The sequence below is a fragment of the Geotrypetes seraphini genome, chromosome 5 (genome assembly GCF_902459505.1).
Source record: "Geotrypetes seraphini chromosome 5, aGeoSer1.1, whole genome shotgun sequence".
NCBI lineage: Eukaryota > Metazoa > Chordata > Amphibia > Gymnophiona > Dermophiidae > Geotrypetes > Geotrypetes seraphini.
Window position 1 is genome coordinate 263,886,817 of NC_047088.1, and position 141,471 is coordinate 264,028,287.

The 141,471-nt window shown below is 45.1% G+C and overlaps 1 protein-coding gene across 2 annotated transcripts; it reads left to right on the top strand.

Moving 5' to 3' along the window:
- Nucleotides 1-301: 301 nt before the first annotated feature.
- Nucleotides 302-77,673, top strand: WNT6 (Wnt family member 6). Of its 2 annotated transcripts, none has more exons than XM_033947329.1 (4): nucleotides 302-459; nucleotides 43,811-44,031; nucleotides 67,014-67,315; nucleotides 76,626-77,673. In XM_033947329.1, exons 1-4 carry the CDS (start codon nucleotides 383-385, stop codon nucleotides 77,085-77,087), a joined length of 1,062 nt encoding a protein of 353 aa, XP_033803220.1. In that variant the 5' UTR covers nucleotides 302-382; the 3' UTR covers nucleotides 77,088-77,673. The 2 variants fall into 2 exon arrangements, with proteins under 2 accessions (XP_033803220.1, XP_033803221.1); XM_033947330.1 differs by having other exon boundaries at nucleotides 43,816-44,031.
- Nucleotides 77,674-141,471: the final 63,798 nt, after the last annotated feature.

The window sequence follows — 141,471 nt, forward strand, 5'->3', positions numbered from 1 at the left end:
CTCTGCCTGTGACCCTTCCCTGGTACCTGCTCTGGATTCCTCAGCCTGTGACCCTCTGCCTGTGATTCCCCTGGAGTGACACTTCCTGACTTGCTCTGGATTCCTCTGCCTGTGACCCTTCCCTGCTACCTGCTCTGGATTCCTCTGCCTGTGACACACCCCGTCTTGCTCCAGATCCCTCGACCTGCTCTGGATTCCCCCTCTCCTCTCCTCTCCCCCTCCCCCTCGGGCGGTGCTTCCTCGCCGCCTCCTCCTCCTCCTCCCTTGTTGGCTGCTTCTTCCCCCCGCCTGTGCTGCAGCTGCGGCCGGGCTGCGGCTCCTGCGCCCGCCCCGGGGCTCAGGCTGTAAGTGCTCAGCTCTCAGGGAGGGAGGGAGGGACACCATGCTGCCCCCCTCTCGTGCTCAGCTCGGGCTCTTCTTCATCCTCCTCTTCCCGGCTAACATCATCGGGCTTTGGTGGTAAGTGACAGCGACCTCCAGCATCTGTCCCGGCTCTGCAGAACTTCTTACCTGATACCTGTGGAGTTTGCATCTGCCCCCCCCCCCCACCATCATTAGGGCCAGATGTGCTTAGGGAGGGAGGGGGCTGAATGTTCTGCACATCTGACATTTTCTTGAATGGAAACCGGCTCTTTCTACCTCTCTTTGACCAGGGTCACGGGTGTTGTGGATGTGGGTGTCTGGATGAGTTTGGGAGGGCGAGGTCTCCGTATAAGCCAGGTATGATTGTGCATGTATGAGCCTGTGCAACCGGGTGTCTGTATGTATGCCTCTGTGTATGTGTGAGGGGGGGGGGAGGGTTGTGTGTGTGTGGGAAGGTTGTGTGTGTGTTTCTGTGTGGGGAGAGGGTTGTGTGTGTGTGGGGGGGGGGAGGATTGTGTGTTTGTGGGAAGGTTGTGTGTGTGTTTCTGTGTGGGGAGAGGGTTGTGTGTGTGGGGGGGGAGGGTTCTGTGTTTGTGGGAAGGTTGTGTGTGTGTGTGTTTGTGTGGGGGGAGAGGGTTGTGTGTGTGTGGGGGGGGGGGAAGGATTGTGTGTATGTGTGGTTCTTTGGGGGAGCGGCGGGGGGTCTCTCTGTGTGTAGGGTGTGTTGCTCTCCCGTAATTCAATGAAATCTGGCAATTATTGAAAGAAACCAGAACCCAGTTCTGGAAAATCATAAATAAGAAATTCGGCAAAAGATCCTAACAAAGTTTGGAATGAGACAAATCCTGTAAAAAAAAAAAAGTCTTCCCCAGCTAGGTCTTGGTATGGGGGGGGGGGGGGGGTCTTTCCATGCAGCGTGTGAGGCAGAACTGAACTCCTTATCTGCCCAAACATGAACTTAAACCCCTGCGATCCCCAAATGATCTCTTTGAACTGCCGAGACGGGGGCTGGACGTTTGCTAAGAATGAAGGCTTCACTTCAAGGGGGTTTGGACGATTTCCAGTAGCATTAATTTTCAGAAATATTGCCCCCCCCCCCCCCGGAACCGCATTCTCTTTGCCACTTGGTGCAACTTAAAAGCTTAGCCCATTCCTGAGACGGCTGTGCAGTTCTTCCTGCAGGATTCGCTTTAGCCCACCAGGACCCTCTTCCAAAACACATCATTGGGATGGGGAACAAGAGAGAGAATTATGAGAAGGACGGTGAGGGGGGGGGGGATTGGTAAGTAAAGAGCAAAAGTGGTACCAGGGGATAAGGTGTAACTGTAAACAAGTTTGCAGGTCTATGTTTCAGTTCTTAGTCTTCACTTTTTCACTGCATTTTATTCTCTTTGTTGTTCTTCCTGCCTGTATTCTACCTGCTCTGCTTCTCTTTCTTCCCTTCTGTCTCTTCCTCAGAAGGGCATCTCCCTCTCTCTCCACCCCTGGCTTCCTTTCTCCCTTCTCTGACTCTGTGGCTATTTTTATCCTCTTCTTCCCTTCTTTTTCTGTCTTCTCTCTTGTGATCATTTTCAGTAGGATCTTTTACTGTCCAGGGCAGAGCTTCAGACTAGAGAGTGACATGGGGACAAATTTGTTCCCATCCCCACAGGAACTCACCTTCCCTGTCCCATCCCTGAAAATTTTGTCCCTATCCCTGTCTCATTCCTGTAAGTTCTGCCTTAACCACACAAGCCTCGGACACTTGTGATTTTAAAGTGTTCTCATCTTGTGCACATGAGGATGGACTTTAGGCATTGGTGGAATGAGGCATTATGACATCACAGTCTGAGCTCTAGAATGTTGCTACTTAGGATTTAAAGCGTTTGAGGCTTGTGCAGGTGAGGACAGAGCTTAGGCATTGGTGGAATGAGGCATTATGACATCACAGTCTGAGGTTTAAGGAGAGTGGCTATGTTTTATGGCTACCTGATCTAGATGGGAAGGTATTAGGGTCGCCATCACACCTAATTCCCTGATAAGTGCTGGATGAAGCTGGGAATAAGTAAAGAGGTGAACTTCATATAAAGGCTACACAATAAGAACTGGCTAGAGATGGAGGTAGATGTGTGTGGTAAGAGTGTGTAGTGCAGTGGTTCGAGCTACAGGCTCAGCACCCTGAGTTTGTGGGTTCAAATCCCATGCTGCTCCTTGTGACCTTGAGCAAGTCACTTAATCCCCCATTGCTCCAAATATATTAGATAGAGTGTGAGGCCATTGGATCAGTGGTCTGCAACTCAAACCCTTTGCAGGGCCCCATTTTGGATTTGTAGGTACTCGGAGGGCCTCAGAAAAAAAGAGTTAATGTCTTATTAAAGAAATGACAATTTTGCGTAGTTTATAAATCTTTCCTTTTGGCTAAGTCTTAATAATAATATTGTCATTTATAGCTAAAGAGACAGATGATCAAGAAACTGTTTTAGTTTACTTTTGTGATTATGATAAACAGACCGAGGGCTTCAAATTAGGACCTGGCGGGCCGCGAGTTTGAGACCACTGCTATAGGCTAAGGCTCTTTACACCTGCATTGTGATGTCATAGAGCTTTATGATTATAGAAACATAGTAACATGATGGCAGATAAAAGCCAAATGGCTCATCCAGAGCATCCACTGTCTTCTCCCTATGGGCTAAGGCTCTTTACACCTGCATTGTGATGTCATAGAGCTTTATGGTTATAGAAACATTGTAACATGATGACAGATAAAAGCCAAATGGCTCATCCAGAGCATCCACTGTCTTCTCCCTATTGGCTAAGGCTCTTAACATTTGCATCTCCTCTTTCTATAGGCTAAGGCTCTTTACACCTGCATTGTGAGGTCACAGAGCTTTATGGTTATAGAAACATGATGGCAGATAAAGGCCAAATGGCCCATCCAGAGCATCCACTATCTCCTCCTCTCCCTATTGGCTAAGGCTCTTAACATTTGCATCTCCTCTTCCTATAGGCCAGTGGTCTCCAACTCAAAGCCTTTGCAGGGCCACATTTTGGATTTGTAGGTCCTTGGAGGGCCTCAGAAAAAAGAGTTAATGTCTTATTAAAGAAATGACAATTTTGCATGAAGTAAAACTCTTTATAAATCTTTCCTTTTGGCTAAGTCTTAATAATAATATTTTAATTTATAGCTAAAGAGACATATGATCAAGAAACTGTTTTATTTTACTTTTGTGATTATGATAAACATACCGAGGGCCTCAAAATAGTACCTGGCCGGCCAAGTTTGGCTGTAAGTAGTATATAAATACTGAAAAAAAAGAAAAAAGATGGCTTCCTGATGAGATTCAGATGGAGATAGTGTAGACTAAGGAAGTAGGCATGCATGAGAGCTTCCTTCGTGTCTAGGAGTTTGTTAGACCTTCCTTCAGCTCCTATGACTCAGCTCTTTATACTATTCAGTAGAAGGTCCTGAATTTAGCTGCACAATGCAGCCGAGACAAGTGGAATTTTTTTTGAAGTAATATAGTAAATTATGGCAGATGAAGACCTGCACGGCTTAGCCAGTCTGCTCATCAAGGTGGCCAGAGCTGTGCCCGCCACTCTGTGGTGGTAGTGGTGAGGTAATCAAATATTCTTTGGTCTCCCTGGGGCGAGGACAGCTCAATCTAAGAATGAACTCCACAAGACAAAGACAAAATGACTGGGCCAGTTACTCGACATGGGGACAAATTTGTCCCCATCCCCACAGGATCTCAATATCCCCAATTCCATCTCCACAAGTTCTGTTCCTGTCCCTGTCCCATTCCTGCAAGCTCTGCCTTAACTGCACAAGCCTCAAACGCTTAGGATTTGAAAGCGTCTGAGGCTTGGTGGGATGAGGCATTATGACATCACAATCTGAGCTCTAGAACTTTGCTAATTAGGATTTTAAAGCATTTGAGGCTTGTGCAGATGACGGCGGAGCTTAGGCATTGGTGGAATGAGCCATTATGACATCACAATCTGAGCTCTAGAATGTTGCTACTTAGGATTTTAAAGTGTCTGAGGCTTGGGCAGATGAAGACGGAGCTCAGGCATTGGTGGAATGAGGCATTATGACATCACAATTTGAGCTCTAGAATGTTGCCACTTATGATTTTAAAGTGTTTGAGGCTTGTGCAGGTGAGGACGGAGCTTAGGCATTGGTGGAATGAGCCATTATGACATCACAATCTCAGCTCTAGAATGTTGCTACTTAGGATTTTAAAGTGTCTGAGGCTTGGGCAGATGAGGATGGAGCTTGCAGGAATGGGGCAGAGGCAGGGACAGAGAGAGAAAGATTGTGGGGATGGGATGGGGATTGAGAGATCCCTTGAGGATGGGGACAAATTTGTCCCCGTTTCATTCTCTACTCCTGACTCATTCCACAAACTGCTTTCACAGGGTAACTCCTTTTGCGCTGAGTCAGCATCCTCTAGTTTGGCCCAGACAGTGACGGAAGATCTTTGGGGTGGGGGAAGGGGATGCACAGAGTGACAGAGTTTCTGTATCCACGCTTCCACCGTGTCTGTCCCAGCAGGTTTGGGGCTGTCCCAATAATGAGGGCCACTTTCTGCCTTATCATTCTAAAAAGATGGAGGAGCATTTTCCATAGGTCATTTAAGCCTAAGGTTGGACATTTTGGGCAAGATGTTCACAAAACCAGTTGTAAAAAAATGCCTGATCGCGGCAAGGGAATCCCCATCAGTTGAGACAGTTTCAGGGATTCCTGCCAGGATCAGCTGAACTGGCAGGGAGATTCCTCTCTCCCTCCCTCACAGACCCCTCCACAGAGAGCCTCTGCAGTACATTCCTCCCCCCAACATCCATCGACACTCCCGACAGCCCTGGCAACACCCCCGCCCCACATCACCGAAGACTCCGGACAGCACTGCCAACACCTCGCCACATCACCCGACACTCCCATGCTTTGTGCTGCAAAATTGGCAGGAGGGAAGCTCACTCCCTCCTGCCTACAGGACCGTGTGCTGCGAATGATGGGCTTTCCCCCTCCCAATGCATCTTGGGATGCAGAGGGAGGGGCCTAAGGCTCTGATTGACTCAACATCACAGTGCAAGGTATGGGAGTGTCGGGTGATGGGGGGGTGTTGCCAGTGCTGTTGGGGTGATGAGGGATATTGGGGGGGAGGGGTTTAGTGTGGGGGCCCTCTGTGGAGGGGGCTGGGGGATCGGTGCCTCTGAGGGAGGGAGGGAGGGAGAGAGGAATCTTCCTGCTGGTTCAGCTGATCCTGGCAGGGGGAATCCCCATCAGCAGTGCCGACATGAATTCCCGAAACCAGCTCAGCTGATGGGGTTCCTCTGCCCCAATCAACTGATGGCAAGCCCTCAATATGCTTATTCCCCCCATCTCTGGGTAATAGGAGGGGGGGTTGCTGACCCCTGGGGGAATAAGGGGGAGGGGATCATGCCTTAATCCCTCCAGTGGTCATCTGGTCTGTTTGGGCAGCTTTGGGGCACTTAACATAGAAACATAGAAGATGACGGCAGAAAAGGGCCACAGCCCATCAAGTCTGCCCACTCCAACAACCCTACCCCCTTGAATTTACCCCCCTAGAGATCCCACATGTGTATCCCATTTCCTTTTAAAATCCTTCACGCTGCTGGCCTGAATCACCTGAGGTGGAAGTTCATTCCAACGATCGACCACCCTTTCGGTGAAGAAGAACTTCCTGGTGTCGCCATGAAATTTCCCACCCCTGATTTTCAGCGGATGGCCTCTTGTGGCAGAGGGGCCTTTAAAAAAGAAGATATCATCCTCCACCTCAATACGGCCGGTGATATATTTAAACGTCTCTATCATGTCTCCTCTCTCTCTACGTTCTTCAAGTGAATATAGCTGCAATTTATTCAGCCTTTCTTCATACGGGAGGTCTTTGAGTCCCGAGACCATTTTGGTGGCCATTCTTTGAACCGACTCAACTCTCAGCACATCCTTTTGGTAATGTGGCCTCCAGAATTGTACACAATTAGACGTAACTAAAACAGGTCTAACTGCTGGTGTCTAAGTTCCCTCTAGGAAAGCTTTGATTACCGCCTGATTTCCGCCCATAACACACCTCCCAACACACCCCTTTGAGCTTTGGATGCACAGCAGCTTAGAAGTGCTGCTATTAGGACATCCAAGTGCCAACATAGGATTTTGAACATTTTCAAGTGTTGATTATTATGCCCCCCACCACCCCCTTAGCATCTAATTCTATCCCATTAATTCAGGGAGGCCTGTATCTCTGTGAGCAGTCAGGGGCTGCCTGTCCCAGTAATCCCTAGAGAGCTATATCCCTGCTCTTGGTGAATCAGGAGCTGTCTTTTCCAGTAATCCCTGGAGAGCTGTATCCCTGCTTCCAGTCTGCCAGGAGTTGTCTGCACCAGTAATCCCCAGAGAGCTGGATCTCTCATCCCATTCACTAAGGGATTATCTGTCCCAGTAATCCCTGGAGAATGTTGACCCAGTAAAAAATATAGGTGAGCTTTCAAGGTTTAGAGCAGAGAGAGGCTTTGATGGAGCCAAGATGGAGGAGAGAACTACCCACAGGGTTGGGGGCCCTAGAATAGACTAATAAGGTCTGTGGTTACACCTGGCTGAGATATGAGCAAAGTATGTCTCTAGAGGAGGGGTCACAAGCAACATTTAATCTATGACTATAGAGGTTACTATTGGCTGTCAGTATAATACACATTGAGGGAGGAACTCATGAACGGGCTCTAACCGCGTTAGCACGCCCTAAATGCTAAGATGGGTGTCGTAACGTTGAGTGCGTGTTAATGAATTCCCCCCTGAAAGTAACATGATCATATGGCGTGGGGGTAGAAGAAAACCTCAGAATAGCATTCTAATACAGAATGTTAAGAAGCCCCACCAGGTGCTTTTCTCAGATCCCTAATTAAAAGATCAGGCTTTGGCCTGACATCTAAAATGAAGCTACTAGATTTTTGGTTTTCACAGGCCCTAACAATTATGCATGCGATATGAACATAAGAATAGCCTTACTGGGTCAGACCAATGGGCCATCAAGCCCACTAGCCTGTCCTCAGGGTGGCCAATCCAGATCACTAGTATCTGGCCAAAACACAAGGAGTAGCAACATTCCATACAGAATCTCAAAGAATAGCAAGATTCCGGAATCCCAGAGAGTAACAAGATTCTAGAATCTCAAAGAGTAGCAACATTCCATACAGAATCCCAAACAATAGCAAGATTCCGGAATCCAAGAGAGTAACAAGATTCTAGAATCCCAAAGAGCAGCAACATTCCATACAGAATCGCAAAGAATAGCAAGATTCCGGAATCCCAGAGAGTAACAAGATTCTAGAATCCCAAAGAGCAGCAACATTCCATACAGAATTTCAAAGAATAGCAAGATTCTGGAATCCCAGAGAGTAACAAGATTCTAGAACCCCAAAGAATAGCAACATTCCATGCTACCAATCCAGGGCAAGCAGTGGCTTCCCCCATATTTAGAATTTATTTATTTATTTCATAAAACTTGTTATACTGCCTTACAGTCAAAAATATATCAAGGAGGTTTACGATAAAAAATAATTACGGAAGACAATCAACCAAACAAAGACAAAATTATGCAAGAAACAAAAGGAACGGGAATGTTAAGTACCCAACAATTCGTATCCATAAAACAAGCAATATAAGGAATCTATGCGCTTCACAATAAGATGGTGACTGTATGGAGGAAGATAAGAGTGGTTATAGTGTGAAGAGCTATGTCTAGGGTTATCAGATTTTACTCCTTTAAAAATCTGGACCCATAACCCCTGCCCCCAGAATAGACTATTGCAACTCCCTTTATAAGGGCATACTACAAAAAGAGATTAGGAGACTTCAGCTAATACAAAACACTTAAACTTATCAGCAACTCCAAGAAATATGACTATGCTCATTGGCTTCCCATCCCCCCCTAGAATCACCTTTAAAATGGCTCTCCTCACGTTCAAAACACGTCAATGAAGAGAACCTGCCCAGATTGACAAATTACTTCCTCTAGAACTCTTTGATCTTCTGCTCCAAATTGACTTTTTGTCCCCTCTCTGAAGACATTCTGTTCTTGCCGCACAACCTCTTTTGCACTATCTGGAATTCTCGGCCTTCTTATCTTAGAGAAGAACCATTTAAAGGAGTTCTAAAATCCTTCTTATTTAGAGATGCTTTTGAGCACTGAATGCAGGAAATTTCTCCGACCTTTAACATGGGCAGACCTTTTGGTTTTATTTTCTCTTCCCTTCCTCCCTGCTTCCCCTCGATTCACGCTTGTCTGTTTTGTTAGGACAATATAAGACTGTTATTGGTTTATCGTATTTTTAACCCCCCCCAACTTTTTATTCTTGTTTAATCGCCTAGAACTATGATAGGCGATCAATCAAATTCTTATTAGCGACCATTTTGAGTCAGATTGAACTCTGGATGACCGCTTTTAAATTGAAATTAAATGCGGAAAAAATAAATTTTTTTTCTTGCAACCCCTAATGATAAGATCAAAGAAACAATGATACAAGTGAATGGTTTGGATTATAATATAGAACAGTCCATAAAAATATTGGGAGTGACTTTGGATAGACATCTTACATTGGAACTACATACTGATTTATTACTTAATAAATGTTTTTCGGTGCTTTGGAAGCTTCGCACCGTTAAGAAATATTTTTGAGGAAGTTTCTTTTCGTTTTATAGTGCATTCTTCTTTCTTAAGCATTCTCGACTACTGTAATATTATATATTTGGGTGCCTATAAAGAAAATTCTTAAAAAATTGAGAGTGGTTCAAAATACTGCAGTCCGACTCATTTTTGGTTTAAAAAAATGGGAGCATATTCCTCCTTTTTATCAGAAACTCCACTGGTTGCCGATTGAGTCTAGAGTTTTGTTTAAATTTTCATGCATTTGTTATAAATCAATCTTTGATGTGTCACCAAGTTATCTTGGTTCCTATTTTTCTTTGAACCAGTCAAATAAGATTAGACGCAGAGCGCTTCTGTTTACGTATCCCTCCACAAAATTAAGTCGTTATAAGAAGTTTCTTGAGAGAACCCTCTCGTTTCGGGCTGCTAAATTGAAATGTATGGTTCAGTAAAATTATGTTAGAGGTTCCTTCTTATTTTGATTTTAGAAAATTGTTAAAGACACAACTATTTGAAAGGCTCGTATCATAATACTTCATGCTTAATTTTCTAATTGAATCCTATATATTCATAATTTTGATGTACTTTCATCTGCTTTGTATGTAACAGTTTTATTTGTTGTGAACCGCCCAGAACCATTTTGGTCTGGCAGTATATAAGAATAAAATTATTATTATTATTACAGTGTTCCCCTGGTTGTCGTCGGTTCGTGGTCCCGTTCATTCGCGGTATTTTCCAACCGCGAACCGCCGAAAAGGAGAGGTGAATGGAAACCTGTAAAGACATTCCCGGCCATTCTTCAAGTTTGCTGCGGCGGCTTTTATGTTGTTCAGTCCCTACCACACCAGTTTGTGTTTCCTGACGAGAGGAGGGGGAAGGGGGCTGCTTTTGTGTCCTTTTCCTGCGCCTCCTTCGCTCTCGCCAGCTAACGGGATCGAACGATTGCTTGATAGGTCGATGGACAAAGGGACTGGGAAAGATAAGGGGGTGGAGGCAACAGGGGGAGACCAATGGGAGTGAGGCGGGAGGGCTGGTTTTAGCATCATGTTGATGGTTTGGCAGTGCTTGTGTGAGATGGAGGATGCGCCACGGGTCGTGCTGGTATTGGGAGTCTTTTGCGATGTGCTCCGCTCGGAGCGCCTCGATGTGAAGGGCGCAAAGTGTTCCCCTGGTCGTTCACGATTGGATAAGGCCCTCTCCAGCTGCCATCTTCAGGCTCCCCCATGAAAAACCACATTCGTGTTTTTTTGAGATTCGCGGGGGTTCCTGGAATGGAATCCCCGCGAATATCGGGGGAGTACTGTATTAAAACTTGAAACTTGCCCAGTTCCACCCAGCCCTGCCCTGTTATGCCCAAGCCACTCCCCGTTCCACCCCAACCTCGCCCCCCCAGCTCCGCCACCCTCAACCTGTTCTCGTCCTCGGGACTGCGTTGCGAGGGTATCTGCAGATGCGTGGATGCAACGTGAAGATCTCATTCGCATGCACAAAGGCGGACATGCGCAGTTGCCCTGCCGACGCGGTCCCGAGGTGGAAGCTTTTCAAAACCCGGATAAAGTACCAGTTTTTGAAAAGCCATTCGGATGCCCGGACAGTCATCTAAAAAGAGAACATGTCTGGGTAAATCCGGACGTCTAGGTACCCTTTAGTTTCTTCCTGAAGTCAAGGTATGTGGTGGGTTGTCTTAAATGTATTGGCAGTTTGTTCCATTAGGTAACTTAACCTAACAGGTCTGCCCACAGAAAAATGAGCAGGCAGTTTAATTCTACAACACATGTGCACATACAAAAGTACATGCCAGTGACGCCTCCGATGATGAATATTTATAAGGGGCACATGTGTAGGTGCGGTCTGAGCTAGCTGTGTATCATAGAAGATTATAAGTTACTAGCATTTAAGCCCATTACATTAACGGGTGCTAGAATACATGTGTCTGTCTGTTTTCTTTCTTTCTGTCTCTCTCTCTCTCCTTGGCTGCTGTCTATCTGTCTTTCTATCTCTCTCTCTCCTCGGCTGTCCACCACCAACCCTTGCCTGCTCCCCCTGTCCAGCAATAGCGCTTTCTTTCTGTCTCTCTCTCTCTCTTCTTGGCTGCTGTCTGTCCGTCTTTGTTTCTTTTTTTCTTTCTTTCTGTCCCTCTCTCTCCTTGGCCCCTGTGTCTGTCTGTCTTTCTTTCTTTCTGCCTCCTTGGCTGCTGTCTGTCATTTTTTTTCTTTCTTTCTGTCTCTTTCTTTATTTTTGTCTCTCTCCTTGGCCGCTATCTGTCTGTCATTCTTTCTTTCTATCTCTCTCCCTCCCGGTGTCTGTCTGTCTTTCTTTCTTTCTGTCTGTCTCTCTCCCTGCCCCCTGTCTTTCTTTCTGTCTGTCTCTCTCCCTGGCTCACTTTGTCTGTCTGTCTTTCTTTCTGTCTCTCTCTCTCCTTGGCTGTCCACCACTAACCCTTGCCTGCTCCCCTGTCCAGCAGTAGCACTTCTTTTCTCTCTCTCTCTCTCCTTGGCTGCTGTCTGTCTTTGTTTCTTTCTTTCTGTCCCTCTCTCTCCTTGGCCCCTGTGTCTGTCTGTCTCTGTCTCCTTGGCCGCTGTCTATCTGTCATTTTTTCTTTCTTTCTGTCTCTCTCTTTCTCCTTGGCCGCTTTCTGTCTGTCTTTCTTTATTTTTGCCTCTCTCCTTGGCCGCTATCTGTCTGTTATTCTTTCTTTCTTTCTCTCTCCCTCCCGGTGCCTGTCTGTCTTTTTTTCTGTCTGTCTCTCTCCCTGCCCCCTGTCTTTTTTTCTGTCTTTATTTATGTCTGTCTCTCTTCCTGGCCCCCTGTCTGTCTGTCTGTCTCTCTCACTGGCCCTCTTTGTCTGTCTTTCTTTCTTTCTCTCTCTCTCCTTGGCTGCTGTCTGTCTGTCTTTCTGTCTGTCTCTCTCCTTGGCTGTCCACCACCAATCCTTGCCTGCTCCCCCTGTCCAGCAGTAGCACTTCCTTTCTGTCTCTCTCCTTGGTTGCGTCTGTCCGTCTTCGTTTGTTTGTTTCTTTCCCTCTCTCTCCTTGGCTCCTGTGTCTGCCTGTCTTTCTTTCTTTCTGTCTCCTTGGCCGCTGTCTGTCTGTCATTTTTTCTTCTTTCTATCTCTCTCCCTCCCAGTGTCTGTCTGTCTGTCTGTCTTTCTTTCTGTCTGTCTCTCTCCATGGCCCCCTTTGTCTGTCTGTCTTTCTTTCTGTCTGTCTCTCTCTGGACCCGTCTGTCTCCCACCCCTCCCCCTCCACTTCCCTGCTCCTTCACTTCCCTCTATTTACATCCTGTAATTCTTACCAGCATGGGAGGACTCATTCATTTGACTAAACACCTCTTCTGACAGCCGGACGCCTCGTAGCACCCGCACCCTGCCCACCTCGTCAAGGCCGAAGGACACCCTCCTGCCGTTGCTCTCACCGCTGCCACACCGCAGGAGACAAACCGCCGCATTAAGCGCTGCATGTGCTGCAAATTGAACACGGCCACGGAGGCACAAATCATGGAGGCAGGGATCATGCCATTGTAAGTGCGCATGCGCACTTAGGGTTTTATTATAGAGGATTCACATATGTCTAGATCTTAGGCGTCTGCAAAATAAGCCCATGCTTAAGGCACCAAAGGACGAGGGGCATCACAGATGTTCTCTTAGGTTTCCGTGGCTGGTGTCATGATTGTAGCAGGTTTCCGGGTCTTGCCGCGTCTGTGTAGAAAGAACCGACACTTGAAGAAAGCCACAGCATAATGGCTGAACATAAGAACATAAGAAACGCCTTCACCGGATCAGACCATAGGTCCATCTATTCCGGCGACCCACACACGCGGAGGCCAAGCCAGGTGCTCCCAGATGGAGACCCTGATTACCCGTATCCCTCAATGTGATTTGCAAGGAGGTGTGCATCCAACTTGCGCTTGAAACCCAGAATGGTAGTCTCCATCACAACCTCCTCCGGGAGAGCATTCCAAGTGTCCACCACTCGCTGTGCGAAGCAGAACTTCCTGACATTTGTCCTGAGCCTGCTGCTCCTCAGCTTCAGTCCATGACCTCTTGTCCGTGTCACATTTGACAATGTGAATAACAATGTTTCTTGCTCTATTTTGTCGGTTCTTTCTACACAGACACAGCAAGACCCGGAAACCTGCTACAATCAGGGCATCACAGGTTTTCCCCCTGGCCTCTTTCACTACTATCTGCCTAACCCATTATCCAATATGAATTTCAGTGTTTCGTACAATAATGATATTTGTCAGCACTTAATAAGTCTTAATGTCTTATCAGTTAAGCAATGGAAGAGCTGAGGGGACCATTGTTGGACTGTGCTTTAGTCCAGGCCTGGCACCCTGCACTTACACCAGCTCTATGGCAGGTATGTCATCTGCAGGGCAGGCTCAACCTACGGACCAGGAGAGGCTCTGGCCCAGGGCTCCGAAGTCCCAGTCCAGTGTACCTTCAACCTCTAGGGGGACAGATGCCAGGCTGGGATTTGGGGACACTGTATTGGTGCCTTGATCCAGGGTCCAGCAGGAGGGGGAGATGAGAGAGAAAGGGAGTTACTGGATAATGGGGGGGGGGGGAGGGGAGGGGGAGAGGAGATACCAGACTGCAGGGGGGTGCTAATGCAAAAGTTGACTCCTCAGGGTGCCACAGTCCCTTGAGCTGGCCCTGTTCACCTGTTAATTCAGCAAAGTAGTAATGGCAGACTATTATTCATAATCTACATAGCTTATCTCTTCTAGCAATTGGAATGAGAGTCAACTCAATAGAGATAAAACTTCAGTCGATATATTGGACTAACAAGGTGGGTATATCATAGGTCATCTGTTGCTCAGATCAGACGATCTCTTAAAACATAATGTTATTCCAGATCTCCATCCTGAAATCACAGCTCTAATCATGTATACACCACCTCCCTCATTAACATCAAAAGTCTGAACTAATTTATGTCGCAAATACTAATCGAAGTTCCTTGTTTTCTCATTATGATAATCATTTCAAAATCAGCACATTCAGAAGGCCACAAATGTGTTGGAGGTTGGCAACGCTTATCTTGAATGGTTAACACCAGTTCCAGTGCTGACAGAACGTCAACAACTCCCGACGCTCACCCTCATTCAAGCGTTTCAGTCTAAAAGATCTTCGGGGAGAAACCTCTGTCTTCATTGCCAAACCAGCCAGGCAGTACGTGGGAAACAGTCTAGACCAGGGGTGGGCAACTCCGGTCCTCGAGGGCCGGAATCCAGTCGGATTTTCAGGATTGCAATATGCATTGAAAACAGTGCATGCAAATAGATCTCATGCATATTCATTGGGGAAATCCTGAAAACCCGACTGGATTCCGGCCCTTGAGGACCGGAGTTAAGAACATAAGAACATAAGCAGTGCCTCCGCCGGGTCAGACCACAGGTCCATCTCGCCCAGCAGTCCGCTCCCGCGGCGGCCCAAAACAGGTCAAGACCTGTCTGAATCATCAGAAGGGGCTCCCTTGCCACCTTGGTTTCCCATTTAAGTCCTGCCTTCCTATCGAAGTCCTAGCCCTCCGGTCTTGCACATGCACGACCCGGTTAGTTTATACTCATTACCTGATTAACTTCCTATACTTGTGTTACATCCCAGCTCCTCCCTCAGTATCCCACGATCCCTTTATCCCTCAGGAATCCATCCAATCCCTGTTTGAATCCTTGTGCCGTATTCTGCCTGATCACTTCCTCCGGTAGCGCATTCCAAGTGTCCACGACCCTTTGGGTGAAAAAAAACTTCCTTGCATTTGTTTTGAACCTGTCTCCCTTCAGTTTCTCAGAATGCCCCCTCGTATTTTCTGTCCCCTTCAGTCTGAAGAATCTGTCCCTATCCACCTTCTCTATGCCCCTCATGATCTTGAAGGTCTCTATCATATCTCCCCTGAGCCTCCTTTTCTCCAGAGAGAAGAGCCCCAGCCTTTCCAGCCTCTCGGCGTATGAGCAGTGTTCCAGCCCTCTTACCAATTTCGTTGCTCTCCTTTGGACTCTCTCAAGTACCGCCATGTCCTTCTTGAGGTGTGGCGACCAATACTGAACGCAGTATTCCAGATGTGGACGCACCATCGCTAGATACAATGGCATGATGACTTCCTGTGTTCTGGTTGCTATGCCCTTCTTTATGATGCCCAGCATCCTGTTGGCTTTTTTCGAGGCTGCTGTGCACTGTGCAGATGGTTTCAGTGATGCATCCACCAGCACACCCAAGTCTCTCTCAAGTCTGCTGTCTCCCAACAATACCCCCCCTAATTTGTAGCTGAACAACGGGTTCTTTTTCCCTATATGCATGACCTTGCATTTGTCCATGTTGAAGCGCATTTGCCATTTGTTTGCCCAGTCTTCCAGCTTGTCCAGGTCCCTTTGCAGGTCCTCACACTCCTCCCTGGTCGTAACTCTGCCGCACAGTTTGGTATCGTCTGCGAATTTTATAACCTCACACTTTGCTCTCCCCTGTCTAGAACATCAGGTCAGCACAAAACCGTAGCGTGGATTTTATCCCCGACCATGGCGGTAACAGCTCCAGCGCTCATAGAATTCCTATGAGCGTTGGAGCTGTTACCGCCTTGGCTGACACTAAAAACCGCGCTATGATTTTGTAAAAAGAGAGGGGGGGGAGGGGCTAAGATAATCAGCCTGCAAATGAATTTCTAGTGGCAGCTGGCTCCAAAGAAGGGGTGGCAAAGAATGTAGAGATCAGATTCAGACACACAGCCTTTTCTAGAAAGAGGAGCAGCGCTTTCAAGAGGGGAAAATTACGAGCATAGAAGTGTCGGCACTTGTACGTATTGTTATCCTATTTTATAAACCTACGTATGTAAATGCCGCCAGTTAGGTAGAGGGTGTTGCAGATTGTAACATGATTTCATTTTGGAGGTGGATAAAAGTACAAGAGATGAAGAATGATTCCCTAAATCCCTTATGTAAAAGTCTGGCTGAAACAAAACACTTTATAAAGCTATATTTTTCTATATGAAATCGTGAATAGAGGCTTCTAAAATGATCCCCTTAACCTGTTTCAAGGATGCATAACGTGACCCTACGTCCCGTTTTGAATGGGACCGTCCCGTTTTTAGGCATCCTGTCCCTTGAACCCAGGCACAGCTTCGGGAGGCCGAAATGTCCCGTTTTCAGGGGCCTGCTGAAGAAACAAGTCTCCTAGCAAATACAGCCCCCCTTCCCTTCCCCCACGGTACCTTTTTTTTAATCCCGGCGGCTGCCTCCTGTCCTGATGATTGCTAATACTTATGGGGAATTCAGGAGACACCTACAAACATCTCTGTTCCTGAACTACTTCGGCAACTGATTTGTACAATCTTTCCCACTTAACTGATCACTAGAGCCACAATTCACTAGTATTAACTTGTCAATTCCACTCAATTTGTTCTATTTTTAATCATTGTAAACCGCATAGAACTTCACGGTCCTGCGGTATATAAACTGTTATTATTATTATGTCTTCCAGCAGCAGCAGAGTGGCGTGCCTGCCTTGTCCCATGCCGCTCACTGAATGGCTGCCGTCAATTCTCACGAGTCCTGCGAGAACCTACGGCAGCCATTCAGTGAGCGGTACGGAACCAGGTAGGCGCCCGAAAAGCTTGCGCCTGCCTTGTGCACTGCTCTGCCATTGCCGGAAGACATCAGGACAGGAGGCAACCGCCAGGATTAAAAAAATATACCGGGGGGAGGGGGGGGGTGATCCTGTCCTGTTTTGTGGGAAAAATAAATGGTCACTTTAAGGATGCAGCAACTAACAATGATTTCTGAGTTGAGATTGCAAACCTACCGAGACAATACCAGCCTATGAACACCTGCAAACATCTGGCAGAGGCTGTCTGTCCCGTTAATATACAGGGTATCCTATAGGAGACTGGGAGCCCGGGAGAAACTGTCTCTCTCTTTCTCAGCGTACCTTGTGGATACCACCTGGATTGTAGTAGGATTGGCCGTTTGGTGGAGGATGGGCAGGGGAGGGCTTCAATGGCTGGGAGGGTGTAGATGGGCTGGAGTAAGTCTTAACTGAGATTTCGGCAGTACCGGGTAAAGCTTTGGATTCTTGCCCAGAAATAGCTAAGAAGAAAAAATAATATAAAAAAAATTTTAAATTGAATCAGGTTGGGCAGACTGGATGGACCATTCGGGTCTTTATCTGCCGTCATCTACTATGTTACTATGTTACTAGTACTTGTAATCCAAACCTGTTTGATTGAGAGATCCAGCGGTGAAGATGTGCAGGGATCGATATTGCCTCCAGTGCCTGGAGAATAGTTTTTGAATCCGAGGCGAAGAGATAAGGATGCAGATGGTGAGAGCAGCCCGGCAGTCCATTCTGAGTAAAGCTCAGACTTTTTACCAGGACTTCTAAAGGATGAAGCATGTTCTTGAGCTCCACATGAACCAGAGAATTGTCTGTGGGAGATTTACTCACCCAGAAGACTTCAAGCTCATCAACTCTGAAAAGGACAGTAAAGCTGAAAACGGAACAATAATAAAAATCACAAACCAACGGAAAGATATTCCAAACGATTAGAAGTTCATATTAGACCCTGTTTCTTGAAGCCTTTCTCAAGGACCTTCCAGAATCAAGGGTGTGGAAGCCCAGAGACCCGATCGTGAACCGCTGAAGCCAGGTGGCTCTGACCTCTGACTGCAATTAGCCATATTCCACAAGTACCAGGCAAAGATAATGGTGGACAAAAATGTGCATTCAAAACAGGGCAAAAGGAGGGCTGGAGACGACCATTGAAAGGGGGACAAAGTTTTCCCCATCCCATTCCTGTAAGCTCATCCTTAACTGCACAAACCTGAAACACCTGAAAGATTTAAAGTGTTTGAGGCTTGTGCAGATGAGGACAGATTTTGCAGGAATGGGGCAAGGACAGGAAAAGAACTCGTGGGGGCAGGGTGGGACAATGAGTTCCTGCCGGGATGGGGAAAATTTGTCCCTGTGTCATTCTGTAGTAGCACACTATAATTAGGGTTACCCTGTGACTCCAGAAAAAGGAGGACATCCGGGTTTTACTTCCATTGAAAGCAAAGAAAGTAAAACCCAGATGTCTCAATCCGTCCTCCTTTTTCTGGACCCACAGGGTAACCTTAACTACAATGGCAATAACTCCTGAAGTGTGACAAGTCTCTGCACCAAAGAGCTTACAGGCTAAGAGTGTTGAAGCAGTGGGAGATAACTGTGGTTAAGCATTAGGTCAATGTTTATTCTAGTAAACCCTGGGGAGCTGCATCCCTGCTTCTGAATCACTCAGGAGCAGTCCCTATGGAGAGCTTTATCTTTCCATGCATGGCACAGTAAGGTCCACGCAGCCTGGACAAAGTCAGACAGTGGGTGTCTTTGTTCTTGAGTGCAGTTCTGCCAGGCTGTTCTCACCGCTCTGTCACCACTGAAGAAAATCTGTGATATTTTCCGACTTTCAAGTATTTGTCCAAGCTGCCTCTTGTCTGACAGAACAACCAGGGGATGGCAGTGTGGAACCTACAAGAGAGTACTTGAAATTCTTTCCGTCCTTAGGATATTGCCTGTGATGTCATAATACCTGGAAGTATGATGTCACAATAGTTTTGATGTTTGATATTGCCTCCTGACTTATTTGTTATAATCAATGGGATTTTCTAAAGCTACGTTTGTGTAAGAGATGCCATTTCCTGTGGCCCCCTTGGAGTATCTGGTCGCAGTGGCCTCTCCACACTCTTGTCTGCTGTAGCCTGTAAAGGAGGAGTGGGGGCAGGGCAGACGGAGAGCTTACCATGGCTCTTCTGGGCTAATCAGATAGAGATTCAGAACAGTGAACTCCAGGTCAAGTTTCTCATTTCAGATCACCTTTAGTGATCATTAATTAACCTTTTCAATCCAGTAGTTTCCTTCAGTTCCTTTGGACTTTCAGCTCAGTCTGACCTAAGGCTGGGTTAAGAACATAAGAATAGCTTTACTGGGTGAGCCCAAAGGTCCATCAAGCCCAGTCGCCAATGGTCCATCAAGCACAGTGGCCAATCCAGGTCCCTAGTACCTGGTCAAAACCCAAGGAGCAGCAACATTCCATATAGAATCTCAAAGAATAGCAAGATTCCGGAATCCCAGAGAGTAACAAGATTCTAGAATCCCAAAGAGAAACAACATTCCATGCAGAATCTCAAAGAATATCAAGATTCCGGAATCCCAGAGAGTAACAAGATTCTAGAACCCCAAAGAGTAGCAACATTCCATGCAGAATCTCAAAGAATAGCAAGATTCCGGAATCCCAGAGAGTAACAAGATTCTAGAATCCCAAAGAGAAACAATATTCCATGCAGAATCTCAAAGAATATCAAGATTCCGGAATCCCAGAGAGTAACAAGATTCTAGAACCCCAAAGAGTAGCAACATTCCATGCAGAATCTCAAAGAATAGCAAGATTCCGGAATCCCAGAGAGTAACAAGATTCTAGAATCCCAAAGAGTAGCAACATTTCATGCTACCAATCCAGGATTCTGGTGCCATGAGCCTTCATTCTCAATCACCTAGGCAGGGCAGGATTAATTTGTCGAGGGCCCCTAGGCACACAAGTACACTGGGCCCCCCTGCCCCGCCCCACCCCACCATGCGCCCAGGCGGAAACAGGAAGCTGCATCAGAGGGAAGCTTTGGGCAAGCAACACCGCTTGCAAAATTACAGTTCTCGTTGCCTTTCTTACCCGCATTGCTTGCTTGTCTTACTTTCCGTCAATGGGGGAGCGCATTGCTGATCGGGGAGCCCGCGTTGCCAATCAGAGGGGCCCATGTTTCCGATCGATGCTGGAGGGGCCCATCACCATTTGGAAAAAACAATGTTGATGCGTAACATTCACCCACCTTCCAGTCTTCAACCTGTGGACAACCTCTGGACAATTAAGAGGCATGGGGGCTCATTTTCAAAACACTTACACACTCAAAGTATCATAGATTTCTATGGTACTTTGTCTCTAAGTGCTTTGAAAATGAGCCTCTCAGTCTCCATTTTGGAACTATTCAACTTGTAACTAGAGATAACAGAGTATGCCTGGAATAAATGACCCGAGTTTGTCCATCAAGCCCCTTCCCTTGTTTAAAAGCAGACTGAAAACCCACCTTTTTGATATAGCTTTCAATCCTTCACCCTATTCCTCTGCCCTCCAACCCAGCCAGCTGATTAACTGTTCTCCTTAACTTTATCCATGACATCCTGTTTGTCTTTCTTGGCTGTTTAGATTGTAAGCTCTTTGGAGCTGGGACTGTTTTCTTACTCTTTGTGACTCTGCACAGCACTGCGTATGTCTGGTAGCGCTATAGAAATAATTCATAATAGTAGTAGTGTGAAGAGTTTCAGTCTTTAGGAAGCAGAGCTGAGCTTGTGATGTCATAATGCCTCATTCCACCAATAAGAGCCAACCTCGTCAGTGATGTCACAATGGTTTGCTTGTCCTGGACTCCCCTTTGATCTCCAACTCAGCCCGCTGATTAACCCTTCCCCTTGCCTTACACAGATGGTGTCTTACTATAAACATCCTCTGACACTTAAACATATTCTGCGTGAGACTATTGAAAACAGGACCAAGATGGCTGCTTCCAGCTAGATGCGCTGAGCTGTTCGCGTCGGGTTAGTGACTCCAGACAGGACTTTTCTTTGCTCTCTACACTTACTACTATGCCTAAGAGAAGAGGCCGGAGCACTGCTGTTGCCTCAAGGCGTCCCGAACTTCCCCTTCTTGGTAACATAGAGGAACTCTTGAGGCGAATGCAAGAGGTCTCGCGGACATTGGATGGCGACCTGCTGAGGACACAGGGCCGATATAAGGGCGCCACCCCCCAAACCTCAGGTCACCAGCTTTTCCAAGGGTGGGGAAACCCCGGAGCCCGTGATATTCTCCTCCTCAGAGGCAAGCTTGGATCCTGGAGAAGGTCTGGAGGTTGGGACTCATAGCCCAGGAGCCCTAATGGATATACCTGAGGATAATTCAACTTTCCAAGGGGGCGATGGCCAGGAGACATGCCCCGAAGAGCACTCTACTATATTACAAGCTTCAATTTCTTTGCTTAAACCTGCTGAAGTAACCTTACATTCCTTATGAGATCTTATTGCTGGCTTTGCGAAGTCAATTACCCCTAAATTTCAATATTTGGAAGGGAAAATTACAGAACATACCAAAGAACTGCATCTCTACAGAAATTTGACAAGGAAATCTGCATGTCTAAACAACTTCAAGAGACTTTAATTAAAGATAATACCAACTTGAGAAGGAAAGTTGAAATGCTTGAGAACAATTCTCATCGTAACAATTTAAGGTTACTTAATTTTCCTGGGCTTGAGATGGGAACTCCCAGAGATATGCTCAAGAGATACTTATTGGAAATTTTAGAAGTATCGGAGCAAATGTTACCACCATTTTCACGAGTTTATTATTTACCTATTAAAGCTCGTGAAGAGCAGCAAAAAAATTTGGCTCAACAAACTTTGAATGTTTCAGAATTAGAGACTTCTGATAAAGACTTGGCATCACCAGCAACTTTGATTATAACTGTTGCACTTCCATTGGATAAAACATGGTTGTTAAGACTTTTCTTTAAAAACAGACAGAAAGTTTTTCTTGGTTGCAAAGTACAGATGTTTTCTGATCTTACACGGGAGACGCAGAAGCGTCGCCGTGAATTTCTTCTTCTGAAACCTGGGGTTACATCTTTGGGGGCTACCTTTTATTTGAGACATCCATGTAAATGTATAGTGTGTTATCGCTCTGTCAAGTATGTGTTCTTTGAACCATCTCAATTGACAACTTTTGTGGCAATGTCTCATCTGGATGGAGGAATATCTTGAACCCTATAATTTGATTAATATGGGACCTCACTTTCAGTGCTAGAGCTTCTAGCATCTTGCTATAATATATTGCCTTTTTCCTTGTTTTTGTTATAATTTTTTCGCTGTTTCTAACACTTAGATCTAGAGAGAGGACTTGAGCATAAATAGTTAATCAATGTTTTCTTTATTGGATGTATAATTAACTATATGTTACTATTATTGCTTTCTGTACAAGTAAGTGTGTGCATGTGATTCCGGCTAGAGAATGACACGGTGACAAAATTCATCACCGTTCCCGTCCCCGCGGATAACCACGGGAAATAATCCCATGTCATTTTCTAGTGTCTATTTCAACCTCGGTCCTTCTACACCAGCATTCTTCAAAGCAAAGCTTGCGGGTCAGTGGTTGTGGCCATTCATACTCTGATTCTTATGGGAGCCAAGGATAATGAAGCCATTGTGACATTACTGATGTGATTGGCTCTTAGGGTTAGGGAATGAGGCATTATGACATCACAATATCTGGATACCAGAGACTGTCATTCTGTAGTGTCTGTTTCAACCTCAATCCTTCTACGCCAGCATTCTTCAAAGCAAAGCTTGCGGGTCAGTGGTTGTGGCCATTCATACTCTGATTCTTATGGGAGCCAAGGATAATGAAGCCATTGTGACATCACTGATGTGATTGGCTCTTAGGCACTGGTGGAATGAGGCATTATGACATCACAATATCTGCTCTGGATACCAGAGACTGTCATTCTGTAGTGTCTGTTTCAACCTCGGGCCTTCTACACCAGCATTCTTCAAAGCAAAGCTTGCGGGTCAGTGGTTGTGGCCATTCATACTCTGATTCTTATGGGAGCCAAGGATAATGAAGCCATTGTGACATCACTGATGTGATTGGCTGTTAGGCACTGGTGGAATGAGGCATTATGACATCACAATATCTGCTCTGGATACCAGAGACTGTCATTCTGTAGTGTCTGTTTCAACCTCAGTCCTTCTACACCAGCATTCTTCAAAGTAAAGCTTGCGGGTCAGTGGTTGTGGCCATTCATACTCTGATTCTTCCCTCTCTCCTTAAAGAATGACATGAAGATGGTTTCCCGCGGTTATCTGCGGGGACGGGAACGGTGATGAATTTTGTCACTGTGTCATTCTCTAATTCTGGCGCCATTTTCAAAGCAGTGCAATGGGCAGACTAGATGGGCCATTTGGCCTTTATCTGCCGCATTGTTTCTATGTTTCTATTACGCTTGAATATTAAATTGAAAATCAATAAAGATTTAATTTAATTGAAAAAAACCCTTATTCTGGGTACCTTTAGTAAATACTACTACTGCTATTAATTATTTCTATAGCGCTACCAGATGGACGCAGCGCAGTACAGAGTCACAAAGAGTAAGAAAACAGTCCCTATTCAAATTTGCCTGCATCTGTTATAAACTGCTGTCTGGATTATCTCCACGTTACCTTATCTCTCATTTTGAATTGTATAGCCCGGTTAAGTTTACTCGTTGTACCAGCTTATTTATATTTCCGAATCCCAAAAATAGCCGTTATAAGAAGTTTTTTGATAGGACCTTGGCCTTTCAAGCGGGTAAAGCTCAATCTTGGTTAGGTAATTTGAGTCATCGAACTGAATCATCCTGTTCTTTCAGGAAACGAGTAAAGACCCATTTGTTTATGAAATTCTTATCTGTCTAAGAACTATGCAATTATATCTGTCTTTTGCTCATTGTATTTCTCTCACTGATTGTCCAGTTCTTCTTATCTGTAAACTGCCTATAGAAAATAAAGTTATTAGTATTATTAAACAGGCAAGACAGACAAACAGGATGGCATGGATCCAGTTATCTAAAACAAGTCGGATGAGGATGAACGTGCCATAATAATAGCTCAATTGGCTGGTGGTGGCACATTCTGAAGGCTTCCCAAAAACTGTTTAGAATTGAAGGATTTCAAGTCAATGAGTAAAAGTTTTACCAGCTGCTTTATATAGAAAATGACTACCATAGTGGGTTATATCTCCACACTATTGCAGCCTGTAGGCCAGGGGTGTCAAAGTCCCTCCTCGGGGGCCGCAATCCAGTCGGGTTTTCAGGATTTCCTCAATGAATATGCATGACATCTATTAGCACAGAATGAAAGCAGTGCATGCAAATAGATCTCATGCCTATTCATTGGGGAAATCCTGAAAACCCGACTGGATTGCGGCCCCCGAGGAGGGTCTTTGACACCCCTGCTGTAGACCAACATTTGCGAACATTCTTGTGTTGTCCGAAGATAGTCAACCATGCATGAAGCCAATTTGATCTGTAGTTATTATATGGAGCAGGACATTTTGTAATCTACCATCAATTAGCGTTGTATATCATTTACCGTCTTTGGATGTGGCAGCTGCTTTTTTTTTTTTTTTTTTAATGGAAACTTTTATTGAAAAATATAGCAGAGTATACAGCAAAAGCACACTACAATAACAAGCATGTAGATACAAATCAATAGTGCTTTCAGCGAATAAAACAACCATGTAAATCCCAACCCCTCAAACACAAACCACAAATCAACCATCCCACAACACAAGCCCCCCACCCACCCCCCCAAAGTCAAAGCACAATGCCCACACCACCCAAAGAGAAAGGATCTCAGAATCTCACCCAGAAAATTAGTAATAATAGAGTCTCCCCAAGCTCATCACCAAATACTTCTGAACAGACTGTATTCTTTTGGGATTTCAGGAACTGTTTATAAATGGTTTCAGTCGTTTCTCTGTGATATAGGTTTTTTTGTGTCACCAATGGAACTGAACTAACCAATTTTTTTGTGTCACCAATTGGTAAAGTGTTTCTGCAACTTGGAGTCCGGTATAGGATTTTTGCTGACGACTTGCAGTTTTTATTCTGTTTGAACGTTGCTAAAACCAAACTTTTTTGGCTTTCACCTACTGGAATGGACGGAGCTCCATCAGGATTTGTATATGACAATTCAGATACAGTAAGAGGTTAGGAGTTCAGGTGTCTTATTAGTTTACAATTTCGAGGCCATATTCCACTGGTTGTGAAGAAAGTATTTTTCAAGATCCGTTTGGTATCTAAACTGCGGGATTTGCTTTCTCCATCTAATTTTCACCAAGTCATGCAGTGTTTTGTTTTACCTCACTTAAGACTACACTTCTCCCTCCGTATTTGCGGTTTCCTTATCTACGGTTTCGCTTATTCGCGATTTTTTGGCCGCTGACTCCACCCCCCAAAAAACGTCATCACTAAATTTTTTTCCTTTTACTGTACAAGTTTATCATTTGCCATTACTGTACTGTAACTCTGAAAATCACTGCTTCCATGCTTTCTCCCACAAATTCGCTGCTTCCATGTTTCCCAATGCGCACTGCGAAAAATGCTGCTTCCCAGCATGCACAAAATCTCTGCTTGCCTGCCCTGAAATCGCGGGTTGGCTGCCTGGCCCAGGCATCTTATTTCAATAGTAGTAATAGTGGCAGCTTAATTCAAAACCCGCGAATAACAGTTGATACGTTATTCGCAGTTTCAATAGTTAAAAACGATTCATTTTCCCCAAACCACGAATAACATATAAAAAAGTTATTCGCAGATTTTTCATATTCGCGCCTATTGCTGGAACGCATCCACCGCGAATACGGTGCAATTCACTTTTGTGTGGTCTTCCAAAGAAATCTCTGAGAGCATTACAAGTGGCACAGAATGCCACAGCAAGGGTGACTGGTGGGTTGCCCTGTTACCCCTTTATTACAAAAAGCACATTGGCTCCCAGTGGGACATCGAATATTATATAAGCTATCTTTACTCACCTTTAAATCGTTATTATCCAAAACTCCATCATTCATTTATAAAGTTCTAATTCCATACACCTCTCAAAAAACTTTACGATCCAATCAACAACTTTTATTGGTCATTCCCTCTCTTAAAATCATAAATACCAGAAGACAGTATACCTTCTCTGTCACAGCACCGCAAACATGGAATTCTCTCCCACTTTATTTAAGGGAGGAGAAAAACCTCGATAAATTCAAAAGCCAACTTAAGAGTTTTCTTTTTAAAGACGCTTTCAATTCTTAATTGAAATGCCAATTACTCTTTACAACTCCCTTTCACTTCAGTCAGCTATATATATTTTCTTTTCCCATCCATTCTGTGTTTTTACCCTTATCGATCCCTCCTTTCCTATTATAAATTGTATTTCTTCCCCCTCTGTCCCAATGTTTCCTGTCCATATTTGTCTAGTTTTTTAAAAATGATTTTTAGATTTTTATTATATTATTGTTAATTTTATCATGTATTTTCTGTAAATGTAAATCGCTTAGTAGTTATGATAGGCGATTAATCAAATAATGAATAAAAATTGAAACTTGAAACTTGACTTGAAACTTGAACTTGACTTATGCGCATCTTTCCCCTCTGTTTGTAGAGCTTCGTTGACTTCCAGTAGATTGGAGAAACCAATTTAAGATCTTAACTTTAGTGTATAAAGCTTTGTATCATTCTTTACCAAAGGTGATGCGTTCACTATTGGAGCCGTCCTCTGTGATCTCAGTCCAAGAATTTGTTGGCTCTTTCCTCTCTTTGATTTGTAACTAAGGCAACTATTTCTTCCCGTGTTTATAGGGTTGTACACCCCATTTGTGGAATTCTCTTCCTGAATCAGTCCGCTGTATTGTAAATTTTCAAAAAAGTCGAAAGCCTATTTTTTTTTAGCAAGACCTTTCATCGCATTTGAAAGACAAATTTCCTTGAGATGGCGTCACATTCCATTAAGTCATCGATGCTGTCAATGAGTATTTTGCAGAGTCTGACAAACCAATTTTTCTTACGATTTGAAAAAATTGGAGACTTGCTGGACTAAGGGCTAGCTGAAAAATTACCGCCTGCTTAAAAGGAGGCAGTAGCGGCTAGAGCATGTGCTTTTCCGTGCATTAAGGCCCTAATTCACCTTTGTAAAAGGAGCCCTAAGTATATAGCCTTCGATGGAGGCTACGCTGTTTAACTTGCTTTTTTACCTAACTTTTCAAACCATCTACGGCTAACAAAGTGCCATTAACATTTAACATGGCTTTAATCCACCTCCCACAAGTGTCTGTAGAGTGGGATATCAAAGTAATATCAAATAGTTTCCTTATTAACAAGGCAACGCCATATTTTTTACCACACGCTGACGGAAACAGAACAGGCCTCATGAGTCGTTAAATGAGTTTCTCATAATAATGTTAAATCAGGCTTGTGTTCTGAAACATAATCCAAACAACACAATCCAAATACAGTACTCCCCTGAGATTCGCGGGGGTTCCGTTACAGGAACCCCTGCGAATCTTGAAAAACCGCAAATTTGTTTTTTACCGGGGGAGATAGGAGAGGGCAGCCGGAGAAGCAGGAGAGAGCAGCCGGAGCGCCGGCGAGTGAAGGAAATCACTCGACTGTGCTCCGACCGTCTCTTCCTGCACTAAAGTCGGGCCTCACCAATCAGGAGCTGCGTGTTTCATTTGGTTCCACAAAGGAGCTCACACATGACGCGCAGGCCTCGTCTTCTGGCTTTTTTTTTTTGCAGTGACACTGGCTCCAGGCATCGGCGTTTGCTCGCTTTGTTCGTGGTCATGTCTCTCAGGGAGTATATAAACGAAAGTTATAATCAGTAATAGTGATTGTGATGGTGAAAATCGATTCTTTTTCGTAATATCCACCGGAGCGTCCCACTCAGGCTGCCATCCTCTGCAGCGCTCGCTAGCGCCCCCCCGCAGTGTTGGTTTCTAGTGACCCTACTGGCCCTGCAGAAGACTGGACCACGTGCAGACGGTGATACCTGTAACCAGACCAGCATGAGAATTATGCAGAGATGCTGAGATCGCACCGAGCCTGTCTGCAGGATTACTTCCTTCAAAGATATCTGAAAGCTTCGGTACGAAGCCAAGTATTTAACAAAAGACAGCAAATTAAAACTGAAAAGAATGTTTTTCTTAGATCTCAAATTACAGCAGTACTAAGAAGGAGCCCACAGGCCAGTGTTACCGAAGCCGAGTGGAATCTGGTGCCTGCAGCCTCAGGTTCAGCTGCTGCCCTGTCATGTTAAAGCCCGTGATGATATTTCTCAAGGGCAGAGGCACAGAAGCCTGGCAAAGAGCCACAAATAGGTCAGCTGTGCCAGTTACCCTTGCTGTATGCAAATAGAAATGTTTGTTACGGATAACCCGAAAACTGGACTTGTATGCAGCCCTCATGGACTGGAATAGCCTTCGAGTGCAGTGGATTTGGAAGAGTCCCTGAGGGGTTGGACCTGGGGAATAATTCCAGAATCGCAGCGCTGCTTTGGTTCTGGAATTTTGGTGTGGATTCTGGATGGGAATGTTTCGCTGTGAAACTGCATCACGGTGATCTTACCATACCTTGGCCAAATGTCTCCTTCCTGGAATCAGCGGCTCCTGCCTAACGATGGCTGAGCAATCTTTCTCTTACTCTTTGCCCCGTGTTAGCCCTGGAAAATATCCCATGTCACAGTGCCAGTCCCTCTCAGGCCCCGATGCTCAAAACCTTGCGTGCCTGTAAGACTGGTTGTAGCCAGTTTTAATTACAGGGCAGCTTAGCCTCCGATGCGCAAAAGAGTTCTCGGGGGGCTTTTACCAATTGCTATAGCAGCCACCCAGAACTAGGATTACCAGATTTTTTTTTTTTTAACTTTAGTAAAATCCGGACCCTAGACCCGCCTCCCAGGTCCGCCCAGTTATGCACCAGTCCCGCCCCCAATCCTGCCTTAGCCTTGCTCCAGTCCCGCCCCCTGCTGCCTGCTCTTGTTGGGCATGCAGATGTCCTGGGCAAAGTGCTGGGTTTTGAAAAGCTGTCCGGGGTAACCCTACCCAGAACTCTATGCAATGCATTACAAGGAGCTTATTAGTATTAAAGTGAGCACTCTTTGTAATGCTCAGAAAGGAACTCCTACCAGGCCACATTTTCCGGCAGGTCGGGAGCTATCAGCAGCTGTTTGTGTTTTGTGTGAGTGTCAGGACGCACGGAACACGCACTCACGCATAACAGCTGCATCCAAAATAAACTTGCCTGGGAACTCCAGCGATCAGGAACTGTACTGGGCCTGCGCAGAAGAGCTGCGCCTGCCGCTCAGGTCTTGTGCGCAGGCGCCAGGTACAATTCCTCCCTCCCACCTCCTTTTACCGGGTTAATCCGCACAAATAACGTGCACATGATTTGCATGATATTTCTACTACGCATAGCCTGGCAAATCAAAATCGCTCCCATACCGGGTTGCCGGAACTTTCCATCTTGCCCTCAAATCCTACATGTGCCCCTGAAACCTGCCCTAGCTCTGCTATTCTCAACCTCTGGGAGCAACCCCTTTGCCAAAACAGTAGCAAGCTGGCAAGTGCCCCCCTTCCTTCACCAACCTGAAGCCGGCCATTGCCAGCTGGCATCTACAATTTCCAGGAGCAAGTGGAAGTTAATAGCCTGCTTTTTCTGCTTTTTTAACTTTTAAATTACGTTCTTGGACAAAATTTCTGTCAATAACGTCACTAATTGATCTTCCATGCTCTCCGAATGATGGCGATGTCTGCCTCAGCTTCTAGAGTTCCTCGGACTTCTGTGGGCTTATTATGTGGAAGTGGGCACGGTGCCCAGCCCTGGCAAGAAGCAGATGATATAAGATAAATCCAAAACTAATCTCTGCTGAAAAGACTGAAGCGTAGGGGTCTGTAAATTTGAGACCCCCCCAGGGAATTATTATGAGCACATAAACCATGCTTACCGATCCCACAGATTCTCTCGTTTGTGCTGTAGGTCACAGGATGCTCTGATATCAAGTGTCTAATTTCAAACAGCAATTTCTTCATCAATACGGTATAGTCCAGAAATTATCACCTGTCATACACTAGAGCCAGTAATTCTTTAATTTAATTTTTAGACCTCAGCGATGTATCGCTATGTATGTCTTTGAACATAAGAACATAAGAAGTTGCCTCCACTGGGTCAGACCAGAGGTCCATCTCGCCCAGCGGTCCGCACCCGCGGCGGCCCATCAGGTCCACGACCTGTGAAGTGGTTTCTGAACACCTCTACAACCTACCTCAAGTTCTATCTGTACCCCTCTATCCCCTTATCCTCCAGGAACCTATCCAAACCCTCCTTGAACCCTTGTACAGAGTTCTGGCCTATCACATCCTCCGGAAGTGCGTTCCATGCGTCCACCACCCTCTGGGTAAAAAAGAACTTCCTAGCATTTGTTCTAAACCTGTCCCCTTTCAATTTCTTCAAGTGACCCCTAGTGTTTATGGCTCCCCACAGTTTGAAGAATCTGTCCTTATTTACTTTCTCTATTTGTTTCTCTACTTTGCTTTTCTATTTGTTTCTTATAGTGAATAGACCCCCTCTTTTACAAAACTGTGATAACGGTTTTTAGCGCAGGTTGGCGTGCCTAATGCTCTGAGCTGCTCCTGACACTCTGACCCCCCTCTTCTATTAAACTGCGCTAGCAGTTTCTAGTGCGGGGAGCCGCGCTGAATGGCCCGCGCTGCTCCCGACGCTCGTAGAGTTCCTAGGAGCGTCGGGAGCAGCGCTAAAGGGGGGGGGGGGGTGTTAATGTTTTATAAACTTAGTCCACTTCAATTTTAAAAGTGAATAAATAGTTAAAGTGCAAAAAACTTAGCTTTTATTTTTCTTATGTTCCTGTCGGAAAGGGGGTCTATTCCACCGACATGTCACATGTTTCGCCTTCGCTGTTTCAAGGTGAGACACCCCCCCAAAAAAAACCCATATAAGATAGAACTAAATATTTCATAGACTTCTCCTGGTTAATCTATACAGACAAAACTCTTATTCAAATACAGCTGATCTTACTTGCACCAATCACAGAGCTCAGTTAGAGTAACACCATCCACTCAATTTCTGCACTCAGCCCAAACGGAGCTACGGAATTTCATGTAAAAATCCAGTTTTGTTCCTTTTAATTCAATTGTGTCACATGGTATAATTAGCCCATTTGGTTCCTAGAGTGGTGCAATGGTTAACCCTTTCAGGACCAAGGGACATATTTGTCCCATAACTTTAAAATCCTATAAATTTTGATTGGGATAGTCTACAGTTCTAAATTTGATATGTACGGATTCCATATGATACTGCCTTTATGTAAACAAACTGGTTCCCACATTCATTCATTAGCGTCGTTGCCAGATTGACGAGAAGATTCACTTGCCACACTGTCCATAAGCCAGAAGTGTGATTTTTTAAATAAAAATAATGATATTTCACAAAAAAATCAATTTTTTGGCATCTGCAAGCCCTTTTTACCATAAAAATGTCGTCAAAACCACAAAAATTGGCCTACGATCCTTATGGTCCTGAAAGGGTTAAAGCTCCAGCCTCAGCACCCTGAGGTTGTGGGTTCAAACCCCCGCTGCTCCTTGTGACCCTGGGCAAGTCACTTAATCCCCCCATTGCCCCAGGTACATTAGATAGATTGGGAGCCCACCAGGACACACAGGAAAACTACTTGAGTACCTGAATAAATGCATGTAAACCGTTCTAAGCTCCCCTGGGAGAACGGTATAGAACATTGAATGAATAAAGAGTGTGCAAAGTGTCTGTCTCTGGTAACCAGAGCTGATACTGTGATGTCACAATGCCTCATTCCACCAATAAGAGCCAACCTCATCAGTGATGTCACAATGGCTGGATTGTTCTATACTTGGCTCACATCTAATACATTTTGATTTCTAGAGTGGTTAAAGCTACAGCCTCAGCACCCTGAGGTTGTGGGTTCAAACCCCCGCTGCTCCTTGTGACCCTGGGCAAGTCACTTAATCCCCCCATTGCCCCAGGTACATTAGATAGATTGTGAGCCCATCAGAACAGACATAGAAAAATGCTTGAGTACCTGAATAAATTAATGTAAACCGTTCTGAGCTCCCTTGAATAAATAAATATTATATATGTGTCTATTAAGGTGTTTCATTTGTAAAGTGCTGACATTGTGAGTATTATATTTATGCTTTTCCATGCTATTGATCTAATCTAATCTAATGCTTGGCTTTATATACCGAGACTTTAATCCAGGAAAGCTTGACTCGGTTGAGGGGAGAAGAAATCAAAGAAAGTTAATTTCCAAAGTGCTTAGTGAACAAAATGGTTTTCGAAGACTTGCGAAAGGGAACCAGAGCTTCTTAAAAGTAGTGGAAGATTATCCCGAAGTTGAGAAAACTTAAAGATCAGAGATTGAAAAGCGGAGACTTAGAGGAGACATGATAGAAACCTTCAAGATCATGAAGGGCATAGAAAGAGTAGACAGAGACAGATTTTTTTAAATTATGGGGAACCACAAGCACAAGGGGGCACTCAGAGAAATTGAAAGGGGGAAGGTTTAGAACAAACGCCAGGAAGTTCTTTTTCACCCAGAGGGTGGTGGATACATGGAACGCGCTTGCCGGAGGATGTGATAAGCAGGAGCACGCTGCAGGGCTTCAGAGAAGGATTGGATAGGTACCTGGAGGACAAAGGGATAGAGGGGTACAGATAGGAGTAGAGGTAGGTTATAGGGATAGGATTAGAGGCAGTTAGAAAATTAGTCAGGGGCACTGTTCAGGCAATTAGGCCTGATGGGCCGCCGTGGGTGCGGACCGCTGAGCAAGATGGACCTCTGGTTTGCCTCAGTGGAGGCAAATTCTTATGTTCTTATTGGTCAAAGGTCTTAGCTCCTTTGACACCTTTTCTGGAAGGAAAAGATAGTTTAAGTCATTGGTCACACCTTGCAAAAGAGAATCTATAAAGATTCCAGGATAAAGGAACTAAGGGAGTGAAAATGCCATAAAGAACTGAACTCTAAATACACAGGGAGCCAGTGAACATAAGAAGCGCCATCTCCGGATCAGACCTTCGGTCCATCAAGTCCGGCGATCCGCACACGCGGAGGCCCTGCCAGGTATACACATGGCTTATTTTATAGCCATGTTTTTGGTCCTCTCTTGTTTCTCAGCCGCTGCAGCTCGCGCCGCTTAGGTAGTTCCCTTCTCAGACTTAAAAAAACAACCAACCACGTCGGGGGGAGTTTGGCGGTAACTTGCGCGCCTGGCTCGTGCCGCAGCAGCTGCTCAGGGGGGTTTGCACGAGACCCGCTGCTCGCCTCGGAGCAGCTCCTTCCTTGCGCTCTTGCAGTTCGTGCTCTGACCTTCAACTCTGTCGGGCGCCGAGATGCTCGTTGCAATTAGGAGAAAAGAAAAATGCACGGATTGAACACTTGCAAATCCCTGACGAAGCATTTTGTTGCGAAACAGGGGCCCCTGTTGGATATTTTGGATGAATGTTTTGACTGATAGCTTTTTTCCATAGAGCAGTTTTTCCTGCTTGCTTTACTCCAGGACTACACCTGAATATCAAAGTACTCAGATAAGTGACTTCTATTTTTGACAATTGTTGTTTGAAGAAAAGTAAAAAAATATATAAAACTATAAGAAAATACATAAAACTATAAGAAAATTAGAATAGAGGTTCACACACTAATTGGGAGTTTTTCTGACCAAGGATGTGTCTGCTAGGATTAAATTCTGTTTAAAACTAGCCTGTCTATATGGGAAGCTTAAAGAGCCCCTATTAGACACTGAGGTCTTTTCTCCCTTTTTGTAAAGAAAGGTGATTCTTTTGTCCTGTATTTTGGAGGGTGCAATTTTTTGTGATTTATTTTATAGCCAACCATATCTAGTGAAGACTAGGAAGCAACGGTGTCATGTGATCGAACTTACGTTTCCCGAAAATCAATTGAGCAGCAGTATTTTGGACCAATTTTTGTAATACTAAGATAGATAACATTGCAATTATTAAGGTGAGATAAGATGATTGACTGAAGTAGAACGGAGAAGTGGTGTTGATGAAAGAGGCGTCTGACCTTCCTTAGCATACGCAAATGGATCTATTATGGTATAGTTCACATTCTAATCTAATCTGCAATTTCTGGGTCGCTCTTTGCCTAACTAGATTAAAGGTGACTTACAATTTAGAGAATCACGTTAAGAATAGGAATCAAGGGTGGAGGGAGAGGGGAAGTCAGGAGAAACAATTTAGAGACTCATAAAAACCCGTCATTAGACATATAGTGCACTGGGATGAATTACTGTCAGTTGACAGGAGACTTAGAGGGGATATGATAGAGACTTATAAGATCATGAGGGGCATAGAGAGAGTAGAGAGGGACAGATTCTTCAAACTTTCAAAAAAAAAAAAAAAAAAGTTGAAAGGGGACAGGTTCAAAACAAATGCTAGGAAGTTCTTCTTTACCCAACGTGTGGTGGACACCTGGAATGCGCTTCCAGAGGCCGTAATAGGGCAGAGTACGGTACTGGGGTTTAAGAAAGGATTGGGCAATTTCCTACTGGAAAAAGGGATAGAAGGGTATAAATAGAGGATTACTGCACAGGTCCTGGACCTGTTGGGCCACCACGTGAGCGGACTGCTGGACACGATGGACCTCAGGTCTGACCCAGCAGAGGCATTGCTTATGTTCTTATGTTGATTTAGTGCAGAGGTTGTGATATCCAGGCTATTGAGATATAAGTGGAGTCTATAGTGATTAGAATATGAAATGATGAGTGGTTTGTTGTGATTCCATACTACTCATGTGTCAACAGAGTACTGTATTTGCTTTCAAAGAGGAGTGAATTTAGTTTCTTCCGGAATTTGAAGTAGTCTGGTTCAGACTTGGTGAATCCTGGGAGATTGTTTCAAATCTTGGTGCCAAGGTAGGTGAATAAAGAATTACATATGCGCTTGAATCTGACTTCTTTGGGGGAGGATAAGGAGTAGTGACTTGAGTTTTCGGATTGATGATGACCAGGAGCTGGTCAGAAAATGTATAAGTGGTTCAGTGGGGTTCCCATATAAGATCAGAACATTATACAGATTTTGAATGTGATGCACACGTTGGTAGGCAACAAGTGGAGACTGCTATAGTAAGATGAGATGGGTTAAATTTCAGTCTTATTGTAGTGTTTTGTATCAGTTGTAGCTTGTGCATGAGGGTTGAGTTTATGGCAGCACAGAAGGAGTTGCAGTAGTCTAGTTGGGATATCAAGCATTTGTGTTAAAGTGGTGATCGTGGAAGGAAGGTCTAATTAGTCATCGTTGTCTCATGCTGTAGAATGCTTTTTTCCAAAGACTGGAGATTTGTGGTTGATAGGATAGAGTGGAGTTGACTCCCAAGATTTTAGAGGTTTTGTTAATGTTTAGAATGGTTCCAGAGCGTAATGTGTTGGTTGTAGATGCTATGAAACCATAGTATATTGGGTTTTGCAGTATTTAGCTTAAACTTATTGAGTGTTGCCAGGAGTGTTCTGATAATATTTATTAAATTCCTGTTATCTGATGGTCTACAGTGCTGTTAAATATATATATTTCTGATAGTGTATCATCTTAATCTGTGAAGTAGTAAGGTAAGATGGCACTCGGCATCCCCCCTCCCCTCTGATGATGTAGGATCTTCTTAAATCCTTCTGCTCTGCACTAGAAGTGAGCAGGGACTACAACCTGCTGCTCATGCTGGCTCTGAACCCTCCTTTTCGTGCTACGTCAGAGGGAGAGTTTGGGGCTGGTGTGAGCAGCGGGTAGGAGCGTATCTGCTTCTGGCTGGCCAAGAATTGAAGGATTTAAGAGGTACCGTGGGGTGCACTTAATAGACTCCCGGTCTCTGGGGGGGGAGAGGGCAGAGGAGAGATGCCAGGAGTTTTCAGTTAGCAGGGCTTGAGGATCGTCCCTCCCCCCCCCCAAAAGCTACATCGCTGCTACTTCTGCTAGGACAGCACCTGAGGTTCTTCTCCCCCTCACCCCTTACCACGCTACTAATGGTAGACCAACTATTAGGTTTCAATTTGCTGTTTCATAAGAACATAAGAATTGCCGCTGCTGGGTCAGACCAGTGGTCCATCATGCCCAGCAGTCCGTTCACGCGGCGGCCCTCTGGTCAAAGACCAGCGCCCTAACTGAGACTAGCCCTACCAGCGCACGCTCTTGTTCAGCAGGAACTTGTCTAACTTTGTCTTGAATCCATGGAGGATGTTTTTCCCTATGACAGACTCCGGAAGAGTTAACCTCATTGATTTAAAAACATTTCTATGTCAAGATGCGTTCGAATCATGATCGTCCATCTAAGGATGTTGTAACAATACTGTAGTCCAGCTTTTCTGGCTGAGCTCAGCCTTCCCTCTCCTTTTCTTCTCTACCGCTCTTTGTTCTTTTCTGTCCAAATATTGTAGTTCTTCCCCGTCTCCTTTCGTTCCAGTTTCTCATTGTCTGTCTGTTGGTATTTTGTTGTGTGCTTCTGATGTTGTTTTGTTGTCCCCTATAAAAAAAAAATATTACGGTAACTTTGTAAAACCGCTTTGATTTCTGATAAGGCGGTATATCAAATTTTAATAAACATGAAACATGGTGTGCGGACTTCATCATAAGGCATATGGGGACAGACTTAAAGATCTCAATCTGTAAACTTGGGAGGAAAGGCGGGAGAGGGGATGCTGCGGATGGGCCATTTGGCCTTTATCTGCCATCATGTTTCTATGTTCCTATAACCATAAAGCTCTATGACCTCACAATTCAGGTGTAAAGAGCCTTAGCCTATAGGAAGAGGAGATGCAAATGTTAAGAGCCTTAGCCAATAGGGAGAGGAGGAGATAGTGGATGGGCCATTTGGCCTTTATCTGCCATCATGTTTCTATAACCATAAAGTTCTATGACCTCACAATGCAGGTGTAAAGAGCCTTAGCCTATAGGAAGAGGAGATGCAAATGTTAAGAGCCTTAGCCAATAGGGAGAGGAGGAGATAGTGAATGCTGTGGATGGGCCATTTGGCCTTTATCTGCCATCATGTTTCTATGTTCCTATAACCATAAAGTTCTGTGACCTCACAATGCAGGTGTAAAGAGCCTTAGCCTATAGGAAGAGGAGATGCAAATGTTAAGAGCCTTAGCCAATAGGGAGAGGAGGAGATAGTGGATGCTGCGGATGGGCCATTTGGCCTTTATCTGCCATCATGTTTCTATATTCCTATAACCATAAAGCTCTATGACCTCACAATGCAGGTGTAAAGAGCCTTAGCCTATAGGAAGAGGAGATGCAAATGTTAAGAGCCTTAGCCAATAGGGAGAGGAGGAGATAGTGGATGCTGTGGATGGGCCATTTGCCTTTATCTGTCATCAAGTTTCTATATTCCTATAACCATAAAGCTCTATGACCTCGCAATGCAGGTGTAAAGAGCCTTAGCCTATAGGAAGAGGAGATGCAAATGTTAAGAGCCTTAGCCAATAGGGAGAGGAGGAGATAGTGGATGCTGCGGATGGGCCATTTGGCCTTTATCTGCCATCATGTTTCTATATTCCTATAACCATAAAGCTCTATGACCTCACAATGCAGGTGTAAAGAGCCTTAGCCTATAGGAAGAGGAGATGCAAATGTTAAGAGCCTTAGCCAATAGGGAGAGGAGGAGATAGTGGATGCTGTGGATGGGCCATTTGCCTTTATCTGTCATCAAGTTTCTATAAGGCTAATGCTGTATGACCTCACAATGCAAGTGTTTAGAGCCTTAGCCATAAGGTTTCTCTGTTTCTATTTTACTACTGTCATGCTGTTAACAAAACTGGAAGTTTTATGTTAAACTCTATCTGCTGTTCACCACCTCGGGTGAATCTCTTCATAAAGGCGGTTAATAAATCCCAATAATTACATACTGTAAATATCATGGTGCTTTATGTGGTGTTTAATTCATATTAGCTGGGTTTCTGTGGTATAGTAAGGGGGGTGAACCCACCCGGGCGCCGTCTTGGTGAGGCACCGGCACCCCTCCACCCCCTGTACCTCTTAAGCAGCATCTCCAACCTGCTACTTGCGCCGACCTCAGCCCTCCTTCTAAAGTAACTTCCTGGTCACAGGACCAGGAAGTGACATCAGAGGGTCGATGCAGGTTAGAGATGTTGCTTGCACCAGTGAAGAATCAGAGGGGAGGCAAAGAAGGGGGGGGGGGGTAGGGCACCTCTTACCCTCACTACGCCATTGCAGGTATACACACTTACTGAGAATAATAATACAGCACACACTCTGGTGTTACGTGGTATGATAGAATAATCACTGCCTTCACACTCTTGGTGGGACTGTTAGTTAGGGCTTCCTTTTGAGGGAGTATTCTGGGGTACTGAGTACCTGGATAAAAATGATCCACGGTCCGAGCTCAGGTTCTGCGCACTCAGTATTGTTTAAATTTGGTTTGGCTCCTGCTTCTCTTATTTCTCACTTTGAAATATTTAAGTCTAATAAGAGCACTCGGAAAAAAATGACTGGTTTGCGTTTCTGACACCAAAAGCTTCTCGTTACAAGAGATTTCTTTTAGGAAAAACATTTGCTTATCAGGCAGGAAAAACCAATACCTGGTGGAGTACTTTGATGCCCCAAGCCCAGTCTTATTATTCGTTCAGAGAGCTGTTGAAACCCTGTAAACGGAGAACTTGTAACCCGATTATTATAGCTCTGTTCTAGGATGTGCTTGTTCGCTGGTTGTACAGACCTCTTGATGTAAACCGCCAATAACTAAGTGGTCTGGCGATATACAAGAATAAAGTTAGGATTATTTTCATGGATTCTGTGGCTGGTTGCAGGGGGCCTGGCTACTGTGGGGTGGGTCCTTCTGTGATCACCCCACTCCTGAAGATTGGCTTGGTAATTGAGTACCAGCACCTTTTGAACATAAGAATTGCCGCTGCTGGGTCAGACCACTGGTCCATCACACCCAGCAGTCCGCTCACACGGTGGCTCTTAGGTCAAAGACCAGTGCTCTAACCAAGATTAGCCTCACCCGTGTACGTTCCAGTTTAGCAGGAACTTGTCCAACTTTGTCTTGAATCCCTGGAGGGTGTTTTCCCCTATAACAGCCTCCGGAAGAGCGTTCCAGTTTTCTACCACTCTCTGGGTGAAGAAGAACTTCCTTACGTTCGTACGGAATCTATCCCCTTTTAACTTTAGAGAATGCCCTCTTGTTCTCCCTACCTTGGAGAGGGTGAACAACCTGTCTTTATCTACTAAGTCTATTCCCTTCATTATCTTGAATGTTTCAATCATGTCCTCTCTCAATCTCCTCTGTTTGAAAAAAAAAAATGCACCGGTGTTGAGACAGTTCACATTCTGGTCTTACCACGCGACCAGAAAAGTCGGTGTAAAGTCGGTGCTCACTTTGATATTACATGTTGAGATCGAATGATTGCTGCCTTCACATTCTTGGTGTTAAGGCACCTGCCGTGTGCATATTTAGGATGCTTTGAGGTGGTGTCACATATTATCCCCCCTCCCCCTCCAGCTTGTAGAGTGTGGTATTTGTACCTGGAGGGCCTGTCTCTGTTAGGGCTATTGTTAGTGAGGTACTGGATAGAGAGCGGATAGCGTCTTGGGCAGGGGGGGCTGTATAACTGGTCCATATCGAGCTGGCCCACATTATGTTTGGGCTGGGCCGTGTGGAATTCCTGGGCATTCAGCTCTCACTGACCTGCCGCTTCCGTTCTGCTCTGCTACAATTTATTGGTTTCATTTTAGAAGTCAGGAACTTATTAAGAGATTTATGCGGGGGAGGAGGAGGAGGGATTGGGCTTCTCATTTCCCTCTGGGTTGGCTCCAGGTGATGGATTTGTTTCAGGGCCTTGTTATGTGAGTGGGAGGGAGCTCTGCTTGGAAGGTGAATGGCAAAGCTGGCTACACATGGACCTGGAAAGTGGCCCAGAGGCCTTTGGGCCTTCTTTTCGACAAGGTCATTCAGATTCTATCTCCGCACCCCCCTCCCCTCAAGGTGGAAGTTGCCTCTCGTCCAGCCATCCATCCGCTGCTTCCTCCTCCTCCTCCTCCTTTTCAAGGGAAGAAGAAGGGAGCATGATGACGAATGCAGATGCCTGGCTGCAGTGGAGCTCCTGTGTGTCCGTCCCCAATCTCGTCCTAAATCAGCAGGCTGTATTATGGGCCACACGAAGCCGGTGCTGCTGGTTCTTGTAATGAAAGTGTCCTCAATAGACAGGTCTGAGTTGCACACACCTGTCCTGAGACACAAAAAAAACCTTTCGGATGTATTGGCAAGGCATTCTGCCATTAAAGTCTTTACCCACCTTGTACAAAACCGTAGTGTGGTTTTTTAGCGCTGGCTGTGGCGGTAACAGTTCTGAGTGTCGGAGCTGTTACCGTCATGGCTGCTGCTAAAAACCCCTCTATGGTTTTGTAACAGAAGGGGGGGGGGGGTTGGGTTAATGAGCATACTAGTTAAAATGTGACTTTGGTTCTCAATGCTTATATGAGCAAATGGCCACAAGAATTCTGAGAGCTACGATGGAAGCAGCAGGTATATTCTGTGCAGGGGCTCCAGTACCGCAGCCCCCTAGCCAGGACAGACAGGGAGAAATTCACGAGTACCTGAATAAATTCTGAGCTTCCCTGGGAGAACAGCATAGAAAACTGAATGAATAAATAGTGTGAGAAGCTTCAGCCTCTGATAACCAGAGTTGGCATTGTGACATCATAATGCCTCATTCCACCAATAAGAGCCAACCTCATCAGTGATGTCACAATGGCTTCATTGTCCTATTCTTGGCTCACTTTACTACATTTTGATTTCTAGAGTGGTTAAAGCTCCAGCCTCAGCACCCTCAGGTTGTGGGTTCAAACCCCCGCTGCTCCTTGTGACCCTGGGCAAGTCACTTAATCCCCCCATTGCCCCAGGTCCATTAGACAGATTGTGAGCCCATCAGAACAGACATAGAAAAATGCTTGAGTACCTGAATAAATTCATGTAAACCGTTCTGAACTCCCCTGGGAGAATGGTATAAAAAACTGAATCAATGAATCTGTGAGGTCTAGGTTAAGGGGCAGGTGCTGTACACCTGAGTTCTCCCTGGCGCGCACGTACATAGCAGGGGGAGATGAGGACGGGTGCTCCCCCCACCCACCCTTACTATGCCAGAGCCTGCGCGGAAGTTTCTCTGATCCGGTTTCTCATTAGAACTTTGCAGGGTCGATTGGTTGTTATGCTTCAGACCAGATCTCCTCTCTGGCTGACCTTGAATCTGAACTAAAAGATTCCTGATTCAATGACTGTCCAAGGAGAATATGGATGGGCAAATACCCAGATAGTCCCTGTCAGAACACAGAACGTGGCAGGCTTATAGAATATGGCGAGCCTCAAAGTGAGCAGAGATGCTACAGATGAACTAAAGAGAGTGTCTGCGAAGACATGACCTTGCAAGACACAAGCTCTTGACTAAGGTCTTGACTTCCAGAGCTGATACAGCTGAAGTTGACAAGTCATTCCAGGCAAGCCATATATGAGAACCCTTTCTTGGCACCTGAAAACTATAGGGCAAGCCTTGAAGGCTAAGGGCAGGTCTGAGAGTGATGTCAGAAGTCCGAAGGGCCTGAAAGACTTCTACCGGCAAAGCTTGCTATGCTGCTGTGATATGGTTTGCCCTCTTCTGCAAGGACAGACGTGCCAAGATATTCAGACCTGAGTCTGTTTTTGAGTTCTTTTGTCTCAGGTCCTATACTTAAACCCATTTGGTTATCCCAAATGGCCCTCAAGGCCCCCAACTACCTCGGCTTTAGAAAACTACTCAAAACCCGCCTCTTCCAAGACCAGGGTCCTAATGCCCCTCCTAACTAAATAACCCTCTCCCCCCTCTACTCCTCTTCCTCACCCCCCCCCTGGCAACTTTGATCAATTTGATATTTTGTCACCCCGCACAATTGATGTAAACCACTTGTAACTCTGTTTAATTGATGTGAACTGCCTAGAACTCTTCGGGGTATGACGGTATACAAAAATAAAGTTATTATTATTAAGTCCACTGGGACATAGAAGTTCTCTACAGCTACTATTTATTTTTAAAACTTATATTCCATTTATACCTAAGCAGATTACAAAAAAAACCCCCAAACAACCCAAACATAATCATAAGATAAAAAAACACACAAAAACCTGTATAAAACACAATAAAACAATATACAGAGAACATGTCCATACAGAGGTGGAGCAGGGGTGGCCAATCACAGCGCTCAAGGGCCACAGCCATTTTTGGTTTTCAAAGATTTCCACAATGAATATGCATGAGATTGATTGATATTTAATGCTCTAGGCCGGTATATCAGACTTTTAATAAACCTGAAATCTGATTGATTTGCATGCACTGCTTCCATCATATACAAATAAGCCTCATGCACATGTGTTCTGGAAATCTTGAAAACCCAATTGGGTGGTGGCCTTTGAGGACTATGGTTGCCCACCTCTGTCCTAGAGATACACATCAGAGACAATCTAGACAAGACAACTAGAAGGTTTCAAGAAGCTTATATACGAGTTAACATAAGGGGAGTTAAGAAGGTTCTGAAGGAGAGAGAAGCGAGGAGAGACATCGAGGAACAGCAGAACGAACACACTTGTAGATCAGCAGTAGGAGCTTGAAATGTATGTGATGGCGGATAGGGAGCCAGTGAAGTGACTTAAGGAGAGGGGTGACGTGAGCGTAGCAAGGTTGGTAGAAGATGAGTCATGCAGCAGAGTTTTGCACAGATTGCAATGCCAACTGGATCCAGATTCGCAGGACAGGGTTGATCCAGTCCCGGGTTTAACTTGTTGCATGCAAGGACTTATAGTACTGATTTTTTTTTACCAAGACTACATAACCCTGCATGCAACAGGGTAAACCCAGGACTGGATCAACTCTGCCCTGTGAATCTGGATCCAGTTGGCAGCCTTAAGCGACATTAATATTCTGTAATGGAAACTGAGCACCCGGAAGGCATTATCACCAAGAAGATGCCCACTTCCCAAATCGCTTCCTTTGTGCTCCGAAGTCTGCCTTTTTTGCAGCCGTTCCTCGCCTGTGGAATTCCCTCCCGGTCATAATTTGTTCTGGTTAAGACGCATCTTTTTGGTTTAGCATTTTCATGAGAGGATCGGTGACTTCAGATCCTGTTTCTTTTTGGCAACTATGGGGTCCTTTTACTAAGGCATGGTAGCCGTTTTTAGCGCATGCAAAATGCTAACGTGTCCATATCCCATGTGTTAGCTCACCTTGTTGTGAACCGCCTAGAACTTTTTTGGTATGGCGGTTTATAAGAGTAAAATTATTATTATTATTAGTAGTAAAAGGACCCCTATTTAAACACGATTTAAACAAACATTGTTTTGTTTTTAGTTTTTGAGATTTATAGATTGCTCGGACTGATTGATTTTTGGCTTTCTCACTTCTTTGCTTTCCTATTTTAAACGGCGTTCCTTTCGTTTCTTGTACACCGTGCTGTTGATAAATCGAAGTGCGGTTCAGACTTTTAAGAAACCTAATAACACTTCACCACTCCTAGCAGCTTTCCAGGACGCTTTCTCCTTTGCTTATCGACCGCCCCCCATGGCCGCAAGGGAAAATATTTCTGACCCCGATTCTTGTGGCTGCAGCCCCACCTGGCTCTGCCGAGGTCAGGAAACGGTGATGCATGGTGGAGTGGCAATCCACCCCCTGGATGTAGGGCAGCGGCTCCATTGTTTCCCCCCAGTGACTTTCTTTTGCACTTAACGCTGACTGACTTTGCCTGTAATTGTTTCAGCTACTCGTTCCCTGTTATTTTCTGCAGCTTCAAAGGCTGCCTAATATTTCAAAGCACTCGCACTCCACGTCTTTGTTCTGTGTGTCTGTCATCTGGCACAACAGAGACGGCCACCCTCAGGGGGAGACTTACTGCAAGAGGCAGACGTAACCCAACTTCTCCACTGTCAAGTTGTCAGGTCCCGCAGCGAGGAGACGGGTGGAGAGAAGGGATGGTGAGGTTGTGAGAAGAAGGGGAAAGGATAAGGGAGCTGATGAGAGAAGGTAGAGGTGGGGAAGAGAGATCTGAAAAAGAGAGGGCAAGTGAAGAGGGCGAAAAAGATCAACCCTCCTGCCCCTCCCCCTCACTCTTTTCAGTGCTTTTCCTTGTTTTCCTAGGGCAGTTGGAAGCCCTCTGGTGATGGAACCCAACAGCATCTGCAGGAAGATGAAGCGTCTGGCCGGAAAGCACGCAGAGCTGTGCCAAACAGAACCGGAGATCGTCAACGAAGTCTCCAAGGGGGCCCGACTCGGGCTGCGGGAGTGCCAGTACCAGTTCAGGTCCCGCAGGTGGAACTGCACCAACCACAACAAGTATTTTGGGAAAATACTACAGCAAGGTAACTCCTGAGAGCCTTGCTCTTGCCTTACCTGCAAAGTGCGGTGAGGAGGCTCCTGATGCTGGGTTCCCACTGAGCTCTGATATAGGGAGGTGCTGGGGGGGGGGGTGACACTTCCAATTTCCTTGCAATGTATGGTCAGCAGATGCCTGAAGACTGTGAGCCTGTCTTACAGACGTCTGAGGGTCACGCTCTTGTCTTACTTGTCATACATGGCGAGGACATGGTTGCAGTTACCTGCTGTAACACGTAAGGAGGGACTGCTTCAGGTCTGTGGTTTTGTAAGTCCAATTCTATATTACGCTAGGTATCAAAATTGCTTTATAATTCCTGGTTCAGGACTCTTCTCCTTCAGATAACTGATATCTTTGCCTTCTAACCCTTGTCCACTTAGCATTTCACCTGATTTGGGGCCTAGCTAGGATGTGAGGAGTACGGTTTAGTAAATCCCACCATAGTTTTGAGAATACAGCTTCTAGCTGTGATAACAACTGATTATGACCCCCCTGATCTCTAAAGGTGCCTAGGCTGTAGCCCAGAGCTGTCCCTCCCCCACTCTATGGCCAAATTGTTAGCCATCAAACATCTACCCCCTTATTACCTGTCCGCCTACTCCAGCAGATGCCTCCTTCCTAGGGTTACCAGATTTCTTCATAAAAGAGGACATGTGGCCCCCCCCAGCCCCATCCTGTTCCGCTGCCAGCCCCGCCCCTCTTGCAAATGTGCGCATGCGTGTGACAGCATGCTCGGAGATCCTCCAGACGCAGCTTAAACCCAGACAAACATCCAGGTTTTGGAAATCCATCCAGGCATCCACCCAGTCCTCTTAGAAGAGGACATGTCGGGGGTTTTCTGGACATCTCCTCTAAGGCTACAAATTGCCCAGATATATTCCCTCCCCAACCCCACCATTTATCGGAATTTGAAAAGATTCACCTCCTTTTGCCCTCCGTTCCATTTAACCTGCACGTGAGCCTTTAACATTCAGAGGAACCTGTGGACTGCAGGGCTTATTGTGACCCATGTTCCTTTACTGTAATATTACCCTGTTTCCCCGAAAATAAGTCTTAGCATGGTTTTTAAAGATGCTCCTAATATAAGCCTAACCCCAAAATAAGCCCTGGTTAACATCGACCCCCGAATGTCCCCGACACTCCCTGACTCCATCCTTGACACTAGTGCTGCCTAATTTGCTGAAAAAATTGGACTCGATACAGCAGCCCCCACCCCTGCTGCTTCAGGAGGCCTCGGAGCAGAAGTATGTCAGTCTCTCAGGGGTATGGGAGGGAGGGATAGGAAAGAGGAAGAATTAAGGTGGAGGAGAGGAAGGGAGAGATGATTGCTGTACATGAAAAAAATAGGACGTCCCCGAAAATAAGCCCTAGTGCGCTTTTTGGACCCATAATTAATATATGACACTGTCCTATTTTCGGGGAAATATGGTAATAACTTGTTCTGTAGGTGACGCAGCTCTTCAATATTATCTTTATTTCATATGTAGAGCTATTAGCTAATACCTTAACTTAACATCAGCCTTCAGAGTTTTTATGGCGGTTTGTTATCAGATTTAGAAAAAGTACTTACAGATGTTTATTGACAAGATTGGTGATACAGGTACAAGATCCTTTATCCACAATTCTAAAAACTAAATTTTTTTCATAACGTTGATACATTACTAATGTGTACAAAAAAGCTCACTTATAGCATCAAACAGGAAATCAGGCGATACTCAAAATAAGGGGGAGCGGCCAAGCTGGCAGCGCTAAGAGCGCTCTCCTCGCTGTGGAAATTTTCCTGCATTAGAGCCCCCTCGCCTGCCCTTAATCAGCGTACATTGGAGCATTACCTGGCAGCGGTTTGCTTTGAAACGGACGATTTGACTCCCGCTGCGAGACCGAGTGGAGAAGGCTCGCTCTGGATGTCCCGCCTCCCTGCCCGGCTGAAGCAGCTGCCCTGGAAGTGGAAGCAAGAGGAGCCGAGGGTGCATCCGATCCAACCACGGAGGAAGGATTCACAGCAGATGAGCTTCTGCCGACGCAGACCACCTTTGGGGAGTTTTCCCCTGCCAGAGAGGATACTTTAGCAGCAATCTTTAAGACGCTCCAGAAGTTGGATGTCGCTATGACGAAGACAGCTGAAGAGGTAAAGGCTCTTGGTGTCAAACTGAACAATACAACTAAACTTCAATGGAAAAATTACAAAATGAAGTCCAATCAATGCAAGTTATAGACTGGAAAATAGAGAATATTGAAAATTATAACCGTCGGTTGAATGTTAGAATTTTGAGCTTCCCTAAGGGCTCCTTTTACGAAGGTGCGCTAGCGTTTTTAGTGCACGCTAGCCGAAAAACTACCGCCTGCTCAAGAGGAGGCGGTAGCGGCTGGCGTGCGCAGCATTTTAGCGCACTTTATTCCGCGCGCTAAGGTCCTAGCGAGCCTTTGTAAAAGGAGCCCTAAGTCTCCAGGGGTTTCTTCCTACAAAATGTTCAAAAAATATATGACAGCAGTTCTGAACTATTCCCCAGAATTTATTCCCCCTTTAAACAAGATTGACTATCTCCCCCCCTTTCTGCAAAAGGTTCCAGGAACTTATGGAAGGGGAAAAGGTACAATCTTCACGGTTGATGTTAAAAATATATCCGCTCTCTTTGAGGAAACCATTTCTTTTTAAGTTCAAACAAGTTTTATCGAATTTTTCCATAACAAAGACACATGTCACAAAGAATTCTGGCTTAAGTTAGGAGCATATATGTCCACTAGTGGTCAAATCTCCTTATTCCAAGTTTATTATAGGATTTGATTAATCGCCTATTCCAGATTCTAAGCGATGTACAGCTAAAAATGACAAAGTTAGGGGAAACATACATGACTAATAAAATTAATATTAAACATATTAAAATATCGTAAAAATACATAATGTAAAATAACATGACTAAACATAACTAACAAGACTGTTTAACATACATGATCAAATAAAGGGAAAGTTGTAGGAAGAAATACAATTCAATATAAAAAAAACAATTAAGGTAAAATAACATTGGGAAAAGGGGAAGAAATTTAATATAAAATATTAAAAACGAAAAGAATTCAGTTAATCACTAAATGCGTCTTTAAAAAGGAAGCCCTTAAGTTTGCTCTTAAATTTGTCAAGAATTCTTTCTTCTCTTAGGTAAATTGGCAGGGCATTTCGAGCTTGGGGAGCCGTAACCGAGAAAATAGAATGACGTCGTGTATTAATAAGAGGGAGATAGGTTCAAATCAAATGCAAGGAAGTTTTTCTTCACCCAAAGGGTCGTGGACACATGGAATGCGCTCCCGGAGGAAGTGATCCGGCAGAGTACGGTACAGGGATTCAAACAGGGATTGGACAGATTCCTGAGGGAAAAGGGGATCGTGGGGTACTGAGGGAGGTGCTGGGGTGTTGCATAAGTATAGACAGCTCACCAGGTCGTGCAGGTGCAAGGCCGGAGGGTTAGGACATTGTTGGGAAGATAGGACTTCGATGAGAAACCTAGGGGGCAAGGGGGCCCCTTCTGGTGATTAAGGCAGGTCATGACCTGTTGGGCCGCCGCGGGGGCGGACTGCTGGGCGGGATGGACCTCTGGTCTGACCTGGCAGAGGCACTGCTTATGTTCTTATGTTCTTAACCAACAGATGTTGTTTTGTTGACCGTAATACTCTCAAAATATTATAGGGAATTAAAATTTTATAAATAAATGCTGGGGTTTTGAAAATTATAGATTTGAGAGTGAGAAACATAATTTATACATGAGTGAACATATGTGCTCTTAACTTGGATAAGCCAGAATTCTTTAATGAGATCATGCTAGCTATGCTGGACGATGAATCTCAGGCGCATATGGCGGTTGGGAATTTCAATCTGACAGAAAATCACAGGTGACACATAAACCTACAAACTCCTGGCACAGTTTGCGTAACACGATTGCACAATTCAAATTGGTCGATGCGTGGAGGAAGCCATTTCTCAAGCAACATTAAGAACAACGTTATCGATAGCCTTCGTTGGACTCATTTATGACGTTCTATTTCAAGTCTTCCAAAAATTTGGGCATAGTTGGGGCTCCTTTTGCAAAGCCACGCTTGGGCCTTAACGCGTGGAATAGCGCACGCTAAATTGCCCCGCGCGCTAGCCGCTACCGCCTCCTTTACTTTTGAGCAGGCGGTAGATTTTCGGCTAGCGCGCGCTAATCCGGTGCGGGCGCTAAAACGCTTAGTGCACCTTCGTAAAAGGAGCCCTTCGATGTAACAAAGATGACTCAGGAAAGAAGGAAACAATTTCTGTCCGTAAGAGAAGAAGTAATATCCCTGGGAGCCTCTTTCCTATTAGCTTACCCTCGTAAGTGCAGTAAACCCCCACGAATTTGCGGTTCACGAATCGCAGACACAGTAATTTGCGGTATTTTCCAACCGCCTCTTCCTTGTACTAAAGTCATGGTTACACCAATCAGGAGCTGCTTTGACACGCTATCTGGCGTGTCAAAGCAGCTCCTGATTGGCGTAGCCTGACTTTAGTAACAGGAAGAGGCGGTCGGCGCATACTCCGAGTGATTTTCTGCACCCGTTGGCGCCCCAGCTGCCCTTTCCTGCCTCTTGACAGGCAAAAAACCGTATTCGCGGTTAATCGAAATGAATTTTGGGGGAGTACTGTATGCCCAAATTAAATGCGTATTTTTTTCTTCCAGACCACTTAAAATCCTTTCTGGAGCTGAAAAAGATAGCCTGAAGCCGACACAGTGAATTATAAGAAAGCAAACTTTAATTTTGTCTTATTGGTTAAGAAATTTCCTTCTCATTTATTCTGACTTTAACTCCCTCCATGTTGTGGTCTAAGGAAGGATAAACAATTATTCCACTTTTCATTTTGTTCAGAATGATAATATGTAAACTTTATTATGCTGTATTTCTTTCACAAGAAGTTTTATTTTCTTATATATTTTGTTGAAAATGCTAAATAGATAATAATAAAAGGAAACCTGGCCCCAAAGTCACCTTACAAAATTTACGCTGATATTACTTCAATTTTTCATCTTACTTTACATTGATGTACCTCTGAGGTGTCACCAGTGGCCACAGCGATTCATATTCATTGCCTGCTGCGGCCTCACAAGCTTTCAACTCTGTTGTGTCCAGCTGGAAAGGAAACAGGAAGTGATGTCATCAGGGCAGGACATGTCAGAGAAAGTCCTGCAGAGCTACAGCAGGCAACAAATATGAATCACTGCAGCCACCGGCAACACCTCCATTCCAAAACCCAAAAAATTCTAGTCTCTGGTCCTGAGCATTTTGGATATAGGATCAAGAACCTATATTCATGACTGTGGTGGAAAGCTTGTGACATACGGTGTGCTAAATGCCAAGTTTGATATTTACCCCTTGATTCTATATATAGGGCCCGATTCTATAAATGTCGCCTAACTTGTATGTTGACAACAACGGAAATACCAACAGAATCCATAGAACACCAAGGGAAAACCAAAAACCAAAAATAGTACTGTGGAAACTAAGTTCTTGATGTAAGAGTTCAATGGACTAGTTCCAGACAAGTTAAAGCCAATCCAAGCAATGGAGTTGGAAATAAAATCGATCCATATAACACACAGCATATATAGCAGCAGATAAAGACCATATGCCAGAGCACCTGGAATAAGTAAACAAGGGCAATTATAGAGCCTATACTCATACCATATACAGTATATATATATAATTCATAGCCTCTATAATTGTCCTTGGAATAAGGGGGTCATAGGGTGAAGGTGAGACAAGACTCAGTCGGAATCTAAGGCAATAGTTCTTTATGGAAAGGTTGGTGAATGCATGGAATGGCCTCCCAGGGTAGATGAAGACCGTATCCGAGATGAAGAAAGAATGGGGCAAGTACAAGGACCAGTGAAGAGATGGTAGAGCTTAGCAGTCATTATCATTGGGAACTGGATAAGGCGTATGGTCTTTATCTGCTGTCATTTTCTGTGGGCCTAATTTTCAAAAGCACTTAATTGATTCGCAGCAATTCCTAAACAGATATGTGCCTTACGGGGAAAATACCGGGGCAGGCGGAGGACGGAGCTTGGCTGTTCCACCTAACTGTGCAGATAGATGGTGATATTCAGCTGCTGTCCAGGTAGATACGTGGTTCATTTTAGTCCAGCAAAAAGGCCAAATATCATCACTATTCATAGAGTCCATGCCGGTCAGTGGTTTCTACATATTCCACTATATGGATAACAGTGGTCAATATACGTAAGGGCTCATTCTCAACAGGTCAGGATGCTACGTACTAAATGTGAATTCTATATCGCCACTTACGCGCATAATCACCATTAGTTATAATCCGCTATAATAAAACCCTTAGCACGCATGCACACTTCAATCTCCGTGCGGCCGTGATCCGTGGCTCCGTGCCCCTGCATGCGCAGTAGGAACCTGCAGCGGTTTCCCCAGCAACGTTCCTGCCCCGAGAGGAAAGATGGCAGTGTCGGATTCGGCGTTACTGCTTCTCGGCCTCCTCCTCCGTCGCTGACGCCTGGCCCCACTAAGTCACTCCCCACGGAGCTATGCGGCCATGGGGCATTTGCTAGGCTGGACCCACGGCCCAGTGCTGCTGGACAGGGGGGAGCAGGGAAGGGGTGCTGCTGGACAGGGGGGAAAGACAGAAAGAAAGACAGACAGACAAACAGGGGGCAGGGAGAGAGACAGAAAGAAAGAAAGAAATGCCTAAGTTTACACATCTATTCTAGCATCCATTAATGTAACGGGTTAAAAAACTAGTTAAACAAAAACATTATAGAAAACTAGTGTAAATCAGCAGTTATACACCTAACCTAGGCGTGAGAATTTACGTCAGCCATTGAGCTGGCATTGGTGACTGGGCCTGAACTGCTGCCCATTATGCGTGTAACTCTTAATTACAATTAATGCAAAATGCAGCGGTCAGACTAATTTTTGGGCTGAGGAACTTTGATCACATGACACCTTACTACCGACAGCTGCGCTGGTTACCGATGGAGGCACGCGTAAAGTTTAAGTCCGCCTGCCTCTGCTTTAAAGTACTACACGGACTAGCCCCTAAATACATAACTGACCTTTTCTCCTTCTCAGCCAACAGACACAAGAGAAGCTCACATTCGAACTTTGTAAACTCAAAAAACACCATCAACATCTTTTCTCACATCAAGCAGCATTATGGGGTAAAGATTTAGATCAATTGCTTTCGCCCGCTACTTATGAGGAATTGAGGAAGCGTCTAAAAACATATCTGTTCCTGAAGTATCTAGACAGCTGACCCATAGAACTCTTTCTCTTCAATAACGGTTCTCTTCCATTCAACCCTATTAAGTTCAATTAATTTGTGCTGGAGTGCTGTGTCCAGTGTTGGTCGCCGTGCCTTGGGAGGGATGTGACGGTGCTTGGGGGGGGTCCAGAGGAGGGTGACGGGAGTGATTGAGGGCGTGGAAAACCTTTTGTACACTGAAAGATTGGAGAGACTGGGGCTCTTCTCCCTGGAAAAGCGGAGACTCAGAGGAGACATGATAGAGACCTACAAGATCATGAAGGCCATAGAGAGAGTAGAGAGGGACAGATTCTTCAAACTTTCAGAACATAAAAGAACAAGAGGGCATTCGGAAAAGTTGAAAGGGGATAGATTCAAAACAAATGCTAGGAAGTTTTTCTTTACCCAGTGTGTGGTGGACACCTGGAATGCGCTTCCAGAGGGCGTAATAGGGCAGAGCACAGTATTGGGGTTCAAGAAAGGATTGGACAATTTCCTGCTGGAAAAAGGGATAGAGAGGTATAGATAGAGGATTACTTCACAGGTCCTGGACCTGTTGGGCCGCCGCGTGAGCGGACTGCTGGGCACGATGGACCTTAGGTCTGACCCAGCAGAGGCATTGCTTATGTTCTTATGTTTTAATCTTTGTAAACCGCATAGAACTTCACGGTCCTGCGGTATATAAACTGTTATTATTCTTATTCTTATTCTATAACTGAAGCGTTTAAGTGCCCTGACACGCCTGTGCCCCTTCCTTGTAGTTAAGCACCATGGATTTTGCACGCACAATTAATGTCAATTAGCAGCTAATTATTACATTATGTCCTTACCTAACTGACCCTGTTCTAGAGCTGTACCTGCTAAGCATAAAATTGGACAGGCAAGCTTAGGGTTACCAGATTTTGGGGGATGAAAATCCGGAGCCGTGGCCCCACCCTCCAGGCCTGCCCTGTTCTGCCCGAGTCACACCCCCAGCCCCACCCCCTCAACCTGGTTGCTTGTCGGGAGGGCATCTGGTGTGAGGCGTTGACGTTGTACGCATGCGCGCATGCATGTGATGTCACCGCGTTGATCCACATATGTTCAGATGCTGTCCCGACATCACTGCTACCTGGAAAGCTTTTCAAAACCTGGACAAAATGCCAGGTTTTGAAAAGCTGTCCGTACCCCTGAACATCTCCTCGACAAGGACATGTCCGGGGAAATCAGACGTCTGCTAACCCTTCTGAAGCTTATAAAATTAGGGGGAAGATATTTAACTGCTGACCATAGCATTTAAAAGTACCTGAATAAAATAAGCGTTAACCGCTTTGGCTGTACCACAGAAAGGTGGTATATCAAATTTATGACCCTTTGACTATTGACCTGTTTCCAGGACCTCAGACAGATGTGCCCTTGACATTTCCTGCAAAGGCAACCCAGGGCTGTTCGTTATTCTCTGCATCGGGTGATAGACTGAGGTGGAAGGGAGGCAGTGTGGGATAGAGTGAGGAAGGAGCTCTTGAAAGATCTCCTCTAGGCCATGTTTGATCCTTTCTATTCCTGTGATCCAAGTGAAGTATCAGTGCCCTGCACAGAGGCAAAGATTTAGGAAAATCAAAGGGGCCAAGGCTGTGAGCCTAATCCAAGAGAGTGAAGCCGTTTTCTTGGTGAGGTCAAGAACCTCTGCAGCATGCATATTTTGTGATCAGGAGTGGGTTTTCTGGCTGTTTTCACCTTTGTTTAGGATCTGTGCTCTGGAGGATGGCCAAGGACGACCTTTCCAGCATGTAAACACCCCCTCGCTTCACCCCCGCAGGCAGCGCGCAGGATCATGACGCTCCTGGAGCTGCTGAAACATGTTTCCTGGGTGATGCAATGAAGTAATTATGAACACATCAAGGCGGTGGATGGGTTTAATAAGGGAAGGAATGTCTGCCTCTGTTCAGAGGGCTCAGTGCTTCTGTCCCAGAGCGAGAGGAGAGGCCGAGAGCCTTCACCTGCTCCCTCCAGTGTTTCCTGTCTGGGCTACTATTATCCCGCTTTAGAGGAATCAGCTGGGAGAAGGTTAAACACTGGCTTTTTACACTGTCACTTTTGAACTTTGCTGGCAGATGAATACTATTTCCGCTATTTATAATTCTATAGTGCGACGCCCTAGAAAAGCAGAGTGCCGAATCTCTCATACGAGGGTGGTTGAAAAATTTGGTAAAAAAAAAAGCAGGTTAAACAACATGGTCTCCATCGAAGGCTATACACTTACTCCAGCAAGTTTCCATTTGTTTTCTTACGTTTTTCCTAGGATTTTGAAAAAAAAAAAAAATCATGGAAATTCGCTGGATGAAGTGACTAGGCCTGAATAGAGACTACTGAACTTTATGTACGGCTTATCTGCCTTGTGGATTTATTCTCGTACCAATAAGAGTTATAGGGCTCATAACCAAAACATCCAGACGTTCAAACACCTGCTTAAGTTGGCATTTGGATGCCTTAATCGACAGGACGTAGGACGCACAAGGGCCAATTTTGGAAACCAACTTTCTGGACGACCAGTAGCTTTGTCATCTCAAAAGATTCCTAGTCAGAACCTTCGCCTTCCAAGCAGCCAAGCTGAACCCATGGCTAGCCCAAATGATACTCGAGGCCTCCACTTATCTCGGCTTCAGAAAATTACTCAAAACTTACCTATTCAGCAAACAAGACCCTTAACCGTCCCCCCTTCCGGCTATCGCCTGGCCCTTCGCTCGGCTCATCTCCTCCTTCACAATCGCTTCTTTCTCCCCTTTCTTCTACCCTCTTCCTTCTTCATCTGCCAAGTTCGGCTAAATTTGTTGTAAATCTGCATGTCAATGCGGATCCTAATCTAATTGATGTGAACCGCCTAGAACTCGCTGGGTATGGCGGTATATAAGAATAAAATTATTATTATTATTTATTATTATTATTATTCTAAGCTGCTGTGCGTCCAGAGCTCAAAGGGGTGTGTTGGGAAAAGTGCTATGGGTGGCATTCGGGCGGCATCCAGGCAGGCTTAAACATAGATGTCCTGCAAGGATAATCAAATGTTTTGGCACTTGCCCTGGATTGAACTTAATTTCTTGAGTTAGATATCTTTTAAAAGGGCTGAAGTGCCACTGCATGCATCAAGATAAGACACCCCCACATTCCCCCAGTACTCACTGACCACCTCACATCCACAAAGATCAGAATACAAAAGTACATACCTAGGAAAGCCTAGTAGAACTGCATACAGGTGTCTTAAGTAGCCTGGTGGGTGGGCTGGTGAACCATAGAGAGGAATAGCAAGTCCTATAGGCCACTCTAACCACTACATTTATGGTGGAAAATGTGAGCCCCCCCAACCCTTACTCTACTGCCATATAGGTGTCACCTGCAGTCATAAGGGTTATTGGGGTAGTAGGCAGGTGGGTATTGGGGGTGTTTTGGGGGGCTCACCATAACCTATAAGGGGCTTCTGGTGATATGTTTATAATAATAATAATAATAATAATAACAGCTTATATACCGCAATACCGTGAAATTCTATGCGGTTTACAAAGATTAAGCAAAGGTACAAATTAATTGACTTTAAGAGGGGAGGAAGAAAGAGGGTTAATAGGACAGGAAATCCATTTTTGAGGAGAGAGTGATCAATAGAACAAGTTAATCGCTATAGAGGGGAGAGAGAAGAGAGGATCAGTTGTCTAGATGCTTTAGGAACAGGTGTGTTTTCAGACGTTTCCTAAATTCCTCATAAGATGTGGGCGAAAGTAATTGTTCTAGGTCTTTACCCCATGATGCTGCTTGGTGCGAGAGAAGATGTTCATGGTGTTTTTTTCAGTTTACAACCTCTCATTGGGGGGGAAACGAAGTTGGAATGTGAGCTTCTCTTGTGTCTGTTGGCTGAGAAGACGAAAAGGTCAGTTATATATTTAGGGGCAAGTCCGTGTAGTGCTTTGAAGCAGAAGCAGGCAAATTTAAACTTTACGCGCGCCTCCATTGGCAGCCAATGCAGCTGCCGGTAGTAGGGTGTCACGTGGTCAAACTTCCTCAGCCCAAAGATCAGTTTGACCGCTGCATTTTGCATCAATTGTAAACGCTGCATGTTCTTTTGGGAAATTGCTAAATAGGCGATGTTACAGTAGTCAAGTAGACTCAGTACGAGGGATTGGACTAGGGTTCTGAATGCCGCTGTATCGAAATAAGCTTTAATGGATCTGAGTTTCCAGAGAGTGAAAAATCCCTTTCTGATCAAGGAGTCCACCTGGTCTCTCATGGTTAGGCACTGATCCAAAGTTACACCTAGTATCTTTATGGTAGGTTGTATAGGGTAATTAAGATTATTGATACATAGTGGTGATTTGGTGTCAAGCGGATGTGGCGAAGCAACAAAGAAAGTTGTCTTTTCTGAATTAAGTTTGAGCCTAAAGGTTGTCATCCAGTGCTCCATCACGTTTATGGCTTCTGAAGCTTTAGGAATAGTTTCAGAGATAGAATTAACGAATGGGATGATGATCGTAAAATCATCTGCATAACTAAATAGTTTTATCCCTAACTGGGTTAGCTGCGTGCCTAGTGAGGACATGTAGACGTTGAAGAGCAATGGAGATAGCGGAGACCCTTGTGGCACACCGGATGGATTGCTCCAGGTATCTGAAAGTTCATAATTAAAACGTACTTGATAAGTGCGGGACATAAGGAAGCCATGGAACCAATTCAGCACCTCGTCCCTGATACCAATGGCATCTAGGCATTGCAGCAGTTTCCCGTGGTCTACTAGATCAAAGGCAGAACTCATATCGAATTGCATAACCAGGGCATTAAGGCCCTTACTAAACAGTAGGCGCAGATTGTCTAAAATAGCCGCAATTACTGTCTCAGTACTGAATAACGGTCTAAAACCGGATTGAGTTTCATGTAGGAGAGAGAACTGATCCAGATAATCCATCAGTTGGGTGTGTACCAATCCCTCCATAATTTTTACAATAAACGGAATGGATGCTACTGGTCTGTAGTTAGATATTATAGCTGAAGATTCTTTTCAATTTTTTAGAATTGGGGTTATTATTATGTGACCATTATTAGAGAGGAACTTCCCAGTTTTTAGGTTATGAGCCAAATATTGCATCAACGATAGTTTAAATACTAAAGGTGCCGCTTTCATGATTTCTGGGGGGGCATGAGTCCAGAACGCAATAGGATTTAGAGTATTTGTTAAATAGTCTGTTGTAATTGTTCCACTCTAAATCTTGAAAGGAGCTCCAGATCATGTCTGCCGGTGTTTATCTGGTAGTCTTTATGTGAAGTTCACAGCAGTGCTCCTAAGGGTTCCTCACTGCTCTGATGGGATGTCCGCTTGGCCAGTCCATTAAGATGCTGGTCCCTCCCACATTCAAATGGGTTAGATTTGGACATTTTTGTATTCAAAAATGGCTATAAAAGTTGGCCATCCTAAGGACCAAGACATCCAAATAGGTCATTCCCCCCAAATTCGACACCTAGCAGTTTCAAAAATGGATGTTGAGAAATGTAAGGTATTACATGTGGGGAGCAGAAACTCGAGGTACAACTATACAATGGGAGGGATATTATTAAATAAAAGTACCCAGGAAAGGGACTTGGGGGTATTGGTGGACATGACATTGAAGCCGACGGCACAGTGTGCAGCGGCCGCTAAGAGAGCGAATAGAATGCTTGGTATAATCAAAAAGGGTATTACAGCCAGAACGAAAGAGGTTATCCTGCCATTGTATCGGGCAATGGTGCGCCCGCATTTGGAGTACTGCGTCCAATATTGGTCGCCGTACCTTAAGAAGGATATGGCATTAGTCGAGAGGGTTCAGAGGAGAGCGACGCGTCTGATAAAAGGTATGGAAAACCTGTCATATGCTGAGAGATTGGAGAAGCTGGGTCTATTTTCCCTGGAGAAGAGAAGACTTAGAGGGGATATGATAGAGACTTATAAGATCATGAAGGGCATAGAGAGAGTGGAGAGGGACAGATTCTTCAAACTCTCGAATAATAAAAGAACAAGAGGGCACTCGGAAAAGTTGATAGGAGACAGATTCAAAACAAATACTAGGAAGTTCTTTTTTACCCAACGTGTGGTGGACACCTGGAATGCGCTTCCAGAGGACGTGATTGGGCAGAGTACGGTACTGGGCTTCAAGAAAGGATTAGACAAATTCCTACTGGAAAAGAAGATAGAGGGGTATAGATAGAAGATTACTGCACAGGTCCTGGACCTGCTGGGCCACCGCGTGAGCGGACTGCTGGGCACGATGGACCTCGGGTCTGACCCAGCAGAGGCATTTCTTATGTTCTTATGTTCTTATGTTTCCCTGCCTGAACTTTTGGATGTCTTGTGGGAAACGTCCAAAGTCGGACATAAACATACTATTGAAAATGGCCCTCTAAGCTCATAAATTGGCCTCTTTGAAAATTTGCTTAACATTTTACTCAAAAGGATATTCAAAGATTGCAGAGAATACAGAATACAGCTATCAGAGTAATTCATAACCTTCGCAAATTCAATCATATAGCATCATTCATGAAAAACGCTCATTGGTTCCCTGTACAAATTACTTCATATCACCATTCAAGGTATTGAGTACAGATCAGCCACCATATCTAGCATGTCTGTTGAACCCATATGTAGTGGGCCGGAATTTGAGATCCACAAATAAGCAATTGCTTATTGCTCCATCATACAAAGATATTATACATGAACATGTAAGAGATGCAATTTTCTCCGTTAATGGTCCAAAGTATTGGAATTCGATACCATTGGCGCTTAAATCAATAACTTGCGTTGAGAAGTACGAGGAAAACTTGAAAACCTCTCTTTTCTCCGATGCATATTCTCAGGTTTAACGGGTAGCGCTATTGATATCTTGGAAAACAGAAGAATATCCTCACTGTTAATCTCTCTCTTTGCTAAAACATATTTGTATTTCTCCCCTTCAACCCTAATTCTATGTATTATCTTTGGGTTATTTTTGTACATTGTAATGTTCTTTTATCATGTTTTAGACTGTAAGTCGCCCTGAAGGTTCTCCCTAAGGCAGGGCAGAAACTTTTAGATCAACTTGGAAGCATAAACGTGGGTGGCGTGGAAGGGGAAATGAAATTAGGAGTTTAGCGCTGATAAATCTAGGCAAATGAATGGCAGGGCTACATTTATGAGCAGAGCTTTTAAGCTCCTGAACTAAGAGGAATTTTCAGCCAAAACGTTATGCTCCTGACTGAAAATATGGCCCACATTTAGGAGCTCAGCATTTTCTGAATAGTGGGTCGGTGGTGTTTAATAGAGGTGAGCACTGAGCAGGGCCTGGGGGGATGGTCTCAGGGGACCCGATAGTCAGTTCTTTGGAGGCAGACTGCATAAGTTCCGCAATCGGTGCTTACCCCGGATATTCAGTAAGAACATAAGAATTGCCGCTGCTGGGTCAGACCAGTGGTCCATCGTGCCCAGCAATCCGCTCACGCGGCGGCCCCTAGGTCAAGGACCTGAGCCCTAACTGAGTCTAGCCTTACCTGTGTACGTTCTGGTCTAGCAGGAACTTGTCTAACTGTCTTGAATCCCTGGAGGGTATTTTCCCCTATAACAGCCTCCGGAAGAGCGTTCCAGTTTTCCACCACTCTCTGGGTGAAGAAGAACTTCCTTACGTTTGTACGGAATCTATCCCCTTTCAACTTTAGAGAGTTCCCTCTCATTCTCTCTACCTTGGAGAGGGTGAACATTCTGTCTTTATCTACTAAGTCTTTTCCCTTCACTATCTTGAACGTTTCAATCATGTCCCCTCTCAGTCTCCTCTTTTCAAGGGAGAAGAGGCCCAGTTTCTCTAATCTCTCACTGTATGGCAACTCCTCCAGCCCCTTAACCATTTTAGTCACTCTTCTCTGTACCCTTTCGATTAGTACCGTGTCCTCCTTCAAGTACGGTGACCAGTGCTGGATGCAGTATTCCAGGTGGGGGTCGCACCATGGCCCAGTACAGCAGCATGATAACTTTCTCCGATCTGTTTGTGATCCCCTTCTTAATCATTCCAAGCATTCTGTTCACCCTTTTCACCGCTGCCGCTGCGCATTGTGTGGACAGCTTCATCGACTTGTAGACCAGTACTCCCAATTCTCTTTCCTGGGGGGTCTCTCCAAGTACTGCACCAGACATCCTGTATTCGTGTACAAGATTTTTGTTACCGACATGCATCACCTTACACTTATCCACGTTAAACTTCATTTGCCATGTTGCGGCCCATTTCTCGAGCGTGTTTATGTCCTGTTGCAGGTCTTCGCAATCCTCCTGCGTCTTCACTACTCTGAATAACTTTGTATCGTCTGCAAATTTAATCACCTCGCTCGTCGTTCCAATTTCCAGGTCGTTTATAACTATGTTGAAGAGCACAGGTCCAAGCACCGAACCCAGTTGGTCTGTTTCCGGCAGCTGGCATTGAATATCCAATATTCAACACCAAACTAGCTATGTTTAGCAGTCAAAGATAGGTCTGCTAATTATGTGACCTATTTTACATAAGAATGTAAGAACAGCCATACTGAGACAGACCGAAGGTCCATCAAACCCAGTATCCTGTTTCCAACAGTGGCCAACCCAGGTCCCAACCCAAAGAGTAGTAACATTCCAGAGCTCAGATTGTGATGTCATAATGCCTCATTCCACCAATGCCTAAGAGCCAACCTCATCAGTGATGTCACAATTGATTGTCCTATACTTGGCTCACATAAGAATTGAAGGTCCATCAAACCCAGTACCCTGTTTCCAACAGTGGCCAACCCAGGTCCCAAGTACCTGGCAGAAACCCAAAGAGTAGCAACATTCCAGAGCTGAGATTGTGATGTCATAATGCCTCATTCCACCAATGCCTAAGAGTCACAATGGCTTGATTGCCCTGTACTTGGCTCACATAAGAACATAAGAACAGCCATACTGAGACAGACCGAAGGTCCATCAAACCCAGTATCCTGTTTCCAACAGTGGCCAACCCAGGTCCCAACCCAAAGAGTAGTAACATTCCAGAGCTCAGATTGTGATGTCATAATGCCTCATTCCACCAATGCCTAAGAGCCAACCTCATCAGTGATGTCACAATTGATTGTCCTATACTTGGCTCACATAAGAATTGAAGGTCCATCAAACCCAGTACCCTGTTTCCAACAGTGGCCAACCCAGGTCCCAAGTACCTGGCAGAAACCCAAAGAGTAGCAACATTCCAGAGCTGAGATTGTGATGTCATAATGCCTCATTCCACCAATGCCTAAGAGTCACAATGGCTTGATTGCCCTGTACTTGGCTCACATAAGAACATAAGAATTGCCATACTGGGACAGAACGCAGGTCCATCAAGCCCAGTATCCTGTTTCCAACAGTGGCCAACCCAGATTCCAAGTAGCTAGCTAGATTCCAAGTAGTAAAACAGATTTTATGCTGCTTATACTAGGAATAAGCAGTAGATTTCCCCAAGCCATCTCAATAATGGCCTACGGACTTCTCTTTTAGGAAATGATCCAAACCTTTTTTAAAGTCCGCTAAGCTAACTGATTTCACCATTCTCCAGCAATGAATTCCAGAGTTTAATTACACGTACGCGTGAAGAAATATTTTCTCCAGGTTGTTTTAAATCCACTATTTAATAGTTTTATCGCATGCTCTCTAGTGTATTATTTTTGGAAAGAGTCAACAAGCAATTCACATCTACCCTTTCCACTCCACTCATAGGCAGTGGAAAGCTTTTTGGTTTGGGGATGGGGGCGGCACCCACACTCCTCCCCAAATCCCGTCCCCATAATAGTACATAAGAACATAAGAAACGCCTTCACCGGAACAGACCAAGGTCCATCAAGTCCGGTGATCCGCACACGCGGAGGCCCATTTAGGTGCTCCTAGTTGGAGACCCGGATTTCCCGTATCCCTCAATATGATTTGCAAGAAGGTATGCATCCAACTTGCGTTTGAAACCTAGAACAGTAGCCTCTGCCACCACCTCCTCCGGGAGAGCATTCCATGCGCCCACCACTCGTGTGAAACAGAACTTCCTGACATTTGTCCTGAACCTGCTGCCACTCAGTTTCAGGCTATGACCTCTTGTCCGTGTCACATCTGAAAATGTCAGTAATGCTGCTTCCTGGTCAATTTGGTCATATCCTTTTAATATTTTAAAAGTCTCTATCAGATCCCCATGCAGTCTTCTCCTTTCGAGGGTGAACAGTCCCAGTTTTCCGAGGCGTTCCTTGTAGCTTAAATTCTCCATGCCTTTGACTAGTTTCGTGGCTCGCCTCTGCACCCTTTCCAACAGAATTTTATCCCTCTTAAGGTATGGAGACCAGTGTTGGACACAGTATTCCAAGTGTGGTCTGACCATTGTTCTGTAAAGTGGCATTATAACATCTTCCGACCTACTCGTGATCCCCTTCTTAATCATGCCTAACATCCTATTTGCTTTTTTCGCCGCTGCCGCGCATTGAGCCGTTGGCTTTAGGGTTCTGTCTATCAGCACCCCCAAATCCCTTTCTTGTTCGCATTTGGCTAATGTCACCCCCGACATCTTATAATCATGTTGTTTGTTTTTCTTTCCCAGATGCATCACCTTGCATTTGTCTATGTTAAAATTCATCTGCCACTTTATCGCCCACGTTTCCAGCTGGTTTAGATCCTTCTGAAGATCCTCACAGTCCTTTTGAGAGCCAACCGCCCGACATAGTTTTGTATCATCTGCAAACTTGATTATATCGCATGATGTTTCCTCTTCCAGGTCATTTATAAAAATATTGAACAAGATGGGCCCAAGAACCGAGCCCTGGGGCACGCCGCTGGTCACCTTTTCCCAGTCCGAGAATTTCCCATTAACGGTTACCCTCTGCGTTCTGTTCTCTAGCCAATTTCCGATCCATCCGTGCACTTCTCCTCCAATTCCATGACTTAGTAGTTTACTCATAAGCCTTGCGTGTGGAACCTTGTCAAACGCTTTTTGGAAGTCCAAGTAAATTATGTCCACTGGATCTCCACCATCTATTTGCTTGTTCACCTTCTCAAAAAATTGAAGTAAATTTGTCAAACATGACCTCCCTTTCCTGAAGCCGTGTTGACTAGCTCTCATTAGGTTGTGCTTTTCCAAGTGTTGTACGATGCGATCTTTAATTAGTGCTTCGATTATCTTCCCAGGAACCGATGTGAGACTCACCGGTCTGTAGTTTCCTGGTTCACCTCTTGATCCCTTTTTGAAAATCGGGATGACATTTACTAATTGTAATACCATTTTTTCCCATTCATTTTTCATATATACAAGTTTATTAGGATTTTATATACCGCCTATCAAGGTTATCTAAGCGGTTTTTACAATCAGGTACTCAAGCATTTTCCCTCTCTGTCCCGGTGGGCTCACAATCTATCTAACGTTCCTGGGGCTATGGAGGACTGAGTGACTTGCCCAGGGTCACAAGGAGCAGGGCGGGGTTTGAACCCACAACCCCAGGGTGCTGAGGCTGTAGATCCAACACACTCCTCCACACACATAACATAATCTTATTAACAATACATAATGGTTAACCACAAAATTAAACTACACAAAGCAGACTGTATGCTTCTCAACATTCATTCCTACCAGAACACAGATAACCCCTATGCAAATACGGGACCAGAAACTAACGGCTCCTTTTACAAAGGCGCACTAGCGGTTTAACGCATGTAATACCACGCGCTAAACCTCCAGCCGTGCTAGCCACTACCGCCTCCTCTTGAGCAGGCGGTAGTTTGTAGGCCAGCGCAGGGGTTAGTGCGCCATGAAAAGTCACGTGCGTTAACCCCGCTAGCGCGGCTTACTAAAAGGAGCCCTAAACGTACAAATATATACAAACGAAACCTTCTGGGTTTATATATTTGAAAGAACTCTTGTTTGGGGAATCACGATACAAAATCTTTGCTGCATGGGTAACCAATGAAATTGTTTCAACACTGGAGTTATAGGCGACATCCTTGAGACGCCTGTAATTAATCTTGAGGCACAGTTAATTAACATCTGGAGGGTGATGACGGTTGCCAGATTTCCTCAGCACCACCCCATTTCTGCTCCTAGCCCCGCCCCCACACGAACCTCCAGTCTCATTCCCCGAGCTCAGGGCCACGTCTGGAGGACCTTTGCGCCTGCGCAGTCATCAACACAATGACATCACGTCCACGTGTGCGTGTGTAGAACGTCATTGCGTTGGCGTCTATGCCAGTGCGGAGGGCCTCTAGATGCAGCCCTGAGCTCTGTGACTTCCAAAACCTGGACAAACTGCTGGGTTTTGGAAATCCCTCCAGGCATCCGGACCGTCTTCTAAAAAGAAAACGTATCTGGATTTTCCCCGGATATCTGGTAACCCTAAGTTAATAGATGGACCTGACGTCTCTTAAGACACTTGGAGGGTGTCTCTTATGCTTAGAGGGATATCTGTTATAGTGTCTGATAGCAGTTAGGTGCTGGGAAGTGACCTCTCATTAGGGTTACCATATTTAATAAAAGAAAACCCCAGACAAATGACCCAGCCCTGCCCCGCCCCCATTCTACCTCCAGCCCCGCCCCCAGAAAACCTCCTCTCTTTGCAAGGAGCTCCGGCCGCGTCTGGAGGGCCTGGAGCATGAGTGGATACTTGTGACATCTTCGCGCATGCTCATAGGCCCTCCAGATGCAGCCAGATCTTGTATGGACAAACACCGGGTTTTGGAAAGTCCTTCTGGGACTCTAAAAAGAGGACTTGTCCGGGTTTTCCCAGATGTCTGGTAACCCTACCTATTGTAAGGTGTCAACTAGGCCGAAGGAAGGAGCTAGGGCTGGGGGAAGAGAACTAGGATTCTAGAGATCTCATCCTAATGTAGTGTGCTGCTCTGAGTGGGCTTTCCTGAGGGTGGAGGGTGAGGAGGGGGGAAAGTAAAAAGCCTTTCCCTGGGTCCCGCAGGCATCAGCCCAGCACACACCTCCCTGACACAGGCCCTGGATTGTGTGCTGGAGTGCATTCATGAAGAAAAGGCTGTGCTCATGCTTGTGGAATCTCACTGCCGGCAGGTCTGGGCAGGGGCCGTAGAAAGTGTTCCTTGGAATTTATGTCCTGAAGGAAGAGAAGCTGTGGGAGCAGCGACGGGCGCGTTGAGAGCTGAGCAGAGCAGACAGGGCAAAGCTGCTCAAGGCGTGTGGGTGCAGATGTCACCTGTCACTGTTCTCTTGGAGTGGGAGACCTCCAGCTGTACTGCTGTCAGTGGGGATAGTGTTTAAATACTGCGTTCCCTATATCTAGAGTCAGGCAGGTTCCCTGGTTGCCTCTCCCTCTCTATTGAAAATGTGACAGTGAAACAGCACCCCCCACTGGCATAGGGTTACCAGATTTTGGGGAATGAAAATTCAGACCCATGGCCCCGCCCCAAGGCCCACCCTGTTCCACCTGAGTCACATCCTGTTCTGCCCCCCAGCCCCGCCCCCTCAACCTGGTCGCTTGTCGGGAGAGCATCGGCACATGCGCTGGTGTGCTGCGATGACGTTGAAAAGCCGTCCGGATCCCCGGACATGTCCAAGGAAATCCAGACGTCTGGTAACCCTGCCCTGGCAGGACGGCTCATTATTATGACAAGCTCCAGTTATCTACTCTTTCCTGATCAGTTGGTTAATTTCTTTCCAGCCTCAGTTCTGAGGGCAAAAAATTTCTGAGAACCACCCACAACATGATTTGGTGCAAACAGCAAAATGCCCCAGGGAACTGCTCTTTCCATTAGATTTTTACAGAAATGGTGCCTCTTGGTTTGTGTGTGCTTTTGTGCATGGCTGGCTAAGAAATCTTCCCTCTCGATAGGCATGCTGACAGCTGGCTTGCCCATCACCTTGCTCAGAGGTAGTACAACAAAAAGATGCTTCATCAAATGTTTCAGTTAAATTAAATCTCTAGCTCTTGTCAAGCACGCAGAATGCATCAGCACCAGATATCCATGCTGGGACATGCTGGGAAAGCTTGTCTAAATCTCTATTTTCAAACCCTTTTTTGGACGAGCTAGTTGGAGATTCTGGATTTCCACAATGAATATAGGAGTCTCAATCAGCTCGATATTCAGCGCTATCTAACTGACCAGGAACGACTCCAATCTGGTTGAGTAGCACATAGCCCAGCTAAGTGGTTACAGAAACATGATGGCAGATAAAGGCCAAATGGCCCCTCCAATCTGCCCATCCGCAGCACCCACTATCTCCTCCTCTCCCTATAGGCTCATGGCTTTAAATACTTGCATTGTGAGGTCATAGAGCATTAGCCTTATAGAAACATGACGACAGATAAAGGCCAAATGGCCCATCCACAGCATCCACTATCTCCTCCTCTCCCTATTGGCTAAGGCTCTTAACATTTGCATCTCCTCTTCCTATAGGCTAAGGCTCTTTACACCTGCATTGTGAGGTCATAGAGCTTTATGGTTAGAGAAACATGATGGCAGATAAAGGCCAAATGGCCCATCCACAGCATCCATTATCTCCTCCTCTCCTACTGGTTAAGGCTCTTTACACCCGCCTTGTGAGGTCATAGAGCTTTACGGTTATAGAAACAGAAGCCTGATGGATGGGTGATCAGAAGGTGAGAAAGAAGAATCAGTTTATAGTTTAGATTCGAAAGTGATAGAAACCTAAATCTTTCTTGGCCGTTTTAACTTCAGAGGTCTTCTATTCCTGGATTCTTTTCAAGTTCCCTTTCAGCATTCTGATTACTGTGGAACATCATCGACGCAGTCCTCTGATCTCGAGAACTGCTCCCCCTCTGAAAAGCATTCCAAGGTGTGACTTTGGCTTGTCTCGGGCCATGTCTCCAAATGAGAGTTTGATCTTATATCTAGGTGAATAGACTTTCGTGGTTAGTGTCTGTAGCCGCCTTCTTCACATTTTCTGCATTTGAGGAAGAGGATGAGTGGGATCCCTTCATGTTGAATGTTTCCCCCCTGAGAGTGACTGTGGGGTCCTATGATATGTGCTGGCACATTTTGCAACTTGTATATGGCAGGGACGTGGGCCATTCTTTTGTTTTTGAGCTTCTTTTGGGAGGTTAGTTTGCATCAATTTGTGCTTCAGATTAGGCGGTTGCCTAAGGTCAATACTGATCTATTCCCCTTATTTATCTTCCTAGAATAGTGACTGTGGATCTTGTATGATTTTGTATTATTTTTCCCAGTTCTGGATTGTTTGTCTCTACAAGGGAGACTTTCTTTGTGGTCAGACATTATTCTCTCTGGCAGTAGTGTCATAAGGTTGGGGGGGGGGGAGGTCCGCCCTGGATGCAGTCTTGGCGGGGGTGCTGGCACCTGTCCTCCTCCTTCCCACTCCTCCTCCTGCCAAACTCCAACCTGTTGCTCGTGCCAGTGTCGGCTCTCCCTATGACATCACTTCTGGGTCCCGTGCCTAGAAAGTGACATCAGAGGGAGAGTCGACACCAATGCAGGCAGCAAATTGGTGATGCTACTCACGCCAGGAAAGTTAAAGAAGTACGGGCACGTGGTGAGGGGAGGGAAAGGAGTGGGGGGGGAGGGATTGGGCGCCACTGCTCCAGATGCCTCTTATCCTCGCTACGCCACTGCTCTCCGGGACCTTGGTTAGAACTTTTGCTCATAAGAGTGGTCGAAACTGAAGGATGAGAAGGCGTAGAAATGCACTGATGGTGGCAGCTGTAGTAACCTTCCGTGTCTTTTGTTCTTGCAGATATTCGTGAGACGGCCTTTGTGTATGCCGTCACAGCGGCGGGCGTGATCCATGCAGTGACTCAGGCCTGCAGTATGGGGGAACTGCTTCAATGCAGCTGTGAAGTAATCCGCAGCCGCTTCCCCCCCCATCCCATCGCCGGAGCGGGTAGCGAAGCCTCGGCATGGGAATGGGGGGGCTGTGGCGATGACGTGGAGTTTGGCTACGAGAAGTCCAGGCAATTTATGGACGCCAGACAGAAGAAGGGGAAGAGCGACATCCGGACGCTCATCGACCTCCATAACAATGAGGCAGGACGCCTGGTAAATACCCCACGCTCTACGCATAATATAAGCATAATCCCGCCCAAATCTAGAAAAAGCACTAAACAAGTGCCTAATATGCGCATGCAGTTTAATTGAAGAGCGAGACAATTAGTGCCGTCAATTGAGATCTTAACCAACAATTATCGGTGCTAATTGATTTGAATTAAAATGTATATGTGTAAATTTCAGCATGGGAACGGGAGGATCAGGGGGTGTTCCTTGAATTTACGCCTCGAGTTTTGGAATGAGGAGGATTTGTGCCCAATTGAGATGCAAGGTTTGACACCACGTGGCGGTTGGGGTAAATGGCCCTGCCTAAAGATAGGCGCGGTTCCCAGAGCTAAGCGCTTTTCTGGAAACGACGCCAAACTTTGAGCACTCTTTCTAGAATAGCGCTGAGCAATATTTTTGGATGCCAGTTTTATAGAGGCCATTTAGAGGATTCAATCCAATCTGGGTTGTAAATACCCCACACTCTAGTCATGTACAATGTATTAACCGTCTAAAAGAATCAGAGACAAATGAAGGCAGGCAAACATCATATGGCCCAAGTGTCCCAGGGGCACTGGCACCCTCCTTCCCACTCCTCCCCCTACTGCGTGCGTGCCCCGTCTCTTCCCCCATACCTTTTAAACCTCAGCACAAGCAGCCACCAACTTGTTGCCCGCATCGGCTTTGGCGCTCTCTCTGATGTTATTTCCGGGACCCGCAAGTGACATCAGAGAGAGCGCCGATGCCAACGTGGGCAGTAAGTTGGTGGCTGCTCGCACCAAAGTTAAAAAGCAGAGGGGACAGGGACAAGGGAACAGGGAGGGGCGTCACTGCCCTGGACACCACTCACTCTTGCTATACCACTACTTCTACTAGCCCCTCCTTTCCCTTAGACATCCAACGTTCTTGTCCCAAGCAATTTCTCTCCACCACCTCTACCGGGAGACTATTCCATGGATCTACCTCCTAACTCTTCTCACCTTGGGTTCTGCATCCCCAACCCAATCAGAGGCGTTAAACGCAAAAAATGTACGATGGCCTACTGGCCACGCAGGCAGCGAAACTAGACCACCAACTCTCCAATCTACCGATCACGACACCAGACTACAAAACTTTCAGAGGAGAAATAAAAACCCTGCTATTCAAGAAATCCATCAAGACAAACTAACTCCGCAGGAAGCACTTCAGTCCCCCGAAGTAACCCGCTCAACTCTGTAACTCTTCTGGAAATCTGCCTTGAACCGCAACGTAATGGCGGAATAAAAGTCACTAATGTCATGTCATGTAATGTCATATCTGTCTGTCCAAGTTAGATTGTAACCTCTTCCAAGCAGGGACTGTCTATTAAATGTCAAAATATATAGCATTGTATACGCCTTTCAGCGTTCTATAAGTGATAAATAGTAGTAGTAGTAGTAGTAGCCTTCCTCTGGATTGACTCCATTCTTTCTATATTTTTTTGAAGGTGAGGCCTCCAGAATTGTACACAATATTCTAAATGAGGTTTCACCAGTCTTATACAGAGGCATCAATACCTCCTTTTTCCTACTGGCCAAACCTCTCCCTATGCAACCTAACATCCTTCTAGCTTTCGCCGTCACCTTTTCAACTTGTTTGGCCACCTTAAGATCATCACTTATGATCGCATCAAAGTCTTGCTCATCTTTTGTGCAGAAAAGTTTTTCACCCCTAAACTGTACTGTTCCCTTGGATTTTTGTAGCCCTAATGCATTACCCTGCATTTCGTAGTATTAAATTTTAGCTGCCAGATTTCAGACAATTCTTCAAGATTCGCTAGGCCAGTCTTGTTATCCACATCAACAGGAGTGTCGATTGCATATTTTGGTATCATCCGCAAAGAGGCAAATCTTGCCAGACAGCCCTTTGGCAATGTTGCTTACAAAAATATTAAAAAGAACAGGCCCATTAACCAAACCATGTGGCATACCACTGGTGACATCCCTTTCCTCAGAGTGAGCCCCATTTGCCACTATCCTCTCTCACCTTCCACGCAATCAATTCCTAACCCAATTTCTCACTTTGGGGTCCATCCCGAGGGCACTCAGTTTATTTATTACACGCCTGTGTGTATCAAAGGCTTTGCTAAAATCTAAATAAACCACATCTAGCGCTCTCCCTCTATCGAATTCTTTGGTCACCCAGCATATGCACAAAGAGTGATGTGAATAACTCCCACACTAATTATTATTGGATGATCACACTCTGTGTTGCAAATATCCCACACTCTACTCAAGGTACAATACTTGCTTTATATAATGCAGCACTCGCCTGGTAAACACTGGACAATGCACAATATAAATACCTCATACTCTACTCATTGTGTAATGTACCATGTGAATAGTAAATACTCTGCTGTATGCTCATAGTGTAATGCATCAGCTTCCTGGTGAATATCCCACACTGGTATAATATACCATCTGCAGTATGAATTCCCCACTTTCTACTCATGGTATAATCCACTCGAGTTGTGGAATAAGCCTCATCTGCCTGGTAACCTCCCAACCCACCCACCCACCCACCCACACTCTACTCATGTTATAATTTATTATCCATTTCCAAACTTTGAGTGATTGTGCGATGGCTGGACATGCACGTGGTTCGGCCTAAGCGGTCTGCTTCAGGAGCCTTATTGTTAATCAACTATGACTTGCGGAGTAACATATATCATGGATAAACATCCTCAAAAAGCACACTTATGAGGAAGAACTCTCTTGCGTAGTCTCCGCACAGATAAGGAGAGTTCCTCTTCATAAGTTTGCTTTTTGCGGATGTTTATCCATGATATATGTTATTCCGCAAGTCATAGTTGATTAACAATAAGGTTCCTAAAGCAGACCACGTAGGCCGAAACACGTGCGTGTCCAGCCATCGCACAATTGCTCAAAGTTTTGAAATAAATCTACATGTATGTTTGAACATCTCCACTGTCGGTTGGTTCATTCTTGATTGGATTGTGGAGATTCTTCTCCCGTTGTTTGTCGTCATAATTTATTATCCACAATGTAAGCACCCCACGCTCTAATCTTGATATAATGAATCAGCTATCAGGTGAAAATCACACACTGTGTAATACACCATCCAGAACCTAAATATCTCATAGTCTACTTGTGGAGCGACATTTTTGAAAGAACATCCAAGTCAGAATTGAGACATCTCACTTATAATGTCCAAAAATTCCCATCTTACATAACATAACATAACTTTATTCTTCTATATCGCCACAATCAAATGAATTCTAGGTGGTTTACACAAAAGAAACTGGACAATCAGCGAAATACAAAATATTAATGGAGTAAATACAACATGTTAGCTAAAAAAGACAGTCAACTTTTTAAGTTATGAATAAAACTTTGAATAAGGAGATAAATTTATCAAATAGTATAGTCCTGATTTCTTTTCGAAATGCACCATAAGACAGCATGGCTCCTCCAATATAATTACCCAACCAGGATTGTTGTTTTCTTGCTTGAAATGCAAACATCGTATCTAGAAAAGACCTATATTTGCAGCCTAAGATCTTTGGGTATGCAAATAAGTTACAATTCCTGGTTATCCTTGCAGAGTTATATAGCGCAAAATGAGTTAAAAGGTAGGTAGGGGCCGATCCCCAAACCAACTTAACACATGAAAATTTAAATATTACTCATGCTTCCACTGGTAGCCAATGCAATAGTCGATAATAAGGACTGACATGATCACTTTTCTTCAGTCCAAATATCAGACGGACGGCCATACTCGGCACTATTCTCAATTTTCTCACAGCTATTTTTGAGCAGGAAAATCACTGTTTGAAAATACATGAGAAAGACGTTCTTGCAAACATCCAAAATGAACAGCCATTTTCCAAAATGCAAAGTGCAAAATCGGGAATGCCAAAAAAGCAGGCACAAAAATGTCTGCCTGGCATCATTTGCACAGAAATGAGTACACAAAAAGCCCTGTGTAGCAAAGAGGCAGCCTAGTGCTTAGTGCAGTGGACTTTAAACAATTGGGCCCAGGTGCAAATCCCACCTTAATTCTCTTATAGGTTATTGTGAGCCTCTAGGAACAGATAAAACCCTACTGTACCTAAAGGAACACCATTACAATAGCCATCACGCTTGTAGGCGTCTTATAAATTCAGGTACAATAGATATTTCTGAGTTCCAGGAGGTTTTACGTATTTGTACAGAAATAACCCCTCCTTTTACTACACCGCGATAGCGGTTATTAGGGCAGGGAGTCGCATTGAATGCTCCACGCTGCTCCCGGCGCTCATTGGAGCATTCAGCATGGCTCCCTGCGCTAATAACCGCTATTGCGTTAAAGTGGGAGTTACGCCTTGGTCCCATTGTTCAAAGTCCACTGCACTGACCACAAGGCTACTCCTCACACTTGCTTGCTGCTCTGTTAGGAATGGCCACAATACTCGAAACCTACGTTCCCTCGTAAGCTGAACGCGGGAGCCATCACTCAACATTCGAGGAGAGGCGCTCACAGATTTTCTATGGACACGATTGAAACAGATCTCAATAAAAACGTCCTTCTCGTATGCCCTGGATGTGTCTTCCCGTTCTGTTGAAAGATGTCCTAATTTTGGGCCCATCCTGGTCCTACCCAAAACATGCCTCCAACACTCCCCCTTGCTATTTGGGTGAGCTGCAGTGTAAACCGTACACATTCTTCCTTTCAAAAATTGTGATTTGGATGTTTTTGGCAGCTGGATGGGTGTTTTTTTGGCCATTTTGAGGTATCTATCTGCTTCAAAAATAATTGCATAGTGTAATATACCTTCTGATTGGTTAATACACTCCGCTCTTCTTATAGGATAATGTATCATATTGTAAATACCTCCCCCCGTCTTTATTTATGGTGTAATGTACTGTACTTGTGTAATCCCCGTCCCTCAACACACACGCACACACACCGACCCTTCTTCCTTCTCCAGAGTAGCCCCCACACTCTGGAATGCACTCCCTGAAAGACTTCGCTTAACACAAGACTGTCTCTATTTCAGGAAGCAGGTGAGAGTTTGGCTCTTCAACCAGGCCTTTAATGGAAGAACTAACTAACTTGCTAGTCACACACACAGGGAGTGACACTTGGCTGCACCTATTGTAGCAGGACTTGTACCCAAGCACCTGTCTGGCCTCATGTGCAACTTTCTTCAAATTAGTCTCTTATTTTTCTAAGCTCTGTTACTCTCTCTCCTACCCAGTGGCGTAGCGAGGGAAGGGAAGCGCCCGGGTACACTGCTAAATGCCCCCTCCCCTCCCCACACACCTCATGAAATGTTCACCGGTGTAAGCAGCATTTTCCACTTCCTGTTCGTGTCGGCCTTGGCTCCCTTCTGACGTCACGTCTTGGTCCCACGACATCGAGCAGGGAGGCACCGGTGCCCCTGCCAAGATGGTGCCCAGGCCAGTCTGCGCCCCCCTCCCCCGCCCCCTTTCTAGGCCACTGCTCCAATCTAAATTATCCTTCTCTGTTTACATCCTGTGCTGCCTATTAAAATGTCTTATCACGCGTTGTGTTGACATTGTGCCAAACTTTGTATTGTTAGTTGACTATTTTTACTGCTGCTTAGGTCTGACTTATTCTTGCTCTACACCGCCTCAAGTGAATGCCTTCAAAAAGGTGGTAAATAAATCCTAATGAGTAATAATGTATTATCCATAGTCTCTAGTCATGGTATAATGCAGAGTCATAGAAATAAGAAAAATACCACCACATAGCTTAATCCAAAATGGCGCATGCAACTTCCATGGGGGCCTAAGTTCCTTTTGGACCTGTTTGAGACACTGTTTTTAAACACTTACATTTGAGTTACTCTACGTTAAGTGACCTTTTCGTATGGTGGGAGACCTACGATATTATGGTGGCATTTGAAGTGGAAAGGAGGAGGAGGCCAGTGTCTAGTGAGGTGGCCTGAGGCCAGTGATGTGTAGTGAGGGCTTTCAGGATATTCAGTGAAGCCCATGCGCTTTTTTTTTTTAAATTCACTTTTTGCTTGATGCACTTTGATTGGTTGAGTAGATGCCCTCCTTAACCAGTCAAATTGCATCAACCAAAACGTAAAGGGCTCTTGGGTCATAGAAACATAGAAATAGACGGTAGATAAGGACCACGGCCCATCCAGTCTGCCCACCCTAATGACCCTCCCCCTACCTTTGCCCTGTGAATAGATCCCATGTGTCGATCCCATTTGGCCTTAAAGTCAGGCACACTGCTGGCCTCAATCACCTGCAGTGGAAGACTATTCCAGTGATCAACCACCCTTTCAGTGAAAAATAATTTCCTGGTGTCACCCCGCAGTTTCCCGCCCCTGATTTTCCATGGATGCCCTCTTGTTGCCGTGGGACCCTTGATAAAGAAGATATTTTCCTCCGCCTCGATGCGGCCCGTAAGATACTTGAACGTCTCGATCATGTCTCCCCTCTCACTGCGCTCCTCGAGCGAGTATAACTGTAATTTGTTTAGCCGTTCTTCGTACGGGAGATCCTTGAGTCCCGAGACCATCCGGGTGGCCATTCTCTGAACCGACTCCAGTCTCAGTACATCGGGGATTCTCTAACCCCCTGAAGGCCCTGACAGTTCTTATCCAAATTTGATTGGCCGAGCAACATCTGCCTGTTGCCTGCTTGCATCTTGCATCGAGGCTTCCTGGGTTTAGCATCATCTGTCTGGAACTCGTTCCCCAGCGATCTTTGAGTTTAAACCCCACACTGGACATTTAAATCCGCCCTCGCATCTTCACTGCTTCTGTGACGTTGTCAGGGACAATTACATCTGTCCCAGTTGATGACTTCCTGTCTCTTCCCTCACCATTATTCTTTACCATATTTTGCGTTATACGGATATGCTCGTGGTGTTTCTCATCCCTAACCTATTGTGTTTTTTCTCTGTTTTAAATGTGTTTTTATCTCCGTGTTTTTCTTGATTTTTTTTCTTTATTTATGATTTTTATAGGGGATAATATTCATCTGGCTATAAATGCTGTCTGCCGCCAATAATATTATACCCAGTCCAGATCCAGGTACCAGCATTACATATCTGGGTATGTGCAGACAGCTGGCATTTAACCAGATAAATGCTGATCTATTTAGCCCTTAATCAGAGAAGTTAAATTGGACTAAGACAGGACTTCTATCTCTGTGCTCCTATTTAGCCAGCTGATTCCGCACTGATGCCACCCCCAGACCACCCACACAATGGCTGGCTCTAGCGGTCAAAGGGAAGATTCAGAAGCTCTGCCAGGGCATGTGCCAGTGACCATTACTTCAGGGCCTGCTCTGTGCCAGCTTACTGGGCAAGAGGCTCTCTTACTGGGTTAACTGGATTTGGACGAGTTGTGTTTTCAGGATTTCCCCAATGAATATGCATGAGATCTATTTGCATATAATGGAGGCAGTCACTGGTGTAGCAAGGGTGGGAGGCGCTCCCTTTGCCCTCTTCGCCCCCTCCTGCTGCACCCACGCCCCTTCTCTTCCCCGTAACTGTTTCGCTTCTCCGGCGCAAGCAGCATCTCCAACTTGCTGTTTGCACCGGTGTCGGCTCTCCCTCTAATGTCACTTCCTGGTCCTGGCACGGGAAGTACCATCAGAGAGGAGCGCTGAGGCCGGCACGAGCAGTAGATTGGAGCTGATGCTCACGCCGGCAATGAGCTAGAGGTCTGGTGGGGGGTGGGGGTGAAGGAGGCGATCCCCCCTCCCCTTACTACACAGTACATGCAAATGGATCTCATGCATATTCATTGGAGACATCCTGAAAACTCGACACCCCTGCCTTAGACACCCCTGCCTGGGTCTGCCTAGTGCTAACAATGCCGCCATGATGTGTTTGATGCCAGTCAAATAACATTCAGATAAAGACAGACAGACAGAAAATAGTTCTTCCTTCTTGAAGCTCCCAGTGCACTACAGCCAGTGGTATACTAAAGTGTGTGTGTGTGGGTGGGGGGGGAGCAGTCTGCCTCGGGTGTCATCATGATGGGGGCGCCAGAACCCGCCCTCCTCTCCGCCCCCTGCTTCTTCCCCGCCCCTTCCCTCATACTTTAATGTTCACGGGGCGAGAAACAACCCCAACCCGCTGCTCGTGCCAGCGTCGGCCCTTCCTCTGATGTCACTTCCTGGACTCGCACCTAGGAAGAGCCGAAGCTGGTGCGAGCAGCAGGTTGGGGTTGTTTCTTGCGCCGTGAACGTTAATGAGGTACGGGTATGGGAACAGGCGTGTGGCAGGAGGGGGGCGGGGGAGGGTGGGGGGCGCTGAGTACAGCAGCACAATGCAATCTTGTCCTCAGGGTGCACCTAGCCAGTCAGGTTTTCAGGATATACACAGTGAATATGCATGAGAGAGATTTGCATACTAGGGAGGTAACACATGCAGATTTATTTCCTCCATAGTCCTTGTGGATATCCTGAAAACCTGACTGGCTGGATGTAGCCTGAGAATCGCTGCAATAGAGAAGGACGGTAACTCATGGCAGAGCAACAGACAGAGCCCATGGGGAGGGGCCTTCTGATTCCTCAGGACACACCCACACATGGAGAACCTGGCATGCACACAGGATATACAGAGAAAATGTACATGTGGGTGGATAACACACACACACCACCATCACTCAGAGAGAAGCACCCACTCAAGGTCACAGAAAGGGAAAGAGAGACACACACAGAACTGTAGGTAGACCTTACACATAGTTGTGAACACAGAGAAAGGTGCACAAAACCACCAAGGCACACATGCACACACAGAGCCATAGATCACAGAAACATACACAGAGCGTCAGAAAAATACACTCAAAAAAGCTGAGAAGGAAGCAGACATATAATTATAGAGTCACGCACACATGACCACTCGCCCACTCAGAAAAGCACAGAGATGGCCACACGTACCGTGATAGAATGTAGCTGAGCCAAACCACATTCACATGCGCACACAGAATCACAGAGAGAGACACAGAAACACACCACCATGGAAAGGCGGGAAGAGAACAACTCAGAACCACACACTGAAACACCAGAGACCCACAGCTGGGCCAGGAATTAGCTGCAACATAAATAACCTTGATGCGTATCTGGCCTGGCACTTCCCCTGCCTAGCACTCAAAGGTATTTTAATTAAAGAGAAGGGCCAGACAAGAGCCTTCCATTAATCATGGATTAATTAGCCTGAAGCCCCGGCTCTGGGTCTCCTCAGCAACATTCCTTGGACCCTGGGTCCGCCTGCAGGGGAAGCCAGGTGAATTCCTCCTGATGCTATCTCACCCAGTGATCTGTCTTCCCCCCCCCCCTTCCTGCTTCTCTCCTCACTCCAGGCCTTGAAGAATCACATGCGGACGGAGTGTAAGTGCCACGGTCTGTCCGGCTCCTGCACCCTCACCACCTGCTGGAAGAAAATGCCTCATTTCCGCGAGGTCGGCGACCAGCTCCTGGAGAGGTTCAACGGAGCTATCAAAGTGATGGGGGGCAACGACGGAAAGACTCTCGTCCCCGTGGGGCACAGCATCAAGCCGCCTGACCAGCAGGACCTCATCTACTCCGCCGACTCCCCGGACTTCTGCAATGCCAACAGAAAGACAGGCTCGCTGGGCACCCGCGGCAGGGCTTGCAACAGCACAGCCATGGACCTGGGTGGCTGCGACCTGCTGTGCTGCGGCAGGGGCCACCGAGAGGAGGCCGTGGTCTTCCAGGAGAACTGCTTGTGCCGCTTCCACTGGTGCTGTGTCGTACAGTGCAAAAAATGTACTGTTCACAAGGAAGTCAGCTTGTGTCTGTGAAGCGGAGGCCGTAGATCTGACAGAAGGAGGTCAGGAGGTCGGGGGAAACTGGTGGTGGTGGGGGGGAGAAGAGTAACCCTTAGCTCTTCCACTTGTCAACTCCCCACTGTAGCATCTCCCCAGTGACGAGCATGGGTGCCAGCGCCCACACAGTGCTGAGGGTCTGTACTGTACGAGGGTGGGGGAGCAGCCTGTGTCAGTAGCAACCGTAGGGTATGCATTCGAGGCTGAACTGTGTCAACACCAGGGTGCAGGCTTTCCATCTCATCGCCTTCTGGAGTCCTCTGCACTGGGGTAACAGTGGGATTTCTGCGGGTTCTGCTCACGGCCACTGCCTCAGAGAGCAGAGGGGTGGGGTTCTAGTTCCAGGGAGCTCTTCGTATCCACCCAGGGCCACTGAATCCAACATGTGGCCTCATCATTAGAAAACCACAGAAAAAGCTCTGAGGGACTGAATCTTGGATGGTTTTCTATAATAATAATTACTGTTATTACAACTTCTGTAGCACCTGAGGCTTCTCAGATAGGGCCCAAGTGAAAACTGTGCTTTTTTTTACTACTACTACTAATAAATCTATTTAAACAGTAAGATCAGATTTTGTTTTTTTATAAGGGGTGGGGGAGTAGGCAAAAGGGGGAATTATTGACTGGACTGTCTAGGGACACTAGACTCCCTCCTGGCCACAGGTTTATAGGGAGAGGAGGGAACAGGTGTGTTCACATCCCTGGGACTAAAGGTGTCATGAACATAAGAACACCCTTACTGGGTCAGACCAATGGTCCATCAAGCCCAGTAGCCCGTTCTCACGTTGGTCAATCCAAATCACTAGTACTTGGCCAAAACCCAAGGAGTAGCAACATTCCATATAGAATCTCAAAGAATAGCAAGATTTCGGAATCTCAGAAAATAACAAGTTTCTAGAATCCCAAAGAGTAGCAACATTCCATACAGAATCTCAAAAAATAGTAAGATTCCGGAATCCCAGAGAGTAACAAGACTCTAGAACCCCAAAGAGTAGCAACATTCCATACAGAATCTCAAGGAATAGCAAGATTCCGGAATCCCAGAGAGTGACAAGACTCTAGAACCCCAAAGAGTAGCAACATTCCATACAGAATCTTAAGGAATAGCAAGATTCCGGAATCCCAGAGAGTAACCCCAAAGAGTAGCAACATTTCATACAGAATCTCAAAGAACAGCAAGATTCCGGAATCCCAGAGAGTAACAAGATTCTAGAATCCCAAAGACTAGCAACATTCCATGCAGAATCTCAAAGAATAGCAAGATTCCGGAATCCTAGAGAGTAACAAGATTCTAGAACCCCCAAAGAGTAGCAACATTCCATGCTACTGATCCAGGGCAAGTAGTAGCTTCCCCCATGTCTTAATAAAAGACTATGAACTTTTCCTCCAGGAACTTGTCCAAATCTTTCTTAAAACCAGCTACGCTATCCGCTGTCACCACAACCTCTGGAGTCATTTATTATTTATTAAACTTGATATACCGTCTTAGTTGCAGCACAATTCAAGGTGGTATACAGTAAAATACATCAATAAGCTAAAATAATAATTTTTAAAAGTGCCATTAAAAATAGGATAGCACACTACTTTCATACAGAAAACGTAAGACCAATGGCAGCTGCTGAGGGCACAGTTTGTGGGAGCTGCAGCCCCCCTAGCCCCATTCCGGAGCCCCAAAATACTGAAGGCAGATAACAGGCCCTTGTGGCCCAAAACAAGCCAAGGTGGATCCAGTGGCTATTGGTCTCCTTTGGGTAGATGAACTTATGAATTCCCCTATGGAGCCTGACACCTATCGCCCTTTCCCTTATGACCCCCATCTGACCTCTGAACATTTCACCACTGCTTTCTAGGGTTCTATGCAGCTCAATCAAGAGATGAAGTCGGACACGGCTATTTTGGTCTCTAACGGCCTCTCCACGCACTCCCCTCACATCTGTCCTTTTGCTTCTACGAAACCTCTGTGTTTCTCCCACTCCATTTTGAATTCCTCACTGGTTTTGCACGCACTTTCTTCTCTGGATCAAGCGTTCAGGGCTTCCACCACCCTCTCCATGAAAAATAACATTTTCTGACATTGTTCTTGAGTCTGTCCCATTGGAAGGTGGGCAAAGACACTTTCACCTACTCTCAAACTATTTATTTGATTTATTTAAAAGATTTATAAACCGCTTCTAATCAAAGCGATGTCCACCGAGATCCATAACATGAACCAAAAATTTACTTTAACATTTCATAATTTACAGGTTGGAGTTCTTACTTTGTCTCCTTCTGCCACGTCATTCCTTAAGGACAGTGAATAGCCAGAAAATATCAATATACGCATTGCATAAAGGCTTTTATGTGGCCTCTGCTAGACCTTAGCTGGAAGTTAGACATTGCTACCTGCTTACACAGCCTGTTCCCACAGTCCAAAGGCGTTGCCCTCTGAAAAGATAAGCCCCAGTCACCTGGAGGTCAGTCTTCTAAGATCAGCTGAGCGAGGAAGTCAGCCGCAATACTGGTTTATCCACATAACAATATCCAGACAGACATTGAGCAGCGCTCAGTCCTCTCTTACTGAAGGAGAAAATGCTATTTGCTTCGCTTTAAGACACTCATTTCTCTTGAACAACTAAGGGCTCCTTTTACGAAGGCGCGTTAGGGCCTGAACGCGTGGAATAGCGCATGCTAGCCGCTACCGCCTCCTCTTGAGCAGGCAGTAGCTTTTCGGCTAGCGCACGCTAATCCGGTGTGTGCACTAAGAACGCTAGCGCACCTTCGTAAAAGGAGCCCTAAATCTAGCTGAGCGCTGCTGAATATCAGTGTTGGTGGGCTGACGTTTCCCTGAGCCCCCGTAATGCCGTAGCGCTCTGCTTTCCATGGCTAAATTCTCTGCAACAATTTGCCTGAATAAAATTTAGCCAGTAAATTCCAAGTTTATTAAAAATTGATGAAACACTAATCATAAATTCTAAGGGGCTCATCATCGAAACGGCCTAAATCGGCACTTGGATGATCAGGAACAAAAGTCGTCCAAGTGCCGATAATTGAACAGGGTTTTAGACGTATTTAAAAACAACTTAGGCCTTCACAGTTCTGCTGAACGACCAGAGCTAAAAGGGGCGTTTTAGGAGGAGTGGTGAGGGCGGGATTTGGGCGGGACGTGGGCCGTCCTAGACTTTGTCGTACTGCATGTATAACCGAAAGTTTTACAACACTGCCTAGATGGAACCTGGACGTTGTGACTTAGGCCATCTAAAACCAGGTCTAAGTCCACAAAAGGTATCCAAAGTGACCAGATAACCACTGCAGACACAAAGTACAGACCCCCACACACTGCCCCAGTCACCACTGTCCCCCCCCCCACCCCCATAAAAATCATAATAACAACTTTACATATCTGCCTCCAGAACAACAGCACCTGGCAGCCTGGCATAGGAAAGCTAGTAGAGCTGCTCAGAGGTGGCTTAAGTGGTCTTGGGGGTGGGTTAGTGAACCATGGATAGGAGGACCCCGGCCCATAAGCCACTCTAATCACTGAATTCATGGTGAAACATGTGCACTCTCCCAAAACCCTTTTGTATTGCCATGTAAGTGGCTCCCGCAGCCATAAGGGGGTGGTTGGTAGGTCTATTAGATTCTGGGGGGCTCACCATGACCTATAAGGGAGCTGTAGTGAGATGTTTATGTGGGGCAGCTTCCTTCAAAAGGTAAGCGGACAAACGTGATGAATTCCCAGCCCCCTTGTTTGAACACAGACAGATCAGAGGCAAGAACAAGCCAAAGATCATGGCTGGGTTTGAAGTGCATTACTTATGCCGTGGCAGACCTTGCCTTATGAAGAAAACAACTGTGGGACCGTGTTTCGGTCAGGAAAGACCTTCTTCCGGGGTCCAGAGCACTTTGTACCACAAAGGATGATATGCTGATAAGCAAAACAGAATACTGTACTGGGTAGGGTTGAGCGCTGCTGAATCAGCGGACTTGGAGGTCACGCTTATTCAGCAACGCTCAACCATACGCAGTATTCTAGCACAGCTGATCTACTCTGCATTTTTGTATATTTGGGGGGACTGCACCCTATATATTCAAATCTTCTGAGTAAAGTTGGGGTCAAGTTCCAGCCAGGTGTACACAGTTGTGTACACCTAGCTGGGCCTCCGCATGTGCAGATCGCCAGACTTGATGGACCGAAGGTCTGATCCGGAGATGGCGGTTCTTATGTAACTTATGTACCTGCCTCCCTGCTTGTCCTGTGGAATTCTTTTAGTGGCCCTGTGCCAAGGTTGGAAAAATGGTGCATACCAAGAACCTAAGAATTGCTGCTGCTGGGTCAGACCAGTGGTCCATCGTGGCCAGCAATCCGCTCACGTGGCGGCCCTATGGTCAAAGACCAGTGCCCTAACTGAGACTAGCCCTACCTGCGTTCGTACTGGTTCAGGAGGAACTTGTCTAACTTTGTCTTGAATCCCTAGATGGTGTTTTCCCCTATAACAGCTTCCGGAAGAGCGTTCCAGTTTTCCACCACTCTCTGGGTGAAGAAGAACTTCCTTACGTTCGTACGGAATCTATCCCCTTTTAACTTTAGAGAGTGCCCTCTCGTTCTCTCTACCTTGGAGAGGGTGAACAACCTGTCTTAACTAGCCACAGGTCACCAGGGGGTTCTTGAATCCACTCCTAGCCCATCAGTGTCTAATCTGAAGTACTCTGGGATTAAAAACACAACACCCAAAAGGGGGCCTGCAGATGGCAGTCAGCTCTGAGATGTGGGTTTAGAAACTGAGCTGATTCCTGACGGCTTGGGTTTAGGTGGCTGGCAGAATGGGAGAATGACATGCTTGATGATGGGTGAGGACCCCTCGATCCCAGTAAGTTCTGGGAACTGTGTCATAAACAGAAACATGCCAGGTAGGTCAGTGCTTTGAGGCCCCCACAATAATGTTGTTCCTGTTTGTACTGCTTTATTTCTGTATTAAGGCAGCTGCTCATGGAAAGAAGAAATAAGCTAGACACATCCGTATGTCCAGTAGCCTTCAATAAAGCAGGAAAAAGTAGAGTTTCCTATGCAAATGAGCAGAACTGATCATGAAGAAAAAGCTATAGGTGCATCTTTCCACTGGACTATAAGAATTGCCATCCTGGGACAGACCGAAGGTCCATCAAGTTCATTATCCTGTTTCCAACGGTGGCCAACCCATGTCCCAAGTAGGACTGGGAATGTCTGTTGGCTGAGTATATCTGTGACTCTCTTTAGAGTAGCGAAGTGTTATCTAATATAATAAAACGGTAATCCGCGCATGCGCAGTTCCTATGCATGCGTCCGTTTTCCGTGAGCTGTAGCTAGGAAGTGCGCATGCGCGGCTTACGGTCTTCTTCCTCCCCCTCCCTGAGGTGGATGTCGGCCGCGGCGGCCCGAGGCGGATGTCGGCCGCGGCGGCTGCTGGCCGCCCGAAACTCGCTCTCTCTCTTCCTCCCCCTCCCCCGAGTCGGATATCGGCCGCGGCGGCTGCTGGCTGCCCAAAGCTCTCTCTCTCTCTTCCTCCCCCCCCCCCCCGAGGCGGATGTCTTCATAAGTAGGGCATGGAGTTCAGGAGGAAGGTATGGGGGGGAGGAAAATACTGCACAGGGAAGTGGGGTGGGAGGGAAATGCTGCAACACACGGAAATGGAGGGGCAGAAAAGGGGTTGATGGACAGGGGAAGAGGTGCTGATGAACAGGGAGGGGGGCAGAAAAATGAAGACAGGCCTACTGCTGGACAGGGGGAGCAGGAAGGAGGTGATGATGGACAGGGGGAGGTAAAACAAAGGGAAAAGGGCTTCTGCTGGATAAGGTGAGCAGTGATGGGGTGGTGGAGGACACAGGGGAGGTAAAAGGAAGGGAGAATGGACAGGGGGAGCAGGCAAGGGGTGGTAGTGGACAGCCAAGGAAAAAAAAAAAGACAGAAATACAGAAAGCGGCTAAGGAGAGAGAAAAAATAAAAAAGACAGACACACACATATATTCTAGCACCCGTTAATATAACGGGCTATAAGACTAGTCTGTTCCATAATGAAATAAAACACATCATTCACTGCTGCTACTCAAGTTGTTGGTCTTAATCTTTCTTTGCTAGATTTCCCTGACTCTCCCTGAGCGTGGCAGGAGAGCTCACCCACAGCCAAAACTCTGGACATTGCTGCTCCTACCCAGGCCCCTCTCTTTTCCTGTCATTTCCATAATATCATAACATTTTCAACAGCAACTGAAGACATATCTGTTTGGTAACTAACCAAATCTTCCTAATCTATATTGTCTTTTTAAATATTTGTTAACCGCATTGAACTTACTGGTTATGCGGTGTAGAAAAGACTTGTTATGTTATGTTAACATGCAAAGAAGAAAAAGATACCCCATCCTCACCCCTTTCTAGAGCCCATATAATATTGTTGGCTACTCCAGCTTCCACTGGGAAGCTTTAGCAAATAATAATAACAAATTAAAGAAAAAGAAAAATCTTTTTCTTGCTGGCCCCTGTCATAGTGCTTTGGATTCCTCATGTCTCTCCTTTAGTATCTTGGGCTGTTCAAAGAAAAGGAAGCAAAAAAACCTATCCCCGTCACTATTCAATATCTACATGGCATCACTGGGACACATGTTATCGAACCGTAACCTGAAATCCTATATTTACGCAGATGACATTACAATCATCATACCCATCACCTCACTGTCACATGAGACAGAACAATTCATCTCAACTGTCCTCACCATGGTAGAAAACTGGACCACACGCTTCAAACTGAAACTAAACCCAGAAAAAACTAAGTTCTTCCTTGCAAGTCCTAAACCACAAACTATCGTCCACCACCCTGCAACTTAATGGTTTAACGTATCCAATCAACTCCACTATAAAAATCCTCGGAGTCATCTTGGACCGATGCCTCACTTTGGAAGACCACACTAATGCCCAGGTCAAAAAATGCTTTTCCACCCTTTGGAAACTCCGTTCCATCAAACATTACTTTGACTTCCCCACCTAGTTTGCTGGTCCAATCCCTAATCCTAAACTCCCTGGACTACTGCAACATCATATATCTGGGCTCCTACAAGAAAACCATGAAACGACTAAGACTCATCCAGAACACCGCCGTCCGCCTCATCTACGGCCTCAAAAAGTCAGACCATATCAGCCCTTTCTATAGAAAACTTCATTGGCTACCGTTCGAAGCAAGGATCATCTTCAAATTTGCCTGCCTCTGCTTCAAAACCTTAACTGGCTCAGCCCCGATATATCTGTCACGCCACTTCGCCTTCCCAGGCTCTAACCGTACACGCAATGCCCACCTGTTTGCCTACCCCTCCCCAAAAGGATGCATCTACAAAAGATTCTTCGACAAAACCCTCTCTTTCCAAGCTGGCAAATGGAATGACTGCTTGTCCACCCTCATCTCTCTTGCCCCAACTTATCAATCCTTCAGGGAATCTCTCAAATCTTACCTCTTTGATAAATTCCTCTAACCCCCGCCCCAACCCCAACCCAACCCCGCCTCCCTCCCTACCCTTCCCCTCCCCGGTTGCACCCCCCATGCAACAATTATTGGATCATTTTGTAACTGTTCACTGGTTTATACCATATAATTGTTAATTATTCTCTGCACCTGCATTGCATAATTTGATCTGAACTGTTTTGTGGTATTGCGGTATACAAAAATAAAGTTATTATTATTATTATTAATGCAATGACAAATCAATATATTTATTCATTCATTCAATCAATCTTCTATCCCATTCTCCCAGGGGAGCTTAGAACTGTTTACATGAGTTTATTCAGGTACTCAAGCATTTTTCCCTGTCTGTCCTGGTGGGCTCACAATCTATTTAATGTACTTGGAGCAATTGGGGGATTAAGTGACTTGCCCAGGGTCACAAGGAGCAGCATGGGATTTGAACCCACAACCTCAGGGTGCTGAGGCTGTAGCTTTAACCACTGCACCTCTCTAGAAATCAAAATGTATTAAAAGTGAGCTAAGTGTAGGACAGTCCAGCCATTGTGACATCACTGATGAGGTTGGCTCTTATTGGTGGAATGAGTCATTATGATGTCATAATACCAGCTCTGGTTATCAGAGGCTGAAACTCTTCACACTATTTATTTATTCAATTTTCTATACTGTTCTCCGAGGGGAGCTCAGAACGGTTTACATGAGTTTATTCAGGAACTCAAGCATTTTTCCCTGTCTGTCACAATCTATCGAATGTACCTGGGGCAATGGGGGGATTAAGCGACTTGCCCAGGGTCACAAGGAACAGCGTGGGTTTGAACCATAGCCTCAGGGTTCACTGCGCCACACTCTCCCCACAATCTAAACAGACAAGACAGACAGAGAGACAAACAAGATGTCATGGATAGAGTTAAGGGGACCGGTTAACCTGCTGACTGTCACAGTCAAAATATATCATCAGTTCCTTAACATGACTTATCTCGCCAAGTATTTGCTCATGTCAGTCTCCATGCAGTTGACCTTCCCTTGTGCTGCTCATTCTCCTCTTTTGGTCATTTGGGTGATTCATGCCCCTCTTCCAGCTCCTGCTTGGTCTGATCCCACTGCTCTGTTACTCTCTTTGTCACTGACTGGGAATTCTCCGCAGTGGTTTTGAATGCTCCTTAGGTCTCACCTCTTTATCTTTAGCGATGTGGTTTGATGTGCTCCTGAAGCCTAAATTCTTTTGGGAGAATGAATGCTCTGGCTGTATCACCATTCCCTGTTGTTGGTTCCCTTTGCCCATCTTTTCATTCTTTATTAATGCCACTTCTACTGTTGCTTTCCCTCCCCTCTCATGGTTTCTAATGTCTGACACTGAATTTCTGTGATAGAGGTGTATAAAAAACTGACTGGAGTGGAACGGGTAGATGTGAATTGCTTGTATGCTTTTTCCAAAAATACTGGGACCAGGGAACATGTGATGAAACTAAACTATTTCTTCACTTAACATATAATTCAATGCCAGAGAATGTGGTGAAAGCAGTTAGCTTAGCAGGGTTTAAAAAAGGTTTGGATAATTTCCTGAAAGAAAAGTCCATAAGCCATTATTGAGAGGGACTTGAGGAAATCCACTGCTTATTCCTAGGATAAGCAGAATAAAATCTGTTCCACTCTTCGGGATCTTGGCAGGTACTTGTGACCCAGGTTGGCCAATGTTGAAAACAGGATACTGGACATGATGGACCTTCAGTCTTTCCTAGTACAGCAACTCTTATGTTCTTGGGTAATTAGGGAACTGGTTTATTTATGATATTTCTTTGGATTTAGCACACACTTTTCTAGCAGTCCCAGCTGTCAGATAACATCAGAAGCCATCGATGGAACTTTATTTCATTCCTATATCTTGCAGCTCTATGTGATTAAATAGAACCAGTGAATATAAGTCCATCCCGGAAGAGGTGGTGGAAACAGAGACTGTGTCTGAATTCAAAAGGGCCTGGGATAGGCACGTAGGATCTCTCGGAGAGAGAAAGAGATAATGGTTATTGCAGATGGGTGACCTGTCAATTGAGCGCAGGACAAAAGTTTTCCGACAAAGCCACGCCAACAAATGCATGCAGGGCGTATGCACGCCACTGGTCCCGCTGCTTTAAACCTGAAATTTCAGTGCTTTGAGGGGGTGTGTGGGGGACCCCCACCACTACATGTACAAGTCCTCGCACTCCCATTGGGGGGGGGGTATATGGGGGAACCCCCCCACTACATTGAAAAACTCCCGAGCACCGAAAACTGAATGGATAAAAGAAAGTTTTCAGTGTACTTGGGCGGGGAGGTCCCCCCCCCAAACCCCCAGCAATGGGAGTGTGAGGACTTCTACATGTACTGGGGGCTCCCCCCATAACCCCTCATAGCGCTTATGGTAAGGCTTTAAAGTGGCGGGACCAGCGGTGCACATATGTTCTGTGTACAATTGTCAGCACTTCTTTGTCGGCGCCAATGTCCAGCGCTCTTTAGTTACGGAACCAATGTCACTTTTCTATTTAAACTAGGCCGCCTGTTTTCTATCCTAATTTACCGCCCCCCCCCCCCCCCCACACACACACACACACTTTTACAAAACCGTGATAGCAGTTTTTAGCGCAGGCCAGCATGCTGAATGCTCCGCACTGCTCCCAACGCTCATAGGAACAGCGCAGAGCATTCAGTGTCAGCCTGTGCTAAAAAGCAGGAGGGGGATGGGTTAGATAGGTAAGCAGGGACTGTCTCGTGAATGTTTTAATGTACACCAGTGCTATAGAAATGATTAGTAGTAGCAGAATATAAATTATAGAAAAAGGAGCTGGAATTTGCTACTCATCAAATAACATTTTGTTCAGTCCCCAACTTAACCTGTGATATGAATAACATCGATCTGTAAATTATATCCAGCAACAAATGCATCAATTTGAAAAATGGGCTCCCTTGACAATGGCTTCTCTTTTCGGTGCAACATCCTTGGAAGAACATCTCCCTCAATACAGGCTTTGCTCGGATGGTTTAAGATTATATTTCTGTACCTAGAGGGAAAATCTTTCCCTCCTGTAAAGTGTGCCTCATCGATTTCTTCAGGCAATTACAGCAATTTCAAGCGTTCAAAATGCACTATTTATTTGGGGTTTGAGTTTGAGGTGGATGTCAGGTCATCGGTCTATCACTGGAGCTAACCATGGTTCTGAACATCAGTGCGTGCAGAGAAATGGAGAATCAGAAGTCATGGATAACAGAGGTGGAAAGGTAACTAAGGACGAATGGTAGGCGAGGTTGGGTGGGTCATGTGTATGGATCAGGTTGATGAAGGAAATGGGCCTAATAAGATTAAAAGTGAAAAGAATGTGTCTTTGCTATTTGTGGACATTTTTACTTCATCTCACTTCTGGAATGACCTCGCTGAAACGACCAGAACAGAACCCAACTAGACCACATTCCGGAAAAACATGAAAACCAGCCTCTTTGATGCTTAAACTTCTCAGATCTTCCCTTGCCCCATGTTTCCCCTTTTCTCCTTCCCTGCTCTCTTCTCTCCTCTCTCTTCCCTTTGTAAGTCGCCCTGAGCCTGCTTAGGTATGTGCGACGCAGACATAGAAGATTAGATTAGATCTGTTTCTGCTGCTGTTGTAGGACCTTAGATATGGTTACTGATCACTTTGCACTTTATATTGTACTAGTGTTTTAGCCCGTTACATTAACGGGTGCTAGAGTAGATGTCTGTCTGTCTGTTTTGTTTTTTTTAATTTGTCTCTCTCTCTTTGGACGCTGTCATTCTTTCTGTCTGTGTCTTTCCCTGGCGCTCTGTCTGTCTATCTTTATTTCTAACTCTATCCTCTTCCCTCAATCCTGCATGTGGCCTTTTTTCTTTCTCCTCCCCACTTCCTTCCAACGTCTGCTCCCCCTGTCCTCCACACTTCCATTCGGTGTGTCTCCCTCTCTCTACCCCTTCCATCTACTGCTCACCCTCTGTCTTGCCCCTCTCTTCTCTTTCCATCCAGTGTCCGCCCTCTCTCTCTCTGTTCCATATGGCCTCTCTCCATCTCCTCCTTCCTTTTCCCTTGGTCTGGCATACCTTCCTCCTTCCCTCCAAGCCATTCTCTCCCCCTCTGCTCTCTTTCCTCATTTAACTACTTCATTGGTCAGCAGCAGCATTCACAATTCATTGCTGTTGCTGGCTTCAGGTCTTTCTCTCTGGCCGGTCCTGTCTTCATGAAAACAGGAAGTAGGCAGGACCGGCCAGAGAGGAAGGCCTGAAGCCAGCAACAGCAGCAAATTGTAAACGCTGCTGTTGCCTGAAGCACCCGAGGCAGACGCTTCTCTCCCAGCGAGATGACTATAATATCAAACTTCCCTCCAGCGTTGGCAGACGCAGCACGCTAAACAGGCTGCTTCGGGCTTTCTCCTGAGGTTGAGTCCCTCTGTCGCATCATTGATGACGTCATCAGTGACGCGGCAGAGGGACTCAACTGCAGGAGAAAGCCCGAAGCAGCCTCTCACGATCCTGGGTCGGCCACACGCTTGTGCTGGGGACTCGTACAGTCCAGTCCTTCCGGCGAGTGTAGGGAAGTGCTGGGGATTCGCGCATGCGCACTCATGCGGCCACGGAACTACTGATCATGGAAGCACACAAATAGGAGTGCGCATGCGCGAGTTAGCCTTTTATTATATAGGATTGTATTGTCCTATTTATTGGGTTGGTTTCTAGGGAGTGTATGTATTTTGTGCCTTTTTCACCTTTCTCCCTTGGTGCACAAGTCTGAGAAATTTTCTTTCAGGGAGTGTGATTTCATTCGCATGTTCATTATTTTCACAATGGACTAAATGATGTATGAGGCAGTTCTCATTTAGACTGTGGTCTGGTGCTAGTCACCTATGAGATACCGCCTGAGCCAAAAGTTCTCGTTTATCCATCAAGGGCTCATACTGATGTCCATTATTTAAAAAGTTTTTTCATCCTTTCTTATTTTTTGATTCCTTCCCAATTCAGACTTTTATCCAAGGGACTAAGTGTGGCAGCATATTTAAGACTTAGGGTCTCATTCTTAATTTATAAATGATTTCTTTTCAGACATCACTGGCAAGCCAAAACATCTGCAGACGTTTAAATAGCTACGTGGCATTAATGCGCATGAGGTGATAGGCATAGGCTGAAGTTAAGAGGTGATAGGCTCCGGAGTAATCTAAGGAAATACTTTTTTTACGGAAAGGGTGGTAGATGCTCGGAACAGTCTCCCGGAAGAGGTGGTGGAAACAGAGACTGTGTCTGATTTCAAGAAAGCCTGGGATGGGCACGCGGGATCTCTCAGAGAGGAAGAAATAATGGTTGCTGCGGATGAGCAGACTGGATGGGCCATTTGTGTGGCACAGTGGTTAAAGCTACAGCCTCAGTACCCTGGGGTTGTGGGTTCAAACCCATGCTGCTCCTTGTGACCCTGGGCAAGTCACTTAATCCCCCCATTGCCATTAGGTAGATTGTGAGCCCACCAGGGGAAAATGTTTGAGTACCTGAATAGATTAATGTAAACCGTTCTGAGCCTTGAGAGAACGGTATAGAAAACTGAATAAATAAATATCTGCCATCATGTTTGTATAACACTACAACCAGGGAAAAATAATAATATTTAACTGTGATAATACACAATAAATATACTTACATCACAGCATCCAAAATATAAATACTCATTATATAAATAAATAGGGCTCAGACCCACAATCTATTAGTTCTCAAGTGTTTAGAAGCAAACATAGGCTGCCACCAGACCATCATTGCACTAATAGCGTCTGTACCACCATAGTCCAAAAGGTAATAACAGAATCACTTATCTTAATTTGGCAGGTCACAGGACAGGTAGCACTATGGGCTCCTTTTACGAGGGCGCGTTAGGGCAAGACAAATGATGGGATGTATCCTCAGAAGTTTCGTCAGCAGGAGACCTGAGGTTATGATGCCGTTGTACAGAGCCATGGTGAGGCCTCACTTGGAGTACTGTGTTCAGTTTTGGAGACCACACTACCGAAAGGACGTGCTGAGGATCGAGTCGGTTCAGCGAACGGCCACCAGGATGGTCTTGGGGCTCAAGGATCTCACATATGAAGAGAGATTAAAAAAATTGCGGCTCTACTCACTTGAGGAAAGAAGAGAATGGGGAGACATGATTGAAACATATAAGTACATCACGGGACGCATCGAGTCAGAAGATGATATCTTCTGGCTCATAGGACCCTCGACCACCAGAGGGCATCCGATGAAGATCAGGGGAGGGAAGTTTCATGGTGACTCCAGGAAGTACTTCTTCACCGAAAGAGTAGTGGATCATTGGAACAGACTCCCACTCCAGGTGATAAAGGCCAGCAGCGTGACGGATTTTAAGAGAAAATGGGATACTCCTTAGTTTTTGCTAACTAAGGTTTTGCTCCTTCGTGCGCCGCCACCCATACCTTTTTTAAAAGAAATCAGAAGCAATCCCCCCATACGAATCACCATCAAATTAATCCTTTTTTACTCTTCACCATCTCCCTGTTAATCATGTTAACGCAAACCCCCATCCTAAATAACCTTGACGTAAATACTCTTGATGTAAAATCACCCTCAAATATACCAATTCACTGGGGCTTCCGCCCCCAAACAACAAACCACACGAATCACGTCACTCATCAGTTATACCAATCGTACAGATCATGTTTAATAATAACAATAACCCCATTCTTAATATTCCTTCACTAACCCGCTCAAATTCCACTATACCAAGTCAGATGAGTTTAAAAATAGGACTTATAAATACCAGATCTATCAAAGGAAAATATCATCTAATCAAGGAAAAGATCATTGCAGAAGGTTTTCACCTTCTTTGCATAGTAGAAACTTGGTTAACTGAAGGGGAAGAAGCCTATTTGTCCTATTGCTGCCCCACAAACTACTCATTTACATTTAATCATCGTCAGAAACGAAAAGGAGGAGGACTAGCTATAATCCATTCAAAGGACATCATAAAAACCATTGATCACTCCACAGGAAATGCAGAAATCGAATTTCTTCAAGTTCAACTTAACACTACGGTAATCCAAAAACAGATATACTACTACTTTATATTCCTCCACCAATTGTTCAGAACAACTTATTTCTCCTTCAAAATTTGATTTTTGATTTCAGTTCCTCTTCTGAACATCCCTTAATCCTGGGAGACTTCAATTTTCACTTTGATGAACTCACTAATCCTCTCACCAAGGAACTCTTAACTTATATTGACGCACTAAATTTTCTACCTCTTATTCATGAGTTCACACACATGGCAAGACACATCTTGGATATGATTTTTATTTCAAAAACGAACCATCTTTCCTATTCTAATATTTTAAATACTCCAGTCCCTTGGTCGGATCATCATCTCATTTCATTTAACTTACTGTTAGAAAAGATAATAGCGCCAACTTCCTTACCCAAAAAAATTATATACCGAGATTACACTAAACTAGAACTTTCTTCAGTTTCTTCTTTTCTTCTTTCAAGACCTCCAATCTTAGAGACAGATCCTCTTGAAGACCAACTTAACTTATGGAGTAAGACAATCCAACTTCTATTGGACAAAGAAGTTCCTCTAATTAACAAAACAGTCTCTAACCAAAATGTCCAAAACCCCTGGTACACACCAGAACTTGCACTGATTAAAAGACAACTCAGATCCTCAGAAAGAAAATGGCGTAAAAACAAAACCACTGTTAATATGAAATCATTCAATGAACAATCTCAATACTACAAAATTAAAATTAATGAAGCAAAAAGAACCTACTATAATAACAAAATCAAAATAGCCAAAAACTCATCTATCTTATTTTCTATTATAAAATCCTTTAACTCAAATTCACAACATGAAAATAAAAGCTCAGGTCTCTCAGCACAAATTCTGGCAGATGCCTTCTGCAACAAAATTATCAAAATACGTAATCAATTTGTATCTAGCACAACCATTACCTCCCCTGAAGTGCATAATAAACATATACTCCCCTGTGCCAAATGTTCTAACTTCAATGTCCCAACATTAACAGAAATCAAACTAATTATCCAAAAAATAAATCTAAAGAGTTCTCCCTCCGAGATTATTCCTCCAGTAATCTTAAAGAAATATTTTTCTTGTTTTGGACCATTTATACACTCCTTTATTAAAAAAAGTCTCACTTCCGTGATTATACCCAAGACCTGGAAAACATCCACAATATTACCTATATTAAAGGATCATAACATCAGTCCCGATGACCCTACGAACTACCGTCCTATTGCTAACATTCCTTTCCTGGCTAAAATCACTGAGAAAGTGATATTTAACCAGCTATCAGATTTTGTCAAATCTACAAATATACTACACCCTAATCAAACGGGTTTTAGGAAACATCATAGCACCGAATATTCTTTAATCGGGCTCACTACTAACATTATCTATTATCTTGATCACCACAATTCAGTTATTCTTTTATCCCTCGACCTTTCGGCAGCATTCGACACTATCGATCATTCTCTTCTCTTAGAAAGGCTTCAATCAATAGGCGTAAGCGACTTATCACTACAATGGTTTACTTCCTTTCTATCTGACCGAAATTCCATAGTACGCTTTAATAATTCATCCTCTAAACCATTTTCACACAACTACGGAATTCCTCAGGGTTCAATCTTGTCTCCATTGTTATTCAATATCTTTCTATCTCCTTTACTCAACCTATGCCAATCTATAGGCTTTACCGCCTATGCTTACGCTGACGATATACAATTGACCCACACTGTTAACCCAGAAAATTCTAACGAAATAATTCAAATCAATCAAAAATTAGAAATAATTAAAAATTGGCTTACACAAAACAAACTTGCTTTAAACATAATTAAGACAAAGGCTCTACTCTTTCCGTCAAAACAGGGCTTAAAGCTTTCTATCCCTTTTTCGATAGACAATACAATTATCGAACTAGCAACATCACTCAAGATATTAGGAGTAATAATCGATGACAAATTTTCTTATCAAGAGCACATCAGCAATATAGTCAAAAGCTGCTTTTACCATCTGCGCCTAATCCGCTCAATGTCTAAATACTTAGAACCAAAATCTTTAAACATTTTAATACACTCTCTCATAATATCCAAACTAGATTATAGCAACTCACTTCTGTTAAATATCAACCATAAGGAAAAAAAACGCCTACAAATAATACAAAATATCGCAATTAAAATAATTCACGATGGAAAGAAATATGATCATGTAACCCCTTACTTGATAGAATCACATTGGTTGCCAATTAACCAATGCATAACATATAAAATAGCTTTATTAGTATTTAAAACAATATCCACCAATGAACCACAATTTATAGATCGGCTCTTAATTCCCCACACTTCAAATCGCTCTCTTCGGTCTAATACACAAGGGCTACTAATGGTCCCTTCATTAAAAATAATAGGAACTAAACGCCATGACATCTTTTCAGTCATGGCACCTCTTACTTGGAATACTCTTCCTTTATATATTAGAGAAATTAAAGATCTAAATTTATTTAAAACCAACCTAAAAACATTTCTCTTCAAGACATCATTTAATCTCTAAAATAACTTTTTCCTTGAAGACTTAGAATAGGTTATTTTCTTTTCTCATCATACCCTAATCCAAATGTATCTATCCCCCCCACCACATTCTTCTTTTCTTCCCTTTGGGAAATTACAATTTGTAACTTTTATGCCTTATGTTTCTCCCCAGTGTATTTGAGTTTGTCTGTATTGTCAGTCTGTCATAGCCCCTTTATTTGTAAAGTAGTAAAATATATTTTAATGTTCTATTCGCTTAGATTTATAAGCGAAACATCAAATTCAAATAAACTTGAAACTTGAAACTTGATACTCACGTGGGATCTTTAAGGGAGTAAATTCAGGGGAGGGGATACTTGGAATGGGCAGACTTGGTGGGCTATAGCCCTTTTCTGCCGCTTTTTTCTATGTTTCTATGTTTCTAACGTGCTAAAATGCCACACTCGCTAGCCGCTACCGCGTGCGTGCGTTCAAAACGCTACCACACCTTCGTAAAAGGAGCCCTATGTCTTAAAGTGCTAGTGTGACACCATTAAAAAGCTCCTGGCAGCCGAGAAACACAAGTCTTCCCTTCGACTGGAGTTTCGCGGCAAGCGCGCCTCCTCAGGAATTCCCTCTTGCGTATTTCATGTACAGTGCTGCGTTCGGTATTTTCGACAGATCAGTAAAGCCGACATCCTAAAGAGAATGTTTTTTTAAGGAGGAGGAGAGAACGGAATGAAAGCCAAACATTTCTTTGGTGTAATAAGATGTACGTTGAAGGAAACAGCCTGTGCTGGGGCAGGAGAAAGGAGCAGGGTGGATGCGCAAATCCAGACAGAATTACTTGGCTGTTCTGCCTAGTGCTGCCCGATTCAGAGAAAAATATTTCGATTCGATTCGATTCACTGTTAATGACACAGCTTTTTAAGTTTAAAAAATTATTTAACCAAGGCAATATCATGTCAAAAATAGGAACATCCAAACTATAACATAGCTGTAAAATTAGTTAGAAACATAGATTCTCAGCTTCCCCAAAGCAAATCATCCCCAAAGTTTCCCCAGCCCCCCTGCCTGATTCTCAGTTTTTCCAGGCCCCTGCCAATTCTCAGCTTCAAACCCCAGCCCCCAAGACTCACCAGCCCCCTACCGATTTCAGCTTCCAGCCCCCAAGACTCACCAGCCCTCCTACTGAATCTCAGCTTCCATCTCCAGCCCCCAAGACTCACCAGCCCCCCTGCCGATTCTGAGCACCCCCTGCCGATTCTCAGCCCCCCTGCCGATTCTGAGCCCCCCTGCCGATTATGAGCACCCCCTGCCAATTCTCAGCCCCCCTGCCAATTCTGAGCCCCCCTGCCGATTATGAGCACCCCCTGCCAATTCTCAGCCCCCCTGCCAATTCTGAGCACCCCCTGCCGATTCTCAGCCCTCCTTGCCAGTTCAGTTACTTACTCGACTGGATGTGGAATCGCGGGGAAGAGAGGAGAAATGCGAAGACAGCCAAATAATACCCTTTGCTTCCAACTGGTCCGCTGCATGAGGTCTGCTCGCTCCCCCTCGACGCGCCCACGTCCTTTCGTTTCTTCTGATGTAACTTCCGGTTTCGCAAAACCGGAAGTTACATTAGATAGGAACGAGTCCGGTGGCCGGCAGTGAAAAAAGAATGAACTTTAATCGGGATGAATCGGTAAGTCTGTTTTTTTACAAAAACGAACCAATTCGAATCGATTCACCTGATTCGAATCGGTGAACCGATTCGAATCGTGACTTGTGCAGCACTTGTTCTGCCTTGCTTTTCTCTTGGTTGTATGTTCCTTTGCAATTGCTAATAAAGATATTTTTTTAAAAAAAGAAGCTCCCTTCTACTCCCTAGGACAGGGGTAGGGAACTCCGGTCCTCGAGAGCCGTATTCCAGTCGGGTTTTCAGGATTTCCCCAATGAATATGCAAGAGATCTATTTTCATGCACTGCTTTCAATGCCTATTCATTAGGGAAATCCTGAAAACCCGACTGGAATACGGCTCTTGAGGACTGGAGTTCCCTACCCCTGCCCTAGGAAGTGCATTATGCATTTCTCTGCTGCAACACCTCTAAGGGAACGGCATGCAAGAGATTCAAGGAGACACTGAAAATACTGAACTCACTTTCTCCCAGACCACACACTTTGGGCTCCTTATAGAAGGCGCGTTAGCGGTTTAACACGTGTAATACCGTGCGCCAAACCGCCGGAGGCACTAGCCGCTACCACCTCCTCTTGAGCAGACGGTAGTTTTCGGGCGCCTGGGAGTTAGCGCATGATGAAAACTCACGCGCGTTGAACCCGCTAGCACGGCTTTGTAAAAGGAGCCGTTTATTTCATTTGCAGGGTAATGGAATGCCATTTATTAAGTTTCAAGTTTAATTAAAAATTTGATTTGATCGCAAAATCATAATCCAATGCGATTTACAAATAATGATAAAATTGGGGTAAAAAGAAAACCACATTAATCAAGCCAGACGGTTAATACAACTTTAGACCAACCAAACACAGAAGGTAAAAAGAACAAAAAAGGGTTAAATACAATTTGTAAACAAATAAAAAGGACAAGGTGATGAAACAATAGGATGGGGAATAGGTTACCCGCTCAATTTTCACTTATCAGCATTACTAGTCCTCTAACACACATCCTGAATACATAAAATTTGCATAACTCATTTAAAAGTGTCCTTATTGTGTAATAGTCCACGTTTGCGTAGTTCTTCAGTCACTGTTACAGTGTTTTCCCTGTTTTCACCTTCTTCCTCGGAGCAGGAGCAAACCGAGACTATAGGCTTGATAATCCCACTGAGCTCCATCAGCCACATGTAACTTTCGAGCAAGCATCAAGTCTGTAAGTCATTCACTTCTCATTAGCTGGAAACAGTGCGTCTTTTGGCCAACCGAGGATTTAATTCTCTGCAATTTCAGGAATGGAAAATATTCCACAGAAAAAACGGTGCCAGTGACAATCAAGACTTGTTGAAATATTCTCATCGCATTTGTCACTCCAAACTATATGCCTCCTGCCTGGAATGTTTCTCAATGCACGATGAAGACTTATCTTTCCATAGTTCCTTCCCTGACTTCCTGCTGATCAAATCCACTTTGATCAGAATCTGTTTGATGGACCATGAGGGGTATGGATACTCTCTAATACCTTTGCCGCAGATATGTCTATCACTACTGAGAAATCTTGTAGCAAATCAATGCTTCAAGTTTTGGTTTCTAATTGGTGTCACTCAATCCAGTTTCTCTGATACTTTGGGTAAGTCCCTAATTCTCCAGAACTTCAATAAATTCTCTGCGTATGTCCTTAACTAAACCACCCTGAACGTAAAGATCTCCAGAGAATCACATTCAAAGTTTCAAGCTAGGGGAGACTTGAGGTGTGCCTATCTATATCCTGGATTGGGAAGTCTGTTTCAATTTCATGTGCTGCCTCTGAGGATCGCTGAGGTTCACTGTTATTGATGAGGCTGGGGAGCATTCATTCTTCTTTCAGATTTCAGACTTCCTGGAAAGCAAGCACATTCAGTGTGACCTCCTTCTTACAAAATAAATCAGCCTGAATTCATTTACAATCCCTGAGCATTTGAAATTGCTTAGACTCACAATTATCCAAAGCATGTATCTTCACATGTCTCAGAAACAAGAATATTGCCTTTCATGCTACTGGGGATGAACACACGAACATAAGAATCGCCTTACTGGGTCAGACCAATGGTCCATCAAGTCCAGTAGCCCGTTCTCACGGTGGCCAATCCAGGTCACTAGTACCTGGCCAAAACCCAAGGAGTAGCAACATTCCATACAGAATCTCAAAGAATAGCAAGATTCCAGAATCCCAGAGAGTAACAAGATTCTAGAACCCCAAAGAGTAGCAACATTCCATACAGAATCTCAAGAATTGCAAGATTCTGGAATCCCAGAGAGTAACAAGATTCTAGAATCCCAAAGAGTAGCAACATTCCATACAGAATCTCAAAGAATAGCAAGATTCCGGAATCCCAGAGAGTAACAAGATTCTAGAACCCCAAAGAGTAGCAACATTCCATACAGAATCTCAAAGAATAGCAAGATTCTGGAATCCCAGAGAGTAACAAGATTCTAGAATCCCAAAGAGTAGCAACATTCCATACAGAATCTCAAAGAATAGCAAGATTCCGGAATCCCAGAGAGTAACAAGATTCTAGAACCCCAAAGAGTAGCAACATTCCATACAGAATCTCAAAGAATAGCAAGATTCCGGAATCCCAGAGAGTAACAAGATTCTAGAACCCCAAAGAGTAGCAACATTCCATACAGAATCTCAAAGAATAGCAAGATTCTGGAATCCCAGAGAGTAACAAGATTCTAGAATCCCAAAGAGTAGCAACATTCCATACAGAATCTCAAAGAATAGCAAGATTCTGGAATCCCAGAGAGTAACAAGATTCTACAATCCCAAGGAGTAGCAACATTCCAAGCTACCAATCCAGGGCAAGCAGTTCTACCTCTTTATTATCTTGGTCACTCTTCTTTTAACCTTTTCTAGTGCTGCTATATATTTATTGAGACATGGAGACCAGAATTGAACGCAATACTCTAGATGAGGTTGTACCATGGAGTGATTTCATTGTCTACAATGACACCTAGATCCTTTTCCCAGATCTTAGTGCGTCTAGATTTTCAGAAAGCTTATGACAAAGTTTCTCATGAGAGACTTCTAAGAAAATTAGAATCTTAGGATAGGTGACAGTTCAGTTGTGAATTAGGAACTGGTTATTGGACATAAAACAGAGGGTAGGGTTAAATGGTTATTTTTCTCAATGGAGGAGAGTAGTAAACAGTGGAGTGCCACAAAGATCTGTACTGGGACCGGTGCTATTTAACTTATTTATAAATGATCTGGAAATTGGAATGAGTGAGGTGATTAAATTTGCAGATGACACTAAAATGGATGCGGATTGTGAAAAATTGCAGGCAGACCTTAGGAAATTGGAAGACCGGGCATCCAAATGGCAGATTAAATTTAATGTGGACAAATGGAAAGTGATGCACATTAGGAAGAATAACCCAAATCACAGTTACTAGATGCTAGGGTACACCTTGAGAGTTAGCGCACAAAGAAAAGGATCTTGAAACCTTCCACCTAATGTGCAGTGGTGGCTTAAAAACAAACAAGATTCTAAGAATTATTAAGAAAGGGATGGTTACCAAGACTAAGAATGTTATAATGCCTCTGTATCGCTCCATGTTGCAACCTCACCTGGAGAATTGCGTTCAAGTCTGGTCTCCTTCTCTCAAGAAAGATATAGTGGCGCTAGAAAAGGTTAAAGAAGAGTGACCAATATGATAAAGGGGATAGAACTCCTCTCATATGAGGAAAAAATGAAGAGGTTAGGGCTCTTCAGCTTGGAAAAGAGACGGCTGAGGGGGAGATATGATTGACGTCTACAAAATCCTGAGTGGATTAGAACGGGTACAAAAATTACAAAGACTAGGGGACACTCCATGAAGTTACAGGGAAATACTTTTAAAACCAACAGGAGGAAATATTTTTTCATTCAGAGAATAGTTTAGCTCTGGAACGCATTGCAAGAGGTTGTGGTAAGAGCGGATAGCATAGCTAGTTTTAAGTAAGGTTTGGACAGTTTCCTGGAGGAAAAGTCCATAGTCTGTTATTGAGAAAGACATGGGGGAAGCCACTGCTTGCCCTGGATCGGTAGCATGGAATGTTGCTACTCGTTGGGGTTCTAGAATCTTGTTACTCTGGGATTCCGGAATCTTGCTATTCTTTGAGATTCTGTATGGAATGTTGCCACTCTTTGGGATTCTAGAATCTTGTTACTCTCTGGGATTCCGGAATCTTGCTGTTCTTTGAGATTCTGCATGGAATGTTGCTACTCTTTGGGATTCTAGAATCTTGTTACCCTCTGGGATTCCGGAATCTTGCTATTCTTTAAGATTCTGTATGGAATGTTGCTACTCTTTGGGATTCTAGAATCTTGTTACCCTCTGGGATTCCGGAATCTTGCTATTCTTTAAGATTCTGTATGGAATGTTGCTACTCCCTGGGGTTCTAGAATTTTGTTACTCTCTGGGATTTCGGAATCTTGCTATTCTTTGACATTCTGCATGGAATGTTGCTACTCTTTGGGGTTCTAGAATCTTGTTACTCTCTGGGATTCCGGAATCTTGCTATTCTTTGAGATTCTGTATGGAATGTTGCCACTCTTTGGGATTCTAGAATCTTGTTACTCTCTGGGATTCCGGAATCTTGCTGTTCTTTGAGATTCTGCATGGAATGTTGCTACTCTTTGGGATTCTAGAATCTTGTTACCCTCTGGGATTCCGGAATCTTGCTATTCTTTAAGATTCTGTATGGAATGTTGCTACTCTTTGGAATTCTAGAATCTTGTTACCCTCTGGGATTCCGGAATCTTGCTATTCTTTAAGATTCTGTATGGAATGTTGCTACTCTCTGGGGTTCTAGAATTTTGTTACTCTCTGGGATTTCGGAATCTTGCTATTCTTTGACATTCTGCATGGAATGTTGCTACTCTTTGGGGTTCTAGAATCTTGTTACTCTCTGGGATTCCAGAATCTTGCTATTCTTTAAGATTCTGTATGGAATGTTGCTACTCCTTGGGTTTTGTCCAGTTACTAGTGGCCTGGATTGGCCACCGTGAGAACGGGCTACTGGGCTTGATGGACCATTGCTCTGACCCAGTAAGGCTATTCTTATGTTCTGAATGAAATAGATATCTCTTTTTCTAACATGACAAAGCTGTGAGTGACATTCGTAGATGACATCTTTGTTTTGTGGAGAGGGTCAGAAGATTTTGTAAACCAATTTTGTGATTGGTTGAATTCCTGCCTTTGGAGTATCCAGTTTACTACGACAGACCTCCGACCCAATCGCATCAAATTGATAAAGATCTGGTTGCAGATGTGTAGAAGTTGCGAAAGAAAGAGAAGGTGCTGTTGCCGGAAGCGGAGTGGGAAGTTTCACCTGCGGAATGAGAAAGAAGTTGAGAGATGGTGGATGCCTTTCAAGGGGCTGGGCTCATACAAATTGTGGAGGAAGTGCTGCAGCGAGGGAGGGACGTGCCCAGGGCAGTGGCATCCTTCATCGCCACTAATTTTCTTGACTTTTTGTTCCCTGCTTTGAACCTTTGCTTAGGGAATTGGCAGAATTGACACCTGTTAATTTGTAAGTTAACATGCATGAAATCTGTTTTGTGCACACTTTTTAAAGGCATGCTAATGAATCCCCCTCCTTAGTACTAGGAGGAGAAGGGGTTCCCTGGACTTGCCTCATGCTCTCAGCTCTTGCAAACCTTATCACCAACCCTGTGTCCACAATAAAACATACTTTCATTCTTTTGCACTTTATCACTTGGCATGCCCAGACTTCTGCCGCATCGCTTTAAAAACAGAAGATTGTTCTTTTTCCAAACCAAATACTAGATGAGCCAAGTTTGAGAAAAGAGCTAGCTTCAATAAGTCAGTTGTAAATCAAAAGGACAGGAATCGCTGCAGAAGGAGAGGTGTTGAGACTTGGGCTGGCTACACCTTTTTATACTTCCTTCATTCTCCCTTCATTCCCCCCACCCAGGTTGCCCAATCCTGTGCCGGTGAGGCAGGAGTTAAATTTTTCTGAAGGTCCTGAGTGGGTGTGCTATTATGCTATGTCCCAATCACTCACCACCCTGAAATCCAACCCTGTGCAGGCCCTGCTGGGTGACAGCTCCCATCTATTCATGCTTTGTCAGTCACAGAATTTCACCAGCCCCCTGCCAGAAGGAGCTGCAGCAGGGAGGGCCACAGCGTCAGCTTAACCATGAGGCAAACTGGATACTCACCCAGGGAAAGGGATTGGGACTTGTATACCGCCTTTCTGAAGTCTTACAACCACACTCAAAGCAGTTTACATACAGGTTCTTCAAGCATTTTCCCTGTCACAATCTATCTAATGTACCTGGGGCAGTGGAGGATTAAGTGACTTGTCCAGGGTCACAAGGAGGAGCACAGGAGTTGAACCCACAACCTCAGGGTGCTGAGACTGTCGCTCTAACCACTGCACCACACTCTCCTCCAATAGAATATCAGAAGTGAGCCAAGTGTAGAACAAAGAAGCCATTGTGACATCACTGATGAGGTTGGCTCTTATTGGTGGAATGAGGCATTATGACATCAGGGAAAGGGATTGGAACTTGTATACCGCCTTTTTGAAGTCTTACAACCACACTCAAAGCGGTTTACATACAGGTTCTTCAAGCATTTTCCCTGTCTGTACCTATCTAATGTACCTGGTGGCAGAGAGCAGCTGCAGTCAAAGCGAAATAGATCCTGACAGCTACAGAAACTCATAGAACCATCAGCCTGGGCTTTTAACGGTTCAGAATTGAAAACTCTGATATGTAATTTGGTGCTTTTACAGCGATAGATTAGAGAAACTGGGCCTCTTCTCCCTTGAAAAGAGGAGACTGAGAGGGGACATGATTGAAACATTCAAGATACTGAAAGGAATAGACTTAGTAGATAAAGACAGACTGTTCACACTCTCCAAGGTAGGGAGAGCGAAAGGGCACTCTCTAAAATTTAAAAGGGATAGATTCCGTACAAACGTAAGGAAGTTCTTCTTAACCCAGAGAGTGGTAGAAAACTGGAATGCTCTTCCGGAGGCTGTTATAGGGGAAATCACCCTCCAGGGATTCAAGACAAAGTAGATAAAGACAGGTTGTTCACCCTCTCCAAGGTAGGGAGAACGAGAGGGCACTCTCTAAAGTTGAAAGGGGATCGATTCCGTACAAACGTAAGGAAGTTCTTCTTCACCCAGAGAGTGGTGGAAAACTGGAACGCTCTTCCGGAGTCTGTCATAGGGGAAAACACCCTCCAGGGATTCAAGACAAAGTAGATAAAGACAGGTTGTTCACCCTCTCCAAGGTAGGGAGAACGAGAGTGCACTCTCTAAAGTTGAAAGGGGATAGATTCCGTACAAACGTAAGGAAGTTCTTCTTCACCCAGAGAGTGGTATAAAACTGGAACGCTCTTCCGGAGTCTGTCATAGGGGAAAACACCCTCCAGGGATTCAAGACAAGGTTGGACAAGTTTCTGCTGAACCAGAACATACGCAGGTAAGGCTAGTCTCAGTTAGGGCACTGGTCTGTGACCTGGGGTCCGCCGTGGGAGTGGACTGCTGGGAATGATGGACCACCGGTCTGACCCAGCAGCGGCAATTCTTATGGTCTTATGACCATTCTGGAGGGATGATATTGGGGTAATCACATCTAGTTGGAGGGGGTTGCAAGATTAAAAGTTCATCTAAGGTGCTTAATACCCTTGCACCAGAGCTGGTGGGGGCCAGCAACATTAAAATTACATTATTATGAGGGGGTATTGAAAAATTCTCAAACCAACTTCCTAAATTCTGAGCGTTGTTTTACCACTGTAGCTGAAAAGAGGATTATCTTAATTCGTTAAATGCCAATTAGCAGAAACGAAATTCTAGGTTTTGACATGGTTTCAAATCATTGATTGAACCCTATGCATGCCATTCTCTGAGAATTTGGCAGCAACATTCTAGAGCTGAGCTTGTGATGTCATAATGCCTCATTCCAGTGATGTCACAATGGCTTGGCTTTCCTATCTATATTCGGCACACACAAGGGGATAAGAACAGTCATACTGGTTACATCTTGCCCAGTATTCTGTCTCCAATCGTGACCAATCCAGGTTACAAGTACCTGACAGAACCCAAATAGTCCCCTCCCCCCTTATACAAAACCGTGATAGTGTTTTTTTAGCGCAGGCCGGCGCACTAAATGTTCTGCACTGCTCCCCACGCTCATAAGAACTCTATGAGTATCGGGAGCAGTGCAGAGCGTTCAGTGCGCCGGCCTGCGCTAAAAAAACGCTATCACGGTTTTGTAAAAGGGGGAGAGTATGAGGGGGTGCTGAAAAGTTCTTAGCCTAACCAACCAACATCCTAAATTTTGAGCATTATTTTGCCACTGTAGCTGAATAGAGGGTTATCTTAATTCGTTAAGTGCCAATCTGCAGAGTCAAATTCTCTGTTTTGACATTGCTTCAGATAATTGATTGAACCATGTCCACCTCATTCTCTTCTTGGCTGGACTGAGAACTTTTCAACATCTCCTTGGAGTATGAAAAGTTTCAGTCTCTGGTAACCAGAGCTGAGATTGTGATGTCATAATGCTTCATTCCACCAATAAAAGCCAACCTTATCAGTGATGTCACAATGGCTTAATTGTCCTATAGTTGGCTCAGTTTTATTACATACGAGATTGTGCTGAAAAGTTTTTAGTCCAACCAACTAACTTCCTAAATTCTAAAATTTATCCAGATGTCTTATCTCTATCCCTGGTTTTCCCCTCCGTGTAATTCCCCCCCAAACCTCTCCTCATCTCCAGTTATTCTTTCTCTTCAAAGCCTCAAGCATGTCAACTGCTTCCCAAATCTCCTATTTGTACAGCTCCCCAAATTGTAAATCTACCAGTCATCTTTTCTGTATCCTAAACCCTAAATTGTAATTCTCCTGGAAATGTCCAGCTCTTTCTTTTGTACTGCAAGGTACGGGCGGAATAGAAGTCATTAATGTAATGTATTTTGCCCCTGTGGCTCAAAAGAGTGTTCTCTTATTTCTGTAAGTGCCAGTTTGCAGAAACAAAATTCTATGTATCAGATCATTGATTGAACCATATCCACATCTTTCTGTTCTAGGTTGGCTTGAGAACTTTTCAGCATCCCTTCATAGCAACATTAACATTCCAGTATCTGTTTCCAACAGTGGCCAACCCAGGTCCCAAGTAGATATCTAGCTAGATCCCAGGTACTAAAACAGATTTTAGAAACATGATGGCAGATAAAGGCCAAATGGCCCATCCAGTCTGCCCATCCGCAGTAACCATTATCTCTTTCTCTCTCCGAGAAATCCCACGTGCCTATCCCAGGCCCTCTTAAATTTAGACACAGTCTCCGCGTCCACCACCTCTTCCGGGAGACTCTTGCACGCATCTACCACCCCTTATGTAAAAAAGTGTCTCCTTATATCACTCTTAACTTCATCCTATGCTCTCTCATTCTAGAGCTTCCTTTCAAATGAAAGAGACTCGACTCATGCGCATTTATGCCACGTAGGTATTTAAACGTCTCTATCATATCTCCCCTCTCCCGCCTTTCCTCCAAAGTCTACAGATTGAGATCTTTAACTCTGTCCCTATATTCCTTATGACGAAGACCACGCACCATTTTAATAGCCTTCCTCTGGACCGACTCCACCCTTTTTATATCTTTTTGAAGGTTTGGCCTCCAGAATTGTACACAATATTCTAAGGACTACTTTTACAAAGGTGCGTTAGGGCTTTAACGCATGGAATAGCGCGTGCTATAATGCTGCGTGTGCTAGCCGCTACCACCTCCTCTTGAGCAGGTAGCGCGCATTAATCCAGTGCGTGCATTAAAAACGCTAGCGCACCTTTGTAAAAGGAGCCCTAAATGAGGTCTCACCAGAGTCTTATAAAGGGGCATCAATACAGAAATAAGCATCTCAATATTGGCCTATGGACTTCACTTTTAGGAATTTATTTTTAAATCTTATTTCTTTCTTTCTTTCGTTTTCTATCCCGTCCCGCCCAGGACAGGTCACAGGTCAACATAGACAATTTGCCATAGTCACAGGACAAGTTTTTCAGGTACAGGTTGGCCTAACTCAACACATACTCGCGATTAAACCCTGCTAAGCTAACTGATTTCACCACCACATTCTCTGGTATTCTGCTACTATGTTGTGTATGTGCAGCCCAATGGTTTTCAACCTGCAGCCCTATAGAACATAGTCAATCAGTCAGGTTTCCAGGATAACCACCATGATAACAACATAAGAACATAAGAATAGCCTTACTGGGTCAGACCAATGGTTCATCAAGCCCAGTAGCCCATTCTCACGGTGGCCAATCCAGGTCCCTAGTACCTGGCCAAAACCCAAGGAGTAGCAACATTCCATATAGAATCTCAAGGAATAGCAAGATTCCGGAATCCCAGAGAGTAACAAGATTCTAGAATCCCAAAGAGTAGCAACATTCCATTCAGAATCTCAAAGATTAGCAAGATTCCGGAATCCCAGAGTAACAAGATTCTAGAACCCCAAAGAGTAGCAACATTCCATATAGAATCTCAAAGATTAGCAAGATTCCGGAATCCCAGAGTAACAAGATTCTAGAATCCCAAAGAGTAGCAACATTCCATATAGAATCTCAAAAAATAGCAAGATTCCGGAATCCCAGAGAATAACAAGATTCTAGAACCCCAAAGAGTAGCAACATTCCATACAGAATCTCAAAGAATAGCAAGATTCCAGAATCCCCAGAGAGTAACAAGATTCTAGAATCCCAAAGAGTAGCAACATTCCATACAGACTCTCAAAGAATAGCAAGATTCCGGAATCCCCAGAGAGTAACAAGATTCTAGAACCCCCAAAGAGTAGCAATATTCCATGCTACCAATCTAGGGCAAGCAGTGGCTTCCCCTATGTCTTTCTCAATAACAGACTATGGACTTTTCCTCCAGGAAATTAAAACCAGCTATGCTATCTGCTATGCACTACCTCCATTCATGGAAGATATCTGGAAAACCAAACTGGCTTGATGTTTCCTGAGCACTGGATTGAAAACTACTGGTCTAACCTGCAACTATTAACTTTTACTTCTGCCTGTGGAGCAATCATGGTCAGTCAGACTTTCACTAGTGCAAGAGGTTGACTTCCCCTTCACATTTCAGCCACCGGTGATAGCGCATGCAGATGAATGTGCAAAATTTCCTGCAGTGTTCAATCAGTACAGATCCAGTGACAGCAGAACATTTTACAAATTGCCAGACATCATTGTGTCTGGGCCTGGGGAAATGATGCATAAGTGTCAGGAGAACCTCCTGGAGAGAGAGGACAGACTTTCCAGTAGGATCCCCATTCTGCGGGACTCAAGCCTCTGCTCATAAAGGGGTGGAAGGGGGGCTGGTGGTGAATACAGAAGATAATAGAGGCATCTTGGGCGGGTGGGGGGTTGAGGGTGCAGAGTGCTTCTGTGGCTGCAAAGACAGCAGGGCACCTTCATTGCAGTATTAGGAAATAGTGAATCCATTAATAATCGCATTCAGCTGTATTTTCCAACGGTGGAGCTGTCAGAGTGATGGATGTCACATCTGCTGGGGAGAGAGCTGGGGTACTTCTCATTCATCCTCTGGTACTTCCAGCCCCTACACTCGGCATTTGACTGGAGTCTTCTCTGGTATTACAGAAGCATGGGCTGTTTGTTATTTAATCTTATCTAGGCTCCAACTCACACAATTGCTTTTCCTGAGGGTAATTTTGTAAGAAATTAGTTCGTTAAGAAGACCTGGGTGTCTGTTTTGGAGATATTCTAGTATAACGATGTGGGCCCCTAGATATCTACAGAAAATAACCTCACAGAACTTGTGGAGATTGCGTTGCGTGTGGTTCTACACCTGAGCAGTATTTCAAATTCTATTTCTAAAACACTTATATTGCATCCAAAATTGCACAAAAAATTATAACCCTTTGGGCAATGTTAGAGCCAATAAAGTCCAAAATGAAATCCAATCTATAATTGGCTGACATGCTTAATCCCTCTGGAAGAATGTCTGAACCAGGAAAAGTACAAAAACAATACAAATAATTCTCTAAATAATGGACATCAGTATGAGCCCTTAATATGCAATCGGGACATTTTCACTCGGGCTGTATCTCATAGGTGTCCAGCACCAGACCAAAGTCTAAATGAGAACTGCCCCATACATCATTTAGTCCTTCTCAAAGTTATCAAACAGGTGAGACCTCTCACACTCCCAATTTTAAGTCCTGGTCAGACATAATTGAGAGTCAGGAAATACAGTCAAGCCAAGGAAATGAAAGTAATCAAAACGAAGCAGCATTATAACAGAGGCTCAGTTAGTCCACAGGGACCAAGTACAGAAAATCTTCTGAATCCCAGGATATAATTACACTAATTGGTTGAAAGTTCCCGAGACTAGTCAGCTAGTACAAGGACATTGCATCATTACCTCCAAGGTCACTGCGTACTCCCTTCTCTAGCAACAAGGAAATTCAAAAGTTTATTCAGTTAACCCCCAGATACGTGTGTCCACTCCAAATCACAACACCCATAGGTAAATTTCAATAAAAATACAGTACCCAAAGCTAGAACTCTCTCCAAGTTTATTTAAAATTTGAGACAAACGCTTATAAAATTTCTAAGATAGGGGGGGCACAAGAATGTTAAAAATAAAAACAATGAACAAACCTGAGACCAGGGGACAGGTGAAAGAACTACAATGTTTAAAGAAAAGAAAACAATGAGGGCAAAACTATTGGGTTGGAGTATGAGCAGCAAGTCATGTAGGAATCGGAATGAGAATCGATGAGCGGGCATTCTAGAGGTCAACCGTGTCAAGCCTCAAAGTTTAGGTTTCGAAAGCATCCCTATCGCTGGGAAAATCAGGAAACATTTGGACTGCAGATCCCATAAATAGTGAAGACATGCAGGATGGCAAAAGAAGTGTCGGGACTGTCCATTCAGTATTACCTCTAAGGAGCGTTTCAAGAAGTCAGTAAGTTCTCTAACTCCCTGAGTACCAGCAGGTGCCTCACAGCCTCAAACTTTGAGCCTCTTTGTCCCAGATATATTGGCCACATACTATTAGTGGTAAACTATGGTCTGTTATCCCAAGAATTTCTTTAAAATCTTTCCTCAACCTGTCCACAGAAGATATCAAAGGGAACTAACCAACCAAAAATTTGGGTTTGGGTTCCAGCCCAGTCCAAACTGAAAACATGGCCCCACTCCCACTGCTGTCATCACTGCCGCAAGACCACCTCCCATCCAGCTTTCCACTTCCCAGAAAAAGCCCAGCCTGCCCCCCTCTCTCCAGGCCTCCCTTTTAAAGGCCCTGGTGGTCTAGTGGCTTCTTCGGGGCAGGAATGTCGTGTGTTGCTCCTGCCCCGGTGTCTCTGCATTCAAAATGGAGTCTCTGATTTCCAGAGGCAGCCTCTCAGCCACCATTTGGAAATTAGGAATGAAGAATTACTCCTGCTTATACTATTCCCAATTCCAAAATGGCAGTTGTGAGTCTCAAGAGATGCTGACAGCAACACAGTATGCTCCTGCCCCTAAGAAGCCACTAGACCACCAGGTCCTTTAAAAGGGAGGCCTGGGGAGGGCCTGCAGGGAAAGGGAGGGGGAGGGCAGGCTGGGTTTTCTCTCAAGGGTGGGAGGCTGGCTGGGAGGTGCAGAGCCACATTTTCGATTCCGATTCTGGTTCTGGTCAAAACCTAGCTATGGATTCTGGGTTTTGGTCGAAACCAAAACCACCAGTTTTGGCTGGCCTCTAAAAGGGGTGTTGGTAAATAAAGACATCTCCACCTGGTTTTCAAGTCTTTTCAAGTTGTATTTCTATTTGATATACCACCCATTGGTGAAGCCATCTGAGTGGTTCACTATCAATTCATAATCTACTCAAGTATTTTCTCCATATATTCCAGTTTGTGGGAATAAACCTCTTTGGCCATAGCTATTATATTCCCCAGACTCTGAAGATTATCAACCATGTGCTCCAAAACCAACACTTTGCTTCTCTAACTTTTTAGTGCATCCAATTACATCTTTTTAAAATCAGTGGCATACCAAGGGGGGAGGAGGAACGGGAGGCAGTCCACCCCCAGTGCAGCCCATAAGAGAGTGCTCCGAACAAAGGCTGATGTCATGGTCTGACTCTGGGAACTTCTCCTGGCAGTGGCAGAATTCAAAATTCGCTGCTTTGCCAGCATTGGCCCTTCCTCTCTGCCGGGTCCTGCCTTCATGGAAACAGGAAGCAGGTGGAACACGACAGAGAGGAAGGCCCGATGCCAGCAAGAGCAGCGAGTTCTGAATGCTCCACTGCCATCTGGGGAGTGACAAAGAAAGAGAGGGAGAGGGAGGGAGGGATGAAGGGAGAAATGCTTCACCCAATCGGGGAGAGGGAGGGAGAAGGAAGACAAGTGAAGGAAGAGGATAGGAAAGAGAGATGCCAGACCATGGGGAAGGAAGGGAGGAAGGAAAAGGAGATGCCAGACCATGAAGGGGGAGGAAGAGATGCCAAAGTATGAAGGGGGAGGGGGAGGGAGAAAGGGAAGGGAAGGAGACAGAGATGCCAGACCAGGGAATATACCGGTAGTAACATAGTAGATGACGGCAGATAAAGACCCGAATGATCCATCCAGTCTGCCCAATCTGATTCAATTAAAATATTTTTTAAATTTTTTCTTCTTAGCTATTTTTGGGCAAGAAACCAAAGCTCTACCCGGTACTGTGCTTGGATTCCAACTGCCAAAATCTCTGTTAAAACCTACTCCAGCCCACCTAAACCCTCCCAGCCATTGAAGCCCTCTCCAGCCCATCCTCCCCCAAACGGCCATATACAGACACAGACCGTGCAAGTCTGCCCAGTACTGGCCTTAGTTCAATATTTAATATTATTTTCTGATTCTAGATCCTCTGTGTTCATCCCATGCTTCTTTGAACTCAGTCACCTTTTTCCTCTCCACCACCTCTCTCGGAAGCTTATTCCAGGCATCCACCACCTTTTCCTAACATTGCTCTTGAATATACCACCCCTCAACCTCAAATTATGTCCTCTGGTTTTACCATTTTCCTTTCTCTGGAAAAGATTTTGTTCTACGTTAATACCCTTCAAGTATTTGAACGTCTGAATCATATCACCCCTGTCCTTCCTTTCCTCTAGGGTATACATATTCAGGGCTTCCAGTCTCTCCTCATAAGTCTTCTGGTGCAAGCCTCCTATCATTTTCATCGCCCTCCTCTGGACCGCTTCAAGTCTTCTTACATCCTTCGCCAGATAAGGTCTCCAAAACTGAACACAATACTCCAAGTGGAGCCTTACCAATGACCTGTACAGGGGCATCAACACCTTCTTCCTTCTACTGACTATGCCTCTCTTTATACAGCCCAGCATTCTTCTGCCAGCAGCCACCACCTTGTCACACTGTCTTTTTGCCTTTAGATCTTCGGACACTAACATTCCAAGGTCCCTCTCCCCGTCCGTGCATATCAGCTTCTCACCTCCCAGCATATACGGCTCCTTCCGATTATTAATCCCCAAATACATTACTCTGCATTTCTTTGCATTGAATTTTAGTTGCCAGGCATTATACCATTCCTCTAACTTTTGCATATCCTTTTTCATATTTTCTACTCCCTCTTCGGTGTCTAGGAAGGAGAGGAGATGCCAGAGTATGAAGGGGGAGAGAGAAAGGGAAGGGAAGGAGACAGATGCCAGACCAGGGAGAAAGGAAGGAGAGGAGATGCCAGAGGATGAAGGGGGAGGGGGAGGGAGAGATGAAAGGGAAGGGAGGGAGAAAGACCATTGGGAAGGAAAGGAGGGAGGGAAAGGAAGGAAAGAAGGGAAACATGGAAGGAGAAGAGAGGAGAGAGATTCCAGGGCATGGAGGAAGGGAAGCAGATGCCAGATCATGCAGTGAGTTGGGGTAGGAAAGAGAGAAGGAAAGGAGAAGAGAGATGCCAGAACATGAGGGAGGGAACGGAGACAGAAAGAGAAAAATGGAAAGGACAGAGAAAGAGAGCGGTGCTAGATGGAATGGAGAGTGAAGATAAGATGAGGAAAGGAGAAACCAGAGATGAGAAAAGGTAGAAAAAATATTTTTTTTTTTGTTGTTGCTTTAGAATAAAGTAGTATTGTAGCTAAATGTTTATAGATAAACATTTTATAGATAAACATGTTTATAGATAAACATTTATAAACAGAAAAAGGAAATAAAGTAATCTTTTTATTGGACTAATTTTAATACATTTTTAAACTAACTTTTGTAGACCAAAATCCCCTTCCTCAGGCAGTGAGGTACCAAGGGGGCTACTAAAATATTTTTTAACATGAGGAGGTGATAAAAAATGATCAGTCCCGGGTGTCACCCTAGGTACGCCACTGTTTTAATAATTTGTCAAAGACAAGCGCAAAGCTTGCTTGCCATTCTGTACGAAATCCATCATCATGCCAAGCACTAACCTCATTTTCTGGAAGTGTTCCACTTTCACCAAGAAGTGCCAGCTGCTGAGCCCTGGAGCCATATATCACCTCCCAGGGTGAGGAGACTGTGGCAGGGATTTCCCTCAAAGCCAGGACACAGAAAGGAAGATTCTTGCCCTGAGCTGTCTGGTCTTCCAACAACACAAGACATGATATGGAGCTAAGGGAAGCTCCATTAACACGATGGTTGGCATGAATCTCCTCCAAACCTGCAGAAGGCAAGACTTTAGTGCTCTGGACTGCACAATCTTCCAGCACTGATTACCCCAGAGCCAGATCTGCCCTAGGAGCCAGGGGAACTCTTGGAGACTGAAGCCTAGATTCTGTATAAGACGCTCAGTCTCAGAAGCCGACGGGCGTCCTATACAGAATCGGGCCTAAGGCCGCCTAAAATAAACCCGATTCTGTAACCGATGTCCATGTTACAGACGCTGGTTACAGAACCAGGTTATTGTAGACGCGGCCGCTACACTTATTATGGCATTTTGCTGGCCTGCATTGTACACATCTCCTGCTGGCCTAGGGAGATGCGGACAGCCGCCGAGGTTTGCCTAAGGCTACGCCTAGCCTTAGGCGAGCTTAGGCGGGCTTGCAGGATTCCCTATGCTCCCGGAGGCGCTTCCAATATAGGTGGCCTGCCTGGGGAGCATTTCTTTTTAAACGTGCATCCCGATTAGCTGGTTAGACAGCTGTAGGATGCCTACAATGGGGATGCAGTTTACAGAATCCAGGCCTTAGTTTTCCTTTTCCCCTTCTCAAAAGATATGAGAATCCCAGGTAAGTAAACAAAAATGGTCCATCTCTGTTGAATCTAACAACTCTTCCTGCTGTAAACTACATCATTACCTCTCAGCATATGCTGAAATTACTCTCCCAGAATTCTAAGAGCATTTAGCGCTGGGTGTAAATGATCTTCAGGTTGGTTTCTGCTAATTCGGGCTCTCTTATAAGCCCTTCTGACGACTTTATTTGGGTATTTTGGCTCTCTGAGACTTGAATTCCTGGATAGTGGAGCAAATTCTTTTTAGTTTCAAAAATTGACTCACAGAAGAAGTTTTTCCTTAATTTACCAGGATGACAAACTGTCAAAATGCAGTAAGCTCTTCCTGTTATTAGACTAGAGATTGCACCATCAGGCCAAATACAAAACAAGTGTCTGTATCATAGGCAGCTCCACCCCATAATAGGACTAATTGTAATACCAATTTTTCCATTCAGTTTTCATATGTACACACAATATAATCTTATTAACAACGCATAATGGTTAACTACAAAATTTAACTACACAAAGCAGACTGTATGCTTCTCATCATTCATTCCTACCAGAACACAGATAACCCCTATGCAAATACGGGACCAAAACTAAAAGTACTAATATATACAAACAAACCCTAAGATGCAAGACTCTGCGTGCAGTACAAGCCCAGAGAAATAGAAACAAATGCATTTCTTCCTCAACAGTGCAAAATAGCAGTTTGCAGACGACACAAAACTATTTAGTGGTGCTCGGACTAAAGAGGACTGCGAGGAATTACAAAGGGACCTGAACAAGCTAGGGGAGTGGGCGACGAGATGGCAGATGAAGTTCAATGTAGAGAAATGTAAAGTATTGCATGTAGGAAGCAGAAACCCGAGGTACAGCTATACGATGGGAGGGATGTCATTGAATGAGAGTACCCAAGAAAGGGACTTGGGGGTAATGGTGGACATGACAATGAAGCCATTGGCACAGTGTGCAGCGGCCGCTAAGAGAGCGAATACAATGCTAGGTATAATCAAGAAGGGTATTACAAGCAGAACGAAAGAAGTTATCCTGCCGTTGTATCGGGCGATGGTGCTTCCGCATCTGGAGTACTGCATCCAATATTGGTCAGAGTTCAGAGAAGAGCGACACGTCTGATAAAAGGGATGGAAAACCTTTCATACGCTGAGAGATTGGAGAAACTGGGTTTCTTTTCCCTGGAGAAGAGGAGACTTAGAGGGGATATGATAGAGACTTAAAAGATCATGAAGGGCATAGAGAGAGTAGAGAGGGACAGAAAGAGAGAGAAATACAGAGAGAGAGAGAAAGGGAGAAAGACAGAAATAGAGAGAGGGAGAGAAAGGGAGAGAGAAAGAGAGAGAGAAAGATTGGAGAAACTGGGTCTTTTTTCCCTGGAGAAGAGGAGACTTAGAGGGGATATGATAGAGACTTATAAGATCATGAGGGGCATAGAGAGAGTAGAGAGGGACAGAAAGAGAGAGAGAAAGGGAGACAGAGAGAAATATATAGAGAGAGCGATAGAAATAAAGAGAGAGAGAAAGGGAGAGAGACAGAAATAGAGAGAGAGAGAGAAAGAGAAAGATTGCAGGAACTGGGACTCTTTTCCCTGGAGAAGAGGAGACTTAGAGGGGATATGACAGAGACTTAAAAGATCATGAAGGGCATAGAGAGAGTAGAGAGGGACAGAAAGAGAGAGAGATACAGAGAGAGAGAAAGGGAGAGAAACAGAAACAGAGAGAGAAAGGGAAAGACACAGAAATAGAGAGAGAGAGAGAAAGAGAGAGATAGATAGAGAAAGATTGGAGGAACTGGGACTCTTTTCCCTGGAGAAGAGGAGACTTAGAGGGGATATGATAGAGACTTACAAGATCATGAGGGGCATAGAGAGAGTAGAGAGGGACAGAAAGAGAGAGAGAAAGGGAGAGAGAGAGAGAGAGAGAGAGAAAGATTGGAGAAACTGGGACTCTTTTCCTTGGAGAAGAGGAGACTTAGAGGGGATATGACAGAGACTTAAAAGATCATGAAGGGCATAGAGAGAGTAGAGAGGGACAGAAAGAGAGAGAGAAAGGGAGAGAAACAGAAACAGAGAGAGAAAGGGAAAGACACAGAAATAGAGAGAGAGAGAAAGAGAGAGATAGATAGAGAAAGATTGGAGGAACTGGGACTCTTTTCCCTGGAGAAGAGGAGACTTAGAGGGGATATGATAGAGACTTACAAGATCATGAGGGGCATAGAGAGAGTAGAGAGGGACAGATTCTTCAAACTTTCGAATAATAAAAGAACAAGAGGGCACTCGGAAAAGTTGATAGGAGACAGATTCAAAACAAATGCCAGGAAGTTCTTCTTTACCCAACGTGTGGTGGACACCTGGAATGCGCTTCCAGAGGGCGTAATAGGGCAGAGTATGGTACTGGGGTTTAAGAAAGGATTGGACAGTTTTCTGAAGGAAAAGGGGATAGATGGGTATAGATAGAGGATTACTGCACAGGTCCTGGACCTGTTGGGCCGCCACGCGAGCAGACTGCTGGGCACGATGGACCTGTGGTCTGACCCAGCAGAGGCACTTCTTATCTTATGTTATGTTAGGCCGGCGAGCTGAATGCTCTGTTTCGCTCCGAGTAATGTCATAGTTAGGTAAAAGTGTATAATTCCAGTACAGCCTCTGGGTGTCACTGCGAACACACGTAAAGCAGGTCTCACCACACAAACCTCTGCAGTCAGCTTACACTGCTCAGCGCTCTTACAATAATTTAGCCGGTAGTAACAATCATTTTGTGCCTGTGACCTCATGATTGCGGCCAAATAAAATTGTCTGACCCCCCCCCCCCTACGGAGGTGCAGAAAAATGATGCAACTATGGAGAGTCCACCTAGGTTGTGACCCCCATTTGCTGCAGTCTCAGAGAGGATTAGTTGATCTCTCTCCTGTTTGCTACAAAAGCAGCCATGGCACCGCTTCTGCTTCCCACTGCTGAGTCGTTTCCTTGTCAGAAACCCTTTCACATGACCCCCACCGAGTCTGAAGACTTTTTGCTGGACCTCACGAATGCGTTACTGAAGTTAAAAGATCTGATTCACCTTCACGTAGTAATTTTGGAGAATGATTTGTTTTTTGAAGGATTTGATAAATGAAAGAATTTCATCCAAGATGAATTCGAATTAAGGGTAGCTTGACAGAGCCCGAGTCCAGGATGACAATGTAATGCATTCGTGGGATCTCAGGGAGAGGCTGATGCAGGGGCAGCTCAGGGCTCTTTGAAACGGAGACTCAAACCTGAGGAAGCAACTTGCTCAAAATGCCTCCCTGGGACAGAAAATGTGTTCGGAGTCAGCAAATAGTGGGAAATGCAACTCCTGACATATTGGATCAAAAGGCTGTCTGGGTCAACAAATCACATGTTGCAGAGTGGCAGGATAACAAAACTGTCCAGAGAGAACACTACTACGACTATGAATTATTTCTATGGTGCTACCAGACGTACACAGCGCTATACAGTCACAAAGAAGACAGTCCCTGCTCCAAAGAGCTTACAATCTAAACAGACAAGACAGAAAAACAGGATGTCATGGATACACTTAAGGGGAAGGGTTAATCTGCTGGCTGAGTTGGAGGGCAGAGGTGAGCACAGGACAGTCAAGCCATTGTGACATCACTGATGAGGTTGGCTCTTATTGGTGGAATGAGGCATTATGACATCACAGACTCAGCTCTGCTTCCCAAAGATTTGAAACACTTCACACTACTACTACTATTTCTACAGCGCTACAAGACATACGCAACGCTGTACAGTCACAAAGAAGACAGTCCCTGCTCCAAAGAGCTTACAATCTAAACAAACAGGATGTCATGGATACAGTTAAGGGGAAGGGTTAATCAGCTGGCTGGGTTGGAGGGAGTACAGGATAATCAAGCTATTGTGACATCACTGATGAAGTTGGCTCTTATTGGTGGAATGAGGCATTATGACATCACAATCTCAGCTCTGCTTCCCAAAGACTGAAACTCTTCACACTACTACTATGAATTAGTTCTGTTGTGCTACCAGACGTACACAGCGCTGTACAGAGTCACAAAGAATACAGTCCCTGCTCCAAAGAGCTTACAATCTAAACAAACAGGATGTCATGGATCCAGTTGGGTTGGAGGGCAGAGGAGTAGGGTTTCCTATTAGTGTACCTGTAACCACCACCTTTTCGAATTGTCTTCTTTGAGCTCCTGTTTCACTGGTTCTCGGCTTGGTCCTTGTTACATACCCAGTTAGGTTTTCAGAATGCCCACAAAAGTATCCATGACAAGGAGGGCAGTACATGCAAATCGGCTCATGCATATTCATTGTGCATGTCCGGCAAACCTGACTGGCTCATGTGTCCTGAGGACTGACCTATTTTAATAAATGAAAGCGAAGATCAATCTGGCTGTTGAGGAGAGTGTGTGCAGTGGTTAGAGCTACAGCCTCTATACCCTGAGGTTGTGGGTTCAAACCCCATGCTGCTCCTCGTGACCCTGGGTAAGTCACTTAATCCTCCACTTTCCCAGCTACATTAGGTAGGGAAAATGCTTGAGTACCTTTATGTAAACTGCTTTGAAAAAAGCAGTATAAAAGTCCTTATTACAGATCAAAGTTTTTAAGACTGAGGTGAGGTAACCCAGGCACTCAGATATGTGTGGAACATGTAAGGGTCGTCCTATATTATTTGCATAATGTTATTGGATGTCATTGTTAAATACAAAGTTTAAGAATCTTATCATAACAAAGTGTTCCTGAGAAAGGGAGAGGACACAGAGATACAAGGGAAGAGGGATAGAGGCACAGACATAGAGGAATAGAGACAGAAATCAGGAAAGAAGGAAGGGCATAGAGACAAGGAAAAGGAGAAGAAATAGGATGCACAGAGACAGCATGAGAAGGGCACAAAGAGGAAGAGGGAGAAAGAGAAAGAGGGAGAAAGGGAGAGAAAGAGAGGGAGAGAGAGAAAGCGGGAGAGAGGGAGAGAGAAAGAGGGAAAGAGAAAGAGGGAGAAAGAGAGAGGGAGAGAGAAAGAGGGAGAGAGAGAGAGAAGAGGGAGAAAGAGAGAGAGAAAGAGGGAGAAAGAGAAAGAGGGAGAAAGGGAGAGAGAGAAAGCGGGAGAGAGGGAGAGAGAAAGAGGGAAAGAGAAAGAGGGAAAGAGAAAGAGAGAGGGAGAAAGAGAGAGAGAAAGAGGGAGAAAGAGAGAGGGAGAGAGAAAGAGAAAGAGGGAGAGAGAGCATGTTGACAGAATGAGGCAAAAAGGACACTGAGACAGACCAGAGCCATACGAGTGCCACAGAAGCAGAAGATAAAGGACCAGATTGGGACAAATAAATAAAGAGAAAGATTCGGAGAGTTAAGCTACTGTTCTCAGTTGTTCTTTTTCGTTAACTTCATCCTTGAGTCTTCAGTGGGATCCAAGAACCCTGCTTTTGGGAGAGGAAACCACTGGCCCAGCTCTGGAAAATGACTCTACGTAGCTTAAAGCCTATGCTGGCTGGGGTTAGGTAAGCATATCAAGTGGGAGATTATTGAGTGCCAGAGTCAGTGCAGGCTGCAGGTCTGCTGGGTGGAGGGGGGGGGGGGGGGGCTTTTCTGTGGTCTAAGCAATAATTACACCTCTCTGAGCCCAGGGATTAGCTAAACCAGATGTTTTCTTGCATCAAAAAGAGGAGAAAGCAGCAACCGTACATGCTAAAGCATGCTGGTTTTTAAATTAAAAGAGGATGGGGGGGGGGTCCCCCCTTCCATTTCAGCTGCAATTGAGAAAAGGGAGCACGACCTGGCAGAAGAAAGCAGCAAGACTGGTAGACCGGTCCTGGTTTTGCCCCATGCATGAAAACAGTTGACTCTTTTGGGCCCTATCTAGGGAAAGGGAGAATCACTCAGAACATACGTCCTGCAGGGTAATCATAACAGCTCCCGGATGCCATCCTGAAAGGACTGCTTGCTATTAAGCTCAGGGTTTCCTCGGACTTTCCGTGGGACATTTGGACATAGTAATCTAGAAGATGATGGTAGATAAAAACCTAAAAGGTTTGGAGCTTGCAGGGAAAAGAAAAGAAAAGAAATCTCTGGGATGGGACGGGCAAAATTTGTCCCCATGTCATTCTCTAGTGTCAGGTCAAAAGCGTGCCGGGACAAAGGCGCGCGCAGACAACTGAGCGCAACGTGGAGGCGCGCACCGAAGAAAATGACTGTTTTAAAGGGCTCCGACGGAGGTGTGGGGAGAACCCCCCAACTTTACTTTATACAGATCGTGCCGCGTTGTGGGGTGTTGTGGGGGTTTGGGGGGTTGTAACCCCCCACATTTTACTGAAAACTTCACTTTTTCCCTAAAAAACAGGGAAACAGTTAAGTTTCCAGTATAATGAGGGCGGTTACAACTCCACAAACCCCCCACAATGCTGCTGCAATCTGTATTAAGTAAAGTATGGGGGGGTTCCCCAACAAACCCCCCGTCGGAGCCCCTAAAAACACTCTTTTTCTTTGGCGTGCGCTTCCGTCTTGCGCTCAGTTGTCGGCGCGCGCCTTTGTCTTCGGTGGTTTTGTCTATGAACCCATTCTCTACTTGGGAGAATAGAAAATTGAATGAATAAATAGGGTGAGCTGGTATTGTGACATCATAATGCCTCATTCCAGTGACGTCACAACGGCTGGATTGTCCTAGTTCTAGAGTGTTCAGGTGTGAAGCTCTTTGCAAATCCTGGGGACAGAAGCAAGATCACTTCCTTGTTCTGGTTCTTATGGAAGTCCGCCTTGCTGCTTAGGAATGCCAGGGTTTCTGAAGCAGGAGTTAGAAAAGTGAAGCGGAATTCCTGACCTTGGGAGGGGGTTGAAGAGCTGACTTCTGATGAGAGAATTGAATTAACCATGAAACTGAGTCCCTAGTGTTCCTTTTCTAGCATCTGACTACTGTCAAGACAGCTTTAAAAACTAAAGTAAAAAGCCAGAATGGGACCAGTTCTTGAGGATACTGGGATTTCTCGGATTAAAAGCATGTAACAACACAGCAGGGATTGGTAAGAAAGTGACCTTTTAATCCCCTATAAACCCCGATCCTTGTATTGCTAAGATCTCAGATAATGCCTCTGATTTGCAGATTAAACTAGATGGGTTTATTTAAGAGCCTGGGTGTAGTCCTAGAATGTTTCTCTTAATCTAGAGCAACACCAGTTCTTATATATACAGTACAGAATTGCTGATGGAGGGCACCTACCTGCGACAGTCAGAATTACAATTTCTTAAGAGTAAGAGAGGTTTGCAAACGTACCCTCCCCCCATTACAAAACTTTGGCGTGGTTTTTAGCGCTGGCCACAGCAGTAAAGTGTAGCTCGAGAGCTTGTCTCGACGGGCGTGGGGTAACACGGGGCTGGGAGGCCCGTGTGTCGCCTGTTGGGACAAGTTGGGGGGAGCGGTAGGTAGAAAGGATAGGACAGGAGAATCTTCGCACCATGAGTCTGCAAGGGGATTGGCGCAGAGGTGTGATAGACGGGGTGGGGGGTGAGGCTATAAAGCCGGGACCTTGGAGGACTCGGCTCCTTCCAGGGTCCTCCAGGGCGACTTTTTCCCACCCGCCCGTGTTTTGGGCTTGTGATGGTAGCTGGGGAGGGCGGGTCTCCCGAGCTACTGGGTGCTGGGGCTCATCCGGTGATGAGCGGTAGGCCAGCTGGGCACCGTGCCTTGGGGGTCAGGTGACCCGGTTAATGGGGCATGTGGTCCTGCCACCCCTCAGACTCTTGCTGTATGTGGCGGGGTCAAGGGCAATATCTTGCAATAGCTCGGGAGGGGCTTATTGATGTTGTTGCTTTAGGATTAATTTGTTAACTGATGTTAATATATACAATATTAATTAATTGGTTATTGTTTCTCAATAAATAGAGCTGTGGCTATTTTTCCATATTTGAGTATGTGTTGAATTATTAGTTAGTGGGGTAACAAGTGAAAGGGTGGGGGGGAGGGGTTGAGGGCGACAATCGGGACTATCCAGATCCCGCTCTTACAGCTCCAACAGTCATAGGAATTCTATGAGCATCGCAGATGTTACCGTCACGGCCCAGCGCTAAAAACTGCGCTATGGTTTTGTCAAAGGGAGGGGATAGTTAGACCAGTGGCTTAGCGAGGGTAAGTAGCGCCCCTTCCCCCGCTCCTTCCCGCCGCCCCTGCCGTGCCCACGCCCCCTTTCCTTCCCCCATACCTTTTTAATTTTCCAGGGGAGAGCAAAACAGCACGATGTCACTTCCTAGGCGTGGGGCCCGGAAGTGACGTTCAGAGAGAGGCAAAACTGCCATGGGCAGCAAGTTCGTAATGCTGCTTACGCAGGAAAAATTCAAGAGGTACGTGAGAACGGAAGGGACGCCTGCGCACAGCGGGGGGGTGGGCGGGAAGGAGGACGGGTGCCTGTGCCCTATACAAAGACCGTGCCCGGGGCGGACTGCCCCCCCCAGCACCCCCCTTAACACGCCAGTGAGTGAGGCCGATATTTAGTCGTCTAGGAACGGCTCCCAGCTGGCTAAATAGCACGTAGACATCTGCTGAATATCCAGCTTAGCAGATTGGCTATGTCATGTGGCTCGCAGATGTAAGTTGACCAACCAGAGAGAGCCACCTAAAAGGGAGGTCTATCTTTGGCCATTGAGATTCAGGTAGCCGCTGAATACTGGCTTAACTGGTTATGTCTTGGCTGGCCAAAGTAGACTGGAAATTCAATGCTGGTCGCTGGATAGGGCGTTAGCATTGACTTTCTGGGTTTGTGGTGGACTGCGGGAGATCGCCAGCGATCTTCTATGGTCTGAATATTGCGGGGAGTGGGTGCAGGAATTTGGGGCCACAGGTACTCACCACCGGAGATCCTTGTGTCAACTGATAGTCAAAAAGTTCAGGAATCTAGTTGGTAAGAAAAGCCTTGCAAAAAACGTTAAGTTTCAAGTAATGACTTCAACTGATTCATTGGACAAAGGAGAACATCTGGGGAAACTTAAGGTTCCAGGTCACAAAGGATGAAGAGAATTCATGAGAACCATGAGCAAAGAAGTCTTTAAAAGGGAATCTAATTGTGTGTCTAGACCTCCACTTCCTCTCACGGCTTGCCTCATTACAAAGAACTTTGAAAAGGAAACCAGAGATGAGGTCGCATTCTGTGTGACCTTCGGCCAAAGGCCATGCAGAATCAGCCCCAAGTCTGAGGAAGAATGAAAAATGCTGGTAGTTACCCACTGTTGGTGAACACCGACCACCTGCAGAAACCAGGTCAATTTGAACAATGTTGAATAAAGTTCTCTTCTTTGGATCTGACCTGACCAATAGCCTGTTCTCTCTCATGTCCCTGCTGCTTGCATGCCATGAATGGTTTAAGGGGCAGCCACACAGGTGTGCCGGTTTCAATGGCAGGCCCTAGCTGGGGTGAGGTTGCCAGTGCCAGTGCCAGCTCTGACCACTTGAGGACAATAGAGAGTTAAGTGGCTGGCTCAAGACCACAAGGAGCTCCTGTGGGATTTGAATCGAGGTCTTTTTTGTTCGGAACCCGCTGCTCTAACCATTAAGCTATTCCCCCCACTCTCAACAGCTTATCAAAGGACTTAATCTGCTTCGGAAAAGAGTCCATCACCATAACGGATGACATTCAGCAAACGTTTTACTGTACTATTGTCCTTGAAGACGATAGAAATTGCTTGAATTCCTGTGGTTCCAGAATGATGACACCAGCAACAAAATCATTAATTACAGGATGTGAGTCTGCATCTTTGGCAAAAGTTCACCACTGGCAGCGGCCGCCTATGAACTGAGAACAGCACAAGGAGGAGAAAGAAATAGGGTACAGATGCCAGGTGTTTTGTAGAGGGAGACTTTGATGTGGCTATGTGTCTCTTTGATGCGGATGTGTGTGTCAGCCCACAGAAGCAGATGCTATTGGCCTATAAAAAGGACAAAGCGATGGCAGTGGAGGTCAATCTGAGACTCCAGAAGACAGCCTCAAACAGTGCCAAAGTGATGAAAGATCTTCCAGGTCTTAACCCAAGGAGAAACCATACATTTATCAAGGTGTTTTGTCTACAGTGAACAGTCTGAATGACCCATTAAGGTTTGTGATGACAGTAACTATACAAAGAAGGTCCTTGTTAAGAGAACGTTCATCAAGTACAACTGAATGGGATGCCCCATCACCACATGAGATGAAACAGGAATGGGAAGCATATGCAAAGGGCTTGAGTGCATCAACAAGATGAAAACCATCCCTACATGTAACCCTCTTCACAAGTTGAAGCCCTTCCTCGACAACAACGGCCTACTGAGAATTAGTAGCAAGCTCACCCTCACCGAACTAGACAGGAAGGTGAAAAAAAGCCTTCAATTACCGTATTGTAGGCCAACATTAGATCTCTACCCTGCTTGTGTGCCACCATCATGAGCAAATCAGCCACCAAGTCTCTACTTCACAGAAGCTACCAAGGCTGCAGGATTGTGGATCATCAGTGAAAATCTGGTACCACCTGGGAACTTTGACATTAAAGACTCCCATAAAAGCCAATGAACACCTTCTTCAGACTCATCACAGAAGCTGCATGTCATAAAGCTAAACAATTGTTATATGAACTAGAAGTCTAAGGATTCAAAGAATATGCATTATTCTTCTCCAAGCAATGAGTTGTTTGCTCATAATTTACCTATATTAAATAGTTGGAAATTAAGAGATTGAGTCTGTCCATGGGAAGCTTGACTAGTTTAACTGTTAAATATTGCATCGGGAAATGCCGTGTGAGAATGATGAGATCTTCTCCTCAGTGATTTTCCTCCTCTTCCAACCACAGTTCCTTTTTTTACTCTGTAGACCAGGGGTCACCAGCCTTTGCCACGTAAAGGGTCATGAGAAAGCTCCAAGAGCCACAAAAAAGATTTCAGGCTTATATATTTGACTTTTTAAAATAAAATCATTATTCTTACCTTTGTTGTCCAGTGATGTCACTGGACAACAAAGGTAATCATCCTGTTCCTCCTTCACTTCCTGAACAACAAAAAAAGAGGCCCAGAAGATGTCTGAACCAACTTTAATTGGCAGTTTTTTTAAAAGTCTAAAAGCAAGTCCTTGATATGCAATGTAAAAGTGGTCCCAACTAGGATCTGAGTGTCGCCTTCCTCAGGGGACAATAAAGGACTTAAGCTTTCTGCAAATTATGCGCTCTGGCACGTCGGCGTCTCTGCTCAAGGAAGATGCGCTTCCTGTCACGTTTCAAATTCTTTCTTCAGTTTGTCTTTCCACTTCCTTATCTAGTTTCCATTCCTTCTCTTCCCTTTCATTTGTAGGCAGGATCACCTCCCTTCCATGGGCACCATTCTCCTGGTTTTTGTCTCCCCTTCCCTTCCTCTTATTTTTCTCCTCCCCAACAGCATTCCTGCAGTCCTCCTCCTCTTCCTCTGTTGCAGTCCTCAAACACGTCTCCCTGAACCTGGATAATGCGCTGCTGCGCAGAATACATGCTGCTTTCCTGCACCACCTGAGACCTCCCTGCCATATCCTGCTCGAAAACAGGAAATTTTGTCTGAGGAGGCAGGCAGGACACTGCAGAAAGGCCTTGGGCAGTGCAGGAAAGGAGCAAGTATTCGGGGACAAGGACAGTGAGCGGGGTAGGAAATGCTTGCGAACCGCAACGGAGAACTGCTGGGGCCGCTGCTCTAGGCCCTCATAGCAGTATTACCTCTCCTCCTGCCACTGTCCCTTTTGACAGCTAACCTTCCCCTCTCAGCCCCTCCATTAGCAGCTCTAACAGTAAGCCCATTCCTTAGCTCAGTGGTTTTCAACCCTGTCCTGGGGGAGCCCCAGCCAGTTGGGTTTTCTGGGTATCCCTAATGAATATGCATGAGAGAGATTTGCATATAATGGAGGAGGGACATGCAAATATGTCTCATGCACATTCATTAGGAATATCCTGAAAACCTGACTGGCTGGGGGAGTCTCCACCCCCCACCCAGGACAGGGTTGAGAACCAGTGTCTTAGCTAACAAATAGACTGCAAGGGGAGGTAGGAACCATAACCTAAGAAAAGACAAGCTTTTCCTTGCAGATGTCCCCTGTGGCCCTGTAATCTGAGGCTTTCATTTCCTGAATCCCAGCAAATACAAGAGAAAATATTGAGAGTTTGGGCCTATGGAACCTGCCACCTCTATAGGACTGGAGGGCTCATGGGATGGACACAGGGATACAGAGCTTGTCACCTCTAGAATGGAGGGCTCAGAGGATGGACATAGGACCGAAGAGGTCAATAGGACCGAAGATGGTCAGTAGGACATCAGAGGACAGAAGATGGTTACAGGAATACAGAGCTTGCCGTCTTTAGGACTGGAGAGTTCAGGGGATGGACACAGGGATACAGAGCTTGTCACCTCTAGAACTGGAGGGCTCAGAGGATGGACATAGGACTGAAGGGGTCAATAGGACCGAAGATGGTCAGTAGGACAGAAGAGGACAGAAGATGGTTACAGGAATACAGAGCTTGCCGTCTTTAGGACTGGAGAGTTCAGGGGATGGACACAGGGATACAGAGCTTGTCACCTCTAGAACTGGAGGGCTCAGAGGATGGACATAGGACTGAAGGGGTCAATAGGACCGAAGATGGTCAGTAGGACAGAAGAGGACAGAAGATGGTTACAGGAATACAGAGCTTGCCGTCTTTAGGACTGGAGAGTTCAGGGGATGGACACAGGGATACAGAGCGGTCACCTCTAGAACTGGAGGGCTCAGAGGATGGACATAGGACTGAAGGGGTCAATAGGACCGAAGATGGTCAGTAGGACAGAAGAGGACAGAAGATGGTTACAGGAATACAGAGCTTGCCGTCTTTAGGACTGGAGAGTTCAGGGGATGGACACAGGGATACAGAGCGGTCACCTCTAGAACTGGAGGGCTCAGAGGATGGACATAGGACTGAAGGGGTCAATAGGACCGAAGATGGTCAGTAGGACAGAAGAGGACAGAAGATGGTTACAGGAATACAGAGCTTGCCGTCTTTAGGACTGGAGAGTTCAGGGGATGGACACAGGGATACAGAGCTTGTCACCTCTAGAACTGGAGGGCTCAGAGGATGGACATAGGACTGAAGGGGTCAATAGGACTGAAGGACAGGAATACAGAGCCTGGCGTCTGGAGAGTTCAGGGGATGGATACAGGGATACAGAGCCTATAACCTCTGTAGGACTGGGTAGGGTTCCCATATGGCTTCAGAAAAAGGAGGATGGATTGAGACCTCTGGGTTTTACTTCCATTGCTTTCAATAGAAGTAAAACCTGGATGTCTTAATCTGTCCTCTTTTTTCTGGAGCCATATGGTTATCCTAGGACTGGAGGGCTCATGGGATGGACACAGGAATGCAGAGTCTGTTACTTATATTTATTGATTGATTTTATTTTAAAATTTTCTTCCCCGCGGGTTACAGTAGAAAACATACATATTCAGGACATACTCAAACATGTTATAATGTATGCATCCTATCCTATTCTTCCAAATATAATCACTAAACCTAGCATGATGCTTACTAGTCCTCCTTGCCATAAAGCTCCTACTCTCCAGCTGGAAACAATTGGAGGCGGTGGAATATCAGGTATGGTGGGATTTCGTCTGCATGACAGTCAAATATGAGCGAATCACAGCAGAAAGATCTCATTCACTGAAAAAGTTTGAACTCTTGTGGGCCCCATTATTGGAATTTGCCAAATTTCATCATCAGATGGGTTTCTTGCTAATAAATCACTCGTAACTTTTTTATGCTGTGGGATTGCACCAGTGCTTATCACTTGACTCGTTAGCTGTCTTTTTTGAAGAGACAGAGCGACTTGTACTATATATAACATAGAAATGGTACCAACTTGTGTTAGTATTATCATGTTTTGCTTATACTTATTTTTCCCTCCCCTCCCCTCCTCTCCCTTACTTTCTTTCTTCATTTGCCTCTCTATTCTGTATTCTTCATATGATGCCATATGTATCTGTATTTGATGTTATTATTATTATGAAAAATTTTATAAAACTTTCCCGGTTTGAACTATAAAATACTCTTCGGCAGATGGTCGACAGGGAAGCTTTCTTAGTTGCTACAGTGGACTAATGCAGAAGGTGAATTTCCAGTGCCGTCATCCTGCTTTGCTCTTCAGCGTCTCATTTTATCTCTCCATTGATGTCTAGACATGCATTTGTAAGCTGTGTCTTTGTGACAGATCATTTTGCAAAATAAACCAAATGAAACTATTAGACAGGCTGCAGGCCTTTCTCGATCTGGGAGTTCCTGCGTGAGTCTGTGCCAGAATGTAATGTATGACCTCGCTCGACTATTCAGTGTTAGCTCCTTATTCGACTAAGGATGAAATGAATTTGATCAGTAGGACAAATGGGGTTCCTGCTAAGTGACATTTCACTGCAGAGAGCCCCATAACAAAGCCCTAAGCCTTGAGACACCTCGGCACGACAGTTCTTGCTTCTTGCCAGCAGAGGGGGCTCATTTCCTGCTCTTCATTCCAATGCGCTCCACTATTGCCCCCTGCTCTGTGTATCCAACAGGGCAGAATTACTTCATTGCTGATGCCCAGCTGGGGGGCACAGGGCAGAAATTCCGCTCCTCCCTGCTCCCTCTGCTGATTTCTCCACCCACCAAGTGCCAACCCATCCAGCTAGGGCAGGGATCTCAAAGTCCCTCCTTGAGGGCCGCAATCCAGTCGGGTTTTCAGGATTTCCCCAATGAATATGCATTGAAAGCAGTGCATGCACATAGGCCTCATGCATATTCATTGGGGAAATCCTGAAAGCCCGACTGGATTGCGGCCCTCAAGGAGGGACTTTGAGACCCCTGAGCTAGGGTTACCAGTCGTCCGGATTCCCCCGGACATGTCCTCCTTTTCAAAACCAGGCACTTCATCCGGGGTTTGAAAAGCTTCCAAAGAGAACGTGTGGATGCAATGCTGTGACATCACACGCACACATGTTATGTCATTGCATCACATCTGCGCATGTGCGGAGACCGTTCCGATGCACAAACGGGTTAAGAGGGTGGGGCTGGGGGGGGCGTGGCTATGGGTGTGGTTTGTCCTTCAGGAAAATCTGGTAACCCTGCATCCAGCATCTCTCCCTTCTTCTTCCTTCCCTTCCCTTCCTTCCACCACCCCAGGGTCCACAAAATGTCCTCCCAATCCTCTCTTCATTCGGGGGGCTCCCGTGGACCAGGATGTCCTTCTCCCCATCCAGTTCCAAAGCCCCCCTCACTTGTAAAAAAGCAAAGAGGACACTCGATTCTCTAACACTGCCTGCAGCCTCCTCAGCACTGATCCTCTGCCGTTGTCCACCCAAGCAGGAACAGGAAGTTGCATCACAGGGGGCAGACCGTAGCATAAGAAGAGCGCCAAAGAGGCCGCTAGAGAATTGCTCGCTCCCGCACTGGCTACCTTCTTGCACTTTTACAGTTGATGGGGGCTTCAGATTCGGGTGAGGAGAAGGGAAGGACATCCCGGCCCATGGAGAACCCCTGGAGCTGTGGGGTCCAGGGCAGTCCCCCCCCCCCCCCACACACACACACCAGCCCTGATTATAAACGGCGATTGTCTGCTGTACGAGGCACATGCTGTGAGATCACTCTAGCCAGGGAACCTTTGGGATGCAGAAAGTGGATGCGCTGTGGATTCTCTGGAGACTCTGAAGTTGAGTCCCGCAGGGCAGGGAGGCTTCAGGTTTAGGAGGAAATGTGAGGAGATTGCACAATTCTGTCTGAATAGAAACGATGGGTTCCAGAGCCACTTTAGACTGTGTATGCTGGAAGGAAAGAATCAGACTAAGGGTGTGTGGTGGTGAGCCCCCAGGGAGTGGGAGAATGAACACGTTTGCTTGGGTCTCTTCAGGGACATTGTCCTGGTGGGATACTATGGTAAGAGGGGCAGCTGGAGTATGTTTTCATCACAGGCCCAGCCTAGGACTAGCTCTAGAAACTGTAGTAGGGTTACCATATGGCAGGGGTAGGGAACTCCAGTCCTTGAGAGCCGTATTCCAGTCGGGTTTTCAAGATTTCCCCAATGAATATGCATTGAAAGCAGTGCATGCAAATAGATCTCATGCCTATTCATTGGGGAAATCCTGAAAACCCAACTGGAATACGGCTCTCAAGGACCTGAGCTCCCTACCCCTGCCATATGGCTTCAGAAAAAGGAGGACGGATTGAGACATCCAGGTTTTACTTCCTTTGCATCAATCCATCCTCCTTTTTCTGGAGTCATATGGTAACCCTAGACTGTAGTGCCATCAGCAAACTTCTACATGGGCACATCCCTCCTTCCTCCCCACGTTGGCAATTCCCCTGCCAGTGATCTCCCACTCTCATAAATCCAATCCCCATCCCTGTCTATCTTCAAATTTGTCTTTTTTTCTGGAGGTTGCTGGCAATGGCACACAGATTCATTCATCCTGGGGATTTTCCTCTGCAGCATACAGCCCTGCTAGAAACAGGAAGTTGCTTTGGGGAGGGGGCAGAGGGGGGAGGGTGACAAGGCAAGAGGAAAGCTCTGGGTCAGCTGCAGGCAGTGTTCGTGAATTGCTACCACTACTAGTGATTTTTAGAAGGAAAGACATATTTGAAAGTAGAACAGGGGTGGGATGAGTTTCAGAAACAGAGGAGATGCTGGCCAGTGTGTGGAGAGGGGATCCAACAGCTCTCCCTCTCTGTTCCCTCCACCCCCTCCCACAGAAGAGATCCTGGCTCTGTGCACTGGTGATAAGAGGGCATCAAATAGGCTAGATGCCCTCTATCACCATTGCACTGAGCCAGGATCTCTTCTGGTACATAGGTGAAGCCAACTCTGACAGGTCCTTACTACTGATACAAGCTAGGGTGCAGTGGCAGAAATTCAAATTATGTTCCCCCTAGCCTGTGGCCTGCGAAAAGTTGCAAGAGGACCTTATGAGATGGGAAGACTGAGCATCCAAATGGCAGACAAAATTGAATGTGGACAAGTGCAAAGCGATGCACATTAGAAAGAATAATCCAAATTAAAGCTACATGATAGGTTTCATAGGAGTGACATCATGGACAATACATTGAAATCTTCTGTTGCGGGGGTGGCGTGGCTCAACCAGCAAACAGAAAGTTAAGAATGAAACAGAGAACGCCATCACGGCACTCACATTGCTCCAGGGTGAGACTCCACCTTGAGTACTGAGTGCAGTTCTGGTCTCTGCATCGCAAGAAAAACTTAGGTGGTTTCCTGCAAGATTTTCAAAACCACTACTTTTTTTCTTTTTTTAAAAAAATGACCTATTTGGCCATTAGGACGTCCAACCTTAGGACACCTAACTTTTGGGGGGATCAACAAAACAAAAATCAATCCAACTGATCTGCAGTAAAAAAAAGAACCCCAAACAATCAGAATACACAAAAACAACTTTTTTGGCCATTTTCAATCACAAAATTGTCCAAGTTCAAAATGTCCAAATCCAGACCATTTGGACTTGGGGGACCAAAATTGTAATGGACTGGTCACACAGACATGCCAACAGAGCAGTGGACCACCTTAGAGGGCACTGCTGTGAACTTCACATAAAGGGTGCCAGATGTACATCTCACCAGAACCTACTTATAATTTACGGTAAGTTCTCCAAACCCCCCCAACCTACTATACCTACCTGTCTACCACCCCACTATAGGCAGTACCTATATGGCAGTACAGTAGGGTTTTGGTGGGGTCACACTTTCCACCATAAATGCAGTATTTACATAAGAACTGCCGCTACTGGGTCAGACCAGCGGTCCATCATGCCCAGCAGTCTGCTCACGCGGCGGCCCTCTGGTCAAAGACCAGCGCCCTGACTAAGACTATCCCTATCAGCGTATGTCCTTGTTCAGCAGGAACCTGTCCAACCCTGTCTTGAATCCCTGGAGGGTGTTTTCCCCTATGACAGACTCTGGAAGAGCGTTCCAGTTTTCCACCACTCTCTAGGTGAAGAAGAACTTCCTTACGTTTGTATGGAATCTGTCCCCTTTTAACTTTAGAGAGTGCCCTCTTGTTCTCCCTACCTTGGAGAGGGTGAACAACCTGTCCTTATCTACTTTGTCTTGAATCCCTGGAGGGTGTTTTCCCCTATAACAACCTCCGGAAGAGCGTTCCAGTTTTCTACCACTCTGGGTGAAGAAGAACCTCCTTACGTTCGTACGGAATATATCCCCTTCCAACTTTATAGAGTGCCCTCTCGTTCTCCCCACCTTGGAGAGGGTGAACAACCTATCTTTATCTAATAAGTCTATCCCCTTCAGTACCTTGAATGTTTCAATCATGTCCCCTCTCAATCTCCTCTGTTCGAGGGAGAAGAGGCCCAGTTTCTCTAATCTTTCGCTGTACGGCAGCTCCTTCAACCCCTTAACCATCTTAGTCGCTCTTCTCTGGACCCTTTTGAGTAGTGGCTTATGGGCCTGGGTCCTCCTCCCATCCCCCAGGCAGCTCTACTAGGCTTTCCTATACAAGGTGTGTGTGGGGGTCATTACTTAATCCCTCCAATGGTCATCTGGTCAGTTTGGGTTTCTTTTTGACACTTAGACACTTTTAAAACAGGTCTAGCTCCGGACATCTAAGTTCCATCCTGGACGCTAGGGAACTGTTCAGTTATCACTGCATGTCCAGGTGCTGGCATTGAATTTCTGGGTTTCCAGACTAGCTACGACATAGCCAATTAAGTGTGATATTCAGCATTTAACTGGCTATGGGGCACCACATAAAATAGGACTGAATTGTATATGGTCCTATTTATGTGATGACCTTGGCCAATTAAGTGCTGAATATTGACACTTAATCGGCCAAGTGCCAACTCTGCCCTTGGAATGACCCCCAAATAGCTGGATTTTATTTAGACGCTAACCGGGGGTGGGGTTACTCAAAAGTTTATCGTGCAAGTAAGACTATTGTCAAAAGCTTTCTGAAAATCTAGATACATTATATCAACCGGTTCACCTTTATCCACATGTTTATTCACACCTTCAAAGAAGTCAAACAATTTGGTAAGGCAAAATCTCCCTCGGCTGAACCCATGCTGACTCTGTCTCATTATATCATGTTTGTCTACGTGTTCCACAATTGTATTCTTTATAATTGTTTCCACCATTTTTCCTGGCACTGAAGTCTGTAATTTTTCCGGATCTCCCCTGGAACCCTTTTTAAAAATCGGTGTAACATTGGCCACCCTCCAATCTTCAGCTACTACAGACGATTTTAGCGACAGGTTACAGATCACTAACAACAGATCAGCAATTTCATGTTTGAGTTCTTTCAGTACTTTGGGATGTATGCCATCCGGTCCAGGTGATATATCACTCTTTGACTTGTTGATTTGGTCTTCCAGTTTCACTGAGATTTCTTTCAGTTTCTCCGCATCATCATCCGTGAAAACCATTTCCGGTTCAGGTAGATCTCTTACATCTTCTTCCATAAATACCAAAGCAAAGAATTCATTCAGTCTCTCCGCTATGGCCTTATCCATTACATTACATTACATTACATTAGTGATTTCTATTCCGCTTGTGCCTTGCGGTTCTAAGCGGATTACATTAGAAGATGGCTGGACATTTCCAGGCGATGACAATACAATTATTTGTATAACTTTACAAACTTTGCATACCTAACTTTACATAACTTTTCGTACATAACTTTACATAACTTTACGTGGGTTACTTTGCGTTACTTTACATTATCCTTACCGTGCTTGCATAACTTGCATTAAGTTTACATAATTTATCTTATATAACTTTACGTATGTTATTTTACCTTATTATTCCAGTACATTGCATAACTTACATTACATAATATTACAAAGCATAACCTTATGTTATATTACAACGTATAACCTTATGTTACATTACATAATATTACAAAGTATAATCTTATGTTACCAAAAAATCGTCTGTTCATAGGTTGTTATATCTGATTTTTTCGATATTTGGGGAGACAGTGTTTCTAGATATGAATTGGCTTATCGCCCGTTGCGACTAGATTAGAAGTTGCCTATGGGGACGAAATTGCAGTAGGTTGTGAGTTGCAGGAGGTTATGAAGGGTGAGACGATGAGGGTATATTATGATATTGGGATGTGTTTTTTGAATAGTATAGTTTTTATATCTTTTCGAAACGCTTTGTAGTCCGTAGTTGTGGTCAGCAGCTTGGATATGATGGGGTCAATTTTCGCGGCTTGTGTGGCAAGTAGGTTGTCATATAGTTTTTTGCGTTTTGTGCCTTTGAGTGAGGGGTAGGTGAATGGGGTCTGGGTTCTCCTTACTCTAGTTGAGAGGTTTCGGATTAGGCGGCTGTTTAGGTAGAGAGGTGCTGTTCCGTTTATTGCTTTGAATAATAGACAGTGTAGTTTGAATTGAGTTCTTGCTTGTATCGGAAGCCAGTGTGAGTCGAGATAGGCATTAGTGATGTGATCGTATTTTCCTAGCGAGTAGATAAGTCTGAGTGCTGTGTTCTGTACTGTCTGTAATTGTTTGGTCATGTAAGCGGGGCAGGGTAGATAAAGGCTGTTGCAGTAGTCTACAAGTCCTAGTACAAGTGATTGGACTAAGATCCTGTATTGTATTTTGTCAAAGAATTTTCTTATTTTTGCTCCTTGATCTTCGAACGGTCCCACAGATTCCCTCACGGGTTTTCTGCTTCTGATGTACCTAAAAAATTTGTTATGAGTTTTTGCCTCTTTTTAGCTTTCTTTATCAATGCTTTGCATCTGACTTACCAGTACTTATATCTCTTCTTATTTTCTTCATTTGGATTCTTTTTCCATTCTTTAAAGGATATATTTTTGACTCTAATAGTCTCTTTCACTTCACCTTTTAGTTATGCCGGCTCTCGCTTCCTCTTCTTTCCACCTTTGTTAGTACGTGGAATACATCTAGTTTGGGCTTTCACAATAGAATAGTTTACAGTCCTAAACTTAGCTTCTTTTTAACCGTTTTCCTCATTTTATCGAAGTCGCCCTTTCGAAAATTAAGTTCCGCTACAGCTACAGTAGATTTCTTTAGCGACATCACTCCAGATATCAGCTCAAATTTAGAAACATAGAAACATGACGGCGGATAAAGGCCAAATGGCCCATCTAGTCTGCCCATCCACAGTACCATTATATCTTCCTCTCTCTAAGAAATCCCACATGCTTATCCCAGGCTTTCTTGAATTTAGACATAGTGTCTGTCTCCACCACCTCCTCCGGGAAACCATTCCATGCTTCCATGACCCTTTCTGTAAAAAAATATTTCCTTAGATTACTCTTGAGCCTATCACCTCTCAACTTCATCCTATGCCCTCTCATTCCAGAGGTTCCTTTCATGTACATTTACACCACATAGGTATCATATCTCCCCTTTCACGCCTTTCCTCCAAAGTATACATATTGAGATCTTTAAGACTGTCCCCATATACCTAGCTGCTGAATTTTGTAAAGTCTATAACCTACGTAAAAGTGCTGCATTGATTCCACAATATATTGAATTACAATAATCTAACCTTGATATTACAAAGGCACGCATAAGTGTGTGAATGGAATCCAACTCGAAGGTCTTACTGACTGAATGAATACATCTAAGCCAGTAATTGCCTTTTTTAAAAACCTGACAAGAGTTTACTGTCAAAAAGAATTCCTAGATAATGAAATGTCTTTACTGGAATCAAATCAACAGGGATTTAGAGGGGGAGGGGGAACCAACAATGTTGGGAGATGTGGAGGGACGTCGTGCAGGGTCCGGGGATGTGGGTGGGAAGCGGGAGAAGGGTCGGGGGATGTCAGGGGGAGGGGTGTAGGGCTCATCGGCTCAACTGATCCTGGCAGGTGGAATTCCCATCAGCTGAGCTAGCAGGAATCCCCAAAACTGGCTCAGCTGATGGGGATTCCTCTTTAACGATCAGCTGATGGCAAGTCCTCAATGTGCAGTTTTTTCCCCTCCATCTTTGGGTCATGGGAGGGGTTCTTGTCAGTTTGGTCGCTTTTGGGGTACTTAGACCTGTTTTTCTTTGGTCTAAGTCCCAGTGTGTAAATTACGCCTAGGATGTCCTGGAAAAGTTTTGATTATTGCTTCAGGACATCCAGGTGAAAGCCTGCCTGATTCACCCCCCCCCCCCTAAACACAACTCCCAACATGCCCCTTTGAGCTCTGGACACAACGCAGCTTAGAAGTGCTGCTATTAGGATGTCCAAGTACCGACTTAGGCGGGTTTTTGGACGTTTTAAAGTTTTGATTATGCCCCTCATAGTGTCCAGCTTTCACATCCGTAATTGACCACTGAGAAAATAGGTACATGGACAAGTCCGATCTTCATTTGGAGTGTTATTTCCTTGCCTGTGGAGTATTTCCTCCCTTCTAGTTGCTTCTTTGTTTGAGATTGAAATCCTTCACAACTTCTATTCTATTGCCTTCAAGCTCAAACTCTTCATCATTTTCCGTGTTCATGATCTTCGTCTCGTTTATATTCAGTTCCAATCCCATGTTATTACTTTTGGCTACGACTTTGCTCAGTAGATACAGCATGTCTTCTTTGCCGCTGGTGATATCATCTACATAGTGTGGGTTGTTTATATTTCAGCCACCAACTTTGAAACTAATGCTCTCTTCTTCCAAATTTGCCTTTCTGAAAATGGCTTCACCATAAAGTTTGAACAGGTAAGGTGACAAGATGCATCCTTGCCTGACGCCTTGTTTCATTGGAAACCAGTGTTGCCATATTCTTTTCTCACTACAGCTTCTTGATTTTCATAGAGGTCTTTATCAACTGAGTTATGAGACACAATTGCATTAATTCCACATACTAGCAAAATATTGCTGAAAATAATATAACGAAGGCTACAATCATACGTTGAGTACGCACTACCCGAAGTTCAGGCTGGTTTCACATAAGGTCGAGGAACAGGAGACATTATTGCCAATGTTAGATGGATATTGGAGAAGAGCAAAGCGTACCAAAAGCCCCATATTCCTTTGCTTCATCGACTAAAGCAAAGTTTTTGACTGTGTGGATCGCGATAAACTATGGAGAACTCTAGCGCAAATGGGAATACCCAAACACATAACCTCTCTATTGGGATTCCCTAAATATCCTGTTTCAAAAGCATCCTTCAAGGAAACTCAGCACTGAACCATCCACTCCTGCGTGGCTGTCGGCAAGATGTTTGCCTCTGAGCGGTAGAATCATCCGTATTATATGTAAAGGACTTGTTTCTATAATACTTTGGACATTTGTTGACATCAATAAAGCATCCTCTATAATAAAATCCTGGGCATGTTTCCTGATAGTGTGCTGTGTCCCTCCGTGCCGAATTCCATTTTTGAACACAGAGGCAGGAAACACGCCGGCGATTCCTCCCTCCCACCCTCACTCACCGCCAGAGAAACCTCCGTAGGCATCAGAACGGGGGAGGGGAGGGAGGACAGGCGCCCCTGCCGGCATCTACTTCTACCCCTCGCCTGCTCACCCGCCCGCCACGTTTAACTTCAAAGAAAAACATTGCACCATGCTGCCGCTGGCCTCACCGTCTTCTCTCCACTGTGGCACGCCCTCCGAGAACTTCCTGTTTCCGCTAGGGCTGGCCGCAGTGGACAGAAGATGCCGAGGCCAGCAACAGCGCGGCGCAGTACTTTTCTTTGAAGTTAAACACTGGGTGGGGGTGGGTGGAACAGTTTTGAACTGGTTTGGCTCCTTCCTGATGAATCAGAAATTGTAGTGAAATGGTGACAATGAAAAAGGGAATCCCGCAGGGATCTGCCTTATCGTCATTGTTATTTAATATCTACAGTATATTGCATTGATAGGGCAGGTTCTTGACGAGCTGGAAGTTCATTATCGTATTTACACAGACGATATACCCTTTTTCTTTCCAGTAAGGAAGGAGGTAGATTATGTTAAAAACAAATTGACCATTTGTATAGAAAGAATACAAAATTGGATGAGGATAATCAGTTGAACTTGGATTTGCAAAAGACAGCAGTGATGTTTGTTGGAAATAACGATTTACTTTTGAATGTAAGAGAAGTGCAAGTAAATAGATGTGAAATTTCCAATTCTGTCACATATGAGGATACTGGGGGGAGGGATTGCTACTGCACAGGGAAATGGGGTGGGGGAGGGAAATGCTGCTGCTGCACAGGGAAATGGAGGGGGAGGGAATGCTGCTGCTGCTGCACAGGGAAGTGGGGGGGGGGAGGGAAATGCTGCTGGTGAGAAAAGGGGGCTGGAAGCTGAAAGGGAAAAGATGGGAGAAGAGGGTTGGGGGCTGGGGGGGGGGGAGGAACAAATGGATTTGGAGCTGGGGCTGAAAATAGGGGACATGTGAGGGAAGGAGGCTTTACTAGCACCCGTTAATGTAACGGGCTTAAACACTAGTAAGAACATAAGAATTGACGCTGCTGGATCAGACCAGTGGCCTATCGTGGCCAGCAGTCCGCTCACGTGGCAACCCTTAGGTCAAAGACCAGTGCCCTAAGTCTAGCCTTACCTGGTTCAGCAGGAACTTGTCTAACTTTAGGTTGGTTCAAGACATCTCCTGTACCTCTTCTCTTTTGTTGTTCTGCTGCTAGACTAAGAGGCCTGATACCTTCTTTCCATTTCTCCTGTTAATTTTATTATAACACACAGGGCTCCTTTTGCTACGGTCGTTAGGGCCTTAACGCGTGGAATAGCACGCGCTAGACCTTAACGACAGCATTGAGCTGGCGTTATTCTAGAAGCGTACCGCGTGGTAATTTTGGGCGTGCGCTAAAAACATTAGCAAAGGGAGCCCATAGTTTACTTTACTGTGGGCTATATGGTTATAATTCTCTTTATTTGATATACCGCCTTTCCTCCATGGATATCAAATTGTTGAATAGTAATCAGGCACTCTAAGTTTTATGTTTCTGTCCCAGTGGGCTGAAAGGGGGATGGGAGTTGACACACTGCAATAAAAGTGGCTTACATATTATATACAAGTACTTATTTATACTTGGGGCAGAGTAACAAGGAGCTGCTACTCCTTGGGTTTTGGCCAGGTACTAGTGACCTGGATTGGCCACTGTGAGAAGGGGCTACTGGGCATGATGGACTATTGGTCTGACCCAGTAAGGCCATTCTTATGTTCTTATGTTAACAGCCATACTGGGTCAGACCAATGGTCCATCTAGCCCAGTACCCTGTTTCCAACAATGGCCAATGCAGGTTACAGGTACCTGGCAGAACCCCAAAGAGTAGCAACATTCCATGCTACCAATCCAGGGCAAGCAGTGGCTTCCCAAATGTCTGGACTTTTCTTTCAATAACTTGTCCAAAACTTAAACCCAGCTGTGCTAACCACTGTTACAACATCCTCTGGCAATGAGTTCCAGAGTTTAACTATTTGTTCAGTGAAAAAATATTTCTTCCTATTTGTATTTCTATGTAACTTCATCGAATGTCCCCCTAGTCTTTGTAATTTTTGAAACAGATAAAATAGATTCACTTTTACCTGTTCTACACCACTAAGGATTGGTAGCATTATTGAGGAGTAAAAGGGGCGCTCAGGGAGGATGGGACCATGGCAGAAAGACTGAATTAATTCTTTGCAGAGATCTGCCTGTATGCAAAATGGTTTTGAAGGATGAAACTGAAAGAAATCGCGGTGAACCTGGAAGATGCAGTGAGCCAAATTGACTAATTAAAAGTAGTAAATCACCTGGACCAGATGGTATACAACCCAGACTACTGAAAAAAGTCAAACATGAAATTGATGATCTTTCTACCAGGTATTTATGACCTGGATTGTCAGCTGTGGAAGCAGGATACTGGGCTAGATGGACTTTTGGTCTGACCCAGTCTGGCTAGTCTTAGACCTCAATCATCAGCCATCTCTTTTCCCAGCTGAAGAGCCTTAACCTCTTTAGCCTTTCCTCATATGAGAGGAGCTCCATCCCCTTTATCATCTTGGCCACTCTTCTCTGAATCTTTTCTAATTCCGCTATATTGTTTTTGAAATACCATGACCAGAAAAGAATGCAGTACTCAAGGTGAGGTCACACCATGGAGCAACAGAGAGACATTATAATATTCTTGGCCTAATTGACCATCCCTTTCCTAAGAATTCCTACCACCCTGTTTGCATTTTTGGCTGCCACCTAATGTCTAAAGTGACACCTAGATCTTTTTCATGAGTGCTGATCCCTAAGGTAGACCCCCAGCATCTCCAGATTCGTAGGCCGCTGCCCCAACCACTGGGCAAACACCACATTATTGTGCAAACTGAATGTTATAGCTTGAGCTACTCCAAATAATACTGCATAAAGCTGGCCTTATATTTTCATTAACGTGCAGCCCAGTGATCCTAGGGAGCCTTTCTTAAAGGGGCCAGTGTCATAAAACAGGGGTCCCCATCTCCCTACAAACACTTCATCCCTAGAAGACACATTAGGTATCCAGCATTCAAGCCTTAACGCCTCACCCTGTTGGCCATCCCTGTAACCCTGACAAAGACCTCCACCACCTTGTAGCTGTCCTCCTGGACCTGCATGAAGCTGTTAATGGTGACTTGGGATATCGGACCAGAGCAATCACCAGCCATTCCTGACCCTGCTGCACCTGCCACTCCTAGGGTTAGTCTTGCAGTACTACCATAAGGTTTGGGCTGCTATACTAGAGGTTTAAGAAGGATTCCCCAGGAGCATTAGGCCATGAGTTAGCTTCTCAAGGACCATCGATCCAATCTTTCCAGGGAGAAGAATTATGCACATAGAAGCATGGCCCATCCAGTCGGCCCATCCACAGCATCCACTATTTCCTCCTCTCCTTAAGAGATCCCACGTGCCTGTCCTACATTTTCTTGAATTCATATTGACTGTAAGGTTTACAGATTAAGCTCCATATTGAAACAATAGTAAAACAGATAACAGGAGTAACACAGGAAGGCATTAATAGTCATCAACCACTCTTTCTGTAAAAAAGTATTTCCTTAGATTACGTCTGAGTCTATCACTTTTTAACTTCATCCAATGCCCTCTCTTTATGGAGCTTCCTATCAAAAGACACGTAATTATTTAAATGTGTCTATCATATCTCCCCTCTCCCGCCTTTCCTCCAAAGTCTACAGATTGAGATCTTTAAGTCTGTCTCCTTATCACAAAGACCACATACCATTCTAGTAGCCGTCCTCTGGACAGACTCCATCCTTTTTATATCTTTTAGAAGGTGAGGCCTCCAGAATTGTACACAATATTCTAAACGAGGTCTCACCAGAGTCTTATACAGGGGCATCAATACCTCCTTTTTCCTACTGGCTAAACCTCTCCTTATGCAACCTAGCATCCTTCTAGCTTTCGCCGTCACCTGTTCAACCTGTTTGGCCATCTTAAGATCGTCACCTACAATCACACCCAAGTCCCGCTCTTCCGTCGTGCACATAAGCTCTTCACCCCCCTAAACTGTACTGTTCCCTCAGGTTTTTGCAGCCCAAATGCATGACCTTGCACTTCTAAGCATTAAATTTTAGCTGCCAAATTTCAGGCCATTCTTCAAGCTTCGCCAGGTCTTTCTTCATGTTATTGACACCATCCGGCGTGTCTACTCTATTGCAGATTTTGGTATCATCCGCAAAGAGGCAAATCTTACCTGACAACCCTTCAGCAATATTGTTTATAAAAATGTTAAAAAGAACAGGCCCAAGAACAGAACCATGAGGCACACCACAGGTTTCATCCCTTTCCTGAGAGAGATCTCCACTGACCAGTACCCTTTGTTGCCTTCCACTCAACCAGTTCCTGACCCAGTCATTATTCCTTTACTGTGAGAGTCACTAATCTGCGACCCTGCATTACTGCAGACTAGAGACCCCCATGGTAAACTAAAGTGCAGTAAAAAGCCATATTTTATTGCAGCATAGAAATGTCCCTCCCTCCCCTGTGAGCTTACCTTCAGGAGTAAGCACTCATGAGAAGCAGTTGTGACCTTGGTTCTGAGCTACGTCCTAGCTTTGCCTCTGGCTCTGGCTCTGGGGTCTGAGTTTTAATCCCAGGTGTGTTACCCTGTGGTGAGTCACTTTCTCTCTGTGTGTCTCAGCTCTGCCACTAACTCTATGGGGTGTCCAGGCCAATCAGAGCCTTAGGACCCTACCCGATGCATCTGAGGAGGGGCCTTAAATACCTTGGGCCCATCAGAGCCTCAAACTCCTTCCTGGTGTATACCAAGATACACCGGGGAGGGGAATTACTATTTTAGACCACGCAGCAGCAGAAGATGCTGTGGACATCCCTCCAGCGGTGGAGAAGGGGAGTGATTGGGTTGGGTCACGGGGGGAGGGGGGAGTTTAGTGTAGAGGTCTGCATGGGAACGGGGATCGTGCGAATCCCATGGGTCCCCGCGGGAATCCCCCCTAACCCACGGGATTCCCATGGGGACCCCCCTCTGGCCCACGGGACTCCCACAGGGATGGAAGGCTTTGGAAGCAGGGTTCGTCCAT

Coding starts and splice junctions, on each gene's coding strand:
- WNT6 (XM_033947329.1), top strand. CDS start 383: ATGCTGCCCCCCTCTCGTGCTCAGCTCGGGCTCTTCTTCATCCTCCTC. Junction 460..43,810: donor AACATCATCGGGCTTTGGTG/GTAAGTGACAGC, acceptor TTGTTTTCCTAG/GGCAGTTGGAAGCCCTCTGG. Junction 67,316..76,625: donor ACAATGAGGCAGGACGCCTG/GTAAATACCCCA, acceptor TCCTCACTCCAG/GCCTTGAAGAATCACATGCG.